The sequence below is a fragment of the Brassica napus genome, chromosome C2 (assembly GCF_020379485.1).
Source record: "Brassica napus cultivar Da-Ae chromosome C2, Da-Ae, whole genome shotgun sequence".
NCBI lineage: Eukaryota > Viridiplantae > Streptophyta > Magnoliopsida > Brassicales > Brassicaceae > Brassica > Brassica napus.
In genome coordinates this window covers 1,115,243-1,237,138 of record NC_063445.1, presented here as the reverse complement: position 1 = coordinate 1,237,138, position 121,896 = coordinate 1,115,243, and the positions used below count along the sequence as shown (strand labels likewise).

The 121,896-nt window shown below is 34.8% G+C and overlaps 22 protein-coding genes, 1 long non-coding RNA gene and 3 other non-coding genes across 31 annotated transcripts; 10 read left to right on the top strand and 16 right to left on the bottom strand.

Annotated features, from left to right (window-relative positions):
• Positions 1 to 548: 548 nt before the first annotated feature.
• Positions 549 to 3,370, top strand: LOC125581379 (flavin-containing monooxygenase FMO GS-OX-like 9). The gene is made up of 7 exons (XM_048746721.1): positions 549 to 1,203; positions 1,316 to 1,386; positions 1,460 to 1,618; positions 1,718 to 1,800; positions 2,486 to 2,621; positions 2,718 to 2,891; positions 2,973 to 3,370. Exons 1-7 carry the CDS (start codon positions 630 to 632, stop codon positions 3,153 to 3,155), a joined length of 1,380 nt encoding a protein of 459 aa, XP_048602678.1. The 5' UTR covers positions 549 to 629; the 3' UTR covers positions 3,156 to 3,370.
• A 929-nt stretch (positions 3,371 to 4,299) lies between these two features.
• On the top strand, positions 4,300 to 12,510 carry LOC106422654 (formin-like protein 20). Its single transcript, XM_048746719.1, has 17 exons — positions 4,300 to 4,884; positions 5,439 to 6,142; positions 6,543 to 6,764; positions 6,845 to 9,654; positions 9,743 to 9,863; positions 10,020 to 10,091; positions 10,187 to 10,285; positions 10,381 to 10,422; positions 10,509 to 10,589; positions 10,674 to 10,724; positions 10,819 to 10,900; positions 11,011 to 11,105; positions 11,194 to 11,265; positions 11,352 to 11,468; positions 11,567 to 11,635; positions 11,728 to 11,794; positions 11,895 to 12,510. The coding sequence occupies exons 1-17, from the start codon at positions 4,812 to 4,814 to the stop codon at positions 12,050 to 12,052; spliced, it is 4,935 nt and encodes a 1,644-aa protein (XP_048602676.1). The 5' UTR covers positions 4,300 to 4,811; the 3' UTR covers positions 12,053 to 12,510.
• A 2,532-nt stretch (positions 12,511 to 15,042) lies between these two features.
• On the bottom strand, positions 15,043 to 16,652 carry LOC125574780 (NAC domain-containing protein 79-like). Its single transcript, XM_048746720.1, has 3 exons — positions 16,238 to 16,652; positions 15,775 to 16,052; positions 15,043 to 15,686 (listed from the first exon to the last, which is right to left on the bottom strand). The coding sequence occupies exons 1-3, from the start codon at positions 16,425 to 16,427 to the stop codon at positions 15,210 to 15,212; spliced, it is 945 nt and encodes a 314-aa protein (XP_048602677.1). The 5' UTR covers positions 16,428 to 16,652; the 3' UTR covers positions 15,043 to 15,209.
• A 3,084-nt stretch (positions 16,653 to 19,736) lies between these two features.
• TRNAA-AGC lies at positions 19,737 to 19,809 on the top strand. Its single transcript has one exon. It is a non-coding gene; the product is annotated as a tRNA-Ala (tRNA).
• A 129-nt stretch (positions 19,810 to 19,938) lies between these two features.
• On the bottom strand, positions 19,939 to 21,924 carry LOC106422759 (F-box protein At5g07670-like). The gene is made up of 2 exons (XM_013863540.3): positions 20,693 to 21,924; positions 19,939 to 20,335 (listed from the first exon to the last, which is right to left on the bottom strand). The coding sequence occupies exons 1-2, from the start codon at positions 21,763 to 21,765 to the stop codon at positions 20,068 to 20,070; spliced, it is 1,341 nt and encodes a 446-aa protein (XP_013718994.1). The 5' UTR covers positions 21,766 to 21,924; the 3' UTR covers positions 19,939 to 20,067.
• A 107-nt stretch (positions 21,925 to 22,031) lies between these two features.
• On the bottom strand, positions 22,032 to 28,551 carry LOC106422757 (structural maintenance of chromosomes protein 6A-like). Of its 2 annotated transcripts, XM_013863538.3 has the most exons (27): positions 28,073 to 28,550; positions 27,737 to 27,976; positions 27,082 to 27,137; positions 26,894 to 26,980; positions 26,491 to 26,811; positions 26,294 to 26,413; positions 26,080 to 26,214; positions 25,936 to 26,012; positions 25,762 to 25,837; positions 25,611 to 25,685; positions 25,425 to 25,529; positions 25,128 to 25,297; positions 24,930 to 25,032; positions 24,726 to 24,838; positions 24,439 to 24,640; positions 24,205 to 24,336; positions 24,012 to 24,126; positions 23,844 to 23,929; positions 23,670 to 23,765; positions 23,457 to 23,593; positions 23,268 to 23,370; positions 23,107 to 23,186; positions 22,951 to 23,029; positions 22,799 to 22,856; positions 22,526 to 22,623; positions 22,333 to 22,427; positions 22,032 to 22,248 (listed from the first exon to the last, which is right to left on the bottom strand). In XM_013863538.3, the coding sequence occupies exons 1-27, from the start codon at positions 28,221 to 28,223 to the stop codon at positions 22,191 to 22,193; spliced, it is 3,168 nt and encodes a 1,055-aa protein (XP_013718992.1). In that variant the 5' UTR covers positions 28,224 to 28,550; the 3' UTR covers positions 22,032 to 22,190. The 2 variants fall into 2 exon arrangements, with proteins under 2 accessions (XP_013718992.1, XP_048602675.1); XM_048746718.1 differs by having other exon boundaries at positions 24,205 to 24,640; positions 28,073 to 28,551.
• Positions 28,552 to 31,933: 3,382 nt separating this feature from the next.
• LOC106422758 (protein RFT1 homolog) lies at positions 31,934 to 35,840 on the bottom strand. The gene is made up of 13 exons (XM_013863539.3): positions 35,685 to 35,840; positions 35,523 to 35,602; positions 34,639 to 34,733; positions 34,391 to 34,551; positions 34,166 to 34,317; positions 33,697 to 33,815; positions 33,460 to 33,623; positions 33,296 to 33,370; positions 32,988 to 33,200; positions 32,744 to 32,899; positions 32,601 to 32,653; positions 32,332 to 32,516; positions 31,934 to 32,234 (listed from the first exon to the last, which is right to left on the bottom strand). The coding sequence occupies exons 1-13, from the start codon at positions 35,737 to 35,739 to the stop codon at positions 32,168 to 32,170; spliced, it is 1,575 nt and encodes a 524-aa protein (XP_013718993.1). The 5' UTR covers positions 35,740 to 35,840; the 3' UTR covers positions 31,934 to 32,167.
• A 783-nt stretch (positions 35,841 to 36,623) lies between these two features.
• Positions 36,624 to 36,707, bottom strand: TRNAL-CAA. The gene has a single exon. It is a non-coding gene; the product is annotated as a tRNA-Leu (tRNA).
• Positions 36,708 to 36,848: 141 nt separating this feature from the next.
• LOC106422655 (autophagy-related protein 3-like) lies at positions 36,849 to 38,811 on the bottom strand. The gene is made up of 9 exons (XM_048746717.1): positions 38,552 to 38,811; positions 38,366 to 38,436; positions 38,173 to 38,289; positions 37,948 to 38,090; positions 37,746 to 37,831; positions 37,582 to 37,633; positions 37,299 to 37,492; positions 37,119 to 37,221; positions 36,849 to 37,011 (listed from the first exon to the last, which is right to left on the bottom strand). The coding sequence occupies exons 1-8, from the start codon at positions 38,710 to 38,712 to the stop codon at positions 37,125 to 37,127; spliced, it is 921 nt and encodes a 306-aa protein (XP_048602674.1). The 5' UTR covers positions 38,713 to 38,811; the 3' UTR covers positions 36,849 to 37,011; positions 37,119 to 37,124.
• Positions 38,812 to 39,449: 638 nt separating this feature from the next.
• Positions 39,450 to 41,108, bottom strand: LOC106422689 (ethylene-responsive transcription factor ERF106-like). Its single transcript, XM_013863463.3, has 2 exons — positions 39,978 to 41,108; positions 39,450 to 39,843 (listed from the first exon to the last, which is right to left on the bottom strand). The coding sequence occupies exon 1, from the start codon at positions 40,564 to 40,566 to the stop codon at positions 40,018 to 40,020; it is 549 nt and encodes a 182-aa protein (XP_013718917.1). The 5' UTR covers positions 40,567 to 41,108; the 3' UTR covers positions 39,450 to 39,843; positions 39,978 to 40,017.
• A 1,168-nt stretch (positions 41,109 to 42,276) lies between these two features.
• Positions 42,277 to 43,672, top strand: LOC106422699 (oleosin-B1-like). The gene is made up of 2 exons (XM_013863478.3): positions 42,277 to 42,630; positions 43,286 to 43,672. The coding sequence occupies exons 1-2, from the start codon at positions 42,347 to 42,349 to the stop codon at positions 43,449 to 43,451; spliced, it is 450 nt and encodes a 149-aa protein (XP_013718932.1). The 5' UTR covers positions 42,277 to 42,346; the 3' UTR covers positions 43,452 to 43,672.
• A 1,107-nt stretch (positions 43,673 to 44,779) lies between these two features.
• Positions 44,780 to 46,134, top strand: LOC106379139 (oleosin-B1-like). Its single transcript, XM_013819152.3, is given in 4 exon segments — positions 44,780 to 45,118; positions 45,121 to 45,159; positions 45,655 to 45,687; positions 45,689 to 46,134. Coding segments are annotated over 4 exon segments (495 nt in total). The 5' UTR covers positions 44,780 to 44,881; the 3' UTR covers positions 45,875 to 46,134.
• A 2,237-nt stretch (positions 46,135 to 48,371) lies between these two features.
• On the top strand, positions 48,372 to 56,452 carry LOC106422656 (hornerin-like). 2 transcript variants are annotated; one of them, XM_048746716.1, is made up of 3 exons: positions 48,374 to 49,168; positions 49,492 to 49,592; positions 49,641 to 56,452. In XM_048746716.1, exons 1-3 carry the CDS (start codon positions 48,753 to 48,755, stop codon positions 56,186 to 56,188), a joined length of 7,065 nt encoding a protein of 2,354 aa, XP_048602673.1. In that variant the 5' UTR covers positions 48,374 to 48,752; the 3' UTR covers positions 56,189 to 56,452. The 2 variants fall into 2 exon arrangements, with proteins under 2 accessions (XP_048602672.1, XP_048602673.1); XM_048746715.1 differs by having other exon boundaries at positions 48,372 to 49,168; positions 49,492 to 56,452.
• A 3,975-nt stretch (positions 56,453 to 60,427) lies between these two features.
• LOC111202506 (oleosin-B6-like) lies at positions 60,428 to 62,021 on the top strand. Its single transcript, XM_022695330.2, has 2 exons — positions 60,428 to 60,941; positions 61,336 to 62,021. The coding sequence occupies exons 1-2, from the start codon at positions 60,667 to 60,669 to the stop codon at positions 61,685 to 61,687; spliced, it is 627 nt and encodes a 208-aa protein (XP_022551051.2). The 5' UTR covers positions 60,428 to 60,666; the 3' UTR covers positions 61,688 to 62,021.
• An 814-nt stretch (positions 62,022 to 62,835) lies between these two features.
• LOC106380348 (flavanone 3-dioxygenase 3-like) lies at positions 62,836 to 65,927 on the bottom strand. 2 transcript variants are annotated; one of them, XM_048746713.1, is made up of 4 exons: positions 65,005 to 65,927; positions 64,425 to 64,672; positions 63,667 to 63,982; positions 62,836 to 63,473 (listed from the first exon to the last, which is right to left on the bottom strand). In XM_048746713.1, exons 1-4 carry the CDS (start codon positions 65,248 to 65,250, stop codon positions 63,198 to 63,200), a joined length of 1,086 nt encoding a protein of 361 aa, XP_048602670.1. In that variant the 5' UTR covers positions 65,251 to 65,927; the 3' UTR covers positions 62,836 to 63,197. The 2 variants fall into 2 exon arrangements, with proteins under 2 accessions (XP_048602670.1, XP_048602671.1); XM_048746714.1 differs by having other exon boundaries at positions 62,890 to 63,473; positions 64,425 to 64,648; positions 65,005 to 65,918.
• A 1,654-nt stretch (positions 65,928 to 67,581) lies between these two features.
• On the bottom strand, positions 67,582 to 70,371 carry LOC106422789 (glutamate dehydrogenase 2). Its single transcript, XM_013863586.3, has 7 exons — positions 70,060 to 70,371; positions 69,462 to 69,575; positions 69,065 to 69,361; positions 68,673 to 68,789; positions 68,254 to 68,504; positions 68,091 to 68,166; positions 67,582 to 68,005 (listed from the first exon to the last, which is right to left on the bottom strand). Exons 1-7 carry the CDS (start codon positions 70,165 to 70,167, stop codon positions 67,733 to 67,735), a joined length of 1,236 nt encoding a protein of 411 aa, XP_013719040.1. The 5' UTR covers positions 70,168 to 70,371; the 3' UTR covers positions 67,582 to 67,732.
• Positions 70,372 to 72,104: 1,733 nt separating this feature from the next.
• LOC106379138 (probable pectinesterase 50) lies at positions 72,105 to 73,793 on the bottom strand. The gene is made up of 5 exons (XM_013819150.3): positions 73,458 to 73,793; positions 73,105 to 73,383; positions 72,792 to 72,995; positions 72,458 to 72,696; positions 72,105 to 72,378 (listed from the first exon to the last, which is right to left on the bottom strand). The coding sequence occupies exons 1-5, from the start codon at positions 73,659 to 73,661 to the stop codon at positions 72,219 to 72,221; spliced, it is 1,086 nt and encodes a 361-aa protein (XP_013674604.2). The 5' UTR covers positions 73,662 to 73,793; the 3' UTR covers positions 72,105 to 72,218.
• A 1,113-nt stretch (positions 73,794 to 74,906) lies between these two features.
• LOC106422719 (pectinesterase PPME1) lies at positions 74,907 to 76,946 on the bottom strand. The gene is made up of 5 exons (XM_013863495.3): positions 76,654 to 76,946; positions 76,276 to 76,551; positions 75,824 to 76,030; positions 75,352 to 75,590; positions 74,907 to 75,274 (listed from the first exon to the last, which is right to left on the bottom strand). Exons 1-5 carry the CDS (start codon positions 76,855 to 76,857, stop codon positions 75,109 to 75,111), a joined length of 1,092 nt encoding a protein of 363 aa, XP_013718949.1. The 5' UTR covers positions 76,858 to 76,946; the 3' UTR covers positions 74,907 to 75,108.
• A 310-nt stretch (positions 76,947 to 77,256) lies between these two features.
• LOC106380504 lies at positions 77,257 to 81,747 on the bottom strand. The gene is made up of 12 exons (XM_048746712.1): positions 80,533 to 81,747; positions 80,289 to 80,423; positions 80,065 to 80,209; positions 79,659 to 79,958; positions 79,323 to 79,563; positions 79,081 to 79,247; positions 78,900 to 79,010; positions 78,747 to 78,798; positions 78,546 to 78,655; positions 78,333 to 78,461; positions 78,152 to 78,241; positions 77,257 to 77,869 (listed from the first exon to the last, which is right to left on the bottom strand). Exons 1-12 carry the CDS (start codon positions 81,681 to 81,683, stop codon positions 77,333 to 77,335), a joined length of 3,168 nt encoding a protein of 1,055 aa, XP_048602669.1. The 5' UTR covers positions 81,684 to 81,747; the 3' UTR covers positions 77,257 to 77,332.
• Positions 81,748 to 83,517: 1,770 nt separating this feature from the next.
• Positions 83,518 to 89,546, top strand: LOC106422750 (ribonuclease TUDOR 1). Its single transcript, XM_013863533.3, has 14 exons — positions 83,518 to 83,772; positions 84,123 to 84,281; positions 84,367 to 84,441; positions 84,842 to 85,066; positions 85,150 to 85,356; positions 85,442 to 85,654; positions 85,727 to 85,834; positions 85,910 to 86,080; positions 86,163 to 86,360; positions 87,023 to 87,604; positions 87,682 to 87,870; positions 87,951 to 88,226; positions 88,669 to 89,046; positions 89,130 to 89,546. The coding sequence occupies exons 2-14, from the start codon at positions 84,129 to 84,131 to the stop codon at positions 89,319 to 89,321; spliced, it is 2,967 nt and encodes a 988-aa protein (XP_013718987.2). The 5' UTR covers positions 83,518 to 83,772; positions 84,123 to 84,128; the 3' UTR covers positions 89,322 to 89,546.
• A 2,728-nt stretch (positions 89,547 to 92,274) lies between these two features.
• Positions 92,275 to 95,414, bottom strand: LOC106422784 (calcium-dependent mitochondrial ATP-magnesium/phosphate carrier protein 3). Its single transcript, XM_013863579.3, has 4 exons — positions 94,814 to 95,414; positions 92,931 to 93,704; positions 92,760 to 92,850; positions 92,275 to 92,655 (listed from the first exon to the last, which is right to left on the bottom strand). The coding sequence occupies exons 1-4, from the start codon at positions 95,175 to 95,177 to the stop codon at positions 92,478 to 92,480; spliced, it is 1,407 nt and encodes a 468-aa protein (XP_013719033.1). The 5' UTR covers positions 95,178 to 95,414; the 3' UTR covers positions 92,275 to 92,477.
• A 1,520-nt stretch (positions 95,415 to 96,934) lies between these two features.
• TRNAY-GUA lies at positions 96,935 to 97,020 on the top strand. The gene is given in 2 exon segments: positions 96,935 to 96,971; positions 96,985 to 97,020. It is a non-coding gene; the product is annotated as a tRNA-Tyr (tRNA).
• Positions 97,021 to 98,059: 1,039 nt separating this feature from the next.
• Positions 98,060 to 99,624, bottom strand: LOC106422684. 2 transcript variants are annotated; one of them, XR_001284523.3, is made up of 5 exons: positions 99,289 to 99,624; positions 99,047 to 99,110; positions 98,839 to 98,958; positions 98,625 to 98,745; positions 98,060 to 98,525 (listed from the first exon to the last, which is right to left on the bottom strand). It is a non-coding gene; the product is annotated as an uncharacterized LOC106422684 (long non-coding RNA). The 2 variants fall into 2 exon arrangements; XR_007319022.1 differs by having other exon boundaries at positions 99,047 to 99,621.
• A 227-nt stretch (positions 99,625 to 99,851) lies between these two features.
• Positions 99,852 to 104,563, bottom strand: LOC106422705 (ethylene-responsive transcription factor ERF115). Its single transcript, XM_013863484.3, has 2 exons — positions 104,173 to 104,563; positions 99,852 to 104,056 (listed from the first exon to the last, which is right to left on the bottom strand). Exons 1-2 carry the CDS (start codon positions 104,420 to 104,422, stop codon positions 103,539 to 103,541), a joined length of 768 nt encoding a protein of 255 aa, XP_013718938.1. The 5' UTR covers positions 104,423 to 104,563; the 3' UTR covers positions 99,852 to 103,538.
• Positions 104,564 to 110,115: 5,552 nt separating this feature from the next.
• LOC125581377 lies at positions 110,116 to 113,461 on the top strand. Its single transcript, XM_048746710.1, has 4 exons — positions 110,116 to 111,824; positions 112,159 to 112,196; positions 112,274 to 112,416; positions 112,676 to 113,461. The coding sequence occupies exons 1-4, from the start codon at positions 111,437 to 111,439 to the stop codon at positions 113,067 to 113,069; spliced, it is 963 nt and encodes a 320-aa protein (XP_048602667.1). The 5' UTR covers positions 110,116 to 111,436; the 3' UTR covers positions 113,070 to 113,461.
• Positions 113,462 to 113,667: 206 nt separating this feature from the next.
• Positions 113,668 to 120,351, bottom strand: LOC106400411 (putative two-component response regulator ARR21). 2 transcript variants are annotated; one of them, XM_048746709.1, is made up of 9 exons: positions 118,272 to 120,346; positions 117,491 to 117,667; positions 116,782 to 117,240; positions 116,588 to 116,664; positions 115,051 to 116,232; positions 114,837 to 114,956; positions 114,196 to 114,282; positions 114,060 to 114,104; positions 113,668 to 113,966 (listed from the first exon to the last, which is right to left on the bottom strand). In XM_048746709.1, exons 1-9 carry the CDS (start codon positions 118,393 to 118,395, stop codon positions 113,889 to 113,891), a joined length of 2,349 nt encoding a protein of 782 aa, XP_048602666.1. In that variant the 5' UTR covers positions 118,396 to 120,346; the 3' UTR covers positions 113,668 to 113,888. The 2 variants fall into 2 exon arrangements, with proteins under 2 accessions (XP_048602666.1, XP_048602665.1); XM_048746708.1 differs by having other exon boundaries at positions 116,588 to 117,240; positions 118,272 to 120,351.
• Between the last annotated feature and the right edge of the window lie 1,545 nt (positions 120,352 to 121,896).

Below are 121,896 nucleotides of genomic sequence, written 5' to 3'. Positions count from 1 at the left end.
ATTATCATGCCACTCGAATTTAAGAGATTCGTATTGTGTGTGCATTCTTGAAAAGAAGTTACAAATAGTCTGCCACCTCTGATTTTGTCATGTACGTCTTCTCTCTTAAATAGAGCTGGCTTTGGAAGAAAGCCGTGCGACGTTCAAAAAAATGAAGAAAACCGTGCTTCCGGCCACCAAATATTATGATCTTAAACGGTCACATATGGACAGAAAGTTCTCAGTACCAATGGTTGGCTTGATCTTATATGTGTTACAGGTTGTGGATCGAGAGATTCTGACCATAATTTTTTATATTGCTTTCTAGCACTTAATTACTAGGACCGGCTCTGCTCTTAAATTATTACTTTTCCAACAAATAAACAGAGTAGTTTTATTTAAGAGATCTGCAACCATGTAATTAAAGTATATGAATATTTATGTGAAATAATTATATAACCAAGAAAAAAGTAGAGAAAACAGAAAAAGACGTATCGAGTAGTAGTAGTGAGGAAGTCTTAATTAATTTACCTCACAAAAAGAAGAGTCCCAATTTCAACTATAAATACAACATCCCACGCGAGACTACACAACAACACCAAATAAAAAAAGGCATACTACTAAATCCATCTTTTCTTAAATTAACAAGAATGGTTTCGGTCACATTATCAGAAGCATCAAGAAGCCGATCAAAGAAGGTGTGTGTGATTGGAGCTGGACCGTCTGGGCTAGTCTCGGCAAGGGAGCTAAGAAAAGAAGGACACAAAGTGGTGGTGATGGAGCAAAACAACGACGTAGGAGGTCAATGGTTGTATCAACCAAACGTGAAAGAAGAAGATCCTTTAGGAAGTGTTCCTACTAATGGTGCACTTAAGGTCCATAGCAGCATTTACTCTTCCTTGAGGCTAACCTCACCGAGAGAGATAATGGGTTATTCGGATTTTCCATTTCTAGCGAAGAAAGGGAGAGATATGAGGAGGTTTCCAGGGCATAAGGAGCTTTGGTTGTATCTTAAGGACTTTAGTGAAGCTTTTGGGGTAAGAGAGATGATTAGGTTTAATGTCAGGGTTGAGTTTGTAGGGGAAGAAGATAAAAATGAAGATGTGAAGAGATGGATTGTGAGAAGTAAAGAGAAACTAAGTGGTAAGGTCACTGAAGAGATCTTTGATGCTGTTGTTGTTGCTACTGGTCACTACTCTCACCCTAGATTGCCCTCTATAAAAGGTATATATCTATCGTTGGTTTCAAACGTTATGTAGTGGTTCACATCATGTTAATTATTTGACTATAGTATAGGTCCGTTTATTGATTTTGGTTCTTTGATGATTGATTATAGGAATGGATTCTTGGAAAAGAAAGCAAGTTCATAGCCATGTTTACCGGGTGCCTGATCCATTTCGTAATGAGGTGATTAAATCTCTCCCTCTTTATATATAGATCTTAGTTTAAATTTGGTGATGTATGATGATGGTGGTGATAGGTAGTGGTGGTGGTTGGGAACTCAATGAGTGGACAAGACATATCAATAGAGCTTGTGGAAGAGGCAAAGGAAGTTCATTTAAGTTCCAAGTCACTTGACATAACTTCTGGACTTTCCAAAGTCATTTCCAAATACCCAAACCTTCATCTTCAACCACAGGTTCTGATTACTTAATATACCATGCTATGCTAAATTAAATTAGTATGTGTAAATTTAGATTAAAAATATTTTTTTTCTTTGATTTTTTTGTCTCGGTAGATTGAATGTTTAAAAGATGATGGGAGAGTCATCTTTGTGGATGGATCTTGGGTCGTCGCTGATACAATTTTATACTGCACCGGGTAAGACTCATCTTTATATATTGTTTAATATGATTACAAAACCAAAATTCACGCATATATAACAAATTAAGCGTAAAAAAGCACCATGTGTTTCTTTCATGCAAGATGACGAATAGTCTAAATTACTACTTTTTGTTTCTGTTACGTAAGACAAACATGTGATGATGGCTCCTTCGGTAGTGATTTAGTCGTAATTAATTAAGCGTTAAGTTCAGTTTAATTGACCATGACTTTTTGGGAGTAACGAGGTCTTCATCGACATCATAAGTAGTTGTAATACTATAATCAATAAACAAAAATGAGAAAAACGTCCAAACACGTTAAAGTATGGTTGATCATTTGAATCTGCATGATAATGCGTAACTTATATCTTAGTTCTTCTACTAGAAAATCAAATTGATTAAAATAATGTCGATATATATATAAATTACTGAACCTATAGCTATGTTGTCGATAACTACTAAACTAAACTATTAGCTAGTTTACTTTTAATCATGATGTGGGACTTTATAATGTCGTATTGAGTGGGCTACAAATCGATTTTTCACATTGTTCATCTCAATTAATTTCAGTTCCCTAGTTCTTGGGTACATGATGTTGTTATACTCTACAGTAGTAATAGATTTTTGTCATTTTAAAAACATTTTATCGTATTTATTTAATTATATTTTGAATAAAAAAACAGGTACTCGTACAAGTTTCCATTTCTTGAGAGTAAAGGAAGAGTAGAAGTGGATGATGATAGAGTCGGTCCACTCTTCGAACATACTTTCCCTCCGCCTCTCTCCCCTTCTCTCTCCTTTGTCGGTATCCCTAGAAAGGTCTCTCTCTCTACACTTTTAATTATTTTATTTTGTTTCAACAGATTAATCTTGATTTATAATTTCTCAAAATATTCTTTTTTTGGTGCTTTGCAGTTAATAGGGTTCCCATTCTTTGAAGCACAAGCAAAATGGATAGCACAAGTATTGTCTGGAAAGTTATCTCTTCCTTCTTCCGACCAAATGTTGCAATCTGTCGCTGACTTTTACCGGTCAAGAGATCTCGCTGGTGTCCCTAAACACAACACTCACGACATTGCTGATTTCACAGTAATAAAACCCTCTAAACACGTTTTTAATTTTTTATTTATGACCTAATGATAAAATTTTAAACTTTTTTTTGCTATATAGTATTGCGACAAGTATGCAGATTATGTTGGCTTTCCGCATTTGGAAGAATGGAGAAAACTACTTTGTTTGTCTGCTCTCGACAATTCACAAGAAAATCTTGAGACGTATCGTGATTGTTGGGATGATCATGAACTCCTTCAAGAAGCTATGCAAAGCTCTCACTTTACAAATTTCAATTCTTGAAACTCTTCTCTTGTTATGTATTCTTTGTTTTGTTAAATTATTTTGTTACGTTAGTACGTTACAAAGAAAGACCTCTCTTTCTTCCTTTTTATCTAGTTTGGTTCGTTATGGTTTGTTTGATATTTTTGTATTTAATTATTTATACATTTGTTTCCTTCGATACAGTGATAGTAACATACCAAAAATCAATGGAGATCCTTGTTAAGAAAGATGTAGCAACTTGGTTTGTAACCTTTCCGTTGAAAAAACAGAAACACAATAGTCATGGTCATGGCAATGCGTGATGGTCCATGAGAAAAACTGAGAAGGCTCTGTGTTTGGAGTAGCCGAGAGACAATTTAGCCGTTGACTATATTAAGCCCAAACATTTCACATAGTCCTTATTGCAACAAACACCATGAAAGAGGCCGTTGATCTCGTACTTGGGCTATGACGCCACTCACGTACACACTTCTCAGTTAGTCACGAAGTGAGAGAAAGACAGTTGGGCCGTTGACGAACAAGCCCAAATCTTATATATGGGCCTTTGGATAACAAATATGCAACTTGAGGCCTCTTTATGCGAAAAGCACAAGGTTAGGTATGGTATGTAGACATATTATTGTCCCTTTTCTGATCTTTGATAAAATTAAATAAGAGATACCTTATCTTCAAAGGATAAGAAAATACAAAATCCCCTTTAATTCAAATTATTTTTTTTCCGACCAGTCCCTTTATTCAAATTACTTCACAAACGAAAAATGGAAACCTTTACATACTATCACCGATTAAATATTGTTGTAATTTTAAATGTTTATATTCTGAAATGTTTCTAAATATATATTTTGTTGACTAGTTTTTAAGTCAATAGCGTGTTTCGACAGATGGAAAATCACAAATTGAACTTCTTTTTATATTTTGTATTTTTGTTGTTTGTCAGAGAAAACGTGGCTGTAATTTTTATGAACACTGTTTACATTCCCACGTAGGACGACGAGACAAACAGCTGGTGGAGAATGGTCGTGTCGTGTGTCGGAACTCCGAACCGGGTCTCCCCTCTTTCCACCCGGACTACGTTGTCATTCGGTTTGGTTAAAGAGTAAAAATCAAATAAAGCCTTTTTCTTCTGGCTATAATTAATTAACAGCTCTCTCTAATTATGAATAAAAAAAAAAAAAAATATTTTGATTGGAAGATTTCTCGAAATCTCGATTCAATTCATTTCATTCTTCCTTATTTCTGCTCCATCTCCTCACCTGAAATTCTCCTCCATCTCACTGTCACTTCCATCTATTGTTTATTTTTGTAAACTATCTGATTAGCTTTGAAGATTCATTTGTTTCCATTTTTGTCCAAGAAGAGTTTCCCCATTTGTACATAGATCGATATTAGTAGTAATCTGGAATTGCATCGTTGGCCTTGCTATTACGAGCTGCCTCGTTTCATAATTGGAAGAGAGAGAGAGAGAGAGAGACAGAGAGAGAGAGAGGTTTCTGCGATTTGTTGTCTCTTTCTATCTGGCTATTGTAAATTTGTTTTAGCTGGGGGGTGAAAATTAGGGTTTGCGCATCTGAATTAGGGTGGATCTGAGGTTTAGGTAAAGGGGAATAGAGAATTGGAGAATGATCTGCTTGTTGGTTTGGATCTGATCCGAGGAGAGACAGCGCCGCCCTTCCCATGGCGCTGTTCCGTCGCTTCTTCTACAAAAAGCCTCCCGATCACCTTCTCGAGATCTCCGAGCGTCTCTATGGTAAAAAAGCTTCCAACTTTAGAGGATGAGATCAATTCATCTTAACAAAGATATGAGCTTTTTTTTTTTTTGGCAATTTGATTGAGTATAGCTTTGCAAATGGATTATGTCATTAGCTTAGCTTCTAGTATTTGTTAGGCTTTGTGTTTTAGAGGTTTTAGGAATCAGAATCGACTTTAATAAGCTTTGTCGGAATATTCCTTTCCGACAGGAACCAAAAGCCTTGGTTTCTTTTAATGTTCGGCTGATGATGTTTCTTTCATTTGAGCTGCTGCCTCATTGCACTTCATTATAGTTACGAATAGCTGATATGTGTTGGAGATTGGGAGTATAGCTTTGCAATGGAGCTTGTAGTATCTGTTAGTCTTTGTGTTTTAGGAATCAGAATCTCTTTCAACAACACTTTAATAAGCTTTGTCGGAATATTCCTTTCTCACAGGAACCAAAGCCTTTGTTTCTTTTAATGTCCTGCTGATGATGTTTCATTCATTTGAAGCTGCTGCCACATTGCAGTTCTCATCTTCTTCTCTTGTTTTCTTTTATTTTAATTGCAGTTTTCGACTGCTGTTTCTCGAGCGATGTTATGGGAGAGGACGAGTACAAACTCTACCTGGGCGGCATCGTCGCTCAGCTACAAGACCACTTCCCTGATGCATCCTTCATGGTCTTCAACTTCAGAGAAGGAGAGCAGCGGAGTCAAATCTCAGACGTCTTATCCCAATACGACATGACGGTCATGGACTACCCTCGGCAATACGAAACCTGTCCGCTCTTACCTCTCGAGATGATCCATCACTTCTTAAAATCGAGCGAAAGCTGGCTATCACTAGAAGGCCAGCAAAACGTTCTCCTGATGCACTGCGAGAAAGGCGGCTGGCCTGTTCTCGCATTCATGTTATCAGGGCTGTTATTGTATAGAAAGCAGTATCAGGGCGAGCAGAAGACGTTAGAGATGGTGCACAAGCAAGCTCCCAAGGAGCTTCTTCATATACTCTCTCCTCTTAACCCTCAGCCTTCTCAGCTCAGATACCTTCAGTACATTTCTAGAAGAAACTTGACCTCTGATTGGCCTCCGTCGGATACTCCTCTTCTTTTGGATTGTTTGATTCTCAGAGATCTTCCGCATTTTGAGGGTTTGAAGGGGTGCAGACCGATAATCCGGGTTTACGGTCAGGATCCTAAGTCCAAAGCCAACAGGAGCTCTGTGGTTCTGTTCTCCACACCAAAGACAAATAAACACACTCGTCTCTACCAACAGGTACTTTGTCAAACCATTGTATCTGTCACATCCGCTTGTTTCATTTTACTAGGTGTTTAAGGTTAATGCACAAAGAATAAAGAAATGATAAATTTTATCTTGGATACATAAAAAATCACTAAATAAAATTAATTCAACCAATAAGATAAAATGCAGTATTATATGTAATTGGTCGCAAATGTCAAACAATATTTTTTTTTAATCTAGAACAGTGAGAACATACTTAATTTGCTACAAAAGATAATATAATAGATTGAAATAGAGGAAGTATATAAATATGATCATCACATTTATTTATGTACAAGACATTGTTTAGTATAGGAGTTCTTTTGGTGGTTTTATTATAGCAGCAACACGCTTCTCTCTAGGCAATGTTCATTATCTTGATCTTATCATGCAGGAAGAGTGTATCCTGGTGAAACTAGACATCCAGTGCCGAGTTCAAGGGGACGTTGTTCTGGAATGTATACACTTGCACGACGATTTGGTGCGTGAGGAGATGGTCTTTAGAATCATGTTCCACACAGCGTTTGTACGTGGTAACATTTTAATTGTGGAACGGGAGGAGATGGATATACTTTGGGATGCCAAGGACCAGTTCCCAAAGGAGTTCAAGGCAGAGGTAAGCGCCTGCCGCCATTGTGTGAAATTTTGATCTGATTATTTGTTTAAATGAGGCTGTTAAAGTGTGAAATGCATCAGGTGCTTTTCTCTGGTGCTGATACCGTGGTGCCTGCTATTGCAACAGCCCCAGTATCAGATGATGATGAGAACGACTTTGATATGGCTTCACCTGAGGAGTTTTACGAGGTGGAGGAGATTTTTAGCGATGCGATTGAGGGGCATGACTTGAAGAGAGAGGACTCAGATAGTTTTGTGGTTGTTGATAGTGCTTCAGATGATTCTGAGGGTAAAGAGGTGTGGAAGGGGGACGTGGAGCCCAATGCGTTTCTAGATTGTGCGTCTGATGATTCGAATCATAAACATGAGGCTAGCGCAGATCCGGTTAAGGATATAACTGTCGATGATGTACAGTATAGGTCAGATGGGAAGGCAGATACAAATGACTCAGTGAAGGATATAGGGATAGATGATAGTGATGAGCAGCGGAAGAGGACAGTGGAAGCAAAGGAGAGTGATTCTAGAACGGAAGAGAGTCAACAGAATGGTGATGGAGAAGGCAATGATTTGGAGTCTACAACTCAGAAAGCAGATGCTAATCTCAGCATCCCTGTATCTGACAAAGCAAAAGCTGCGCCAAGGAAAGTGGTCGGAGCAAATGCAAAACCGGCTGGAGATTCAGTGAAGCCAAAGTCTAAGCAGCAAGAAACTCAGGGTGGTGGTAATGTTAGAATGGCTAAGCCTAATGCAGTTTCTCGGTGGATTCCTTCAAACAAGGGCTCGTATAAAGACTCTATGCATGTGGCGTACCCTCCAACGAGGACAAACAGTGCTCCTGCTTCGATCACCACTTCTCTCAAGGATGGTAAAAGAGCTACATCGCCTGATGGCGTGGTGACAAAAGATGCTAAGACTAAGTATCTGAGAGCGACTGTTTCTTCGTCGGATATTATGAGGAGTCGGACTCCGATTTGGTTGTCGCCAGATTCTAGCCCAAAGGATAAGCCGCCTTCTCTACCTGTGTCTCCACATCATGCGCCTCCAACACCTCAGCATCCACCTGCAACTCCCTCCCTGCCTTCTCTAACCAGTGAGGCTACGTCAGTTTCACAAGCGGCTGCATCACCTCCACCGCCACCTCCACCACCACCATTGCCTAGTTATTCTTCACATAGACAAAATGAGAGCTGCTCTCAAACATCTCATATACCGGAACCACCTCCATTTCCATCTGAGAGACTAAACAGTGGAACCACGTTGCCACCACCACCACCTCCTCCTTCTGCACCACCACCTCCTCCTCCTTTTGCATCTGAGAAACCAAACAATCGAACCGTGTTGCAACCGTCTCTTCCATGGAAGTCTGTGTATACTTCGACTTTGGCAACTTCTACGGCATGTTCTACTTCTCAACCTCCTCCACCACCACCTCCACCACCGTGGAAGCCTGGGTATGCTTCGATTATTGAAACTCATGAGGAAGGCTCTACATCTTACAATTCTCCACCACCTCCACCGCCACCACCACCACCTCCTCCTTTTAGTTCATCAAATACAACAAAATCCAGTGGAGGTCACATTCCTCCTCCTCCCCTGTTGCCTTATATGAGTATTGCACCTTCGCCATCACCCAAGACGTCTCTTATTAACGGTTTTTCTGCTGCTCCTCCACCTCCACCACCACCACCTCCTCCTCCTCCTTTTAGTAAAGCGCAGTCAGTCCCTATCCCTCCACCTCCGCCACCAAGTTATGGATCTCCAACTGCTCCTCCTTTTGGTCACGTAAGTTCAGTTCCTCCTCCTCCACAGCCACCGAGTCATGGAGCTCCTCCACCACCTCCGTTTGGTCACGTAGGTTCAATTCATCCACCACCGAGTCATGGAGCCCCTCCACCACCTCCACCTCCACCACCGCCTCCTTTTGGTCACGTAGGTTCAATTCCTCAACCACCGAGTCATGGAGCCCCTCCTCCACCACCTCCGCCACCACCACCACCTCCATTTGGATCTGCTGGACCTCCGCCACCACCACCACCTCCATTTGGTAAAACTTCACCTCCTCCACCTCCATTTGGATCTACTAGACCTCCACCACCACCACCACCACCTCCATTTGGATCTAGTGGACCTCCGCCACCACCACCACCTCCATTTGGTAAAACTTCACCTCCTCCACCACCACCACCTCCATTTGGATCCAGTAGACCTCCACCACCACCGCCACCTCCATTTGGATCTAATGGTCCTCCGCCACCACCACCACCTCCCTTTAGATCTGGAGGACCTCCGCCACCACCACCGCCTCCATTTGGATCTACTGGACCTCCACCACCACCACCGCCTCCATTTAGATCTGGTGGACCTCCGCCGCCACCACCACCTCCATTTGGAACTAGTGGACCTCCGCCACCACCACCACCTCCATTTAGATCTGGTGGACCTCCGCCTCCACCACCTCCTCCTGGAGGAGCCCCACCACCACCACCACCTTCAATGCGTGGAGGAGCCCCACCGCCACCACCTCCCCCAATGCGTGGAGGAGCCCCACCGCCACCACCTCCTCCGATGCGTGGAGGAGCCCCTCCTCCTCCTCCGCCTCCTGGTGGTAGAGCTCCTGGACCTCCCCCTCCACCGCCTCCTGGTGGTCGTGCTCCTGGTCCACCTCCACCTCCTGGACCAAGACCTCCTGGTGGACCTCCTCCACCTCCTGGACCTAGACCTCCTGGTGCACCTCCAGATCTTAAGGGTGCAGGAAGAGGGCGTGGTCTTGCACGTCCAGGTTTGGGGTCTTCAGCTCCAAAAAAGTCTTCTCTGAAGCCTTTACACTGGGTTAAAGTAACAAGGGCCTTGCAGGGAAGCTTATGGGATGAGTTACAGAGACAAGGACAGACGTATTGCACTAACTTTCACATTCCTTATTTAATATATATATACCCCTCTTGTGTTATTGATCATCATTTTTTTCTTTGTTTCTGCTAGTGCACCTGAGTTTGATGTATCAGAAATAGAGACCCTTTTCTCTGCTATAGTGCCAAAGCCGGTTGATAAAGCTGGAGGTCGAAGAAAATCGGTTGGGGCAAAACCTGAAAAAATTCAACTGGTAATGTTAAATATGCTAAAGTCTTTGTTATGACCAGATAACTTGCTCTTTTTCTTAGTGGAGACTTTGGTCATATGCCTGGAATCTGAGTACCACCTGCTGTAAAAGATATTAATATCTCACTGTTTGATTTATGTGTTTTCTTATGATTTTCAGATTGATCTTAGGAGAGCCAATAACACGGAAATTATGCTTACGAAAGTGAAGATGCCGCTGCCTGATATGATGGTAAACTCCAAACCTACTTTAGCTGAGTACAAGTCATCACTGGTTTATCTATTATAGTATTGATCATTGTTCTCAATTTTCTTTGCATCAACCAGGCTGCAGTTCTGGCAATGGATGATACTGTACTAGATATTGATCAAATAGAGAATCTTATAAAGTTTTGTCCAACCAAGGAAGAGATGGAACTTCTTAAGGTATTGACTTGTCTCTTTATTTCAGATGTCTTGTGTGAAATATATCATTCTTCTTGGTTCCTCAATCTTGGTTGTAATTGACTGTTTTGCTGTAGAACTACACTGGTGACAAGGCGACCTTGGGAAAGTGTGAGCAGGTCTGTTTGAATCTTGAGATAGTTTTAAACTTTTAACGATCTCCTTAGCTAATACGTTTTGGTCTCTTATCGTTTTGTTACCGCAGTACTTCCTTGAGCTAATGAAGGTGCCACGAGTAGAATCGAAGATGAGAGTATTTTCCTTCAAGATTCAGTTCGGCACTCAGGTCCGGTGGCGTTACTGTTATTGAATTAGTGTCTATGTAGTTTTGAATTAGTGGTCTTATTATTAATGAATGGTTTTTGTGCAGATAAAAGAATTCAAAAAAAGTTTAAATGCGGTAAATTCTGCGTGTGATGAGGTCAGATGCTTGCAAGAACTTAACTCTAGTATTCTCTTTAGTCCATATATATATCTCTTGCTTAGCCTTCTTCTCCTCATTGCTTGCTCATCAGGTTCGTACTTCACAAAAGCTAAAAGAGATTATGAAAAAGATTCTTTATCTTGGGAACACATTGAACCAAGGAACTGCCAGGGGTAAGTATTAGTATATTATTATTTTACAAGAATGGTGCCTTTGTTACCTGTTTTGTTTGAACGCATATCCTTTGTGGTTAATAAAAACCATTGTTCTACTTTCTGTGCAGGCGCTGCAGTGGGATTCAAGTTGGACAGTTTATTAAAACTAAGCGATACACGTGCTGCTAACAGCAAGATGACTCTCATGCACTATCTTTGCAAGGTAAAGCACACAATCTCAAAAAGCAGCCTTTTAGGTTCTTCTGTTGAGGGTTGTTTTTAGAAAATGGTCTGAACATCTCTTTCTACAGGTCCTTGCTTCCAAGGGATCAGATCTACTGGACTTTCATAAGGATCTTGGAAGTCTTGAATCAGCTTCAAAGGTTTCCCTTTGTGGCTTTGTGCTTTATCCTTCCTCTATTCCTTGGTTTTAACTGGCTCAATCATTTGATTATCTTGTTGATTTTAGATACAATTGAAGTCGCTGGCGGAGGAAATGCAAGCTATTATCAAAGGGTTGGAGAAACTGAACCAGGAGCTCACTGCATCTGAAAGTGATGGTCCTGTTTCTGAAGTTTTCCGTAAAGTATGTTTGGTTTTTCTTCATATTTCATGATTTTCAGCTGTTTTTAAGACTTAACTACTTCCGGATGCTAAAATCTAGTCTTATGTTTTTGATAACAGACATTGAAGGACTTCATTTCCGTTGCTACGACTGAAGTGGCAACTGTATCGAGTCTTTACTCGGTCGTGGTAATTTTTCAACCTCTACTAGATCCCATGGTCTTACATGTGACAATACCTTTGATCCTGAAGTATCTTTATTTTGTCTTTTTAATGGACAGGGCAATAATGCTGATGCACTTGCGTACTATTTTGGAGAAGATCCCAAACGTTGTCCCTTTGAACAAGGTCAGGCGCTGAATATAAACTGCATTATTATTTGTGCAATACATTAGAAAGTCGTTCAATGTTGTTATATAGCTAACACCTGGGTGATGGATGGCTGCAGTTACTGCGACCCTCTTGAATTTTATAAGGTTGTTCAAGAAAGCACACGAAGAGAACATCAAGCAAGAGGAATTGGAGAAGAAGAAAGCCGCCAAAGAAGCAGAAATGGAGAAGGCAAAAGGAGTCAGTCTCACAAAGAAACCAGTTGATGATAGCTGACCCCAACAACAAAAAAACTTTTAAAATCTTATTTTTGCAAAAATCCGCCTTCAAGTGAAGCAAAGGTGGTGGGTTGTTGATGCCAGTGGAGGTGGTGCTGTTCAAGTAACCTTTCCGCCTGAGTGGCACAGGGCGGTTAAAACTGGCTCGGGTCCTGGGGCGGGCTATCGAGGGAACCATTCAAGGATGGATATAAGAAGGCAGGTCTTTACACCACACTCCCACGTTACATGACTGACTCCACATTGATTAAATTCTAACTTGTAAATTAGGATTCTTTCCTGCCAGGACTTTTGATAGGTTGAAGTGTTGTATAGGTTCCAGGTTAGAGAGATAGAGATGTAGAGCATTTTATCTTTTTGCTTAGTGTGTAACTTTGTATCGTACCACAATATCATCATTGTTCTTTCTAGGTAGTAGGATCCAGACGAATGAGAAAAAAAAACTAATTATCAGAATCTTTTCTCACAAGTACCCTAACAAACTACATGGTTTTGTTTGACTCGAGATGATTATCTGACCGTTTATGGCGGCTGTCTCCATGCTTACAGTTTTTAGATGTGTCATGTTTGAAACTCTATATGGAAGCAGATTGGGATCTTACGAAGACAGGCCCAAAACACCGATAAGGAATGGCCCATATCAATGACGAGAGATTTTTTTTTTTTGTCGTCTTACGAGAGTATTAATAAGTGTCTGTTCTAACTGGAAAATAAACGAGTGGAAAATAAATAAAATCAGTAAAAAAGAAAGATAGCGTACTAATTACTTAGATACGACACGTGAGTATACGTATTCATGTTAAGTACGGAATTAACCGAGGGGTGAGATTTCAGATTCATCTGAAGTATGTACGTATCTGTAATTAGCAAAATACAAAACTTATTTCGAGTGTTTTAGGGGTTTGGGAATCTGGTTGTGAAAGGTAACTCGAGTTAATCAACTTTTATTTCGTTATTATCCAAACTTCAAAATGGGCATTTTTTATATTACATAAGTGATTATGAAAGATGTTGTGTGGAACTCAAATTCATCTTTTTGTAGTAGATCACATTAAACACGTGACTAGTTCATTCTGATTAGTGTAAATTGGTTTTATAGACTCCAGATTAATTAGTTTTGTACAACTCTTACGTACAATCATTTATTCTATTTCTGCTGTCTTATTCTGTGGTCTATCAGTTTGATAAAGGTATCAGCAGTTATTATCATGACCGGTTTTATTTTATAAATATATAAAACTATATTCTTAGTCAAAAGTATATAGACTTCAAGATAATAATAGTGAGAAACTGCTCAAAGTATGATATTAGTATACGTGTATATGTACATTTCATACATCACGCGTAACAACTTTATAACAGAATAGATTCTTCATGAGGAAAATGAAAGAGAATCGATAAGCAACGAAACTAATTAGATGATCCCTTTACTTCAAAAGCAGATGGAATAAAAAGTGTTGTTCATGTGTTGGAGTGTTTAAAGAATATTGATTTAGTTCCTTAAAACAGTAAATACATATACATGATAACATTCATTTGTTGCGTGAAATTTTTGCTTCATTTTCATGGAATTTTTTTCAAAAATATTTATTAACCAACAGAAAGATAATTATATGATATATTTTTTTGCTAAGAATGCTAATATCATATTAATGATGTTCAGATTTTACAAAAAGCTAAATCTAGGGGTACTCTAACTTGGCAAAAAAGAAGAAAAAACAAGATAGAATAAAGAAAAGCACAAGTGCCTACAACTTATATTATATGATATATCCCCACTATCTTATAGTAGATGTATGAATATACATAATGAAATAAAATTGTCGGGCTCCAGCTGGAGTGCCCGCCCCTGGATTCGAGCCTTGGCCACTGCGGAATTTACATATGGGCTGCAGCATCCGAGACCGAAGACCGTTACACGGTGAGCCACATGGTGACGCCCTGGCAGCGTCCTTGCTCACTTCAGTCTCTAGTCTGGACCACCTCGGTGGGGCCAGGATACTCGGTTAGCAAAAAAAAAAAAATTTGTCGGAAACCTACTTCTGGCGTCTCACATTGGTGTATGGGATCTGCTTTTGTTTGGAAAGTTTACGTGGAAAATAAGTTCCTTATGCGACTGTACGTTCGGTTCAATACTAGACTGATATATGCGTTAGAGCAAGTTATTAAGTTAATATATATATATATATATAAGAAAATAAGTTTACGTCGACAATAAGTTCAGATACAAGGAACATGAATAAGCTAGCTACTAGCTAGCTAGGTTTCACAGCGTTACAAACGTCTGCTATTTTATGAGCGACTTGAAACGTGAACATTTTGGCGACAGCGGCAGCAAAAGAAAATGGTTAATTATATGTTTGATTACACACTATTTGTAAAAATAGTAGGTAGTTTTCATGTTCTTTCGTTTAAAATATAGAAATCATTTGATATATGTGATTCTATAATGCTAGCCATGTTTAGTCCTTGTATCACAATTCATACATATGTTAGCCATCGGTGCATGTGGTCTATATGCGCGAGTATGCAATGTGCTTTTATATTAACCCAGGACAGGCCGTGAAATTTTAGGGGCTATGGCGGTTAAATAAAGATTTCAATAATCTTTTTTTACGAAAATGAGAACTTATGTTTATATAATTTTTTTCAAAATGTTTCATTTGGCTTTGTCTAGTACCTGGTCAAACTATACTACTCATGTATATGGATTGCTTCATCATAAAATCCGAAAAAATGATATGACATGAATAATTTCATAAAACAAGGTTTACTGTAAATCAATTCGTAACTATATATTTTGATGAAGCCAAAAACCATATACCTTAATTACAATTCACAGATTTGAGCTTTTAAATGAAAGGGTATAGTATTGCTTTTGTAAAAAAAAAAGAGAGACTATAGTATTGCACTGAACTCATGTGCTTGATTTTGTTCACCATAATGCATGTAAACTTTCGGAAAAAAAATTAACGAAATTAGTTGCTGTATCCTTTCTCTCTAATAGTATAATAATAATAAAAACACACTAAAGAGTATGAGGTTGTGATATAATAATCTATACAAACTTAGCACACCACGCTAAAAGGAAAAAATAAAAAACACTTTGCGAAGTTCTTCTTACATGTGACCTAAGATAATGAACTTCTGAGTCTTCAGTAACTCCAGAATGGTTCAAGATCAACCGGACCAGTGGAGGAAGATGGAACTTCTTGATGATCCAATCCTCTCCTCCCAAATTCAATATCGGTATTAGAAACTCCAGTGTCCTGCGAGATACTCAACGTTTTGAAGCTCTGCCTTCTGTTGTTCTCAAACATCGCTTGAGAAACCGATTGTTCTTGAGTAAGAACCGGATCAGAAACATGGAGAGATTGAGGTAGGTATAGTGGAATAGAGCTAAGGGCAGGGTTGTTGCTGAAGTAATTAAGTAATGTTCCTCTTGTTTCAGTTTGGTTGGAGAAGCAGGGCACGTAAGTCTGTTCGGTCTTGGTTGTGTTATTGCATGGTGAAGAATCTGTTAGAGGTGGTAAACCGGAACCTCCATAAGAACCTATTTGCATTAACGTCGAAATAGGTATCTTCTTGCCTCCAGCAGTTTTATGAAACACTCTACATATCACCCATTCATTCTGCCAAAATGAAACCAAACCAAAAAATCTATCAAACAAAGCAAGAAACAGAGCAAGAAACAGAGCAAAGCTTGGAGTTTAGGTTTACCTTGGCGGTTTTGGGCAAATTGTGAGGAGAGAGTTTCCCATCAAGCCTATACTCATGCATCACCCAGTTTGTTTTCTGCCCCTTTGGAGCTCTTCCTCTGTAGAAAACAAGTGTTTTCTTCATACCAACTAGTGATTTGCCTCTGAAAATCTCCTTATCCTTCCCTGTTGCCTTCCAGTAACCGGCTTGAGTTGCCCGGTTAGTCCTCAAACCGGTTGGATACTTTCTATCCCTCACACAGAAGAAGTACCATTCTTTCTCACCCATTTTTGCTTTATCTATTAACCAAAACAAACACAAAAACAAATCATATTTAGATCAAGAACAAATGATATTTTACATTCATAGCATAATTAACCAGCGTTAAAAAAAGACACGAAAAACAAGTCCAACACACATAAGAATCTCAAAAAAATGATATTTAGATCAGAGATGTTAAAAAACTTGGTTTGTTATAACCTACATGGCAACTCCCATGGCTCAGCTTTGTTCAAATCCACCTCACCAATAGCTTTAGCTGAAAAATCAATGTTGAGAACCTTATTGTGAAGATAGTGGGTTATGAGTTCTTCGTCTGTTGGATGAAACCTAAACCCAGGAGGCAAAACCATCTGCTCATCATCTTCCTTGTGAAACCCACCAAACGCTTCCATCTTTCTCTATCACCCAAGAAACCTTAAACCCTAAAAGAAAAGAAAATATCTGATCCAGCAACAAAAACAAAACCTTATTTGATAGAAAAGTTGTGTTTCTCAAAAGCTTTTTTATTTATTTGATCTTGAATGTAAGATGGGTTCAGAGAATATATATAGATATAAATGTAGAGAGAGAGAGTAGATGTGAAAAGATAAGTTATGGAGAGGAACTAAAAAGGAAGGGAACTAAATGGAACTCGAAAGGTAGAATTTCTTTTGACGAAAATGATCGTTTTTTTCAATATGCAAATTTTATGTGTATGAACTAAAATAAAAATAATTATATATCCATATTTTGTGAGAGGAGGAAGATACGTAGCATGTAACGCAACTTGGCTAGGTTGTTTAGCACTTTCCCTTTTTAAAAAGAAAGAAAATTTTTCTGCTTTAAAAAAAAAAGCAATTGTAATTTAAATGAAATTGATAAAACTATATTCGGATATAATTAATAGACTTGACTTAGTTTTTGCCTTTTTGGTTCTTTGAATGATTGAATATAACGCGTCGAGATTTGAGAATAATTATAATTAACGTTATAATGAAAATTCATTTTTTCGTTGTTAAGTTATACAATGAATAATGGCAGACTTTCAGTGAGTAAAATTAAATTATGAAGTTATATTTATGTGATTCAAGAGATTAAGATTGTAAGCAGGGGCGAAGCTAGTAAGGAGAGAAGGGGTGCACATGCACCCATAATATTTTCAAAAAATAGTGTGTTCCTCAGCCTAATTTCATATATACACATATTGTCATTGGTAAATTTACACAGTGTGCACCCAGTCATAAATTAGTTTGGATTCGCTACTGATTGTAAGCGTTTTCGGAATTCATCAAATTCATTGATTTTTTAAAAACGTTGACGAAGAGGACAGTGCATGTCATTACAAGTATTTAATTGTTGAAATTCTGATGACTCGACATCATTTATTAAAATTCCATAATATTTTAATATTAATTAGTTTTTAAATACAGCTCGCCAGAAAGGCATGAATATGATTGACAACAAATGGAGTTTCTGCGGTTACTATTAGGGTTCTTTAATTTTGTTTGATTATCTGTCAAATGGGTGTTATTTTACTGTTGACTAACGGTGCCTAACCAGGTAAAAAAGGTCAAATCTGACTTATAGTGTTCATTGTTTCAATATAATCTCCTCTTTTTTCGATAATTTTTATTATAAATTATTTAAAATCTGTCTAAAAACTTTCAGGTGTATCAAGGCGAGGCAAAAAAAAAGAAAGGTGAGGCGGGTGCTTCCATTATGCACAGAATAATTAGAAAATTTCAAAGGTGCATCTTAGTGACCTAGTATATTCCCTCAAATAAAATAAAATATTTTTCATTTATTAAACCAAATATTGGGGGTGGCAGATGATAATGCATGTAGTTTCGGATATAAAAACAAAATACGTATCATACCGTATATCTGTACATACATAGTAAATACGGAAACCATATACGTTTAGCATGAACTATCAAAGTTATTTTTCTGTAAAAAACTTTACCCCGTTAAAGTAAGTACCAATCGTAATAGGCTTCTTCTTTTCTAAAAAGGTGATAATCCCTGCGATCTTATAAGAAAATCTTTAATTAATCTCATTCTAATTTTAAAGCCAGGAGTAATGACAAACTTGTCTGGCAAAATAGTGGATCAGACGATAATATTCTAATCAACAAATCGTGGGGTGAGGAAAGAACAGATCCAATAAGATTTGGTCGTCTAATAAATTAACATTCTATTTATAGAAAATGTTGCAAATTAGGTTGGTACGAAAGCTACTAATATTTCTATTTAAGGAAATAGATCTAATAAGACAAGACCACGTGTATGGCTGTTTCTCGAGTGATCCCAAAGACTTCCGGTCATTAGCATAGTCAACTTGTCCACATCTGCAACGTCATGCCGATTCTAATCACACATAAACAATGTTAGATGCCAGCTATTAACCAGTTAGTAATTGACACGTAGTGTAAATGAAAGCTAATCAAGGAATTACCGATGCAGCGATGGTTGACCTTGTTTGGGAAGTACTGCTCTGGAGTTACATGGCCGTTGGTGGCTGCGAGAGCCACTTAATTAAGAGCGTACGTAGCCGTTCTTGGTGTGCATCTCTTTGAACGAACAAAGAAAAAAAAGAAGAAGAGTACATATGGCCAACAATACGTGAGATTTAGACGAGATGGATAAAGTAAACACTATAGGAAATGATGTAAGACTGACTAGACGTATTGCACTATATCCATGTTGTACATAATAGACGCATTCTACACATTTTGAGTCTTGGTGATGATTGCGATCGGTATTAAATCGTATGCTCATAATCTTTAAAGATATCAAATCGACTAGACAATGAATCTAAAATGTATTGTTAATGGATCAAAAATTTGAAAAGATCATCTACATGTATGATAAGTGATAGCTTTTCAAGTTTTCTACCGTTTTATGCAGGTTTTGTTTACTATAGTGTATGTATGAGTGTGTCAAAAAGAATTCTTAAATTGTGATTTTTGTATATTTTACAATTTTAACTTCTGTTTGAGAAATAGAGATTGGCACTGCCATATATATTAGATCTCTGAATTATGGCCGAAGAATGTGTTCTTCATCAAAATAATTTAAGAAGAGAAGAAAAAAGATGGTTAACTCTTTCTTTTTTTTTTAACTTAAAAATTGTTACCTCTTGCTAAGAAAAAGGGAACTTGTAACCTGTTATTACAGCATTTTTAATTATTCAAATACAACCTGCAAAAAAAAAAAAAAAAAGTAATGAAAGGTGTTGTCTGGTATATCACATGCATATATACATTGCAATATAGTTAAAAAGAGATAAGTATTCGGGAACTCCATATTATTATTATAAAACATTATATATTACTACAAGATACCAAAAATGAAAATTGTCTGGCTTAGAACAAGGCCGGCCCATGTGATATTCCTGGTACAAAACGAAAAAGAGAATGTTATATGTATATATGGATAAACCTAAACCACTTAAGAAAACCTAATTCAAGCTGTAACACTATTATATTGTTTACTGGCCTAATTAGGCTACATTGCATATAACTGAACCTCACATGTACACATTTCTCATTAATGGAATACATCAGTTTTTTTTTCTTTTAAGTTGGTTCTCTAGAAGTTTTGAAGAAGTTTTATTTCAGGATTAGTTATTAACACTTGCTCATTCTATATTCTATTTTTACAGAAACTGAAAAGAGGTTTAGAGTCTAAATAATTTATCATGCATAACTACGACATCAAGGGGGGATGTAGCTCAGATGGTAGAGCGCTCGCTTAGCATGCGAGAGGTACGGGGATCGATACCCCGCATCTCCACTTTTACCCCCCTTTTATCCTTTTTGTCACATTTTTTTTTTGTATTAAATCCACAAGCTCGGATGTACCTATAACTTCATGTACTCAACCAAGTAGCCATTGATCAATGTTCAAATACTTGTGATCAGGTTAAAGAAAATAACACTATTCATTATAGTTAGCAATTGCTACTTTGTTCCACAAGAAACGAAAAAGCTTAAGAAAGTTTCTAAAAAAGTATTGGAGAGAAACAGTTTCAGTGTTGGAAAATAAAACTTTCTATATTTTCTTGAAAAACTTTCCTCCTTTATTCCCAATTCCACTCTCTGTAAGGCTCAACCAGAGATGTGATCTAGTGTCTGGTCTCCACTGCAACTCTACCAAGTTTGAGAACAAAACTGAGAGCAAAGGAGAGATCTCCGAATCTTTAACGTTCTTGCACGAAACCACTTTCAGATGTTCAAGCTCATGCCAATGTAGAATCACTGATTCAAGACCTGATGTTGTTAGCAATGAGCATCCTTCTAGATACAGCAGCTTCACTCTCCTGCAAAGCCAACAAACAATAAATATTCAAACGTCAAAACATAGAAGAGGAAGATTTTTCGAATTCCAAACTAACCAGAAGAAGTCGAACCGAAATAACTGAACTTAACTAAAAATTTCGAATTTTATTCAATTTAAACCGAAAACCAAAAACTTCAGTAGAAAATTTTGAAACCAAACTAACCGAATACCGAACCAAACCAAACAGTATTTCTTTTCGGTTCACTTCGGCGAGATTTAGACCGACCCAAACTAACCAAAGAAACCGAAACCGCAGACCTACTCTCATACCAGTTCATATTCTCACCATTACCAAACCACAAAAGTATTTAAGAGGAAACAAAGTTTTTGTCAGTACCTAAGAGCCATTGCCAAGCTGAAGATATCATCATCCAATCCCCAACAGTCTTGAAAAACAACCTCTCTCGCTGCTTCACACATCTTAAACAAAGCCTTTACTGCATCCTTCTCTCTCAACTGACACTTCTCCAAGTGCAACCTCTCCAGGGCAGGACAAGAACGACTCAAACACTCACCTAGACCAAAACCACAATCAATCTTCTTACAAGAAACTAGCTTCAGCGTCTTGAGATTCTCACAATACCCAAGACCACCAAGCCACCCTGCTTCCATCTTATGATCACAAACACTAAACTCCTCAAGCATCTGACAACACTCGCCTATCTCCTTAACCCCATCAAACCCTCCTCCGCATCCAACAAGCTCAAGCTTCACCAGCCTCTTACACCCTTGAGCCACAATCATCAAACCAATATCCGAAACCAAACCGACCAATCTCAGTATCTGCAGATTCTCAAACGCACCAACTCCAAGCAGAACACTGTCACAACACTTTAACAGTTCCAGCTCTTGCAGCCTCGTACACGCTTCAGCCACACTCAACAACCCTAACTCGCTAGCGTTCGCCACCACAAGCCTCCTGAGAGTAGAACAGCCACCTGCAAGGACCCTTAACCCTCTATCAACAGTTTCAGCAGACAACAAGAGTCTCTCCTCCTCAATAAAGTCTACACTTTGGTAACACCCAACACCCACAGTAACCGAAACTAACCCACCACACGTTCCGACAACCAAATCAACGTTGTCTAAATTAGGAAACCTAGAGACAAGCCGACCAGACTCGAGAACTCCCCAATCCGACACCTTAATCGACCGTACAAGCGTACCGTGGAGTCTTAACCATCTCTTGCAGACTAAAGACAGAGTCTTTCGGTGAGATGGAGGGACCTTGGCGATGATTATGAGGAGAGTGGGGTCGGGTAAGAGAAGGGTGAGATCGGATTTGGGGATTTGAGGAGGAGGAGAGAGGAAGTGGTGGTGGTGGTTAACCCAAAGCTCTGACCAGCTTGCTCTTCGTTTGTTCAATGGCGAAACTGGACTCGTCTCCTTCTTCTTCCCCGAAAACGACATCGTTTTGCTTCACCTTCCCTGAAACCAATCGTTTCCCGAGAAAGATTAAAACTTTGACGGATTTTTCTGCAGTTAAACTGGAAAGTTTGAAGCTTTGCGAAACTTGCAATCTCTTCTTTAATTTGTGATTTTTGGTTTATTTTTTTTTTTTAAATTAGTTTTGTTTTTCTCTCATATGCATATAGTGAAGCATGTCACTCTCATTGATCCAAAACATGAAGCACCACTAGATTTTATTAATTTATTTAATGATTTCTATTTATAGATGCTGACAAAAAGAAAAATTTCAATAAATATGGATGGAAAGGTACAAAAAAATTAAGATTAGTAAGTGGATGATGATTGCAGAACAACCTCATTCACTCACCATTTACAATTTTTTTTTAGATGGTTTGTGAGATTGAATTTACACAAAAAAAAAGAGGTTAAGAGCGAGGAGCAGCCATTTGTTGCTTCTTTATCCTCTCATGTGACTTCACCATACTGTCATAAGAGAAGAGGTTACAATACTATACTGTGGTGTTGTTTCTTTCAGTAATAAAGTGGAAGAAGTTTTAATTTGTTTACCTGATATCATGAGGAGTGATGAACATCCACTGTGAACCTTTCTCCAATGCAAAATCAACCAACGTGTCTAAGCTTATTTTCCTGCTTACTGCGTCCTGAATATTTTGCCATAAACCGCTCTCTTTTTAGGCGTCTAAGCAGGCTAAAAAAGTATGACAACTGCATGTAATAATATGAGTGATGTGGAGATTACCATGAACACATCAAACTCGTCCATTGCTCGAATTGGGGACTCAGTCATGTCGTGCAGTGCTAATGTAAAGCCTAAAGTTGAGAAAGACCGTTCTCCACCTGCAATTTTATGACAAGAGATGGGATTGATCAAACTCTCAAGCTGCCTAGATGATCAAATGTTTTTACAATCTTCTTTTAAGTCTTCAAGGGCTTTTATACAATCTCATGTGTTAAACCATGTTTAGAACACCCTTGTACTAAGTCTTAATTCAAATTGAGGAGAGAGGCAGACCTGAAAGTCCTCTAGTGTCTCGAACACCGCTTCTTGTTGCATCTTGAGGCATCTTAACCTGTTGAAGAATAAATATGACAGCAACCCAGTTCATTAAAGTAAATAATATAGACACATCAAGATGCAAAATGTAGCATTATGTTTTTAATTACCTCTATGGACAAAGTTTTGTCTTCATAAGAGACCTTGATTTGTCCGCTGATTCCTTTCTTTCCTAAACGTTTGTTGAATCTGCTTTGAACATCGCCAATCAAAAGGAAATGTTAGAGCTAAAACCTATTCACAATAATGAACAAAACAATTCATACCCCCAAGTTAACATGCTCGCCGTATCATATTTGTTGAGTTGGAGCTTCTTCCACCGTGAATCTACCGCATCTTTGCACACCTGATTAAACAATGTTTCTCCACATTAAATCATTGGCATATATATTGACAACTTTGGATACACAAAAGTATATATATATACCTTCAGTTTTTCTCGAAAGCTCTTGTAAGTTTTGCGTTTTCTCCCAATCTTGTGTTCTTTTTCCTCGAGCGTAACCCTGAGGTCATCGATTGATTCAGAGTACCTGAACACAACAAAAGATGCATGTAACGTTTAAACATGCATTCAACGGGTATAGGTACAATCACAAGGCAAAAAATAGATACGCACTCGTCACTCTCTCGCTTCAGTCTATGATTTATTCTGTTAATCTCAGCACTAAGCTGAATAGGTGTGGACCCATCCCAAGGACCTAAAGCAGTTATCTCACTCTCAGGACATATTATGGAAGCTTTCTCATTACTTTCCTGAAAGTTTCAGCAGTCAGAACAAAATATTAAAAAAGTTTTGGAACAAAGAGCAATAACTGTTTATTCTTATTACCAGCCGCTTGGCTTCAAGCTCCTTATGTTTAGCTTCAGCCATTTTAATATCTGGTAAGACCTTGTCCTTCATTACATCTTCATAATGGTTCTTATCCTGAAACAGAGAATAAAAACTTAAGTTTTCTAACTGCAAACACAAGTAAAAGAACCAAACTCTTTAAGACGGTTGTACCGTTTCTGCTGATTGGAGCCCCGTTTCAATCTCCTTTAGCTCATTCTCTGCTTCCTCAAAGACGTCAACTTTACTCTTGGCTGACTCTAAATACAAGTTTTGGAAGGAAAAAGTTAATACTGCTTGCTCAAGATGATCCAATAAAAATAAAATGTATTGTCAACATACCGATAAAGTTTTCATATGCAGTTTTAAGTTCATTAGCCTTTAGTTCAGCTTCCGTCAAGCAGTCTTGGAGCTTTTGCAGTGAGAATTCTTTCTCCTCTATCTCCTCTCGAGAGTTCTGAGAAATACAAAGAGTTACAATGCTTCAGAAATGATGCTATGGGGGTGGAAAGTGGTTTCAACCAATAAAACTAACCGTTATTTCTAGACGAAGTTCATCAACACTTGAGGTAGGTGAAGCTTTGGTTTCAGCAGCGACTGAGTTTTTCAGATCCTGCAACTCAAGTTCCTTCCTTGTCAAATCTTTCTCAATTTGGGTGCATTGTCTCTGTAACACAAAGAAGAAAATATACTCAAAATGATTATTTAAGGTTTGTAAAAACAAGCAAAATGTTTCAGATGAGACAGCAAAATGATTATTAAATGCTACCTTCAGTCTGCGCATTTGAGGTTCAAGATCCTCGAGATTCACCTCTGCCTCCCTCTTTTGTCTCCTGCTTTCATGTATCTCACTTTGCTCCTTTGAAGCCTCTACTTCAAGATCCTTGATTTGGTCATCAAAAGAAGCACACAATCGAGTCGGTCTTCGACCACGGGGAGGAAGAGTTGTCTGAACAGGTCCACGGGAAAACCTGAGTCAAGAACATCAAGAGTATTGTTATCTAGACGCAAATCTTTCTCCACATCTGTTCTTGCAAAATCTAACTTGCTGCTTACATTCTGTATCCATCTATAGTGAAAACCTCTTTGAGATGTGCAAGCCTTCTCTCAAAGGCAACTGTCTTGCCAACCTCATAACTCTCTGCAAGCACTTGCCTCTCCACACCCATCTGGAATAATCCAGAAACCAAAGCTAAAAATGAACACCATCACACAATGGCTGTAGGATGAGAAGCTAGTAAATAATACAAATAAGATTACCACATCCACTAAGACGTTAAGAACAGTATGATTCTCAGAGTTTAAGACAGAGAGAATAGTTGGGTGTTCCGTTTGAGGAACCATGTGCCTTGGTATAACTAACCTGCATAAACCAATTACAATGATGTTCAAGCTACCCATTCATCAAAGCAGAACATAGACAAAGATAGTGTAAGTAATTTTTTTCAGATTTTAAACCTTGGTCTTGAGAAGTCATAGATGATGATCTTCAGATTGTTATAATTAGCTTCCTTTCCACAGCTTCGCAAAGTTATTAAATCTTGGTGATTGGTCACAATAAACGCGTTCAGGAGATTTCCAAGAGCTTGTTCAACAGCAGAAGCCCATTTATTACCATTGACCAATGTCTATAGAAAACAACACCGATTATAAGAACTCAAACTAAAGCAGCAGAGATTGTTCTTGTACACTTGAAAATGTCAGATTGTCTTTACACTATGTATGGTCCATTTAAGAAAACAAAGAGAAACTTACCACATGAGCACCAACAGGGCCAATAGGTGGCATTTTAAATTTGCGATGATGTCTCTCAATCGCCCTCAAAAGGGTAATGACTCTGTCCCCTCCAAATGCAGTAACCTAGCAAGAGAAGTTTAAAATTATCCAACTAATCCTAAAGATTTTCATCCTCCAAAAGAGTATATATGACATGTAAAGCACCTTATTTGTTTGATGTTTCTTGAGATCATTGATGTGTGTGTTTATGCTCCTTTGCTTCTTTTCACGGTCTCTAATCTAGAAAGCCAAAAGGTTGAATAGCTGAGTGTAAATAAGTTTATAGACTTCAAAACATTAAGGTGATGATTTGTACCTTATCCTCTATGAGTGCTATCTCCTTCCCTATGACTGACGCTTTTTCAGTTACCATCTTCTCTTCTTCTTTCAAACTGAATAGCAATTTTATTTAATCAATCCTTAGCGAGAAAAAAGAAGAAAATATTGAAAAGAGGCTCAAGAGTTAAAAAAAAATGAAAACTATAATAACCTGAAAAGCAATGCTTTAGCCTTCTCAACCTCTAGCTTCAACTGACTCAGGTTTTCTTCGATTTCAGATTGTTCAGCCTGCAATCATTATTAGACAGTAAGAACTATATACAACTACACACTGAGTATACAAATGAAAGAGGACCTGTGTGCTTCTTATAGTCATCTCATCGATATCTTTAATCTGCCGTTCAAGCCTCACAGCACGATCTTTAATCTTCTGGATGTTATTGCACTTATGACGATGGTCTTCTTCTAGAGCAACCTTCTCTCTTGTAGCCTGCTTAAAAATATTACATCAACCAAAGGTAATTTCTAAAGCTAACTATGAGATATTTTAAAACTATTTTTTAACATACCGTCTTGACTGATTGCCGCAAACACTCTATCTCTCTTTTCACTGCAGTTGATTCATCCATCAGGCATGTAACTTGAGCTTTCTTACTGGTCAACTTCTCCCTTAAAGACTCCACCTCACCCTACATAAAATGGTCAGCTATAATCAGCCTCAGGAAAAAGAATTAAAGCGGTAATATATAAAGGACATTTTACTTACTAGTTTCTGATCGATTTTATCTTGACAGGTAGGCACTCGCTCTCTGAGTTTCACAAGCTTCTCACTCTGTTCCTTGAGCTCCCTATCCACATCATAGACCCAAGACCAAGCTAGTTTCTTTTTCAAAAGCTGCAACTGTTGATATATTTCTTCAAATTTTTCCATGGTCTTTATCTTCCCACGCAACTCAGTGATCTCTTTCTCTACTGGCTTTATCGTCTCCTCCAACTCATCCATAAGAGCGCTTGCAGCTTTCAACTTCGTGTCAACACCAAGAAGAAGATCATCGACTTGCTGAAGAAGGGTTGCTTTATAAAAGAACTACAAAACAAAAGCTTTCAGCACAATATTACCAAGAAAAAAAAAAGATTTACATCAATGCATACAGATGAACTGGATATACCTTGAATTTGTCTTTGTCATTTCCAGAATGTAGAAACTCTCTGCTCTTGTCTTGACTCATTATCACACATGGATTCTCAACATCAATCTAAACCAAAGAAATGGTATCAAATTCAAACGATAACACTTGAATATGGAAATACAAATAATGATCAAAGTTGTAAACTTGAATGAAAGAGAAAAGCTCACATTGTAATGTTCAACTAGTTCACGTAGCTCCTCCTTTCTGTTTGATATTTTTCTCCCTGGAGAACACAAGATGCAGAGAACAAGTAAGCTAAAAAATCGTCTTGAATCAATTAGTTGACAAACGGCACATCTAAATCAGGGCCGGTCATGAACATAGGCTAGTAAACTATTGGCATATGGCTCCCAAAATTTTACCAAATAATTTAAGCCCCAAATTTATTTAAAAAAAATTATATAAACCATTACTAAATTGTCTATAGCCCCCAAAATCTCATGGCCGATTCTGAACATAGACTAGTAAAGCCTTGGCATATGGCTCCCAAAATTTCACCAAATAATTTCAGCCCCCAAATTTATTAAAAAAAAAAAACCATTACTAAATTTTCTATAACCCCCCCAAAATCTCATGGCCGATTTTGAGCTTCGGCTAATAAAGCCTTGGCCAATGGCTCCCAAAATTTTACGAGCAAATTTAAGCCCCCACACTTGTAAAAAAAATTATATAAACTATTACTAAATTGTCTATAGCCCCCAAAATCACGACTTGGTCTACTTAACAAAGTAAGTAAGAAACCACATTGAAACAAGTAGAAGCACATACTATGAGACAAAGTGTATGTAAGCCACACAAGATTAATATAGATTATTTATTAACCTTGAGAATCCTTTAGCACGGTAGAACTAGTGGAATGAGAGATCCTGCGCTCGATAACGAGAGTATCACCATATACATTTGGCTTAAAAGCATCATCTCCTCCGTTATTCATTTCAACATGAACAAGTGCATCGCTACAACCAGTTTTGATGAAATCTTTGAGCGTCGAAGCGCGCTGAGTCCCCTTGGCACGACATCCAAATGCGACACATAGAGCAGTCAATATCGCACTCTTACCGCCTGACATTTACGAAAACACCCCCTCCCATTGGTTATTAATTCATTACAGCAGACAAATAAAAAAAAGGACCAAACTTGGTAAGAAAGATTACTGACTTCCGTTTTGACCGGTGATGAAATTGACCCACTCGCCGAACTCGATCTCGAGGTTACTGTGGCACATGAAATTCTCGAGGCGAATCTTGAGAATCGCGCCTGAGCTGGAACGCTGACTGTTCCCTCGATCGCCATGGTTAGACTTATCCATATTGTTAAAGACGCTCTCTCTAGGGTTTCGTTTCGTGCGAGGAGTGGGAGAGAGTTCATGAGGTGAATGTATGTATTGGCGGGAGAAAAAAAAGAGGAGACACGTGTACGTTTATCTCAGATGACACGTCAGCCACCTGATTTCTTGGGATTTTGGAAACTTCATTAAAATTGGGGATTCGATTCCCCGGTCCAAGCGAACCGGAAACTGGTTCGCGCATTGATTTTATTTTCTGTCTTATTTCGATTTTGATCCGCTAAGCAAATTATAGTTCTAGAAATTAATCTAGGCGGTAACTTGATTCTAGCTGAAACATTTTAGTATATTGACCTTTTACCGAATACATTAATACAAATATAAAATGTTTTTAGAAATTTTAAAACAACACTAAAAATCATAGGTTTTAGTATATTGAGCATTTACGGAAAATTCAATATTTTCACATAGATTTTGAAAAAAATTCAAAAATATGAAAATACTATTTTAATGCATAATTGCATCATTCACTAACATATGATAAATGTCAAAGAGGTTTGGAAGTTTTTTTTATCTATGTTTCTCTAGAGAATAACAATTTTATAGTTGTTAGTCCACCAATTGATGGACTATTATGAAGTTTTACTAAATTAATTGACAAAAAAATAAAATGATGCTCATGTACTATAAAAAGAGTTTAATATACATTATTACAAATATAGAATGTGATTAGAAATTTTAAAACAACACAAAGATCATAGTCTTCAGTATATAAAGCATTTACAAAAAAAATCAATATTTTCGTAGAGGTTAACACATAGATTTGAGAAAAATTCAAAAATATGAAAATACTGTTTTAATGCATAGTTGCATCATTCAATAACATATGATGAAAGTCAAAGAGGTTTGGAACTTTTGTTGTCTCATTTTCTCTAGAAAATAGCGATTTTATAGTGGTTAGTCCACCAATTTAGGGAGTATTAATATATTATGAAGTTTTATTAAATTAATTGACAAAAATTAAAACGATGTCCATGTACCATGAAAGAGAGTTTAATATACATTGATACAAATGTAGAATGTGTTTAGAAATTTTAAAACAACACTAAAGATCATCGGCTTCAGTGTATAAAACATTTACCGAAAAACTCAATATTTTCGTAGAAGTTGTTAACACATAGATTTTGAGAAAAAAATAAAAAATATGAAAATTATATTTTACTGCATATTTGCACCCTTCGCTAACATATAATGAATGTAAAAGAGGTTTATAACATTTGTTGTCTCCGTTTTTCTAGAAATTAACGATTTTATAGTGGTTGTTCACCAATTTAGAGAGTATTATGAAGTTTTACTAAATTAATCGACAAAAACTTAAAACAATGCCCATGTACCATGAAAGAGAGTTTAATATACATTAATACAAATTTAGAATGTGTTTAGAAATTTTAAAACAATATTAAATATCATACGCTTCAGTATATAGAACTTTTATCGAAAAATTCAATATTTTGTATGGGTTAACACATAGATTTTGGAAAAAATTAAAAAATATAAAAATATTATTTTAATGTATAGTTGTATCTTTTACTAACATATGATGAAGATAAAAGAGATTTAGAACTTTTGTTGTCTCCGTTTCTCTAGAAAATAGCGATTTTATAGTGGTTAATCCACCAATTTAGAGAGTATTATGAAGTTTTACTAAATTAATTGACAAAAAATTAAAACGATGTCCATGTACCATGAAAAATAGTTTAATATATATTAATACAAATGTTGAATGTGTTTAAAATTTTTAAAACAACACTAAATATCATAAGTTTCAATATATTGAACATTTACCGAAAAAATCAATAGTTTCGTTGGGGTTAACACATAGATTTTGAAAAAAATTCAAAAATATGAAAATACTGTTTTAATGCATAGTTGCATCATTCACTAACATATGATGAATGTCAAAGATGTTTAGAACTTTTGTTGTCTCCGTTTCTCTAGGGAATAGCGATTTTATAGTGGTTAGTCTACTAATTGATGGAGTATTATGAAGTTTTACTAAATTAATTGACAAAGAAAATAAAATGATGCCTATGTACCATGAAAGAGAGTTTAATATACATTAATACAAATGTAGAATATGTTTAGAAATTTTAAAGCAACACTAAATATCATAGGCTTCAGAATATAAAGCATTTACCGAAAAATTCAATATTTTCGTAGGGGTTAACACATAGATTTTGAAAAAAATTCAAAAATATGAAAATAATATTTTAATGTATAGTTGCATCCTTCACAAACATATGATGAATGTCAAAGAAGTCTGGAACTTTTGTTGTCTTTATTTCTCTAGAAAATAACGATTTTATAGTGGTTAATCCACCAATTTATGGAGTATTATAAAGTTTTACTAAATTAATTGACAGAAGATTAAAACGATGTCCATCTACCATGAAAGAGAGTTCAATATACATTAATAAAAATGTAGAATGTATTTAGAAATTTTAAAACAACACTAAATATCATAGGCTTCAGTATATAGAGCATTTACCGAAACATTTAATATTTTCGTAGGAGTTAACACATAGATTTTGAGAAAAATTCAAAAATGTAAATATAATGTTTTAATGAATATGTGCATCCTTCACTAACATATGATGAAGGTTAAAGAGATTTGATTTTTTTTTGTGTCCCGTTTCTCTAAAAAATAACGATTTTATAGTGGTTAGTTCACCAATTTAGGGATAATTATAAAGTTTTACTAAATTATTTTATTTTTAAATTTTCAAAATATTTTTAATGATGAAATTATAACTTATTTTATTTTTTTAAATTTTAAAAATATTTTTAATGATGAAACTATAATTTGTTTTATTTTAAAATTTTAAAAATATTTTTAATGATGAAACTGTGTTTCTGTATAAAATCTATCCGACTGGTGACCTTTTCGGGAACACGAAGAACGAATATGAAAGAAACATATAAGAATAAAATTGCAGGAATGAAAAGGAATGCTTGTTCATTATCAAATTTAATAAGGAATGCTTTTGTTCTATATTTCTCTATAAAAAAAAAGAATGTGAATGAACAAGAAAGAAAAACTATTCCTTGTGAATGGCGAATTTTTTTGGAATGATAAAAAATTCAGTATTCCTTTTCGTTCCTTGATCACCATTCAAAGCCTAATCTATTTACAATTGTGATGATTGTTTATGTTTTGAAAAATATTATTATATGTTAGACATGCTATAATTTATTTACAATAAAATTTATTGTATATTAATTTTTATGAATTTATTTTGTACCAACAATATCAACTTGAAAATGTTTTACTTCCAAAAAATTCATCGATTTTGTTTTTTAAAAACAAAGTCTCTTTCTCTGAAAAAACAAACCGATGGTAGCAACTTGCTATATCCACTGAGTTCTTCATTTTTCAAATCTCAGTATATGTCTAATATTATGGAAACAGTATTAAAAATATTAGAAATCAGTTACCATATATATATAGAAGAATCGTGTAGACAATTAGACATACCAGTAATTGTAAAGTGGCATTTAATTATTCAAAAAATAACTAGTGGAATGTTAGGTTAGTAATTGCTGCTGCATATGATTAATTAAACATGATTAGTTAATTAATCATTTTCATATTTCCAATCAAAGATGCTAGTTTTGTAATAGGTTGATTTTGAAAATCCGGAATTATAGATCCGGCTACAAACAGATTTTGAGTCTAGCCTTCAAATAATCTGTATAGTCTTGCTAGTCCTCTACAAAAGTGCTCAGTTACAGCATATCGATTTCTTAAACATTTGATAAATTAACTTCAAACAAAGAGCAAAAAATGGTTTCATTGCGAATTAAAATCATTTCTTGGAGTTTTTTTTGCCAGTTCAAAGCCTACTTAGTACTGATACAAAAGCTTCACTTCCTTAGCCGAACTTAAACCACCGGTTTCTTGGTTGGTTTCAGTCGTCATGATCGTGATTCCTGAACCGTATGATTCTATTGATGAACACTCTCTCGCGCCGGTATCTTCAACACAAAAACACCACAAGATTTCAGTGAGTATGTTTTTTTCTTTTTTTTTTTAAATGGAACTTGTCACTGTCACAGGAGATAGAGGACTTACATGACAATGGCTGAGAGACAAAAGCAGAGGAAACCGATGGCGAAATGGACAGGAAACGTTGCCCAGAAGTTCTTATGGTCGAGAATGGTTTTCTCTGAGATGACAGTGATTACGCCAGAGAGTATAAGAATCTGCCAACCTGAAGGAAAACACTTTCTGAACGAGAATGATGAAGAAGGATCGCCCTGTAGAGAAGGGTGGAGTTAAACAATAAAAGCACCATAGTTATCACAATACAGTAGACAGTTTCATTTAATCAAAGCATATACCTGGAAGTAACGTTGGATGAATCGTCCTGAATATATAATCCTAAACATCATATCTTTTTTTTTCAAAAGTCAAGAAGACCAAAAAGATCTAAAGAAGTTCAATATAATTGCAGAATCTACATATAGAAATGGGTGAAGGATACTCAAGGAGTTCGCCAAGATTAAACCTATTGCTCCTGCAGATCTTATCAGCAGAATATTCAACGTGATGTAGATCAGTGAAAACACAAGCAACATGTCGTTTGAGCGCTTTAGTTGATCCTCTGTTCCAATTGCGTGTAAAAATGCCTCGGAGGTTCCTAACAAAATAATTTACAAAGTAACAAAGACTGAAAAAATGCAACTAGTAAACGCAAATTCAAGAAGATCAAGAAGTGATTTACTAACCATTCATTGCCAGGACAATGATGTAGAGACAGTAAAATTGTAGCGCCAAGGAAGCTTCTCCATCACTCCATTTCTCACCATACAACAATCTGATGAGAGAGTATGAATAGCCCGGGCCAAACGCCATAAATATTAGACCTATTAACATCACAAGCTTCAAGGCCTCGGTTAAGCAAGTTCCGAGTTTCTTCCTCTTTTGCTGGTAATCATCACCTGACAAAAAAGAGAGAGAAACATAAACCATCTATATTTCAATGAGCTGAAAATGAACATACTGTATCATACTAAACTCAGGAAGAGAAGTAAACCTGATGCGAACCTGGCAAATGTAGTGTATGAACTTTCTTCAAAAGGGAGAAACACCATGCGTACTACTAAACTCCCTGGAGGTTTAAAAATTGTGTAAAGAGATATTTATAAGCAGAAGAAATATAAATATACTTTGTATTGTTTTGTCACCAAAGAGACTTGCCTAGTTTGTCAACGATCCCATATACAGCCTGGTTATAAGGTGTATCTAACCAAACAAGAACCAACTTTTCGCCTTCTTGAAGGATCAACTTTCTGAAGGACTGAAAAGTGAATAGCATACACATGTTCGAGAGCTGCTTATCGAGATCCATGAAGCTCCCAGGTCTGTGAAAACATCACAAAAATTGTTGAATGTTATTGAAAATGAATGATTTGATTAAAATTGGAGAACTCATACCTGAAAGGAAAGAGATTCAAGCTTTTAGAAACACCACGCATGAGAAAGTAAGCCCAGTACCCAAGAAACAAGGAACCTCCATATGCAACTTGTGAAAGTGCAAAGATTATCCCCTTTTCCTGCATAAGTTTTAAAGATAATTAAATTTTATTTTTATAATATAAGATTCTTGAAGCATGCTTCTTTTTCCCGAAACAAAATGGAACTGTATAAAGAACTACTCCCTCCATTTCATTTTAATTGTCGTTGTAGATTATATTTTTTTGTTTCAAAATAAGTGTTGTTTTAAAATTTCAATGCAAAATTTATTAAATTTATATTCCAATGTTAAATGTGGTTAAGTGTATAGGTAATGATGTTTTAATTTATAACATATACAAAACTAAATGTTTTCTTAAGCTGTGCACACAAGTCTAAAACTACGATTAAAATGAAACGGATAGAGTAGTAACTTATTTACAGAACGTACCATATTGGTTTGCTTGACAATGAGAAAGCACAAAGTTACACAGCGTGAAAACGTAGCAACAGTCTCAACAACCAGTCGCAATTTCAGAAGCATCAATGTCTGAGAGAGGATATACAGAGGCTCAGCCATCAGCTCCAGCACACACGCAAATCCTGCCAGTTAAGTTGATTAGTCCTTAAGTTGATAACAAAAAAAAAATAGATTAATCCTCCAGCAACAATGTACCGTGGATCAAGATAGCCTGCGCGTATGTATCGGAGTAACTAAGGTTCTGCCACCAAAGGACAAAGATGGATGCTGCAATAGTAATGGCTACTCCGAATGGAAACGTCACCCATGCCACTTTCAGTAACTTAGTCACATCTTTCTCTGATACAAGACCGTCACTGCATTACGAAATTAAAAGAAATATCACTAAGCTAAATTTTAGTTATGTGCTGATTAAGTAGCGCAAACTGCTTTTATGTGTGTACCTGTTAATGTCAGCACGCAAGCAAGCGCGACGGAATCCCTCTCGGCTGAGAAACAAGACGCATGTAACAAAAAGATGGAACTGGACTGCGTAGAGCTACATTGCAATGAGAAGAAAAAATTAAGATCGGGAGTTACTCAAATGAAAGTCCACTAAAAGCAAGTAGAGCTAAGGCTTATATAAAATTGATAATTGTTAGTAAGCACAGAAACCTAAACCTGATCTTCAACAACTAAAAATCCATACGTTAGCAATCAGAATAACAAAACTCATCTTAACTCTAACAAATTCATACAAATACAACAACCCAAACAGTCAGAGCTACAGAGCCAAGACTTAAAAAAAAAAAACATGACTTGATAATTGTTAGTAAGCACAGAAACAAAAACCTGCTCTTCCACAACTAAAAGTCCATGCTTTACTAATCAGAACACAAAACACATCTCTACCCTAAGAAATGCATACAAATAGAACAACCCAAACAGTCAAAGCTGCAGAGCTTAAGACATATAAAAAGCAAAACTTGATAAATGTTAGTAAGCACAGAAACCAAAACCTGATCAATCACAAGTAAAAGTCTATACTTTTAACAATTAGAACACAAAACCCATCTCTACCTTAAGAAAGGCATACAAATACAACAACCTAAACAGTCAAAAGCTACAGAGCTAACACTTTTATAAAACATGCCTTGATAATTTTTCATAAACCAAAACCCGATCTTTCACAAGTAAAAGTCCATACTTTAGCACTTAGAATAACAAAACTCATCTTTACCATAAGAAATGCATACAATCAATCCACATAATACTCCCCATCAAAGCACCTACATTGGCAAAATCTAAGAACATATCTATTTGAACTGGTGAACAAGGATCTATTTACCGCGTAGTCTGCTTCAGTGAGACGCCTCACGATCCATGAATTGAATAAGAAAGGGATGCCTCTGGAAAGAAACTGCGTAGCTAAATTCCCAAAATTTCAATCGAGGAAGAAGCTAATTGGAGAGCAAAATGCAGCAAAAGAGAGGTTTTCAGAAACACAAACCTAGTAAATACTTGAACGTGCGAGAGAGGTTAACGCTATCTCTATTACTCGCCATTCTTCGGGGAGATGCTAAACTCCAATCAGTTTAGCTTGATCAATGACCGGAGACGACGGCGACGCCTCTTTTGGTCGGTTTGGTACAAATTTTCGGGTATGATTATGTAAACAAACCGGACTTTTCGATTTTGGTTCGGTTGAAGTTAAAAATGTTAATTAGCCCGGACATTTTAACCTGGTGCTGAAAATCTGAACCAGAACAGACTCAAAAATATTCAATCTGAAACTGAACCAAAAATTCACAAATAATTTTTTGGGTCCTAAATTATTTTATCCGAATAGTTCCGAAACCGAAAGGAACCAATCCGAATAGATCCAGACCCGGAAAAACTAACTCGAATAGGCTCATCCGATAAGATCCGATTTGTATCCGACTTAAAAACATGTATATCCAAAACTATGTTTTTTTTGTTTGAATTTTATATATATTATTTTATGATTTAGTTGAAATATCTTTTGTTAATAATATTTGTTATCATTTTGTAATATTTTTTTAAAATATAAAGCTTTAAAATGAAAAATTTAGAGTTTAAATTTTTTTTTTAATAATTAATTGTTTAATTTAAGTTATATTTGTAAAAATTTAAGTATATATACGATAAATATTGACTAAATTTGATGGAATTTGGTATTTGATAACTTTTTTGAATCTTAAATACCTAAATCCAATCTAGACCTGAAAATTATAAATATTTTATATGTCTTTTAATTATAGATCCGAACCGATCCAGATCCGAGAAGAACCGACTCGAATCCAAACTGAAAATTTACAAATATTTATTGGCTCCAAATATTTAGGATTGGCTGATAAAATGGCATAATTAATCGATAAAAACTTTTTTTTTTGTTCAAATCGATAAAAACTTATTTGATGAAAAATAATGTCGGAAGTGGGATTTGAACCCACGCCCTCTCTCGAAGACCAGAACTTGAGTCTGGCGCCTTAGACCACTCGGCCATCCTGACAATTTGTTTATTCCCTTACTATCAAATTAATAATCACCAGAACTTTAGAATGAAAACAGTTTCGGAGATAACCAGACTAAACCCGAATGACATCTGTATAAAATTTCAATTTTGGAAATCAGCGCAACTGCATAGAGTTGATAATAGAAAACACTTTTTAATATAGAAAATATATGAAGGTCCCAAACGAAAAATGGAAAATAAACTTATAATAAAAAGAGAGTACTCCATATTATACACAGTGAAGAGCCACTCCAGTAACTTTCTTGCTTCTCACAATCAAGAGCAAATGTGTGTGTTCCATCTAGAAAAAAGGAACCAAAAGGCGAGTCCAAGTCAACATCAACTCTTGTTTCAACCATTAACCAATGTTATTATGTATATGAAGATATATTATTCATGCAAATTCACCTGCAATTAAGTGCTTGAGCTACCGAGATCAAAGTCCATTGTGTAATCATACTCTATCGTTGGAATAACCGATGCCATAAACTTCAAGAACAAGAAGAGATACCTATGTAGAAGATAAACCAGAGAGTAACTATCACTTTACATAGGAAAAATAAAGACTAATTTGTGAGGGGAACTTACTTGTCAACTTCAGGCTCCACTCCACGTGACATTAATACATCAATGATCTTCTTCATAACAGCTCCATGTCGACATGGATGAACTGAAGCGTGTTTCCCAGGCAAGTGTGGATGATCTTCTATCGTTACCGTTTTGCGTGCATGGTCTTGACTAACATCCTCCATTACAAGTTCAGGTTGCAGTAACATCCTTGACTACAAGACATACCACAATTTTTTTTTTAAATGAGCATCAAAAAATGCAAAATTTGTCAAAACATAATGAATGAGTCAGAGACAGAGACCTCATCATAGCCGGTTAACCAAACACGGGGAGTTTGGTAATACTTGTCATACCTGAAATAAAGTGAACCGAAAGCAGTATAAGTTCCATTGATTGGGCCAGGAGTATAAGAGACATATTACATGATGACAAGATTTGAAAATGGGAAAGGAACAAGGAGCTTACGTGATGCTAACATCATATGTTCTGGTCCTAAGGATATTATCATCATCTGGTTCTTGAGCCACAAGAATATTCGACTGAAGAGTTGCCTGACACAGAGATGACAAGAGAAAGAATGTTAACACTGCCGCTCTCTCGTCTCAAATTCAGTCTATTAATCATAGAATTGAAATCTAGCAAGCTCGTGTGGATATAACAAACTCACAGGATCATTGTCAATCTCATCAAAATCCTCCATATCTGGAATCTCTTCCTCCTCATCTCCACCACACCTAGGTTGAGTAGTATCTCTCTCGTTTATTTCCAAGGCATCCATGGATGGCAAGTCTTCATCTTCACTACCTTTATCTATCGCCACACATTGAACATATAAGAAACCATATGAGAGAAGATAAAACTTGCAGATGTGACAGGACAGAAAAGAATCAACCTTTAGGTCTTCCATGAGTAGCAAGCCAACCATCATTATCTTCATCATCAACCAAAACTTCACCTCCAGCAGCTTCATAATCCTCCGCCACAGAAGCAGCTCTTCGTAGACAAGGTACTGTTAAAAACCCACAACCTTCACCACAATGCCACAATCAAAAACTTCAAAATCATTAAAAGATCTCTAACTTTACCATTCCTAGTAATCAAAAACTGCTTCTCCAACGGCAGATACGGCTTCCTTTTGCTCGGATCACCAGCTTCCCTGATTGAATTTAAAAAAAAAAACAATTACACCTAAAACCCTAGAACTCGATAAAGCTCACAGCTTTACGCATAATTGAGAAATCTAACAAGTGGGTACTGAAATTGGAGCTGACCATGACCAGGTAGGGCACTTGGAGACGAGATTGTCGCCGGCGAGAACGAACTCGCTGACGCTGAGAACTCCCTTCTCCTTGAAAGCAGAGACCGTTCGAGGACCCGTCATCCTCTCCACCGCGCCTTTGAATGCTCCATGAATCTTCTGCGAAAGCACCATTGCTCACGACGAATTCGAGATTCGATTTGATCAAAAATTCCCTGATTGGCGACAATATCAATAAGGAAAACAAAACAGTATTTGTTTTCGTGTGGATTAGGATATGAGAATATAGTTTTATAAATATCACTATTAGTCCCTATACTTTTAAACATGTTTTGTTTTGTCCTTTTAACTTTTATCAATCGAAATAATTTAATATTTCTAATGTATCAATTGAAAAGACTTATTCATATTAATCTAACTTAGAAGATGTTGATTCTGATTCAGACTATACAATTAATAATGTAGCAATTGAATACTTTGAGTCAGATGAAGACGAAAACTTAATAACACTTATATGCACTATATGAAAAGAACTTGAGAGTTGCTCACAAAAAAAAATAAAAGAACTTGAAATCAAATTTATGCATTTATATATAATTTTATTTCGTGTTTTCTGTTTTTACTTAAAATAATTTTGGTTTCTAATTTATTAATTTTAAAAACAAAAACTAAAAACTTATACGCAAAATCTAAAATCACCGTTAGTATTTTACAAAAAAAATAAATAAAACAAAACTGAAAACCATAAAACAATCAGAACTCTAATGATAAATACAAACATATGTTAGATTTAATTATACAACACAATGTGGTAATATAAATTTTATAGTTTGTTGATCCTTCAAACATTGTTGAAGGTGAGATAAATATGATTCTTTTTTTTTAATCAAAAATTTCATTGGAACTAAGAAAGTAAGAATGATTGATTAGAGAAAAGTGTTTGCTCTTATCATGAACCAATGGATTCTGGTTTATGCCATGATTTTGTAACTTTATGACAAGTTTTCTCATGCAGTGGTGTCTCTCATACGATGGGCCATTGCTCCTAGCATCGACAACTCATATACATATTTACATAAAAATCTCTTCTCTGTTTAATATCCATATGGAAGTTGTGCATCTCTCTCTCTCTTTCAAGAGTCTGGACCATGTAGCTTGCGGTCCGTTATACTTTATCATCGAGTGTTAATATCTGCCTAAGCTATGAGACAAAACATTTGCTGCAAGATTCGCTATTCACTCCCCCTTATCCTCTTGCGTTAACATTAGATACACTCACTTGTAAATGCTATCCCATTAAAATTCCTACGTAAGGAAATTTAGACCCTAATTGTGTTTAGAAATATGCTCTTGGAAACAAGAAATTGTTTCTAAATTTAATGGTCTTTTGGACATGAAAAAACAGAACATACGTACAAGTTTGTTGCAAGAGTTCTTACCATACTAACATACACTCCACCCTCTTTAACGTTAAGTGTATCACTCACAAGTCGTTTCTCCATCATTTGAAGAAGACGAAGAGTTTCCCTGACTTCTTTGGAGCTCCTCCTTCACATCACTTCTCTTCCTTTTCCGTCCTGAGTTCACCGGAGCTTCATATTTGCCAGCGTCCAGGGGAAAGTTGAGCACAGCTTTTCTTCCCCGGAGCTTGAAAGCTGCACAGTCATACGCTCTTGCAGCATCGACATCACTCTCAAAGGTTCCTAGCCATACCCGAGATCCTTTCTTAGCTGGATCACGAATCTCTGCTGCAAATTTCCCCCACGGCCTTCGTCTCACTCCTCGGTAATGCCTCTGTTCTTCTTCTTCCTCTTCAAGCCTCTTGGCTTTTTTCCTAGTTGAGACACTCTGATCAGTCTCATGTGCTGATGAGGAATCAGGTTCTTGTTTAGGAACTTGATTCATCGCAGGCTCTATATACCAGAGTCCTGAGACACAAGAAGCATCAAAGTCAAAATCTCCCATAAAGTCTTCAAAAAGATGCTTCTGTATAGCATCCAAATCAGAGTTTTCCTCAAAAGTAGCCATGTTTTTCCCAGACAAGACACAAATGAGATAAAAAGAAAGAAAGAGTTTGCAAGTGATGTCTGAACAAGTGATGTCTGAACAAAAGCTTTGATCTCTTCTTATATATAAAAGGTAAAGAAGAGGAGAGAAGAAGGTAATCACAAAGTTATAGCAGCCATGAATGGGTAGGGACACAAACTCTCATGGTTTTGTCGCTCTCTTAGTGGTTTCATAGATGGGTCCTAATTAATGAAGACAACGTCGATCTTTTTCTAAGGACCTTATCAAAGTTATTGCATGACCTGACACTTCACATGAAAGCTGTAATCAACGTATACGTTTTTACATAATGGTTCTAAGGATGAATCTTCTCATTTATGTTCAACTTGTCTTTTACCTCTCTGATGGTGACTACTAAAAGAACCATTTGATTCTCAACGGTACTGCATTATTATTTATTTTTTGGTTTCTTGTTTCCTAACATCACATTATGTTATTATTCTCTATTCGAAATTTAGAAATATTGGTATCATGCATGATGACGAAATATCTATACGATGTCATGCATTTTGTTTTTAGAGTGGTCCTCTCACTGTTTGTAAATACTGATAACAATAGATAAATAAACCAATCTATTTCAAAATTCTTTGTAGAATGGAGATGTCAAGGGAAAAAAAAAATCCAATCAAAAACCAATATTTGATTTCAACTAAGCATTTACTTCTTTTGTGGTTTAACTAGACCTTTAATCATGTTGATTTCTGATTTTTTTGGTTATGATTCTACAGTTCGATCGATTGGCATCATAAGGATAACATGTAACGTTTAAAGTATTTGAGACCTCATTGCTAGCTGAATGGAAACTGGATCTACATTGGAAGAAAAAATACAGTAGATTCTACGTCATAAAAGCTTAATAATGGATATAAGAAGAAAGACAGCTCAATCAAGTTGTTTCCTGGTGGTAGGCCTCTCCTGGTGGAAAACGATTTGAAGCAATTTGATTTCTAGATATGTTTAATCAATTTAGAGGGCACCACAAATTATACCTAATCTAGCTTCTTTTTCTTTTGATAAACAATATGAACGTATGTTATGATTAATTGGATGTCCTATTTGCGCATTTATATATAATGGTGCCATCATCCATTATTGGTTGTTACTGATATGGGTTTCCTTGGTTGTTATTGGTATGTTAATCACTTGCTTTCATAATTTAATATGGTTATCGAGTCTAGGTTTATAATGCGCTCCTATCTTTGAAGTTTTCAAAAAAAAAAAAGAGAGATAAAATGTACTTTTGTCGTTAACCTAAAGAATTATAAATGGAAACAGTCTATAGCTTGCCACTTAAGACATAGTGAGTTTATTGTCAGTTATAATTAACCATACACAAGATACAACCAAATTAAACTCTAGCAAAGGTCAAAATCAAGCCAATTTCTAATCAGACCAAACGGAACAGTAAATAATTACGGTTAATATTAAGTATATCAAACATGAACGGCTAAACCGTTTACGTGAATGAACCCAAAATGTCCACTCTTATTTTACAAGAAAGCAAAAAAAATGTGACAACCGAACAAGAAGAACAAACGAAAAGAAAAGGCACTGTACGTAACGTGTAGAGCTCAACGTCCACTCGCATCGTTTCGCATGGGGATATATAAGCACGTAACGTGCACGTAGACCTCACCATTTTCGGTATTTATATATGAATCCTTGTCTTCTTCGTAAATTCTCACAACGATCGGACCAAAGAATCATACCCATCTCTTTTGACCATTCAAACTAGTGAAAAATGGGGGTACTCAGAAAGAAACACAATAAAAAATCCAGAAGGCCGTCGTTTAAGAGTGTTTTAACCTCAATATTAGCTACACAAGCCGCAATATTCCTCTTATTGCTCGCCGGTGTTTCCCTCGCTGGCACAGCCGTCGCATTTATCGCTAGCATGCCACTATTCGTAGTATTCAGTCCGATTCTCGTACCAGCGGGTGTTGCCACTGGCTTACTGGCCACGGGTTTAGCAGCCGCCGGTAGCTCCGGTGCAATGGCTGTCTCCCTCATCCTTTGGGTCATCAAGTACACTAACAAAATATATTACTATTATATTTTAGAAAACTCGTTACACTAGTGGAAAATTTATTTATACAAATTTTAAGTCATATATTGGGTGGGAGACTGACGGATTATAATTAACGCATAAGTTGATGATTACTGCACTTTGTTATTTACTCCTTCCATTTCAAAAAGATAAAAAAAGTTGAAAAAATATTTCACAAAGATAAATTTTATGTTTTATAAATTTATCATTATTGAATAATAGTACATTGTATTTTTAGGAAAAAAATAATTGAGCTTATTGAATTATTATTGATTTAAATTTATTAAAAAGTGTAACTACAAAAAGGTATGCATTTATAATACATACTTGTGTTTTCGTAATTACGGGTGTGGTTGTTTACTTGTTTCTAGAATAAATATTGAATAAAGATCGATATTTCCCTTGAATACCACCTTTTCCAAAAATTTATGAAAAAAAGCAAATTACATTTCATCCATTCGTTACTCTAGCGCATCTACCATTGGGAATATTTAGTATATATATATGCATGATTGAATACGTTTGTATACGTACAAATTATTAAGTTGAATGGTAGTGAACATGTTTTGAGCCGTAACTATTAAGAATTGATACCACGACTCTTAATATACAGACGTATTCATTTCTGTGTAGGCGAGTAACGGGCAAGGAGCCGCCAAAAATCATGTCAAAAGTCTTGAGAAAGGTGTTTCCTGGTGGAGGTACTCCATCTAAACTGGCAGCAAAACCAGAAGCCGAGCCAGCGGCCGCACCAGCTGCAGCACCATCAGCCGCACCAGCAGCTGCACCGAGTACATGAAAAGAAGCGGTGGGTAATAAGCAAAGGATGATAGATAAATAATCCAACTTTTAAAAATAAATAATAATATTACGTGGGGATCGAAGTTAAATTTTCAAATATCACTATACTAAGGATATCGTGGAACGAAATAGTAACAAATGTAAGCATTTTTATTGTATAACATTTTAAGAACGAAGCGATGTATCGTTGATGTTAATTTTATTCAAGTTCTTGTTTCACCAACGTTGTCAAACGAGACAATCTATAGGCCTCAAGGAACCATTGTAAGTTACATGTAAAATTGGGCCATTAATATTTGTGGTCAAGTAATGCCCTTTCCAAAAAAGAAAAGTTGTGGCCAAGTTTATTTCTTTTTGAGCTGTATTGTGGCCAAGTTAGGTTGCTCTAAACATTTAGGGTGCAAATGAATTATAGTTTTTTGGAATGAAAAATGCGGAATGGTTGATTTCCTTAATTATATAAATTTTCTTATCATTTACTATGAATGAAATTGAATGGTCATTTCACCAATTTTTAAAATAAAAACTATTTCATAACAAATTTGTTCACAAATGAATGAAATGAATTCCATTTGGCATGGGCTATGCATATCCACTCTGTTTCCATAAAATTACACAACCACGTTATCAAACAAGATTGTTCTTTCTCTGTGTGGCCATTGTTCTTTCTCTTGTGCCCAAAGCTTCGTTGTCTCTCCGCTCAAGTCACACTTTTCCATCTATGGAAGCAAAGAAATAATAACATCCACATCCCTCCGGAAGCATTATTCAAATGCACTGACATGGTCTTCCAATGCAATTTTGTAATTAATATCAATTTTAAGATTTTTCAGGCGGTTTTTCACCGCAGTGGCTGCATAGTTTTATTGGTATTCTCCGGAATAATCCTTGGCGTCACAGCCGTGGGATTAGCCGTAAGCAAGCCCTAATAAAACCAACAGATCAACTTTTGGTTCATAACTAACCATAACACGAGACAACCAAATTAAACTCTATCAAAGGTCAAAATTAAACCAAATATAACAGAAGCAATTTCTAACCAGTTCAAACAGAATTATTAATTATATATAAGTTGGGTTAAAATTCAGGTGCACTTCTTCTAACACTAAATCAAACATAAACGATCCGGATATATATCATTTGGTTTACGTGAACTAAACCAAAATGTCCACTCCTATTTTACAAGAAAGCGAAAAAGAGGCAAAACATGTGACAACCCAACAACAAAAAAACAGACGAAAAGAAAAGGCATTGACGTAACGTATAGAGCTCAACATTCACTCGCATGGGTATTTATAAACACGTACCGTACACGTAGACCATACCACTTAATATATGTATATGAATCCATCTCTTCTTCATAAATTCCCACGACCATCGGACCAAAGAATCATACCCCTCCTTTCTAGCCATTCAAACTAGTAAACAATGGGGATACTCAGGAAGAAAAAACACGAGCGAAAGCCGTCGTTTAAGAGTGTTTTAACCGCAATATTAGCTACACATGCCGCAACATTCCTCTTGTTGATCGCCGGTGTATCCCTCGCCGGCACAGCCGCCGCATTTATCGCTACCATGCCACTATTCGTAGTATTCAGTCCGATTCTCGTACCAGCTGGTATTACCACTGGTTTACTGACTACGGGTTTAGCAGCCGCCGGTGGCGCCGGCGCGACTGCTGTCACCATCATCCTGTGGCTCTACAAGTATTTAACACTAACATAAAAAAATTATTGTATACGCGTACATATATTTTAGAAAATTCGTTACTCGAATGGAAAATTTTACTATATTATACAATTTAAATATATATATATATATGTATATATATATAAGGTGGGAGAATGAGGGATTAACTAACGCATAAGTTGATGATCTTGACTGCATCCTATAGATACGCAAATTAAGGGTGTTCGTAACTGTTATCTTAGAGGAATAAAGATTGAATAAAGAATCGATATTCCTCTTGAATCCCACCTTTTCCAAAAATTATGAAAAAAGCAAATTACATTTAATCCATTCGTTACTCTAGCGCATTTACCATAGGCAGTATTAAGAATATATATCTATTTGTGGAGCTGCATGGTTGAATATGTTTCTATACGTACAAACTATTAGGTTGGTTGGTAGTGATTTGAACCGTAACTATTAAGAACTGATACCATGACTGTTGATAACCAAACGTATTCAATTTTGTGTAGGCGAGCAACGGGCAAGGCGCCGCCAAAAGTCCTAGAAAAAGTCTTGAAAAAGATAATACCAGGTGCTGCAGCTGCACCAGCAGCCGCTCCAGGAGCCGCTCCAGCAGCGGCGCCAGCAGCCGCACCAGCTGCGGCGCCAGCAGCCGCACCAGCTGCTGCGCCAGCACCTAAGCCAGCAGCCCCACCAGCACCTAAGCCAGCAGCCCCACCGAGTATATGAAAAGAAGTGGTGGGCATGAGTAAAGGTTGATATGGAAAACTGGATACATGGAAAAAAGAGTAATCCAACTTTTAAAAAATAAATAACAACTTCACGTGGGGATAGAAAAATTTTCAAATATTATTTTACTAATGGATGTCGCGGTACAAAATAATAACAAATGTAAGCCTTTTTATTGTATAGTATTTTAAGAACGAAGCTATGTAGCGTTGACATTTGTACCTTATTCAAGTTCAACTATATTATTCTAGTTCTTTTTTTCACCAATGTTATCTAATGAGACAATCTATTGGCCTCAAAGAACAGATGGAAGATACACTAATATCTGTGCCCCACTAAAATCAACGACTTTGTCGACATTTATCTTAAATTTGAGTTTATCATATTTTAAGGACAATTGTCAATAATAGCACCTTTTGAAGTTTATTGATATTCATTAAAGGATAAAATATCTCTAATACCTTTGGTTTAAAATTAAATAAACAAATAAAAATAAATAAAATAAAAATAAAAAATAAAAATAAAAAAAAATAAAAAAAAAACTTTCTTTTATAGTTTCAGATTACATGTTTTCAGATTCGAAATTTTTATAATTTCTTTTTTGAAATTTTTTTTTGAATTTTTTTTTTATTTTTTTTTCAAATTTTCTTTTTATAATTTAAAAATACTTTTTGAAACTGTTTTTAAAATTTTTATTTTTTATTTTAGTATTTATTTTTTATAAAATTTTAAACCCTAATTTCAAAACCCCACCCCTTAACTCTAAACCCTAAGGTTTGGATTAATTAACCCAATGGGTATAAGTGTATATTTACCTCTTTAATGAAATCTATTTTTGTAACTTTGAGCCTTGAGTGCTACTTTGGGAACAAAAACTTGGTTTAGTGTTATCTTAATCTTTTTCTCTACTTTTAACTTAAAATCAGTTGGCCAAAATTGACCATAATGCTTTATATATTACTTAATTTTTTTTTTCTTAATTTGTAGATGTGAAATACTTTATCTTTAATACATTTTTGAGGTAATGGCTAATGATAAAAAAAACTAAGAATTTAGGATATGATATCCGGTCGAGATGGTTAACTACGATGCCATATTAAATTTATATTTATCATGGACTTTTAATTTTAAACCAATTGTCGATAGATTCGTCGTAATCCTTTTAATATTAATCTATTAGTTTTTCAAATAGAACTTTTATTTATTATTATAGATACCAACTTTTACGTTCAAGTGTGACAATTGTGAGAATAACATCTACCGGTGACCTAACATCAGATGGCCTTTGATATCATATTAAATTTGAGTCTTTTATGAATTTCTAAATAAAAATTAATTGGCAATAAAAGAAATGGTGCTAGCTTATACATTAGTTAAGGTTCTCTTAAGTTTCCCATTGTGGAGTATTTTATCCCTCATAATTTAGGAAACCAAACCAACAAAAAAGAGAGTTACTGACGTTATGTTGACCTTAACATTCAATCGCACCGTTTCGCATGGATATATGCATGTCCACAAGATCAAACAAGATTGTTCTTTCTCTTCGGGCCACTGAAAATGTTCTATCTGAAGGAGCAAATATCCTCTGAACATGTTGTTTTCAAAGCCCTTTCTCAAAAAAAAAAACATGTTGTTTTCAAGGGTTAGCATGTGCCTCGCACATAGACGACATTATCTTCATAAAATCTCACTGCAGTTGTTTATTGCAATACACATTGTTTACACTATTATATAGGAAATTTATGCAAGAACTAAAGGGGAGTTTTCAGAAGAGTGGCCCGTAATATGTAAAAGTTTGTGAAGATATGAGTTGTTTCAAAATGGTTGGAAGTGATCGAATTGTTAGAGAAGGTAGCTCTCGAGTGCTACACAATAAGTATTTCTCCCATGATGGCAAATGTTGACAACTATCAATCTTGATTCATGACTTAGGTTTTCTTAAACATCTCAAGCGCTCTTACAAGAAAGAGAAAAAAGCCCTCAGATACATGACAACCCCAAAAAGATAACTAAGAAGAAGCAAACATGGCGTAACGTAGATCTCAATTACCGACAAAAAAAAAAAAAACTAGATCTCTATTTACTCACCAGTATTGCATGGAAGCAATAAGCATGATGAGTACCCTACCGTGTACGATCTCATAACTTCGTAAAAACTCACTCTATCCCGGCAACCACTAAAACACATTGATATTGTTGTGTCACTATGTGATATGTTGAATCTTGCTACATAGAAATTGTTGTCTCTACCATAACCCTTTTAAAAACTCAAACCTAGCTATTTAAATGAACCTGATATTATGTACGATTTACAGTAACCAATATATATTCTTGGATTTTTTTCATAGAAATAATCTACTTTACTACGCCTAGAATGCACATATAAACATCAAATTTTCATTTTGATCTTGATCTTGCATCAGTTTTATTCTTGACAACCTTCGAACAAAAGATATCAATACTCTTACCATGTAGTTTTTTTTTTCAGAGAAAGACCATGTAGTTAACAAACCCTGTTTAGTTATAATTACCGTCTAACTCATTCACTGCACATGACTCGACTTCCGATACATATTTTCATAGTCTCTGAACGATCCCAAATATTCCCAACACTTTAAGTTTGTTTCCCAGCTTAGACATATTGATTTCATCGGATCCATGTCCACCATAAATATAATCTTTCAATCAAGTAATTAGATCAGTTCATATGACATATAAAAAAAACTTTCTTCGCGCTTTGTTATTTCATACACAACGTACTCGAAGAAACAATTACGATCTTACAAGAAAGAAAAAAAATCCCAAAAACATGAAAAGGAAACAAATGTGACGTGACGTAACGTAGATCTCCACATACTCCAATCGTTTTGCATGGAGCATGCATGTGTACCTTGCACGTTATAGACTACACAACTCCTTCATAAAATCCCCCTCCCTTCCCATCACCAAACAGCAACCATCCAATCAGAAACACATGAGGGAAGAAGAACATCAAAACGAATTAGTTCAAACTCCATCACAGAGAGCGGAAAATTGCTTCCGTTGCAATGTGTTCGCGTTTCTCACCCCACTCTTGGAGGTTATCAAGGTGGTTGCTGCTCCCGTTGCCTCCGTGATCTTTATAGGCTTCGCCGGGATAATACTCGCCGGTTTAGCCGTGGCATTAGCCGTATCCGCACCGCTTCTCATCATATTCAGTCCGGTTCTGGTACCTGCTGCCACTATAGCCACTACTCTCGGCACAGGTGTCGCCTTCGCAGTGACGTCCGTGGCTCTCATTATATGGCTCACCAAGTAAATATAATCAAAATATTGAATTGACATATGGACTCGAGAATTATGCTTATATATTATTCACATACGTGCTTATAAAAGAAAATATAGCTTTTCCTTCTGTAATTCTCTTTTTTTTCAAAGTTTCTGTTTACATGCTACTTCAACATTTTTCTTCTTCTTAAAGTTATACAAATCAGTTACACCTCATTCTTATTGTTCTCATAGCTGTTTTACTTCTTAAGAAATTTTAACTTATTACGTGTCTTTCGTCAGAACTTTCTTTCTGCCTTTGGAAATATCTTATGTATACGTGTAAATGTATACTTATTTGTGTGATGTAGGCATAGGATGGGAGTAAAGCCCGAGCATAATCCACCTCCACGAGGAGCTCCACCGACCGGATCTAGTTCATCAAGAAGTGAAGGTAAACACTTGGTTAAAGATATATTGAAAAAAATAATTAAATCTAAAATTAAAAGCATATTGAAAGGGAAAAACAGTTCATCAGTAAAAGGAGATTCGTCTATGAATAGAATTAAATCAACTGAAAAATCACATGGCAATTCATCTGATGGTCAAAAATCGCCAGTAAATAAAATTTCACCTAATCGTGAAAATTCATGTACATGTGAAAGTTTACCGAAAAATGAAAGTAAACATGCGGGTAAAAATCCACCAATGAGTGAAAGTTCATCAAGCGGTGAAAGTTCATCTGGAGGTGGAAATTTACCTGGCGGAGGAAAAACACCTAAAAATAAAAATAAACACAAGGATAAAAATACTAAAGTAAAATCTAAAACTAAAAGTAAACTAAAAAATAAAATTGGTTCATCTGGTGGTAAAAGTTCACCAAGCGGTGAAAATTCACCTGGTAGTGGAAATTCATCGAGCAATACAAGTTCACCTAAAGACGTAAGTAAACACAATGGTAAAAAAAATATCATAGATAAAGTTAAATCAAAGATTAAAGGTAAACTAAAAGGTAAGAATAGTTCATCCGGTGGCGGAGGCTCACAAAGGAGTGAAGGTTCACCAAGCGGTAGAAGTTCACCGGTTAGTGGAAATTCATCGAACGGTGTAAGTTCACCCAAAAATACAGGAAAACATAAGAATAAAAGCACTATTGTAGATAAACTTAAATCCAAGATTAAAAGTAAATTGAAAGGAAAGAGTGGTCCACCTAGTGGTGGAAGCTCACCAATGAGTCGAGGTTCACCAAGCGGTGGCAGTTTACCTGGCCAAGAAAATTTATCTAGCGGTGAAAGTTCATCCAAGGATAGAGGTAAACCCAAAGGTAAAAGCACAAGTAAATTAAAAGGTAAGAGTGGTTCATCCAATAGTGCAAGCCCACCGATGAATGGAGTTTCACCTGGCCATGAAAATTCATCTAGCGGTGAAAGTTCACCCAAGAATGGAGGTAAACCCAAGGGTAAAAGCACTATCTTAGATAAAGTTAAATCAAAGATTAAAAGTAAATTGAAAGATAAGAGCGGTTCATCCGATGGTGGAACTTCACCAATTAGTGAAAGTTCACCAAGTGGTAGAAGTTCAGCTAGCAGTGGAAGTTCACCTGGCGGTGAAAGTACACCCAAAAATGAAAGTAAACACAAGGGTAAAAGCACTATTCTTGATAAATTAAAATCCAAAATTAAAAGTAAACTAAAAGATAAGAGTGGTTTATCTGGTGGTGGAAGTTCACCAAGCGGTGGAGATTTACCTGGTAGTAGAAATTTATCGAGCAGTGCAAGTTCATCTAAGGACGTAAGTAAACACAAAGGTAAAAAAAGTATTATAGATAAAGTTAAATCAAAGATTAAAAGTAAACTAAAAGGTAAAAATAGTTCATCCAGTGGCGGAAGCGCACAAATGAGTGAAAGTTCACCAAGCGGTGAAAGTTCACCTGTCAGTGGAAATTTATCGAGCGGTGCGAGTTCACCCAAAAATAAAAATAAACACAAGGGCAAAAGCACTATTGTAGATAAACTTAAGTCCAAGATTAAAAGTAAATTGAAAGGAAATAATAGTCCATCTAGTGGTGGAAGCTCATCGAAGAGTGGAGGTTCACCAAGCGGTAGCAGTTCACCTGGCCAAGAAAATTCATCTAGCGGTGCAAGTTCACCCAAGGATGCAGGTAAACCCAAGAGTAAAAGCACTATTTTAAATAAAGTTAAATCAAAGATTAAAAGTAAATTGAAAGGTAAGAGCGGTTCATCCGATGGTGGAAGCTCACCGATGAGTGGAGGTTCACCCAACAATGGCAGTTCACCTGGCCATGGAAATTCATCTAGCGGTGAAAGTTCGCCCAAGAATGGAGGTAAAATCAAGGGTAAAAGCACTATCTTAGATAAAGTTAAATCAAAGATTAAAAGTAAATTGAAAGGTAAGAGCGGTTCATCCGATGGTGAAAGCTCACCAATGAGTGAAAGTTCACCAAGCGGTAGAAGTTCAGCTAGCAGTGAAAGTTCACCTAGCGGTGAAAATACACCTAAAAATGAAAGTAAACACAAGGGTAAAAGTACTATTCTTGATAAATTAAAATCCAAGATTAAAAGTAAACTAAAAGATAAGAGTGGTTCATCTGGGGGTGGAAGTTCACCAAGCGGTGGAAATTCACCTGGTAGTAGAAATTCATCGAGCAGTGCAAGTTCACCTAAGGATGTAAGTAAACACAAGGGTAAAAAAAGTATCATAGATAAGGTTAAATCAAAGATTAAAGGTAAAATAAAAGGTAAGAATAGTTCATCCGGTGGTGGAAGCTCACAAATGAGTGAAGGTTCACCAAGCGGTAGAAATTCATCTAGCGGTGCAAGTTCACCCAAAAATACAGGAAAACACAAGGATAAAAGCACTATTGTAGATAAAATTAAATCCAAGATTAAAAGTAAATTGAAAGGAAAGAGTGGTCCATCTAGTGGTGGAAGCTCACCAATGAGTGGAGGTTCACCAAGCGGTGGTAGTTCACCTAGCCAAGAAAATTCATCTAGCGGTGCAAAGTCACCCAAGGATGGAGGTAAACCCAAGGGTAAAAGCACTATCTTAGATAAAGTTAAATCAAAGATTAAAAGTAAATTGAAAGGTAAGAGCGGTTCATCCGATGGTGGAAGCTCACCAATGAGTGGAGGTTCACCTAGCGGTGGTAGTGCACCTGGCCATGGACATTCATCTAGCGGTGAAAGTTCACACAAGAATGGAGGTAAAACCAAGGGTAAAAGCACTATCTTAGATAAAGTTAAAGCAAAGATTAAAAGTAATTTGAAAGGTAAGAGCAGTTCATCTGATGGTGGAGGTTCACCGATGAGTGGAGGTTCACCTAGCGGTGGCAGTGCACCTAGCCATGGAAATTCATCTAGCGGTGAAAGTTCACCCAAGAATGGAGGTAAACCTAAGGGTAAAAGCACTATCTTAGATAAAGTTAAGTCAAAGATTAAAAGTAAATTGAAAGGTAAAAACGGTTCATCTGATGGTGAAAGTTCACCAAGCGGTGAAAGTTCAGCTAGCAGTGGAAGTTCACCTGACGGTGGAAGTACATCCAAAAATGAAAGTAAACATAAGAGTAAAAGCACTATTCTTGATAAAGTAAAATCCAAAATTAAAAGTAAACTAAAAGATAAGAGTGGTTCATCTGGTGGTGAAAGTTCACCAAGCAGTGGAAATTCACCTGGTAGTGGAAATTTATCGAGCAGTGCAAGTTCAACTAAGGATGTAAGTAAACACAAGGGTAAGAAAAATATCATAGATAAAGTTAAATCAAAGATTAAAAGTAAACTAAAAGGTAAGAGTAGTTCATCCGGTGGCGGAAGCTCACAAATAAGTGAAACTTTACCAAGCGGTGGAAGTTCACCTGTCAGTGGAAATTCATCGAGCGGTGCGAGTTCACCCAAAAATAAAGGTAAAGACAAGGGTAAAAACACTATTGTAGATAAAATTAAATCCAATATTAAAAGTAAATTGAAAGGAAATAGTAGTCCATCTAGTGGTGGAAGCTCACCGATGAGTGGAGGTTCACCTAACGGTGGCAGTTCACCTGGTCAAGAAAATTCATCTAGCGGTGCAAGTTCACCCAAGGATGGAGGTAAACCCAAGAGTAAAAATACTATCTTAGATAAAGTTAAATCAAAGATTAAAAGTAAATTGAAAGGTAAGAGCGGTTCATCCGATGGTGGAAGCTCATCGATGAGTGGAGGTTCATCTAGCAGTGGCACTTCACCTGGCCATGGAAATTCATCTAGCGGTGAAAGTTCGCCCAAGAATGGAGGTAAAACCAAGGGTAAAAGCACTATCTTAGATAAAGTTAAATCAAAGATTAAAAGTAAATTGAAAGGTAAGAGCGGTTCATCCGATGGTGGAAGCTCACCAATGACTGAAAGTTCACCAAGCGGTGGAAGTTCAGCTAGCAGTGGAAGTTCACCTGACGGTGGAAGTATACCCAAAAATAAAATTAAACACAAGGATAAAAGCACTATTCTTGATAAATTAAAATCCAAGATTAAAAGTAAACTAAAAGATAAGAGTGGTTCATCTGGTGGTGGAAGTTCACCAAGCAGTGGAAATTCACCTGGTAGTGGACATTCATCGAGTAGTGCAAGGTCACCAAAGGACGCAAGTAAACACATGGTTAAAAAAAGTATCATAGATAAGGTTAAATCAAAGATTAAAGGTAAACTAAAAGGTAAGAATAGTTCATCTGGTAGCGAAAACTCACAAATGAGTGAAGGTTCACCAAGCGGTGGAAATTCACCTGTTAGTGAAAATTCATCAGGCGGTGCAAGTTCACTCAAAAATGCAGGGAAACACAAGGGTAAAAGCACTATTGTAGACAAACTTAAATCCAAGATTAAAAGTAAATTTAAAAGAAAGAGTGGTCCATCTAGTGGTGGAAGCTCACCAATGAGTGGAGGTTCACCAAGCGGTGGTAGTTCACCTGGCCAAGAAAATTCATCTAGCGGTGCAAATTCACCCAAGGATGGAGGTAAACCCAAGCGTAAAAGCAATATCTTAGATAAAGTTAAATCAAAGATTAAAAGTAAATTGAAAGGTAAGAGCGGTTCATCCGATGGTGGAAGCTCACCGATGAGTGGAGGTTCACCTAGCGGTGGTAGTGCACCTGGCCATGGAAATTCATCTAGCGGTGAAAGTTCACCCAAGAATGGAGGTAAAACCAAGGGTAAAAGCACTATCTTAGATAAAGTTAAATCAAAGATTAAAAGTAAATTGAAAGGTAAGAGCAGTTCATCCGGTGGTGGAGGTTCACCGATGAGTGGAGGTTCACCTAGCGGTGGCAGTGCACCTGGCCATGGAAATTCATCTAGCGGTGAAAGTTCACCCAAGAATAGAGGTAAACCTAAGGGTAAAAGCACTTTCTTAGATAAAGTTAAGTCAAAGATTAAAAGTAAATTGAAAGGTAAAAACGGTTCATCTGATGGTGAAAGTTCACCAAGCGGTGAAAGTTCAGCTAGCAGTGGAAGTTCATCTGGCGGTGGAAGTACATCCAAAAATGAAAGTACAAATAAGAGTAAAAGCACTATTCTTGATAAAGTAAAATCCAAAATTAAAAGTAAACTAAAAGATAAGAGTGGTTCATCTGGTGGTGGAAGTTCACCAAGCAGTGGAAATTCACCTGGTAGTGGAAATTTATCGAGCAGTGCAAGTTCAACTAAGGATGTAAGTAAACACAAGGGTAAGAAAAGTATCATAGATAAAGTTAAATCAAAGATTAAAAGTAAACTAAAAGGTAAGAGTAGTTCATCCGGTGGCGGAAGCTCACAAATAAGTGAAACTTCACCAAGCGGTGGAAGTTCACCTGTCAGTGGAAATTCATCGAGCGGTGCGAGTTCACCCAAAAATAAAGGTAAAGACAAGGGTAAAAACACTATTGTAGATAAAATTAAATCCAAGATTAAAAGTAAATTGAAAGGAAATAGTAGTCCATCTAGTGGTGGAAGCTCACCGATGAGTGGAGGTTCACCTAACGGTGGCAGTTCACCTGGTCAAGAAAATTCATCTAGCGGTGCAAGTTCACCCAAGGATGGAGGTAAACCCAAGAGTAAAAATACTATCTTAGATAAAGTTAAATCAAAGATTAAAAGTAAATTGAAAGGTAAGAGCGGTTCATCCGATGGTGGAAGCTCATCGATGAGTGGAGGTTCACCTAGCGGGGGAAGTTCACCTGGCCATGAAAATTCATCTAGCGGTGAAAATTCACCCAAAGATAGAGTTAAACCTAAGGGTAAAAGCACTATCTTAAATAAACTTAAATCTAAGATTAAAAATAAAATGAAAGATAAGAGCGGTTCATCCGATGGTAAAAGTTCACCAAGCGGTAGTAATTCACCTGGCTATGAAAATTCTTCTAGCGGTGTAAATTCACCCAAGGATGGAGGTAAACACAAAGGTAAAAGCAAAATCCTCGATAAATCTATAAGTGGTTCATCAAAGAATAAAAGTTCATCCAAAAATGAAAGGAAATCAGATGGAAAAGCACATGATGTTTCATCCGATGGTGAAGGTTTACCTATAAGTGGCGGTTCACCAAAAGGTGAAAGTTCACCTAGCAGTAACAATGTATCTAGCAGTACAACTTCTCCTAAAGATATAAATAAAAACATGGATAAAGAAAGCCCGAAAGATAAAAGCAAATCTAAAACTAAAAGTAAGTTCAGTGGTAATAGTGGTTCATCAATTGATGGAGGTTCATCCAATGAAGATAAATCAAGTGGAAAAGCATATGATGATTCATCTAATAAAGGAAATTCGCCAATGAGTGGAGGTTCTCCAGATGGTGGAAATTCATCAGTCGGTGAAAGTTCACGCAGAGATAAAGATAAAGATATGGATGAAAGTAGAGACAATTCATTTAGTGGTGGAACTTCACCTAGAAGTAAAAGTAAATTCACGGTTAAAAGAAAATTCAGACACGAAAGAAAATCTAAGATTGAAAAACAGTTTGAAAGTCAAAATGGTTCATCAATGAGTAGAAGCTCATCCAAAAATGAAAGCAGATCATATGGAGAATCATCTATGCGTTCATTCAGTGATTGAAATTCACCTATAATGGAAGTTCATCAGGTAGAAAAAGTTCACTCAGACATAAGAATGAACACATAGATACAAATAAATAATAGATAAAATTAAATCCAAATACTAGAAATAAATTTGGTTGTCAATGTGATTCGTCGATGGATAGAGATTTACCATATGGTGGAAGTTAACACAATGAAAAAGTTCAATTAACTATAAAAAATATATCTAAATGAATGTAGACAAGAGTAAATATAAATTTATAAAAAAAAAAATTAGTCGAGATATCCATATAGTTTAGAATATATTATGCATTAGTTCAAGACAAATTTATAATAATTATTAGTAAGTCTTTTTAAAATAATTTTTGTTTATATGTAATGTTATGACTGCTTATTGTGATCTAATATTGTCTATGATTTAGTATAATATGTAAACATTTAGTTTATTCAAAAGATTGAATATTAGCAAATCTGGCATCTCATATATTGTCATCTAAGTAAAATAAATTTATGCCCAAGACATTTTCGAGTCCAAACACATACAAAATAATATGATGAGAAGTAATAATTAAACCATAATAAATTTTGAAGTTGATGATATCCAAACTTATAATATTATTTGATGTATGATGTACCAATTTTATGAGATTCAGTCCACGGCTGGACCCCGAATACAACAATATGTTATCGAGTTTATCTAGAATATCCAGTAATTAATTGTTGATAATATTATTATGTTATTTTATTGATTTTTAAAAAAAATTAAATGTTATTCAAAAAATATTAATTATAATTTTTTTATATAAATATATTTTAAGTATTTAATTATTTTGTAGGAGATAAGTAACTCTTGATTTTTTAAAGAAATTTTCATTTAAAATCCCTTTTAATTTTTCTATTATATTTTACAAACATGAAATATTTTTGTTAAATATTTTCAAGGAATTCTGCTAATGCATTCTCTCTAGAATGAATTGCAACATTTAATCATTTAATCAAATCAAACTGTTTTAGTATGACTTTGATAAGGCAAAACCCTTAAAACATAACTAGAGTTCTAGCAAAACAATAGTTAATAATATATTAAAAACAAACTATTCAAGTAGCTCATGCTGATAAAATATCTTGAAATCTAATGTCAAAATAAACTCAAATATTTGATCTTTAAAAGTGGTTGACTAAGTTTATCTGCAAACAATATTCAGAATCCGCGACGGGAAATGAGAATAGTCGAATGTCTTGTTCTTTTCACATTTTCCTCTAGAATTAGATCTTTTTATGTTTGATGTTTTCTGTAGAATTGGCGTTTCAACATGCACACCATTTTTTATTCAACATTTATACATAATTTTTACGTTTTACTATTTATAAAGGTAATTAAACAAAAACCAGGTGTGAAACCAAATTGTGCACAAATTTTATAAACCACATATAAAGGAAGAAGCTTCATTTCAAGGGCGATTTAGTTTAAAATAATTGAATATTTTATTTTAAAATTCAAAAAAACTATTTTATAAAATTTAAGTTTTACAAGTTTATATATTATATTAACTATAAGTGCACCATACTATTATGTATTGCCTAGTTTATAAAAATTTCATTATGCAACTTTTTTTACAAACCGCATTTAAATTAGACCGGACTATTTACTTCATTTGTTCTGTATCGCTTAATAAGTTGTTACTGTTAAACTTAAAACCTTAATTTACATGTGTGGTTGTTGGCAATTAGTTTTATATGTGTGGTTCTTATAATCCTTAGATAATATATTTAAATAACTAGAATAATTACTATAATTGTAATTATTATTTGGTCCATCTAAGCATTTTTTGCCTCCATTTCATTTTAAGTATCATTTTAGATTTGTCCACATAGATTAAAACAATTATTTAGTTTTGTATATTTTACATATAAAGAGGGCACTATATATACACGTAACCATATTTCAAAACTAATAGAAAAATAAACAGAAAAATAGAGTTAAAAAAATTACGTTAAAATTCTAAAACGACACTTCTTTTGTAACAAAACTTTTACTTTACAACGACACTTAATATGAAATGAAGGAAATATTATGTTTCTTATTAAACTATCCATAAAATTAAGTAGTAACATACCAAAACAATTTTTTTTTCCTTTTTCATTAAATAAAGCTATAGGATTACTTGATATGATTGATTTATATATATGACAATTAATGATTTTGCAAAATAAAGATTTAATAACAATTTGTATACCCTCTATCATTTAAAAAGAATTATATTATGAAAATAAATTAAAAAATAGCAGTATAATAAAAATATATTTTTGTATATTTTATATTTTAAATTTTTTTAAAATGACTATAAACTACTAAAACAGCTAAAATTTTACACTGAAAATTTTGTGATCAATAGTGTAAGATTTTTTATAACAAGATACAAATGATGATAAAATCATATAAGTACAAAATTTCAATTAATATATTTTCTGGTTTAAATACACATATATATATATATTAATATTTTTAAAATTAATCTATATACCTTGTAAAAGTAAATATTTTAGTTTTGAATTTTTATAAATATGTAGCATGCTTGAATTGATAAAAATTAAATATTTTACAGTTTTAATTTTATCAAATTATTAAATATATTTTAAATATTTTTGCTATTTTTAAAAAATTATTTAAAATTAGTTACTAAATAAATATTTTATAAAAATTCTCACTCTTTTTAGATCGCGAGTTATTACCTGTCCAATTTTTTTTTTTTGAGGAAATTTCAAATTTATTGATCCAAAAAAAGATAGAGGATTTTACAATATGGTAGATCTTTGTTCCTATAGTGTAAATAATGAAAGAATGAGATGTTTTAAAAGGTAAACATCAAACCATCGCCTGAGAAGGCCCTCCTGTTTATGATTCCCCACGTACTTAAGGGAAGATATATGATTCTTCACTAGCTTCCCAATGGCCCGAGTTGTCATGTCCACTGAAGCGCAAGCACACTCATGCCTTCTTAAGTTCCTTTCCTTCCATAGAACATAGATGGAAGTCTGAAACACTTGTCGGAGAAGGACTGTGTCCAGTCTGTTCTGATCCGACTGCAGTAGAGTGGTGATAGGGTCTTCCTAGTCCGGCGTGATCGTTACGCCAAGCAACCGTTCTGCTACATTCATTCATACCTGTCCAAATTTTATTAAGAGGATGTTTTATTAATAATAAGTAATTTTAGTAAAGTGTTTCAGAAAACAAAAAATCTGCGAAATGTTGTTTTGTCTCATGTTTTCCTCTTTAGACATTTTTCAAAATGAATGTTAAATTTCAAATTAAAAAAAAAACATTTTCATAATAGCTGTGTCATTGTTGTTTTAAAACTCTTAAGTAAAGAAATCATTAACTGATGACCAAAAAAAAAAATCATTAACTTGAAACTGAAACAAAACTCTTATCTAGAGCCGCACCGTACGTATTGCAAAGGCCTGGTAGTGCTTCCCACGTCTCTCTCTGCGAAGATTATCGATCCGATTAAGAGTAGCTCAATCAATGAAGGTGATGATAGTCGTCTGTTTTTTTGGAGGCTCATTGTGTCTCGTGCCGTTTCTTTCTGCCATATAGTGTGGATCAGAGATTGAAACACATACCCAAACAAGAAGGTTGTAGTCTTATCTCGAATGTTGACCTGCAACAGAGCTAAAACCTTGTCCCAACGGTGTGTGAACTGAGTACCAAGCAATTTTTTCGTTAGATTACTCCAAATCTGTTCGGAAAGCTGCATCTGAAAAAAAAAGATGGTCTCTCGTGTGGCAGTATCAAAAGGTATGGTTACAATAGCAAAACGTAAGTCGCGCACTTTTGTAAAGAATGTCTCCTTGGATATCTTCTAAAGTACTTGGTTTAGTGTGTTGTGTTTCAACCATCGACATTGACTGCAACACAACAACACCATAACCATTTTTAACATGTGCAGTGGGTCGAATAAAATCTGAATTTAAAAATAAAAAGAATGGTGGGGGTTTACATACAACCGAGAAATTGGTTTATGATTGGATTGTTTTAAACAATTATAGAAATTAGGGTCTAAAACTTTTCAGTTTTTAAATATATTTACATTTATTGTTTATAATTTCAAAAGCATTAAATAAATAAATATATATATATATAGTTATATATATATATTTATTAGCTTCTAAATTTAAATTATTATTTCGTTAAATATATTGTCAATATTTTTGAACATGACTTTAAAATATTTTGAGAAGACATTGTCCAATTAATTAATGTTTGAGCTTTAGCAAGAAAGAAAATAGGCTAGAAAACATGACAACTCCCCTCACGCACACACGAAGAAGGGCATGTGGCGTGACATAATGCAACATAGATCTCTATTTACTCACGTTATTGTGCATGTAGACTACACAACTCCATAAAAATCCATTTCTTCCCACCACTACCATCCGATCTCAAAGTATGAGTGAAGAACTCCTTCAAAACGAATCTCATTCTCAGTCATCCAAATGAACGTGTTTTTCAAAATGTTGTCTTTTCTAATCTCATTGTTGGACATTATTAAGCTTGTTATTGCTTCCGCGACCTTCTTATTCTTCTTAGCCTTTTCCGGTCTAACATTCGCTGGTTCAGCCGTGGCATTAGTTGTATCCACACCGCTTTTCATCATATTCAGCCCGATTCTCGTACCCGCGACTATATCCACTACTCTCCTAGCCTCCGGGCTTGCGGCCGGTACCAGCCTCGGACTGAGCGCCATTGGACTCATCATGAGACTCATTAAGTACTATTGAAGAAATTCTTTTGAAATCACTCAAGATTTTGCTCGTATTTTATTCATATACGTGCCAAGGTTTTGGATGTCAGATTTAATAAATATTTACTAATTAGAAGTCACACATTATAATTAGGCGATCGTAGCTTGTGATTTCTCAATTTTGAGCTCGATAAGCTCGCCAAATATCTCTTTCTAAAACGTTTCGACAATTTTAGTTGACTTGTTTTAATCTCTTACTCTCTATCTTTTTTTTGAACACACACTTACTCTCCTTTGTCTATGATTCTTTTTATATGCTACCTCTTTTGGACCTAGTTACACTTTATTGTTGTTATTACCTCTATTTATAGTTAACTGATTATTTGTCTTTTTCTTCAAAACCTGTGTGTGTGTGTGGTAGGCCTGCGGGAGGAACTTCGTTGCTTTTTTCATCCCCAACACCGTTGAATTTGGTAACATATTCAGGTCAATTCGAGGGATCGGTGTTAGGAAAAACATATACTGGAACATTCGATAATAAATCGGGAGGTGGAATTAAATGGACTGTGACTTGGGGTAGTCGAACTTTTTCTGGAACAATCCCATTACCAGCGGCTGCTGCACCTGCTGCTGCTCCTGCTGCACCTGTTGCTGAAGCTGCACCTGCGGCACCTGCTGCTGCTCCTGCACCTGCGGCACCTGCTGCTGCTCCTGCTGCACCTGCTGCTGCTCCTGCTGCACCTGCGGCTGGAGCTGCACCACCTGCGTGGTAGAAACATTGTTCGAGCTGTTCCAGCATGCTGTAGCATACGTAAATTAATTGCGTGTAAATTAATGATTTATTAAAATAAAAGAAAAATTAATTAATGATTTATGACTCAGAAACAAAAGAAAACAAGCCTACGTAATGTTGAATAAAAGTAAAAGACTGTGATATAAAGTTAATGGAAAAAAATATGTAATTGCATTTTGTCTCCAAAAGATGTAACGATTTGTAGTAGATTTTGCGTGAGGCTGTGGAGAAGAAGAAATCGACTTTTTATTAATCAACAAATCGGTTTGGAATTGTTGGTTGATAGTTTTGTGTAGTATCATGTGTTAGTTTTGTGGGAAAAAAGATCTATTTCAACATGAACTTTGCCAGTAGTGCTAATTTCTTTCTGAACTTTGTAGTAGTGCATATTCCATATTGGACTACGCAGAAATTCAAATATACTATATGAACTTTAATGTATCGTGCCTGCCTTTTCATTTCCGAACTTTTAGTAATGCATATTCTATACCGAAAAGTGTTAGTCATCCGTTAATTTATCAAAACCACGTCATTTTGGATAACATCTATAAACCAAAATAATGTTCTTGTATAAATTGTGTAAACATTAACTTATATATATATATATATATTTTAGTTTAATCAAATAAATGTTATCAAATTTTTATTGTTTTAGTTTTATCAAATAAATCTATATATAATTACTTATGTTTTTAAATTTACCTTTTAAAATTATTATTTTATAAGTTTAAATTATTTATTTTTTATTCAAATATTTACTTTATCCTTGTCCACCAGTGTGAGAGTTTGAGTCTCCCAAAAAATAAATTTTAACTTTACAGAATTTATCCAAGATAACGCGTTTTGATAAACTAATGGATAACTAACACCTTTGACGGTCAATATATATAAGCACGATTTTGAGAGTTCATGTAGTATTTTTAATTTTTAATTTTACAGAGTTCATCCAAAATAATGTCGTTTTTATAAATTAACGAATGATTAACACCTTTGACGATAAATATATACAGAAGCACGATTTTAAAAGTTCATGTAGTATTTTTGAATTTTTGTTTAGTTCGGTATGAAATATGCACTACTAAAAGTTCGGTAATGAAAAGGCACGATACATTGATGTTCATGTAGTATATTTAAATTTTTATTTAGTTCAGTATGTAATACGCATTATTACAAAGTTCGGGAAGGAATATGCACACCATATACTTGAATTCCATTCGGTCTTGCTGAGCTTAGAAAAGCGCTCCTTTCTCACCTATGTACTCCGAGTGTTTATCCGAATACTAAAGGTAGCGAAGAAAGAAGTTATTATTTGAGTGGACGGGTAAAGTTCATGTTGAAATAGGTTTTTTTCCTAGTTTTGTGTCGCTAGTTTCAAAATGGTACTATTTTATGGAGAAAATTCTTTATAATTATAGGTGGTCATACACTAAAGCTGATGAAATATTACTCTTACACCATTAACCATTGACCACGTACGTGTTAGAACTCGATCAGTCCTTGATTCTAAGAGTGTCAATGAACCTATCCCCTTGAGAGATGTCATTCTTGACAAGAAAACCAAGAAAATCATTAAAACTGCTCTCTCTATACCGAACCGGGTTTTCATCGTTAACCAACTGGCACGGTACGCTCATCTTATCGTCCATACCCAAGCTATGCAAGCTCGCGAGGGAGATTCTCGTCTTCTCTTCGTTCAGAGTAACTTTATGAATGACGCTCTTGTATAATCCATTGCTTAGCACCTCGACATGGTCACCAATATGGACCTATAACAAAAATGGATATAGATAGAGTTGAATTATTAACAAACCAATAAAATAAATAAATATAGTCTGGTTAATATATATGGTTTTAGGTTTAAACCGAAACTAGTGTAAAACATATACCGGGACGTCGGTTAATACATAATTAACGTGATTTCTTCCCGTTTATATCTTATCCGAAACAGGTGGAACGTACCTTGAGTACACCTTTGACTTCTGGGACATGAACCCAGCGGCCCGAGCCATCGTGAGCCGTCAGATCAAAGATCTCGAGACCGGTCAAGTTCTGTAGAAGGATGGTGATGCAACTGTAGTCTGAATGTGGCGGCAGTCCTAGCGCCGTCTTAGGGTCCGGACACGGTGGATAACAGTTAACGGCCATGACTTGCATGCCGTTTTCGTCCATCCGAGACGACAGGTAGTCTCTTCCTAGTCCTAGGCTCTCCGTTATTGCTCCCATTATCTCGAGAGATAGAATCCTCACCTCCTCGCAAAACTTTCCTATTCTTTCCCTAATATACGCAAACGTGTATATTCACATAAACAAACACATATGAAATTATATTTAATTTACTTAGAAATGTAGAAATGTAGCAGTGAAACTCTGTAAAAAGTTTTTTTCTTATTTGAATAAAATTTAACATTCTTTCAACAAAAAAAAAATTTACTTAGAAAAACAGAAATGAATAGTTTACAAAAAATAGAAATGAATAAAATAACAAATAGAAAAAGATTGATGGTCTTTATCAACCTTGCTAAAGCTAGAGCGGTCCAGTTGATAAAGTCCATTATGTCAACAAGAAAAGGAACAAAAGGCGCCGCTACATGAAAGCAGAACTCTACATTGTTTTACTTTTATAGATGCAATGACCTAATCAGTGACATACTGACATATATGGACTGTATAAATAAACATGATATATCATGAATACGTACGCAAATATATAATAATACCTGTACTCAGGTGGGTTTTGAGGCCAGAGGTGAATCCAACGATGGAGAGGATGTGCATAGTGCTTTAGAAATATCCTCCAAAATTGGGTCTTGTCCAAACCGTCCTTTAGACTCGTAGTGTACCTAACTGGTGCATACACATCGTTCGACATAAATTTATTTTTCTCTTTCGCCGGCAGCTCGAAGAAACCTTTCGCAACCGCCAATGCATCGTCCAGTATGCTCTGGTCAATTCCGTGGTTCACTATCTATAAATATTTAGCGAGCCAAAGAAAACATGACAGTAACGTCACTTGTCACGTGTTGAAACTAAAATGACTAAAGAGAGCTGATATTTTGACCGACTAAGCTCATCTATTATTATATATATTTAAGCAAAAGAAAGGCTCATATATATAACCTGGCTTTAAATAGAATATATAATGACAAAAGCTATGCTGGCTAGCCAATAGCCAATGGGCGCAATATAACTGATAAACTACAAGAAAATATTATTTTGACAAAAAAAGATTCCGGAAAAGATTTAATCTCAAATTCTATGAAATTACAAATATTATCTTATTATATATAAAATACTTACTTGAAAAAACCCGAAAGATTGACATGCCAATCTTATTTCTTGAATAACCCCTCGACGCTCATCATCGCTGCCTTTCAAGCGAGAAATATCGATCGTGGGTACGCTTTCAGATTTTGAGTCGAGCGCATCACGTGGCTCGTATGAAGGCGGGACAGCGTAACAATCAGGCACATACGGCAAACTCCTCTCTTGTGCAGAATTGCCCATTTTGAATGTACTTGAACTCGCACCTTTCTCATTTTCCATTGTTGATGTTTGAAACGAGTTTTAAGAAATCGTTTACTGTTGTGATATGGAGAACTGAAAAATGAAAATGCGAGTGATTCTTCTATATATATGGGTTTAAACCGTCTAACAATGAGTAATGACATTCGGAGTTGCAATGGAAATTTGACGGTCGAATTCTAAACTATTATTGTCCGCTTTCGGGATGATCAAGATCATGTGTAACTGTCAAATGTTAATGAGAACAACGATAGCATAATGAACATACATAGGTTGTAAGGAATAGATAAGAGTGACCAAGTACATATATGACGGGGGGATATTAATGAGATGTTGGGGTATAGTATAAACATATAGGAATTATTTAATGGATGTTTTCAGTCCCATTCGTTGTACCATATACAAAAGAACAAAGAAAAACTTTCCGCAAAAAAGCATCCTCTTGTCCGGATTTTAAGCTTTCATAAATACGTTGATCACTCTTGTGGATATATAGATAAATCCAACATATCGATATGAATTTGTATGGATTGTTTGCTGATGAAAATGATTAGTTATAGTAAAATGTATTGCTCCGAAAAAATAAAGTATTGCTCCGGTTCCTTCATGCAAGGGGAAACTATATTTCATTATTCCAATAATTAACTTTATGAATCTAGAAACTTTTAATACATAAATAATAACTTGTCTGATGTCACAAACATCAAAAGGACAATGATATCATACACATGAAATTTCGTGAATCATTAAAAGTAATTTACAAAAAATGCTAACTAATATTTCTTCTGTTTCAAAAAAAAATACATTATATAGAAAACTAATTGTTTAAAAATACATTATTTTACATTTTAATGCATTTCTATTAAGTAATAATTATAAATTGTAAACTTCAAAATTTAAGATATTTTTTAATATGTGTGAAATTTCTTAAATATTTAACATTTTGAAATGGAGGTAGTATTTATATCAACATAACTGTGTTTAAAAAACGTAGCTAAAACTAAATAAACCAAGTCCAAGCGAGTATCTTCCCAAGATGAGTAGTACATAATTAATTACTCCCTCCGTTCCTAAAAAATGTATGTTCTGGAAAAAAAATTTGTTTTAAAATGATACATTTTTTACTTTTTCAATGTATGATTTTATGAAAAATTGTAAGTTTCAAAAAAATTAATGGTGTTTATTGAATTTCTATTGGCTTAAAGTTATGGAAAATTGTTATTCACAAAAAACAATGCATATTTAATGAGTTTTCTTAATACATGTGAAAAATCTAGAATATGCATCTTTTAAAAACAGAGGGAGTACTAAATAAGTTAACATCATCCTTTTACAATAGTCTAATAGCTGCATCTTGTTAGTTAAGACCATCAACTGATTTTGTTTTCTCCTATCTATTGTAATATATTTATGATTTACCACTGTCGTTTTTAGCATGTGCAAGTAGATGATTCAAATAAACATTGAATATATTATTAAGTTATGTTAAGATCTATAATTTTGTAAGAAATATTTTCTCCATGTTACATATGCATTTCATACAAAGTTTGAGAAGTATCTACAAACATTTCGAGACCATCTATAAAAAATTAAACATCATACAAAAAAACTTTATACTTCTACTCAACTACTGAGTCTCAATATATAAACAGCTTGTGAATTGTGGTAGACGAATATCTCCAGTTGAGTACGAGCCTTTACAAATTACAATGCATTTTTAGATATAGAAATTATGGACAAGAGGTCAATGATGCTATTTCTTTCACCCTCCGCATCATTTTGGGGATTTTAGTGTTGGTGATGTTCCAAGTATCATAGACACCTGCACACATTTTACTACTTGTGATGAAAACATTCTATGAAACTATTGCTGGTACCCAGCATGATGTACATGCATTAAATCTAATTATATCCGCTTGAATCTATATATAATTGCTAGTGTTCCATTACTCATCGATACAAAGTGTCTAAAGACAACCTTCTTTTTTTTTTTTGAAAAAGGACAACTTACAGAGCTGCAACACTACACACGTTCTTTATCTGCGGTAATAGGCTCCATTTCTTTCCTGGTATGAAGCTACAAGTCAATGTTGAAGGGAATAGCCCATCTTCGGTACCTATGGGTGCTCCACAAGCCGCCCCTGCAGGAATTTTTCAGCCGTCTTCCAAGAAGAATAAGTGAATAACCCCTCGACCGGGGTTGCTAGCTCGGCTGCCCACGTTGGTGGCTGTGGTCGGAAGGGTAGTATTGGATTTTTATATATTTGATAGTTTTTACATTTCCATTGATATGGTCTTATTTGGTAACAAGTTCACAAACAAAATGAAAGTTTTCATATAAAGAAAAAAAAATCAGTAAAAAAATTTATTCATTTTTTAGTTATTCAATTCATTTGTTTTCTTTTTCATTTCGGAACATCAATTATCAGCAAACAATGAAGCCAAAAAAAAAAACAGGGGAAAACAGAAAAAAACATAGTATATTTGGGAAAATTCAATAGAATCAAGCTTCCCAACCACGCAACTGGGTGGCTCTAGCAACACGGTTAACTCCAAGAGTGAAAGCTCCCATACGGAGGTTACAGGAATGAGTATGGCACATTGACTTGATGTTGTGAAAGGCACGAGTCATGTACTTCTGCAACTCCAGGTTCACTTTCTCCTCTTCCCACATGAACCCTTGAATGTTCTGCACCCACTCAAAGTAACTCACCGTCACTCCTCCTGCGTTTGCGTATATATCTGGAAGTATAATCACTCCTTTCTTCGACAGAATCTGCCAATAATCAACACACATTAGGATTTTATATTAAGAGATGGTTTATATAGTGTTGTTATCAATGCTGCTGGTGGTGCATCACCTCATCAGCATCTGGATCAGTTGGATGGTTTGCAGCCTCTATTATGAACTTTGCCTTCACATCTCCAGCATTTTCCCTAAACCAAAAGATGTAGAAAGTAAATAATCAGACTCTATGGTTGGTGTTTATTTGATTGATGAGAGAAAGTTTTTTTTGTCCCTACTTGTTCAAGACACCACCAAGAGCACAAGGAATGAGAACATCACACTCATGGATAAGCAGTTCATTTGAGTCCATAGCGTCTCCACCACTGAAATCAACTAGACTTCCAGTTGTCTCTTTGTGACTCAGAAGAGCGTCGATGTCTAGACCTTCAGGGTTTCTGACAGCACCTGTGATGTCGCTTACCGCAACCACTTTCCCACCTTTCTCATGGATCAGCTTGGCTGCCCATGTTCCAACATTCCCAAAACCCTGTCACACACCAAGCATATCTCTCAATATTTTTATTTTAATACCAAGAGGATGGGCCGAAACCACATCATGTAATATTAGTTTCGTCTTGGCGGATATCTCTCAACTTTTTTACTCTCATTCTCAGATAAACACAACATTAAGCTTCAGATTTGAAGTAAGCTTTACCTGAACAACAAATGTCAATCCCTTAATCGATTTGCCGTATTCAGCAAGGAGAGCTTCGGTTGCATAGACTACACCACGTCCCGTGGCAGCTTCCCTACCAAGTGAACCACCAAGATCCTACACCAAAGTGATCACAAAGTCATATACCCAGTGTTATAAAAATCGGTCTAGACACACAACCCCTAATCGGCAAATCAGAGATAAGTGAAACGATTTTTTCTATAATTTTTTAAAAACATTGATCTAAACGTTTAAAATCGATCTAGGCGTCCGCCTAGTCAATAATCCCTCGTAAATTGGCCTAACTACTTCCTAGCGATTTTTTTCAACATTGCAAATACCAATAAAAAGCTCAAAACTTTTGCAATCAGAATCATAATCAAGAGCCTTACAATGGGCTTGCCGGTGACAACAGCAGGGGAATGACCATGAAACTTGGAGTACTCATCAAGAATCCAAGCCATGGTCTGAGCGTTAGTCCCCATATCAGGAGCAGGCACATCGGTGTGAATACCGATGAGATCATGGATCTTCTGAGTGAAGACACGTGTAAGTCTCTCGAGCTCGCTCAAGCTCAAGTCACGAGGGTTGCATCCGATCCCACCTTTAGCTCCACCGTACGGAATGTCAGCGACAGCTGTCTTCCAAGTCATGAGCTGAGCCAATGCGTTGACTTCATCCGGATCAACCTTTACAAAAAAAAACCAAAAGTTAAAAACTTTGAGAAAGAAGCTACAAATCTCAAGATCCATGGAGATGGATGGTTGAAAACTTGAAAGAGAGTTAAACCTCGGGGTGATATCTGATTCCTCCTTTCATTGGTCCACGAGCATTGTCGTGTTGAACCCTGAATCCAACGTAGGAAACAAGAGTTCCGTCGTCTTTGGGGATCGTGCACTCCACCTGGATCACAAAGTCAAGATTAGGACACGAAACAGAGACGTGAAGCAAAAACAGAGAGCTTGAGATTAAGATAAAACCAGAAACAGAGACGAGAAGCAAAAACAGAGTGTTGAGATCAAGTTAAAACCCGAAACAGAGACGGGAAGCAAAAACAGAGAGCTTGAGATCAAATTCAAAACCGAAACAGAGACGAGAAGCAAAAACAGATTGTTTGAGATCAAAGTTAAAACCCAAAACAGAGACGGGAAGCAAAAAAACAGAGCTTAAGATCAAGTTCAGCCCCAAAACAGAGACGAGAAGAAAAAACAGAGTGATGAGATCAAATTCAAACCCGAAACAGAGATGAGAAGCAAAAACAGAGTGTTTAAGATCAAAGTAAAACCCGAAACAGAGACGAGAAGCAAAAAACAGAGTGTTTGAGATCAAAGTAAAACCCCGAAACAGAGACAATAAGCAAAAACAGAGCATGAGATCAATTTCGAACCTTGATTTCTCTGAATGGGATCATGAGACTCTTCTCGATCTTCGAATCCAAGCCGAGGATTCGTGAGGCATGGCGGAAGTTCCTGTTCGTTGCGGCTAAAGCATTCATGGCTCAAAATCAAATCAAAGTGTGATCGGAAGGAAAGAAAGATCCAAACTTTAAGGACACAAAACGAAATCGAAAGAATGGTTAATGAGATGAGATGATGGGAGGAAGAAGACGAAGAATGGAGTATTTGTAGGGGAAGAAGACGGAGACAGCGTTTTTTGAATGGAAGATTATTTCTGACGGAGACGAAAGAGAAACTCTCCTCATCCTCTAAAATGACTACTTTGTCCCTAACTATTTAATTTGGCTTTCTCTTTCTTTTTAAAGTCAAAACATATCTCCAACTCATTAACATGTCACAGTCTATATCAAAAAGAAATATCTGCGTGTCACAGAAAAGTTTAAAAAACTAATGACGGAAAATGACTAAACAAATTTTAATTTTAATTAAAATTTGTACGTGGACCACCAAAAAGATTGGGGTGTGACAGTATTTTATTTTGACTAGTAGTATTTCTCTTTTTTTTGTTTGATTTGTTAACAACTAGGGACGGCTTTACTATTACTTTTTCAAAAAAAAAATTATCAATGTTAAAATACATTTGGATGACTTCTCTTTTTACCAAAAGTTGTCTTCTATTGCTTGTGTGACATTTAATGATATTAGATACTAGATATTGATGGATGAAGCTTGGATAGAGATCTTACATAAGGTCCACGTTAGAACAACACAAAATATACATCTGATCAATGGAGTCCCACTATTCATTCCTCATTTATCATAATCTCAATAATGCATATCCCATCATGTTCATAATGAATATATATGTATACATGTGACTCACGGCCATTATATTTATACATAATAATAAAATAGAAATTTTATTTGTTTTAATAACTATTGTTTAAAATGTATATTCTTTTGGTGAAAGTATAAGAAATTCCTCGCGATTATATGATGAATATTAAACTGTATCTGAAATAATTATTATTCAAAGGGCATTTAAGGAACATTTCGCCAAAATTTGGGAATTTGACAAATTGGTAAAAAAATATAAATAAATTAATAAGAAAACGTTGTGTATTTATTTCAACAAAACGTGAAACAAATAAAAATTGACCGTCAATTTGTATCGTGGGGAAGATGCGGAAAACATGGAGTAGGTCGACTTTCAGGGCGCGATTCCCTGCGGACGTGACAATGTCGTACTAATGCTTCTAAACAATCTCAACCGTTGAAAAATCGGGTGGTCTTAAAATCGTAGGAACCAGATTCGGAATCATAGTCAGACCCAAGCACGTTATACAAGTTACTATTCTGTGCCCTTCTGTTTAATTGGATGGCGACTATTTGCTTACCTGGCTGTGACGCGGCTACTCGACGGCTTTGTCGACTCTTATCCCAAATTTTAATTTTCCTTTTGACCTTGTGGTCTTTACTCAATTTGATCAAATTTAATTCTAATGCATGAATCTCGTTCTGATTAGTCATATAACCTAAATTAGTAAATCATATCAATTTAGATTATATGATTATATACCACAAAGAGTATCAAAACATAACATTTGTAACTAGAACTCCAAATAAAAAAAGAAAGATGAAAAAGTATACGTAATTTATGACTAGAAATGAAATTAGTTAAAAAAAATTCGCATAATAACAGTTAAAATTCTTGTTATTCAAATTAAAATAAAATAATAACAATCAAAATGCTTATTAAAACATATCATGTGCCGATGGACCGACTCTATCTTTTTGTTGGGGTACGTCAAACATATCATGAAGTCATGAGTGCCTGAATGGTGTGCATGCGTCTTTGTGAACATAGTTTAATTAAGTTTTGATAAATTATTACAATCACAATCGTGTTTTTCATATAAAAAATAGGTATCGTTTCAAGATACAGTATTTCTCAGTTAGGTTTATATCATAGACTTATAGGATTTTGTAGATAAGTAACGAATAAAACCATAAACTTACGATACGGGCAAGGAAAAACTGAAACGAATGAATTGAATTTTAAAATCTCAAGAAATACACAACATAAAAGATGGGGAACATTTCGCCGAAAGGACTGTTACAATCAATATTTTTATCTTAAAGAAATTAATCAGTATTTAGGAGGAGGAAGTAGCCACTTGGAGCCCTTAATGTAACCAAGAGTGAGGAAAGGCCTAACTTCGTTTTGGTCAACATCTTGTGTGTAAGGCACTCTCTTCTCTTGGTGTGACCCTGGTCCGAAACACTTGTACTCTCCATAGAAGACCGTCCTGCATTAATTTAGACAACATAATATATCATATCCGTGTAATTGACATATGACTTATATATATGTGGATGAGATGTTACTTGTCATATGCGCGGTTGAAGTTTTCTCTCCAGCCAGATGGGTTGACCACGCTGGTCATCTCTGTGAAAGCATAAATGACTTTGGGGTGGCTCATCCAAGACCGGCCCAAATAAATTCCGGTTCCGGTTCCAGTGATTTTGCAGTGCACAAACGTGTATCCGTTTTGTTCGGTGTTACTTTGTCTGCTTTGTGCCGTGATCACTCTTAATCCGTCTCCAACAGCGTGCAATTTCGTGTTCTAATTGATTTATTTACGAATACATATTCGTTAAACGTGTTAGACATACAATTATTATATGTTAAGAGATATATGTAATATTAGTTTAAGCTTACCAAGTACAAGGAAGCTCCTCTTCCGAAGATAAAATCATAGGTTCCTTCGATGTAACAGTCCTTGAAAAAATGGTTGCCTTTGTCGTCGCATAGAGTATCTTGAAAACCGTAGAAACTACAGGTGTAGAAAGCTGCATAATCACCGTTAATCCTCATAGCTAGAGCTTGTCCTTGTGAGCCTGGTTTTGGCATAGGAGAAGTATTCTATAGAATAACAAAATAAAATATATACACATACATTAGATTGGTATAGCAAGTAATCTTTAATGTAGTGTCATAACATACGTAGATCGAATATATATATTTTACGTACTTTAATGATGAGGTTAGCTGCCATGAAATAATCAGACCAGATAATAAGAGTTGCACTCTCTACGGTTCCGTACTGAGCGGCCGTCCCGTGGTAGGTTAAGACCGTTTGTGAACCAGGTTGACCAAGCAATGTAACGAATGGTCGACCTACGTCGACCGTGACCTTCTCCGTGTATATACCTGGAGCCAACTTGATGATCACACGCTTCTTGTTTCCTATCGGAATGCTCTTGATCGCTTCGTTTATTGACTTAAAGTTGGCACCTCCTTTTTGATTAACCTACAATGAAATTTTCACTTTCCATTAGAAATAACCTACAATGAAATATACATTGTGAAGATTAAGCAGCTTACGGTGACAATTATTCGTGCAGCTTCAGCAGCGTCGAGGGCAGGGTCTAGAGTTCCCTTTCTTTGGGAATAGGGTGCAACGTTGGTCTTGAACCATTGGGGGATTTGGGCTCTGACTTCTGGAATCGGCGCTGTATCGGTGGCTAGAACCACGGGCAAGATAAATGCGACTATAAATGCAACTATGGACGGCGAAATGTAACCCATCTTTTGTTGTTATGATATTTTATACTTTTTAATTATTTTCTTTTATAAAATAAAAGAAAATAATGAAAAAGAAAACCGAAGGAATAAAAAGACTTCACGTTTATTTACTTTTGAAGAAACGAAGAAGCATCGAAGGGGTTTATATACTTGTCTTGCTCATCGATGTTTGACCGGACAAATCTAACTTTTACTATTCTCGTTTGTGGTATATATTTCTTGGAGTATTTCTGAAAATCTGACTAAAATAGTAAATTTATCTATCGTCATCTACCTTTCCAATTAAGGCAAATTTACAGGTAGCAAAGTCAGCATGTTGATTGACCCTTCCAGCAAGAACTCTATTATTATATTTTCTATTAATAAATTTATTATATAATTCGATAATTTTCGTCGAAAACGTATATTCACAATTTTCACCAAAGTTGCGATTTCATTATTTCCTAACGATGATGTAATTTACAAAAAGAATGTGATTACGTAATCTTCCAAACACATTTGCATTTACAACTGCTCATCATAACGTGGTTTCTCTAGTTTTCTGTCAAAAACAATAATTTAAAATAGTGTTCTGCGGAAAATTGAAAACCAGTGTTCAAGGGAAAATTAGTGAAATAACATTTTGCTGAAAAGATTGAAGAATCACATTTTTGCTAACTGTAGAGTATAACTGTATAAGTGAATTTTTGAGGAAAAGTATATCAAAATATCTGTTGGCGGTAACTGTAGAGTATATAACTGCTGTATAAGTGAGTTTTGGAGGATAAGTATATCAAACTATATATATATTTATATTTTAGTTAATACACTATAAAGTTAGAATATAATTGTAAATATGTATTTTCAGTGAATTGCAATTGTAAACTGTATAAAATATAATTGTGTGTTTTTTAAAATTATATTGGTTAAAAATTATGAGCAATAGTTAATTACAAAAATAATGTATTGGTAATCAAAATTTAATATATTCTCTTAATATATATGCGTAAAAAATGGATGGAATATAATCTTTTGACATGCATAAATATGCATGCACAATATGTATGAACTATATGTAGACGTCTTATGCAGTTATGTGGTAAGAATATCCGATTTTTATTTTTTACCATGAGAATATCCGATTTGTTTAGCAGAATTGTGAGAGTTTTGGCATGGGATGTATGGTCTCTGTAAGACCGCAAGTTCGCAATAATAATGGCGTACACATACAATTCTAGGAACGTGAGAATAAATTGACCAAAAACAATAAATTGATAAATTATCTTATTTTCCTGTATATATATATATAAAATATGAAAAATTAAATTCTCGAGACAACTAATAAAATATACTGAATCGAGACCGTCTTTTATTGTAATGAAACCAAAACTACACAAGTCTCTCAACTAAGAAGAGATCGGACTCTTGGAAAAGAAAATACACCGATATACATATTTTGAATAGCTTAATATTAAACCTTAAAGCCGGGAGGTGGGAGAAGCCACGAGGATCCTTTGATGTAGCCGAGGGAAAGGAAACGGTTAGCTTCATTTTCGTCAATGTCTTGTGTGAATGGAACTCTCTTGGCTGTGTGTGATCCTGGTCCTGTGCACTTGTACTCTCCGTAGAACACGGTCCTGTCCCCCAAAAAAAAACATTTTAAACCAGACTATATGGATCATCACAACATAAGTAAAGTGAGAATGGGACTTACTTGTCATGTGCGGCCACCTTGTTTGCTTTCCATCCGGTTGGGTTGACGAGACTGCTCATCTCGGTGTAGGCGTAGACAACCTTAGGGTGACTCTTCCATGATCTACCTAAATAGATTCCACCACCATCCCCAGTTACCTTGCAGTGCACGAAAGAGTATCCGCTCTTCTCTTCTGCGCTCTTTCCGGCATGCGCTGAAATCACTTTAATACCATCTCCCACCGCGTGCAATTGTGTGTCCTTTTGAAATCAACATCATATATATCAAGAGGTTTCAGAAACTATGAAACAATTACATTTGCCCCTAAACTTAAAAAAAGTATATTATACATTTACAGTCGCATATGGCCTTGGAATTTTTGAGATTTTTATTTATTAAAATTGACCTAAAACTGTTTATCGCCTCTTATCATAAGGTTCCATAATCTATGTATTAAGAATGTAAAAGATGGGATATAATAAGGTAAACGTACCAAATACATAGAGGTTCCACTTCCGAAGATGAAATCAAATGTCCCTTCAATGTAACAATCCTTAAAGAAATGGTTTCCAGCATCGTCACAAAGCGTATCTTGGAAACCGTGGAATTTGCAGTTGTAGAAAGCCGCATTGTTCCCGGAGATTCTCATAGCTAAGGCCTGTGCTCCCTTCCTTTTACCATCTGGTTTCGGTGCAGAGTTCTACGTATATATAGAACAAAATATATAAAGATTATTCTTTGAATAATTCATTTTGACGACCACTTGGACTAGCTAGTACGTTAGCCAGGAAGGTGGCAAGTGCCACCATGAAATTTTCAGTTATTTGTATAATATATCTAAATTTTAGTTGTTTCCTGTTATTAAATATCCTATTCTAACCATGTTTTTAAGTTTATGTGTGATTTGTCTGCTATAGTACCATTAGCATAGTTGTTAATATATACCTTAACGATGATGTTGACGGCAATGAAATAGTCGGATAAGATAATGAGAGAGGCACTATTTACGGTTCCATACTGGGCGGCAGTACCGTCGTATGTAAGAACCGGCATGGCCTTGGGATCTCCCATTAATGTAATGAAGGGTTTCTTTTTGTCGATAGTGACCTTCTCTTTGTATTCTCCAGGAGCCATTTTGATGATCACACGCTTTGTGTTCTTTTCAGGAATGCTCTTTAGTGCGTCGGTTAGTGTTTTGAATTCACCTCCCTTTGGATTCACCTGTGATTGCATCATTCAAATTTTGTAGTCAAGAATCTCTATGGTTATATAAGGATTTGTTTATTTTTTGGGGACAAAGTTATAGGTTAATGTGTTTCATACGTTGATGGTACGTGGTGAAGCCTCAGCAGCTACGAGAGCAGGATCTAAACCTTTACGTGAAGGCAAAGGAGCTACGTTGGTTTTGAACCACTGCTCCGCTTGAGGTTTGGCCTCTGGAATTGGTGTGTTATCATCTGCCAACACCATCGGAGTAACAAACACCATAACCATGGCTAATAACATGGACACATGTATGTATCCCATTTTTTATTTTTGTTTTATTAAAAAATAATTTTTTTTTTGGTTTTATTATTCTTTTTACTTATTTTGTTTTTCGGAATCGTTTAATGAGAAGATTGCCATGAGGTATATATAGTGTTACAAAGATCCGAGAATTTTGAGTTTCATTTTTTTGTTTGCTATTATTATTTGTGGTTATCCATTTTTATATCTCGCTATTATTTCTCCTGTAACTTTTAATGTGGTTTTTTTGAATATTTATACTGTGTCAACGAGATTTATTCCACAGACGTCACATAAAAAACGAACCACTCAAATATACATTTTATAGTGTTAAAAGATGTATATATATGTGCTTTTACACCTATCAAGAAAACATAATAAACTTAAAGAATCAGTTTTATTTGACCAAAAAGACGACAATGAGAAAAATCATTTTTATTTCTTACCCTTTATAATCCCAACAAATGTTTTTACACGTTATATATGTAAGTATTTTTCAGGAGCTGAGGGAGGACTCAACCTGGCTCCACAACGCCTCAGCGTAAGCCTTCTCTTCTTGCTTCTCTTCTACAACAAACTCTCCTCTTCCTTCAGCTTCAGCTTCAGCTTCAGCCTCATCTTCTTCTTCCTCCTCTACTTCCTCAACTTCACTTTCTCCAAAGACACTTGTAGAGCCTTCCCTGAACTCAGCCAAAGCTTCCCTCATAGCCAAACCTGTAGCCGGTCTATCACTCCCTCCATACTTTGGAGCCGGTACAACAAACGGCAACACAATGTCATCAATCTTAGACCCATCACATGAGTCCTTTTCTTCATGAGGTGGAGGGAAAACAAATACAATCCCTAGCTCGTAGTTGCACACACGAAGTTTACTGACCGATCTAGTGGCATTATAAGACTGGTCCTGGTTGGTCCTGGAGGATCTGGAAATGGTTTGTCCCCAGGCAGCTGCACTAAAATTATGTGAGCCGCAGTAAACCCAACCAAATGAAGAAGACCGTGAACCAGTAGAGGTGAAGCGTCTTCTAGCCACCTGTTCAGTATAAAGACGTTTTACTACCGTGTTAGAGTCAGTTTTGGCCAATTCGGAAGTCTTTTATTGTCACATAGTGTTTTAAAAATCGGTCTAGGACGCCTAATCGGACCTAAACAAAACGATTTTTCTATATTGATTCTTTTAAAAATCGGTTTACACATCCGCCTGATTAATAATCCCACATAAAGTGATTAACTATTTTTTGAACATTAGCCACACACACTGTTGTAATAAAGACATTATAGTATGCCATAGTATAAAGTTCTCATTAGCTCTTACCTTGATATGCATCGGGTGTCCTACTCTGTCCTGAGGATTAGGAACTGCATCGTGAAGCACGTTGTTATATCTCAACTTTTGCCAGGTTTTCTGCACAATAATATATTAAAAAAAAAGGGTTCAATCACACTACTGCTGAATCATATTCCAAAGGGTTCATTATGCAAAGTTAGCAAACTACCTCGGAGAAGCAGAGAAGACGTCTTGAAGACAAGACACCATGCTGGCCATTCTTCACCCTTTCAATGGTAGGGAAGATGATTTTAATGGAAGGGGCTTCCCTTTCTTCCCTAGCACTCCAGCATCCCCACTGATACAGAACATGGACCAAACGTTTCATGCACAATATACTTGTAGTGACATCTTTTAAGGGTGTTTCGAAACAAAACCGTACCTCAGGATCAGACTCCTGGGAGTCAAAATGCTGTAACATTTTTTTACCAGCAGCTGATGCAAAATCAGCTTGAAATCCTGCAGTTACTGAGCCTCCAACCGAAGATGCACCTATTAAAAAAACAAAAATCTATAAACTTATTATCCTGAAGTAATACTGTTGAAGGTATTTGTCTACCATAACTATTGGAAAAGCACTTACTGTAGACAAAATCAGATTCCTGAGATTCAGGCCACTTGTAACAGCCTAACACCTTAGAGGAGAGGATCACACAATTAAAGACTGATACACTATTGTTAAAACTCAAGGGTCTGAAAGCACAATTCTATTGTTCTTATTAGCCATCAAACTTACCTCTTGTAGCCTCCAAATGCCAGTACATCTCTGAAGTGAAGCAATCAACGAGCACAACGCAACAACATGATGGGGGTTAATTAACTTTGGCATCTCTGAAATGGACACTCCCTGGAAAAAGTAAAGAGAGATTATCAGATGTATCCATAGCCTATTTATGCAAAGTATGAGAGTACAATACCTGTAATACATGCAGCATCAGTTGCACCTTCTGGTTACTCCTACAGGAAGCAGCTGCAAGGACTTCATCTCGATACACATATCCCACAAATTTAAAGGACCCAATATCCCACAGAGGAGAAACCCATTTTGCAATGTTCCGCGGCAAAAAGCCTAGCTGGACAAACTCTGTCACATAGCACTTTGTATAAGTTCACAGAGTGAAAATTTCAAGTCAAGGACACAATGCATGAAACTACTTACCGTCTCTCGAATCATCATCAGGGTTAGGGACAAGGACGCTTACAGCATTCACGTCAGCAGGGACATTGGTGTTTCTTCTCATAACAAGTTCCAACATTCCGAGAGAATTTTCACGGGTTCTGCTAATATATGAAGCCAGTCGTTTCAGTTGTGCTCCTGTAGAATCACTGGTAGAACGGAAAAGGTAACTGAGGCCAACGACAGACGCTTCCACAGATCCCAGAAACTCTTCATTGAAAGCCTGAAACAAGAATCATAAGATTAGTCAGGACACATTCAAACTAAGCGAAGCAGTAAAACATGAACTAATCAGAGAATCCAAATGAAGCTACTTACGGTGCTTGAGCGAACAGATTCTGTAAGATAAGAGGGCTTATAAGAATGAACTCCAGGCACTGACGCGACAAGATGACCTGCTGAGTGTTCAAAGTTGTATTTTGTGAACTCGAGAATCCAATGAGCTTGACTTGGAACATCAGCCAAAAGCGTCGCAGCAAATCCAGCCAGCTGAGCACCAAAATCTGAACTTAAACCACGATTGGTTTCCTTTTTGAAATGGCTGAAAAGGGATAAGTAATCAGGGTTTGCTCTTCGTGGAAAATCTTGCCACCAAACTGTGTTGGTCACGTCATCCCACTGGAATTACAAAACCTCCATTAGAAAATGAAATATGTACAACTCTCTGAGTATATCTGAAATTTTGTAGCCATTCAGAACTATATACTTAAGACTACATTCTTACCTGTCTCGCTACTAAGTTTGCAGACGTAATAATTACACGAATACTATCTTCTCTTTGCAGAATAAACAGCTTGGGGTGATGACAAGCAATGCCTCGGTTCTTTCTATCTTTCCCAAATGCAATTTCCTCAGGAAATGGTGGAAACCTAAGACAAGATAAAAACTCGTTAGAAAAGTAGTGAAGCAATAGTAACAAAAAATAAAATATAATCCGGTATTACGTACACCATAACTACATTTGGGTAATTTGGCAAGGGAGCAGAAGTTCTTGCATCAGGGCTTGAGCTCCAACATCTCTCAGCATGGTGACATGCAACAGTTACAGGCAAATGACTAGGTATCTCACAACCAGTAAGAAACCTGTTGATGTAGCTTAGTCAAAATCTTGAACAGCATGGGGAAGAAATGAGGATATAGTATCCAATTCTTCCGTTTAGACTAATAGGAATAAGAACTTTTCTCGACATACCATAAGATATCACTTGTAAATGTTGCAATGAAGATTTGTGAGATGCTTTCCACAGGGTGAAGAAGTTCTGGCAAGGAAACCATCCGTTGACTACCAGTTGGGTCTTGTTCAATATACTGAAGACGATTTAGATAAAAGTTCTTCCCAGGTGTTTGCAGAGAGCTTTGACAACTTTTCTCCTTGTTGATGTAACTAATATTGGGAGTGTTTTCTTTCTCCCCATCAAATGGAAGCATTGTCCTAGCTTTATCGCTAACAGATATACAAATAGCACCGTCACTTTCTACTTGTAATTTTGGGCTTGGCTGTTCATCGCTCGCCTTTAAACGAGACAAACCATGACCCATCTCATCATTAACCTCATCACTCCTGACTTCTCTATTATCAGCCACTATACCTCCTTTTAACCTTAACATTGTACAACAGGACACGCACTCTTTCCCAGAATCTGACACCCTAAGGCAAGATACAGGATCATCACTATTCAATACATGTCTACAATATCTCACAAGAGAGTTCAACCTCTCAACAACACCACCAACAGCTTTACGACGACAAACCCCAGAAACCAAAGAACTGACTTCATTTTCCATCGGAGCAAAAACCCTTTTACTTCTCTTCCCACTAGAAAAACTCCCCCTAGAATGTCCTTCGGAAACAGAAGCATCTCTCCCTTCAAAACCAATCTCCTGAACCACAAAACCAACTCGCCCATCTTTATAACACAACAACCCTTCCTTCCCACAAACAAACAACACCTCATCACCAACCAAAACCTCTTGAACTCTACCTTTCCTAACCTTAACTCGATTAACATACACACCATTCAAAGAAACCTTAAACCTCAAACCCTCCTTCTCCACCTCATTGAAAAATTGACTAAACCCACCTGAATTCGAAAGAATAACACCATCAAAAACGTAAAGTTTGCGACTTTGGCTATCGAATAGAATCTGACAGTGGTTTCTGCTGATTCCGACATGGTCGAGGACGAAATCGCACGACCCGTTAGCTGTACTTCGACCAATCGTGTAGGGACGATCTGATTCGACGTGAAGAGATTCTATGGGTGAACCGGTGGAGCGAGAAATCAACGGTGTGCCGACGTTGTGGATACGAATCGAGACTTTATCGCTATGTCTTCTCTTCATAGCGCATGAGAGGAGAGGAAGCAAAAACCCTTTCCCCCAAATTGATTTTCCCTCCCAAATCGATGTGCTTGAGATAGCATAGCACTCTGTTTGGACGTCAGGATAAAGTTATCCTTCGCCTGAATAGTATAACTTTCCCGCTTTTGTTTTTTGTTTGTTTGTTTTTTTTTAAAGAAGGGGACTTGCTATAAAAGAAATAAAGAATTGTATCTATATTATTTTTCCACGTACATAAACACAAGAGACTCTCATTAATTGGTCCAAGTATGTAATTTCCTTCTGACCTTTCTCAACACGTCTATATGATGCATTTGTACTTAAAACATAGTAGATAAATCAGAAAAAAATTGTAGAAGGAAAGACAATCTCTGATCGAGTTCCTAATGAGAAACCAGCGCAAGCATTGATATAAAACCAAAAAGATCGCAAGAAAAGTACATGAATTGGTGGCGGAGAAGTCGATATATCAAAAGTATTGAATTAACAGAAAAAAACATGCCGTGCATTGAATATTTATGAAAATGTGGACAAAAATCATAACCAAACCCACAAGTTGACAAACATAGAGTTTGTGAGAATATGTCACTATTCAGTAACTTAGAAATCAAGTTCGTTTGGTACTTTCTGAACTATCAAAAAGTATCTATCGTCATTGATACAATATTCATTGAGCTCTGTTCCAAACCTTTGCATATAGTTAACTCAATGTTGTGTGTGTTTGTTATTACAAGAGTTAAAAATATGTGCGCAAAGCTGTGTTGGCATATTTGTATCAAGTCAATGCGCTGTAATGTAGTGATTAGTGAACATTAAGAAAAGCATTTTTGAAAGGCATGCGAGTGACATATTGCGATCATGCTTCGTAGTGGACAAAACCGGATCGTATATCAAATGATATAAAATAATTTTATCAGGATTTCTTTTCGTGTCATCTGTGAAAAGTAAAAGGTTTTGTTTCTACATCGAACGTGACTGAACGGTGATTGGAATTTTGGAAAAGCTAGTGGTAATATAAAGAGAATATTCATGCACGTGTTATTTATCTAGTTGTTTGTTTTTGTCGCTGTCGTGTATCGGTGTATGTGTTTGAAATTTTGCATTATTTGCTTTAATAGAAGAGGCAAATGGAGAATGCGTGTGTATATATAATTTGGTACGTTATTAAGTATTTGCGTGTAGACATTTATTACGAATTAATTGGCCTATAACGTAACCTTCAGAAGCTAGCTGATGATATACAAGTATAAAACTCCAAATCATTAATATGGAGAGATTCGGAAAATGGAGTAAAGATTAAGCACAAAAGAATCGAGATCTGTATTCTTAATAACCCTATCTCCGTTTATACCATCAAACCAAACATTGTTAATTTTTTTAATTAAGGTTTATTTTTTGAAAGTAAGAGAGTTTTGGGCACAAAGAAACATCATCATTATCTAAAAAGAATTATCTTTCATTTTCTACCAAATATGTACTTGTCAGAGTAGGTGAACATGTTAAAGCATTTTTTAAACATGATGACCTTTTGATAGTTATCTGTCATTCCCAAAATATTTATTTCTATTTTGATAGTTAACAACAAAAACTATTTTGTCAAATCTGAATCTGGTGGTGGTATAGAAAAGAGAGTATATAAACGACCAAATTAATGAACAAAAATAATCAGAAGGACTAGGTATGCAAAATCGGGAAAAGTAGCCTTTTTTAGGGCAGATCTCTAGTAGTTTAACTCCAAAGTGAAACCAGACAATGTGATTTTCACTTTAATCTGTACGACCTCAAACCCAACTCTTTTCTGCAAACAAAATCTAATAAAAAGGCTTTTAAAATGGCATTTACACGTAATTAATCCGAAATAACGAGGGTAAAACAGACAAATCGTTGTCACCTCACCTCTGTAACTCTGTTTATATTTCTTTGACCTTCTCTCTGCACAGATCCCCTGAGCTCTCACCTCTCTAATCTCGAGATCCGCCGTTAGCTTTGTGTCCTAAACTCATAGCTCCTGTCTTTTTCTTCTTCTTTTCATTTGTGTTTAGAGAAGGATCTTCAGATCTGGGTCTGTGTTTCTCTCATTTGGTTAATCAAGGTATATGTTCTTCTAAGTATTATTGTAGATCTATCCGTTTGATGATTCAATTGATCTGATCGAGCGTTAACGCTTATCATCTAGCTGGTTAGAAAACGTTTTTGTTTGGTTTGATTAGTACAGATCAAGACAAATGTTACATTTACATGATTCATCTAGGACGAATGTTATATAGCCTTTTTTTTAAATCAGACGCATGTAGCTCTAGCATTAATCTGATGGGACCAAAATGAATCTTGATCATGTAGTAGTTACCACCAATGCACTCATTTTGAAAAAAAAACAGCAGCATTGAATAATTATTATTAATTTGTCTTTAAATGTTTTAATTAGTCTTGTCTTTGGTGCAGGTCAGCATGGCGTCAGCGACTGAGAACCAATGGCTCAAAGGAAGAGTGAAGGCTGTAACCTCCGGAGACTGTTTAGTGATCACCGCTTTGACCCACAACAGACCTGGAGCTCCACCGGAAAAGACCATCACTCTTTCTTCTCTCATGGCACCTAAGATGGTGAGCTTACTCTAAATTCCAAAAAGTCAACTCTTCTGTGCCTCCATCATTAATTCTTTTTTATTTATTTTATTTTCCATTGTAGGCTCGTAGGGGAGGTAAAGATGAGCCTTTTGCATGGGAGAGCAAGGAGTTTCTGAGGAAACTCTGCATTGGAAAGGTGCCAAAAGTCTAAATACCTTACTAATTTGTCAATGTTCAAGAAATCGATAGGCGATTATAAAATCGTTTCGTTTAAGTCTGATTTGCCCCTAGACCGATTTTTAGAACACTCCCAATTGTACACAATATAGGTGTTATGATTGAAAATATTTTTCTCATCTTACTTTTGCATGGGAAAGCAAAGAGTTTCCTAAATTGGAAAGGTGCCAAAAGTCTAAATCCTTCTACTAATTTGTCAATGTTCAAGAAATCGATAGGCGGCAATTAGGCCCTTTATAGGGGATTATTGATTTGCCGTCTAGACCGATTTTTAGAACACTGCCAATTGTACACATTATAGGTATTATGACTGACAACATTTTTTCTCATTTTACTTTTTTTTTTTGTTATTTGAACAGGAAGTTGCTTTCAAAGTGGATTACAAAGTGGAAGCTATTGCTGGAAGAGAGTTTGGTTCTGTCTTCCTCGGTAACCAGAATCTAGCAAAGGTTGTTGTTCAAAATGGTTGGGCAAAGGTTAGGGAGCAAGGTCAGCAGAGTCAGGGCAAAGTTAGTCCTTACATTGTAGAGCTGCTACAGCTCCAAGAGCAGGCTAAGCAAGAAGGCTTTGGTTGTTTCAGCAAGGTTAGTCTCTCTCACTCTCTTCCTTACTTACATTCTCCAAATCTTTTAGTTTTTTAAATTAATTTTATTATGGATTTTACCAGGTTCCTGGTGCTGCTGAGGCATCTATCAGAGACCTTCCTCCTTCTGCCATTGGAGATGCTGGAGGCTTTGATGCAATGGGGCTTCTAGCTGCTAACAAAGGCAAGCCTATGGAAGGTGTTGTGGAGCAAGTACGCGATGGGAGTACTATTCGTGTTTATCTCCTTCCAGAGTTCCAGTTTGTGCAAGTCTTTGTTGCTGGAATCCAGGTGAGTGATTAAACTTGACATTTTTAAACATTTAAGATGCAAATCATGCAACAAAGTCAGTCAGAAATTTTTCTTTTAATGTTAGTCTCCATCAATGGGAAGAAGAAACACAAACGGAAACGTTGTTGAGACGGTTCCTGATGAGTCTAACAATGGAGATGCCTCGGGTGAGTCAAGAGGTCCTCTGACGTCAGCTCAGAGACTTGCTGCCTCTGCAGCATCTTCCGGTGAGGTTTCTGCTGATCCATTTGGAGCTGAGGCCAAGTACTTCACCGAGCATCGTGTTCTTAGCAGAGATGTAAGTTTTCTTCATGTTTATTTGTATTTTTTGCATTTGGATTGATCTTAATTTTTATGTTGAATTTTGCAGGTTCGGATTGTTCTTGAAGGTGTTGACAAGTTCAACAACCTGATTGGTTCAGTCCATTACTCTGATGGAGAAGTAGTTAAAGACTTGGGTTTGGAGCTCGTTGAAAATGTATGTGCTTATAATTTTAAGCAATGTTGTTATTATTATTATATGTTGCTAACAAACTTAATGACTTTTACTTAGGGTCTTGCTAAATACGTTGAATGGAGTGCTAACATGATGGAGGAAGAAGCCAAGAGGAAGCTGAAAGCTGCTGAACTCCAATGCAAGAAAGATCGTGTGAAGATGTGGGCAAGCTATGTTCCTCCAGCTACAAACTCTAAGGCACTTCATGACCAGAACTTTACCGGAAAGGTAAACATAAATTCCTGTTTAATTACTGTCTTGTCTCTATCTTTTGCTTGTTTAAGTGATTGGTTCTATCTTATCTTTTTAGGTAGTGGAAGTGGTGAGTGGAGACTGTGTTGTAGTTGCTGATGATGCTATCCCATACGGGAGCCCGGCTGCAGAGAGACGTGTCAATCTTTCGAGTATCAGATGTCCTAAAATGGGTAACCCACGTAGAGAGGAGAAGCCAGCTCCTTATGCTAGGGAAGCTAGAGAGTTTCTGAGGCAAAGGCTTATTGGCAAACAGGTATTGTGTTAAGACTATATGCATTCGGTTTGTTATCTTGGTTTAGATAACCATATAATAAAGATTCATTTTAGATAACTAGGTCCTTTCTGACTATGAATAGAAAGTTTAATTTATCAATTCCAACTTGAAGAGTAATACTAGAAAAGCTTAATTCATTTTTCTCCAATTCTCTTAATTAGGCATGCGGTTTTGGTTAATTCGGTTTTTTTTTGGGTCGAGTAGTTCGGTTTGGCCGAATTGTACACAAAAAATCGGTTTTCGGTTAGATCGGTTTCAAAATTTCCTATCAAACTTAACTGAAGTTTCTACATTTGGTTAGTTTTTTACATTTGGTTAAATTTCGGTTTTAAATTGGTTAAATTTCGGTTTTAAATTGGTTAAAATTTGAATTTTTTTGGTTAAGTTCGGTTCGGATTTTGGTTAGTTCGGTTTAAGGTTTCAGAAATTTCTATCAAACTTAACCGAAGTTTTTTCATTCAGTTAATTTTTTTTGTTTTAACTTGGTTATTGCCTATTGGAGTTCCAAAAAAACAAAAAAAACTTGGTTAAAATTCAAAAGAATTGGTTAAGCTTAGTTATTTCAGTTAGTCCGGTTCAGAATTTGATCGGTTATTTAGTCTTGATGCATTATCATATGGTATTCATTTGCCTTTACACAGGTCATTGTTCAAATGGAATACTCAAGAAAAGTCACACCAGCAGAAGGTGCTACCACAACTGCAGATAGGATAATGGACTTCGGCTCAGTGTTCATTCCATCTCCCTCCAAAGGCGACACCGAGGAAGTAGCTACTGCATCAGCCATCTCCGGCACTCAGCCAGCTGGAGTCAACATCGCTGAGCTTCTCCTGTCACGTGGTTTCGGAAACGTGGTCAGACACAGAGACTTTGAAGAGAGGTCAAACCATTACGATGCTCTTCTCGCTGCTGAATCTCGCGCTCTCTCTGGAAAGAAAGGAATCCATTCTGCTAAAGAGGCTCCAGCCATGCACATCACTGACTTAACCGTGGCCGCGGCCAAGAAAGCTAAAGATTTCTTGCCGTCGCTTCAGAGGATCAGGAGGATACCTGCTGTTGTGGAATATGTACTGAGTGGACATCGGTGTAAGCTTTATATTCCAAAGCTGACGTGTAGCATTGCCTTTGCGTTCTCTGGTGTTAGATGCCCTGGACGTGGAGAGCCTTTCTCGGATGAAGCTATCTCTGTGATGAGGCGTAGGATCATGCAGAGGGATGTTGAGGTAAGCTAAACAAATCTAAACTTACATTTAATTTTTCTCTATTCTTTTGCTAATAGTTTGTTATAAACTTTACATAGATTGAAGTTGAAACGGTGGATAGAACCGGTACTTTCCTAGGATCAATGTGGGAGGGGAGGACAAACGTGGCGACGGTTCTGCTTGAAGCTGGTTTAGCCAAGATGCAGACTAGCTTTGGTGCAGACAGGATTGTTGAAGCGCATATTCTTGAGCAGGCAGAGAGATCTGCTAAGAATCAGAAACTGAAGGTGACATTAGTATAATACATGCTTTTGGTTCATAGATTATGTTTGCTAAACTGTTTTTTTTTTTTTTGATCTTTTTGCAGATTTGGGAAAATTATGTTGAAGGACAAGAAGTCTCAAACGGAAGTACAACCGTGGAGACTAGGCAGAAGGAGACTTTGAAGGTTGCTGTTACAGAAGTACTTGGAGGTGGTCGGTTCTATGTTCAATCTGTTGGAGATCAGAGGATAGCTTCTATTCAGAACCAGCTTGCTTCTCTGAGTGTTAAAGATGCTCCAATCATTGGATCCTTTAACCCCAAGAGAGGTGACATTGTGCTTGCACAGTTTAGCCTTGACAACTCCTGGAACCGTGCAATGGTAAGTCTTAGGCCTGAGATTTTTAACCGAACCGAACCGAAATTTCGGTAAGTTTGGTAGGTTTTCTAAAAAAAATTCGGTTTTCGGTTCGGTAAACGGTTATTTTGGTTTTCTTCTTAATAAAAAATTATACCTAAACCATACCAAAAACCCAAACCGAATTAACCAAATTTTGAACTGAAATAACCAAATTTAACTAAATTTATCCAAAATTATAACAAAATTAAACCAAAATAAAAGACTTCGGTAGAATTTTTCAAAAACCGAACTAACCAAGTACTGAACCGAATCGAATTTTATTTCGGGTTAATTCGGTAAGATTTATGTTTAACTTCCGAACCGAACTACCTAAACTAACCAAACCCGCAGGCCTAGTAAGTCTAGTCCACTTTCTTAGTTTCTGTGCTACTTATTCATTTAATCTTGATACCTTCATCTCCAGATTGTGAGTGCACCCCGAGAAGCTATTCAGTCACCAGATGAGAAGCTTGAAGTGTTCTACATAGATTATGGAAACCAAGAGTTAGTCCCTTACAGCGCAATCCGACCAGTTGATCCTTCTGTGTCCTCAGCACCAGGGCTAGCTCAGCTATGCAGACTTGCCTACATAAAGGTTCCAAGCTTGGAGGAAGACTTTGGTCCTGAAGCTGGAGAGTATTTGCATACCGTGACGCTTGGAAGTGGTAAAGAGTTCAAGGCAGTGATAGAGGAAAGAGACACGTCTGGTGGTAAAGTCAAAGGCCAAGGCACTGGAACTGAACTTGCTGTCACTCTCATTGCTGCTGATGAAGAGATCTCTGTCAACGCTGCAATGCTTCAGGTAGGTTTCCTCTCACACCTTTGTCTCTATAGAGTATTTCCAATAATATGTGTTTCTGATGATGATGATGATGATGAACACAGGAAGGAATAGCGAAAATGGAGAAACGTAGGAGATTTGAGCACAAGGACAAGCAAGCTGCTCTTGATGCTTTGGAGAAGTTCCAGGAGGAAGCTCGCAAGGCTAGGACTGGGATCTGGCAGTACGGTGACGTGGAATCAGATGATGAGGACACTGCTCCGGCTAGGAAGCCTGCTGGTGGTGGTCGCAGGTAATAATGGTAATCGATATGCTGGTTCAAAGGGACCATGACGTAGGAGGGAGACAAGTGGTTGGTCGGTTTCTCTTAAGGTTTTAAAGACATGTCATCAGACCTTTTTTTTGTAACGTTTTGGACTATAGTTATACTTTTTGAGTTTTAACGAGAATTTCCTATGTTTTTTTTGAGCAAAAACGAAAATTTCCTATGTAGGACTTGAAATAAGAGGAAGTTTGAACTATGCTTCAACAGTTTTTTTTTTGAAATACTTTTTACAATCAGATTTAACTGAATCAAAGTATACAAAAAACTCGTTACAACATTGGCGTATGTTGCTGCGACTTCGACCAATATTGTTTTCACATCACAAATGGTTTGGCCTCCTTCGTTCAGCACTTCAGCTCTCCTTTTTCTTCTAGTTTGTAGTCAGCTTTCCTCAAGATGATCCCTCCTTAGCTCTATATAGAGAACATACATTGGTAGTTTCATCTGCTGGCTAAAGCCTACACGCTTGTTTTCTTCTCAGTTAGGAAATGGCTGCGCTTTAGCCATGGAGTAGCCTATTCATTAAATTTTCCAATGAAACCAAAAAATATAATATCATTTTAACTTATAAAATAAAAATGAAAGATTAGATAGAACTTTTTAAATGTTCTTAAACCTTACTATTAGGCCGTTACATTTTTCTTAATTGTTTATACTCTCACAATCAGCTAAAACATAAAATATTGTGTATATAAAATGCTCAGTACTTTTCTATCGTTTTATATTTGAGTAATGAGTTGTACATTGAGTTGTGATCAATATTTTATAAAATTGCAAAAGAAATATCCACCATTTGCGATAAGACGTAGCTAAAGTGGTACAATGCTTTCTCGATGAGGAATTAAAAATATAGTGTTATATTGATTAAAATGTGATAAATTGATACGAGTTGAACTGGTGATGGATGCTTACTAGCTCCCACTTTAATGGGACTAGTGCTTATTCGACATGATTATTGTCCATTGCTATTTTGTAATAAAATAATCGTAAAGAGCTTTACGACTTCTATATAAAGAAAGGCCTACATTACACATTAGTTAAATGTATATATAATCATATTCGGATTCATTTTCATTCCTATAGTTCGTAAGCAGTGATGTTTCCAAGCTAGAATTGATGCGAAACTCTTAAACTGTAGGTTTTAGGTAAAATGCATCTAATTTTTTTTTTGCACATACACTATACAGCCAACATTTGAATTATCGTAGCTTTGTAAACTGAATGAGTAAATAATTAATTCTACAAATATTTTCTCATTCTACAAATATTCTCCAATGATTGTTGTTGTTGCGGCAAAAAAAAAGTTTACAAATTGATACAAAACTCTAGTACGTTGGATGAACGGATGAACTAAGTGGTCCTCGTATGACCCATTAAACTGGACCACCTTCATACACAATGCATATTTTAATTTTACGAAAAGAGTGGCTGGTTTATTTGTAATCACAAAAGGATAATTTATTATTTTCTAGTGGAAATGACGACATAAAAAAATATATATATAACCCCTCTTGTGTTTTTAATCGTCACTGAAAGTTATAGAACCAAAAACGAAGAAGAACAAATATTTGGATGAAGAAAAAAAGACAAATGACATGTTGCACCACAAATTTATAATGAGAGCTAGCTAGCATCTAACATTGTTTTAAATTGTTATTTGAGATTGTAAAAGGGGATGCAAAGCAATCGCACTATGACGCGCATGTGGTCTTTTATTACTATTTCGGTTTGCTAACTATTTAGATAAATTTTTTCGATGCAAGGATAAGATTATTGGTTTAGCAAAAAAAAAAAAGGATAAGATTATTGATATAGGGGATTCTTTATATTATACTGGGCACTGGCATACGTATTGTATTTCATACTGACACGCTTAATTCTACACCATGCAATATTGCAAGCTGGATTTCTTACAAAAGTAAAACATGCACATTATTGAAGTGTTCATTAAAATTATACGGAAGTTAGGTATAACTTTGATAGAGATCGATCCCTTGGGGTTTAAATAAAATTTAGCAAAACATATTCTATAGTTTTATATTTAAATAACAATAGCAAATAAATTATGATTTGGATATGGGACCAAATGAAGTATAAGTATTATAAATATAATGGGTTGAGGATAGACGTAGGAGGAGACTGGAAGAAACACTAAACATTTTATATCTTTTCTTGTCACTCACCTGAGGAAGAGAAAAAGATATGGAGGAAGAAACGGATCAAGAAGACGCCGTTAAGAAGCTTTCGAGCTACGGTTAATCGGAGTTAACTCAGTTCCGTTATCTTTCTCTGTTTTGGTTAACTGAGAAATGATGCAAACGGCAAGTCATCAGAGGCAAAGGGAAGGCTACGCCTTTCTTCTTTTCGTGCTTTCTCTTATTTTTTTCTGTATTTTTCTTCTCCCGGTAAACTCTCCGGTGATGTGTTGATTAGTGTGACAAGAAGTATTCTGATTGCTTTTAATAGCTTGACAATATTGTTGTTTCTTATAAAACTATCTATATAAAGTTAAAAGTTGCCATTCAGAAGTTTTTTTATTGCTTACATTGATTGATACTATCGATTCTACATCTATCTAACATCTTTCTGAGTTAGCTAACAAACCTTGACGTATGTGAAATAGTTTGAGCCGGTCCTGTGTAAATCTGTACAATACAATATACATAATTTTACAACTATAGTCCGAGAAATATAGTTTTTAACATGTTTATTATATAAAAAAGTCTAGTTGAAATGCATAAATCTTTTAGCTTTTTTTTTCTTTAAATGTGTATATATACGCTTATTTGAAATCAATACAACACATACAAAAATGTTATAAATCCAAACGTGCAGTCAAAATATACGTTCCAATATGAATGATCAAAAACATTACCGTAAGAAACTGAACCAATCAACATTAATTTGAGAAATGAACCAAACCGTAACTTTAATCCATCCAATATCCATTTTGAATATGTAACTTTACAGAGTTTGACTCTTAGATCATGACCACATCAACGAGCAAACGTATTACAGCAGGTCTTGTTTCTGTTATCTCGCATAATCTAGAGCTCAAGAGTCAAGAAACGATCCCTTGCCAACAAACAAAAAGAATGACTACTCCCAAGAAAAAATTGTATTTGGCTTAATCAAGAGCCATGTTTTTCTTCATAGCTTCATAAACAATGTATGTAATGCTTGCAGCTGGAACCACTTTAAGAAGATTAGGTAAGAGTCCTCTGTAGAATCCTCTCAAACCTTCACCTCTCATCGTTTTCATAAACTCTTGTCTCATTGTCGTCTCTGAACTATCCGCTTGCATCCTGACAGGACAAGAATCAAACTTGTTAAGCAAGAAAAAAAGATAAAACTTTTGTAACTTGTTAAGCAAGGAACAGAACATAAAACTTTTGTTAACATTTTTTACCTTGTTCTTACAACCTGTAAAGGGTAAACACATGATGCTCCGAGAGCTCCTGATGTCATTCCACAGCTCAGTTGTATCAGAGGACCCGGCTCTGCAAAATTTGAAATTATTTAAAGAACAATCATCTACAAAAAAAAACAATAAGAATCCAAGGGCTTTTGATTCTCTAACCGGTGTCTTGAAGAATGTATGTTCTAGACAAGTCTTTAAGCGTCTCATAAGCAGCTAGATCGATTCCAGCATAAGGTATAATCCCAATAAGAGAAGGAAACAGACCCTTATAGAACGCCCTAGGCCCCTCTCTCACCCATATATCCTTTGTAAGCTTCCACAGCTTCGGCGCCTTCCCACCTTCACTCACACAAGTCTGCAGCCTCGTCTTCACAAGATCCATAGGGTAAATAGCGGTCTGAGCCACCGCGCCAGCCATTCCACCAGCCAAAAGCCTCGCGCTCGTACCGATATCACCTCCCTCTCCTCCAATCATAGGCTTCAGCATCTCGTAAGCGCAGAACTTAATGGCGCTCTCAGGAGCAACCTTCATTACATTCAAACCATTGCCTCTGAAGAAACCTCTCAACTTATCTTCTCTCCATATCTTCTTGATGGTTGGGAGGACCCCTGCGTGTGCTCTCTGAACTTGCAGAACTACTTTGAGGCGATCAAGAGGCGCGGTTGCGGTTCTGGATACGGCTCCGGCTAGTCCTCCTGCGAGAAGGAGCCTGCTTCTTTTGACATGTTTGCTTATACCGTCTGGGATAACGGCTTGCTCGCCAATGTCTATCAAACACACCCTTTCCCAGTGATGGTATATGTTCTCAATGGTGGCTTCATGAGGGTATAACAAGAGAAAATCTCTCCACTCTTCGAATGTTATGGTTCCGTTGTTGTCTTTATCAACATGCTCCACGAAACGAGCGAGCTCCTCGTCATCTATTTCAATACCTACAAGAATATAACTGTGGGGGCTTATGTAGGTTTGAGATACTCAACAATCAAAAGCAAAAACATTGAAACCAATATTCAAGAAGTCTTTAGATGGTAATTAGATGTTTTATAAGGGGATTATTGATTATACGGATAGAAACCGATTTTTTTGAATGTCTAAAACCGATTTGAAGACTAGGCGGAAGCTGTCTAACCGACTAGGCAGGAGCTGTCTAGACTGATTTTAGAATACTGATTAAAACATATTCACTGTAAACAAACTACTTCAATGCCTAAAAGAACATAACTGTGGAGCTAATGCAGGTTTGACATACTCAACAATCAAAAGCGAAAACATCAAAACACAATGTCCAAGAAATCGCTAGATGGTAATTAGAGGATTTATAGGGGATTAGTGATTATGTGGATGCTTAGACCGATTTTTTGAACATCTAACCAAAAATTGTAGGTTTAAGATACTCAACAATCAAAAGCGAAAACATTAAAATACAATGTCCAAAAAAATAGCTAGACAGTAATTAGACGATTTATAGGAGATTAGTGATTATGTGGACGCCTAGACCGATTTTTTGAACATCTAAGCAAAAAATGTTGATTAAAACATATTCACTGTAAACAAACTACTCCAATGCCTACAAGAACATAACTGTGGAGCTTATGCAGGTTTGACATACTCAATAATCAAAAGCGAAAACAATAAAACACAATGTCCAAGATATAGCTAGACAGTAATTAGACAATTTATAGGAGATTATTGATTATGCGGACCGATTTTTTGAACATCTAAGCAAAAATTTGTTTCCTTTAGACCCAATTTGGGTCTAGACAGGAGCTGCCTAGACCGATTTTTAGAATACTGATTAAAACATATTCACTGTAAACAAACTACTTAGCCATCAGTACACTATCAACATCCACAAGCTCAATAAAGGTTCCAACTTTACATGACACTATTAGTACCAGCCTTAACCAGAGCCTCCAAAACAAGCTACTAATTAAAACATACTCACTGTAACCAAACTACTAGTAGAGATAACCGATCAGTACACTATCAACATCCACACATTCAATAAAGGTTCCAACTTTTACACGACACCATCACGTACCAGCCTTAACCAGAGCCTCCCAAAGCTCCTCCGGCAAAATACACCCGTTGTGAGCAACATCAATAGCCTGGAAGATCCTGTAAAGCTCGAGCTCCTTGGCGTCAATGTAACGACGAAACTCGTGGTAATCCACGCGCCCGTCTCTGTTGGCATCACAGACTCTGAACAAATCCCTAGCGTACTTGTACTCGGGAGGAATCTGAAGCGAAGCTAAGCCCTTTTCGATCTGGGCGTAGTCCAAGAACCCTAAGCTCGAATTGTCGAAGAAATCGAATAGGCTCCGGATTCGAATCTCTCTCTCCTCGCTGGTCTCGCGTAAGGCTAGGAGTACGTGGTCCATCGAGATTGATGCGGGCTTCTTCATTGGGTTGATTGAGATTCGATTGAGATAAAGGAAGAGTCTTTGAGCTTTTGAATGATTCTTACGGATCGTTCATGTTGGGGAGAGAGAGTTTTGGATTTGGGGTTTGAAACGACGGCCGGTGAAGGAGGCTCCGGCGTCGTTTTGTTAACCGGGAGTGACGGTCCTAATCTCTTTCGCTCTATCTTCTTCCCTCACCTCTGCTTCTTCCTCTGTATATCGCGAGCAGGTTTTCCACGTGTGATTTTATACGGCACGTGCGGAATTAGTCGAATTTAAACCGGTCGTGTGCGTGTCTGTATTCGGTTTGAGTCAAACCGGTAGGTAAATTGTACGTGTATTGTGGTTTGATCATAACTCATACAGTAAGTTATAAACAGTGACTCAAATTATTTACGAGTCTTGTTCAAAATATTTATGGACTCTATTCAAAAAAATATCAAAGGTTTATTTAACGATGTAATAGAATAATTTTAAAAGTTTATAGCTCTATTTTATATATTTGACGTCTAGTTTGAAATTATAAACTTTAAATTTAGTACTATATCTAAAAATTTAAACTTTAAAACCATAATTTATGGCTCCGACTGGTGACATGTAGTATTAGAGTTGAATTACAGTATGATTTATAGTTCGATGTAACTTGCAGTAAAAAATATGTGGTAAAAAAAGTAAGTTTATGTGGTAAGTTTTGCAGTAAAAATAAAAGTTATCATTTTATTAAAACTTATGACTGGTAACATTTTTGATGTATAAGTTGCAGTACGAGTTCTGAATAAAAAAATTAAATATATAAATTGATAAATAGAATTTTTTTTATTAAGCTCTTTTTAAAATAAATAAAAAGCAAAAAAAATTATTTTAAATAAGTATAAAAAGTTTGAAAAAGTATTTTAAATTATTTTAAGCTATTTTTGTTTAAATATATATAAGTATATATATATAATAAACAAAAAAATCTCATATAAACATATGAATATATGTATGTAAATTATAAAACAATTTTTAGAAATTAATTTAAATTGAAGTAAGAAAGTTTATAAAGTATTTTGGCTAGCAAATAAATAGTTGTGTACAATGGTTGAGAATATTTATTAAATAACCAAAGTAATTGTTGGACAATTGCCATGTTTTAAAAGTTAATAAATTTCTATAGAAATAAAAAACGTGAACAACTAAACAAAAAGTTACTAACTCAGGTCAACTCAAGCTCTAATACATGCAATTTTCTTTGATGTTGGCTTAACGTTTGATTTGTTGATTATACAAAGGAGATAACTCAAAGTGTAACTCAACCTTACCACATTCTAAATCAACACACAAACTCAAAAGTTCACAACAAAATCATGATTGGTAACATTTCTGATTAATATTCTTAACTCAAACTAAATCAAGTGTAAAACATGTCACCAATCAAAGCCTATATAACTGTTTTCAAAATATTCTTAAATTTAGTGTTATTCTTCACGGCACGTGTGAATTAGTCCAATTTAAACCGGCCGTGTGTATTTGGTTTGAGTCAAACCGGTAGGTAAATTGTACGTGTGTATTGTGGTTTGATCATAACTCATACAGTGAGTAAGTTATAGAAAGAAAAAAAGAATGTCTGACCGTTAGTTTTATTTGTAACGTAAGAGACGGGAGAAATTGATTTTAGGTGGTTCGTAATTTGGTTAGCTATGTTCTTGGATCGGTCGTTCTCAGCAAGAGAAGCAGTAATGTTGTGTATATTTATTATTTGTATTGAGACTTTTCAACAACCGACCTTAGCTCAGTTGGTAGAGCGGGAGACTGTAGTCTGTGACAGATAATCTCTAGGTCGCTGGTTCGATTCCGGCAGGTCGGATTTTTTTGTTGTTGTATAAACGCTTTTTCACTTATATTTTGCCATTTCTGTACGATATCTAATCTTGCATTGTTTTGTTTTAGGGAAAATTGGAAAAATGGGACACTTTGAACTTTTGTTTGTCACAATAAGACTTCTCATACTTTTGGTAATTCTGGACATGTTTTACCCTTTTTTAATGGGAAAAATAGTAAATTGAATTTTAAAAATGTAAAAAAATATGAAAACTGTTGGAAACATAAGTATGACAATATATATGTTTAAACTTTAAAAAAAAAAAAATTGAAATCATATTTTATTTTATCTTCTAGCTACAATTAGAATACTCATTCTGGTAATCTACCTAGTTTATATGTCTGATTCTAAGTTTTAAACATAGATATATCAAGGGTATATACCGTAAACTAACTTTTCTTGTATATTCTAGCAAAGATAGAATCAGTTACGTTATAATCAAGAAAGATGTATTCGGTATACCTACAGCTCGATAACGATATATAGCCACAACTCAATGATATATGTCAGTTATATTACGAGACATAACTTGTTCTGCCTTTTACCTTATATGACGCCTACATGAAGAATACATTTTTCACCTACTATACGGTGTTCTGCTTAGGTAGTGTACATATTCTAGGCAAACCGTGAAAATATGGAAACTTTCATATTCAGTTAAAGAAGTTTTCTAATTCTAAACTAAATCTAACATAAATCTCTCAAAATATATTTGAAAATATTTTATCCACGTTCTTCTCCTCCTCCTCCTCCTCCCACGATCTTTTTCTCTTTGTTTGTGTTTCTCTCTTCTTCATCCATAAAATCACCTCTTTTCTCTATCAGTACAACATGGTTCTAATCTATGTTATTTTGTCTTGTTTATTATATCATTCTCTTACCCATAAATACCGAGATTGTATGCCTCTTTACTCTACAAAATTAACGGTGAGAGTTTATGTAAGTGATGACTACTAAATGTTGCCACTTGCTTACCTTTATTGTCCAGTTTTACCATTTTCTTGTTTGTTTCTGTTTCTTGGAATATAATGTATGCCATGTATCGTATTATTTATGAAATTTATGTATTGTGTGAAGACGTCAAACAACTTCATGCCAACAAGAAAAGCAAGACAAACATTCAAGATCAACTTCATGCAAACAACTTAAACAATATGCTATGGAAAAAAAAAAAGTGAACTGCAATGAGCTAACACTACATGGTAGGAGTAAAAACAAAAGCTTGGGACTGAACAAGAGTGTAATCAAGCTGTTGCAAAACGCCGGATTTAAATTTCATAGCTGTCTTTGTGTTCCAGATTGAGCTTGCTTGATCACATCAAGACCCTTGGATCAAAGCTATCACAGACTTCGGTTAAGCTCAATCTTGGTTAGCTATCACAGACATCAAGACCATTTCCTTCCTCACTGAGTCTGACTTGGATTGGTGCAACGTTAGGGGGATTCACCAATCCTTTGTCATCTCCATAAGTCAATATCATCACTCCAATCTTCAAAACAAATGTTAGAAACTTCAATAGTAAGTTTCATATGAGCAAGCACAAATACTTTTATACAAAACTAAAAAAAGATTTTCAAGATTTTCTTACCGTTATGGCACTATAAGCCCAAGAATTCGCCACACCTTTTACTTTTTCCTTCTTTATTTGTGAATGTGATGTCAAACATCTTTGCACCTTGTATACCACGACCAGTTTCTGGTATGAAAGCCTAAAACATAATCGCATTTACTGATTTGTAAATAAAGAGACTACATGACAACTTATAAATACATCAGTCCAAGTTTTTAAATGTAATTTTTACCTCAACGCTTGTGGTATAACGTGCACCTGCAAACTTCTTCTCACTCTTCATACCTTTTACAACTGGGACTGCAAAATACTCTTCATAAATGTGACGGTAATGGTCCAAAGCCTCAAGAACCTAAAAAATTAAACACAGAAATTAACATGTTTTTCAAGTATATAAATGTTTAAGGTTTAGATCACGAAGAAAAAAAAACTAGTGTTACCTCTTTATCTGCGTCTTCTTTTGTGGCGTGAACAGTGTGTCCTTGCCAGAGGAACTCTCGGCTCCTGCGATGATTATAATTCAAGATTCAAACACACTTAAAACTATTAAGTGTCTTAACTCAAGAACTTATTAATCTAAGAACACTTTTATTTCGTAATGAACCGTCGAAACTCGTACGATTTCGTTTTTTCGTATGTGAGAACGAAGAGGAGGATGACGAAAACGAGATTAAAGACTAACCATCTGACGAAACATCGATGAAGAACAATGATTTTCCAAGAACCCTAAATCGCCATGAATGAAGTCAAGAGCTACGGCAGAGAAAAGAAGATTAAAAAAAATTAGGGCAACTTTACGGGTTTTACCTCGACCGTATCTTTTTTTTCCTTTTTTTATTTTTAATACTAATCAATTACGAAAAATCATTGTTATAATTATAATTCATATTAATTGGTTTATTTTAAGGGTATTATGGTATTTACAAGAGTTAAAATCCTATTTTCCTAAATAATCTTCTAAAAATCCCATTGAGACAAATCTAAGTTGAGAATGTCCTATTTTTCCAATTTTCCCTTTGTTTTATCCCCTGGGGCTTAAAGTGCAGTTTTCTTGTCGCTCTAATTTTGGAAAGTGAAACTTCAAAAGAATCATATAATGGCTTTTATTACTGAATATTCGGCTTTTCTTCTATGAAAAAGAAAAGTGCTTTCATTACTCTACTGGCTCAAGATTCACTTTGCTTAAAAAAAAAAAAGATTCACTTTGCTTCTTCTTTTTTTACAGACATATTCTTTGTTCCCCATAATACCTGTTTCACAGACAAACCAAAAAGTTATGATTCTACGTGTTTCTCTTTCAATACAAGGTTCATGCTTTCACCGACGAATATCAACAGCTCTCACCGTGACTACGAATCAAATTAATGATTTTATACCTTCTTTACACTTTTAAAACGTGTATTACGAAAAAAAGTTTAAATGCGGTTGTGAAATAAGACGGACTATTTGGGGGAACTGAATTTGGTTGCGCTGTATACAATGAGTGTGAGCAGTTAGGTAGCGATTTATACATTGATAATGATACTGCATGTAACATACGTATTTTTATTTTATTTTGTATGATAAGTAGTACGCATGCACAGTTTGCATACGTAGTCTTTAGGCCAATAAGTTTGAAAATAAAGTGGTTGAGATTTGTGAGAGCTTAGAAGGCCGCAAAGGTTGAAAGGGAGGCGCCAGGCCCGCGTGCGTGCGGGTGCGACCATCCCCCACTTTCAGGTGTCGATCCACTTTCATATTCTGTCTGTCGGGATGATCGATAATAATTGTATTTATGTTGTAATACTTTGAATTATTTTGTAAGGAACGGTCGATATCTGAAGAGAGAGTTACACTCAGGGACACAATATGACTTTATGTATCGCTGAGAGACACATAGTGAAGTTGAGACACATTCTGTGGACAGCTGTATATTTTATGACATAATTAACCCTGCTTTTATCTAAAGAGAAGTATGTTGTAACTAGATATATGTGATAAAGTGAATTGTTTTTGGACCACATAATTAGAAAAATTATTTTTTTTTTCATTTTTTTTGTTTCTTCTACGGGACTGAACCAGTTTCTCTTTCTTCCACCTCCATTATCACGATCCCCCTTTCAATCACCACCTCCATCATCATATTCATATCTACCATCGCCACCTCCTCCACTATCTCATCCACCTCTGTTAACACCTTCGTTTTAATTACCACCTCCATTTGAATCACTATTTCGATATCTCGTCTATCTCTCTTACCACTTTCGTCCACCACCAAGAGCTCCATTTGCAACTCTTCTGGTCACATCAACAACATCAACACAACCACTGACCATGAGATCTCCGTCCACAACTCTTCCGACCACATCAACAACATCCACACACACATTGACCAAGCGAGCTACCATCACCTCCATTAATCACCACCTCCAGTATCTCTTCTCCCTCTATTACCATTTTCGTATCCACCACTGAGAGCCTCATCCGCAACTCTTCCGACCACATCAAACAATATCCACGCACACATTGACCAAGAGAGCCCCTGATCCAATCCACAACTCTTCCGACCACATCAAACAATATCCACACACACATTGACCAAGAGAGCCACTGTCACCTTCATAACTACCATGTCTCCACCGCCTCCACCACCTCCACCACCGCCTCCTTCGTAACCACCACCGCCTCCACTATGGTATCCACTGCCATCTCACCACGGTGTCCACCACCGCTTCCATGGGACTAATCGCCTCCGTTCATAGCTACCACCACCTTATTCATAGCCACCTTCGCTTCCATAGACGGTAGAGAAGACCGATAGATGTATGCTTGAGAATATAGATGGAGAAGATGTTGGCATGGAAAAAGGGGGTTAGGGAGAATTTTGGATCGAGAAGATTACGGTTCGTTTCCAGAATTTGATACGATGATAACGCGAAACCTAAATTCAGATTTGGGTCCAATTTCAGGTTTTGCCTTCTGGATCTAGAAGAAATCGGGAGAGAAATAAATTAGGGTTCATCTCACCGGTGATAGATTTGTGAAGTAAGGGGAAGAAATAAGGTCATCTGTTTTGTAAATGGTTAAAATTTTAAGATTTTGTAAAAAGATAAAAATAAGATATCGGTTTTGGTTAGTTGGGTTGGTAACGAGTTTGGTTAGTTGGATGAGATTTCTAGTTAACTCAAGATGTCACTTCGTTGAGGGTTATTTTAGTAAACTTAGCATAAGAAAGTGTGCTAAATATATAATGTGTTTCTTAGTGATATTGTAAACTCAACTTGTGTCTCTCAGAGTAAATATTTCATATCTGAACTTCACATCAAAGAGTTTGAGTATAATTATTAGCAATACTATGACATGTTTGATCGATCACTTGCCATGCCTTTGTATTACATGCCAAAATGAAATATGTTTTTAAAGATTGCTAAGAAAATTTAAGCAAAGAATTAATCAACAAAAATCCTGACAAATAATCAGGCTAGGGATAATCTATTTTATTAGGCAAATAGTCATCTACTAGAGAGTGATCAATAGTTTTTTTTTTTAACTACGATTTTTCTATATACTATTTTATAGGGATATCTAAAACAAAACCGGTACTGAAATTGTGAAGTCTTTCTGAAAATTAATAATAATTTTATTAAAATCTTTTTAAAACAATTTGAAGTTTTATTTATATATATTAAGTCAAAAAATATTAAGAACCTAAAACAAATATTTCATTTGGTTATACCTAAGACCGGTTCTACAATTCTAAGAACGATTTTACGATTGGAACAGAAGAAAAACGGTTTTGTGTAGTATGGGTTTAGCGTAGACGAAGGTGTAACTCAGCGCCACATCCCGCGTGTCAATTTTAAAATACTTAAGAGAATATAATGCCTTTGAAGTTCCGCGAGTGTGTCGAAAGTACAAATTTTTGTTGGCGGCTGAGATTCATATACCAATAAGAAACACGAATAAGTCAACGGAAAGGTTCCAAATTGTGAAAGAGACAAAAGAAAGAGGAGACAACGCGTTGGTCGGAAGGTTTTTTAAAATAACGAAATCCATGATCATAACCATCATTTCAATTGATATATGAAAGACGAGGCCCTAAATTACAAAACGAAATCATATTGTTTCATCTGAAACACATGTACATTGAATCTAACTCGAAATGGTAACGACCTGCTTTTGATTATATGTGTAATACATTTATGAATTTACATTATAAGTTGCCTATATCATTGTGACATTGTACTGTATACCATAATAAAGTTTATTAATGAAAAAAATTTGATAAAAAAAATGTGTAAAAAAATTAATAAAATAAAAGACGAGAGAAATTAAAATTATTAAGAGGGATAAGAAAACATGGGTCAAAGGGAGTCAACCACTTTGGATTGACAAAATCAATGACTTACAACAAACATTTGGGGAGTCTGTCTTGGTCAAATTTTCATTGTTGTTACTTGTATGTACCAGTACCTTAAAAAAAAAAATTGGCTTGTCAAAGTCTCATTATACTGGCTATGACAGAAAAATCAAGACGTTTGGGACCTTGACTTATATTGGAAATACATTCTAACTGCGGTGGACGGTGTTATTGGATAATAAACGTGATTTTATATTTGTTTTGATCATCTACGTTAGACACTCCGAATGATATATCCGCTACCATCATCTACTGAGAATCAAACCACTGAATAATATGTATGCAAGTGTGTGCTTATTTGAGGCTACATAACATTTAAGGGTAACATTTTTGTATATAGCTATGAAAGTAAACCCAAGTCCAAGGGTTGGTAACAAAGAACCTGAAAATTCTTGAAAGAAGAAATAAACAAAATGATCAAAAACAACACACGCAAAGCATAGTGAAAAAAAGATACAAAACATTCAAGGAACATATGATCTCCTCATAACAAGTCGATCACCCGAAAGCCCTTAATTATTTATATGAGGATCTCAAAAACCCGAATAAGGAGAAGAATCTCCAAAATGCAAATATCTGGTGTAATCTTCTTGTGGCCTTGAAGATCCACCAGAAGATGAAGAAGTTGTAGTAGATAATGTCTGATGATTATACATTAAGCCTCCGGTTTCCCCACCGGCCATATCATAACTTAATGCATCGTTACTATATCCCCCTTGCTGAAGATATTGGTTATAGTAGTACTGGTTATCATATGGTGTGGGTTGTGGATTGGAGTAGTAAACTTGATTGTTAGAAGAGAAATAGTTTGGTAGACCAGTAATAGTACTATTACTGTTACTTACTAGTTGAGCTCTCTCAGGGAAGTTAAGTTTGGCTTTGCTTCCTTTGAACTTAAGAGCTGCTTCATCATAAGCTATGGCCGCAGCTTCAGCTGTCTCAAATGTCCCAAGCCACACGCGTGCTCCCTTTTGTGGATCCCTGATTTCGGCAGCCCATTTTCCCCATGGTCGTTGCCTTACCCCTCTATAATGTCTCTTCCTCAAGTCTCCTTCATACAATCAAAAAGTGGAAAATATAACATATCATCATAAACTATCTGTTACTTGCAATATATGCTAGCAAATCTAGCTTTATGTGCATATACCTAATCCTTTTTATTTATACCTTGGTCTTGTTTAGGAGAAATAGGTTGGGTAGAATCTTGTTGATTATACTCATCAGAGTGATGTTGATTATCATCATGAGTACTGCTTTGGTTTCCAATGACTTGAGTCAAGGCTGAGACCATGGCACGTGTGTCGTATTGGGAACGGTCCGAGAAGAAAGGAAATATGTTCTCCTCATCTTCAGTTTCCTTCTTTTCTGATTCACCGGCTCGAGAAGGCCTCTTCCCATAATTCCTCTGATTCGCCATCTTTTCAGATTTCACTTAAATTATAGTGTTTTTAGAAACAAAGAAGAAGAAGGAAATTGGAAGAAAGATATTAGTTAGGGTTTTGTAGTGAGCGCAATTCTGAAGGTATTTATAGAAGGATTTTTGTCTGTGTGAACATTATACAGACAAAAAAAAAACACAAAACAAAAACGTAAAGCTGAAGTTTTGCATATGCTTTGGAAATTTATTTAGTTTTCTAGCTATCGTAATATTCGAGACACATAAATCATGCACTTATATTAGTGTACTTGTTAAAACAGTTGAAACGCGTGAAAAAAAAACCTTTTGAATTTTGATTTGCTTATAGCAGACAATGCAATGCGTACGTGTGAATCTGAACAAAGATTAGTGCAAAGCTCTACAGAAGAATTAAAAACATATGAACGCAATAAAAAAGGATCCAAAAGGGCAAAAAGAGAGGAAATAAAGAAGGAAAATGCATGCATGTACATATTCTTTTTTTTTTGAACTTAACATGTACATATTCTTTACTGGTTTCTTTTCGGGAACTCATGCATGGAATCGAGGAAGAAGACAAAAATAACAAAAAGTTCTATTTTTTTGAAGGTTTTGGTTTTAAATACAAATATATATATATTCTCTGAGGAATAAGAATCAATAAAATTGTTTATTAATTAAATAATAAAAAAAGAGTTACGGGCGTCAGTACGTGTAAGTAGGATTTTTTTTTCTGAAGTAGAAGATTCTTTTCTTTTTTTTTTGCTAACAAAGATTTTTTTTTTTTTTTTTTGGGACAACATTCTTTTTTTGTTTCCTAAAAATACTTTGGATAGAGACTGAAAACGAAAATTAGTTATATGTCCAAGAGATGTGTACACACGGATCACTAGCTTAAAAAGAAAACGTGTGAACTAAACATTTGTTTTGGAGTCTATTATTTATTACAAGTAGATATACGAACTACGAAGATGCCTTCTAGTTTCATCTATAGCTTGGAATGATAGTTCAGTTTACACTGTATGTATAGTTATGTGGAAGCTTGATCCAGTGATCATCTAAACGGTTTTTATAAGTGCACGTGAAAAAGTAAAGCAGATTATTACAATTTGTGAGTTCAATCATGGCGTAAGTCATGTAAAATCATATGTATGACGTACGAGTTAGACTATCCATAAACTGATAAATATACTCGTGTTTTTCGTGAAAGATAATTAAATCATTAGTAATGAAACTTAGACGCGTATTAAATTGACTGTAAGATATTTAAGTTTAACAAACGCATCCGTCCGAGCATGATTATCCGGTGAACCCTTTTTTGGGTTTCTAATTATTTTTTTATCTGATTTTAAAAAAAATTTAAATCGCACAAATCACTGACCGCCGCGTATCGGTGGAACCCGTAAACAGTGCACAAAATCCATCTGAAACGATTCTCAACTCACCTCTTCTGTCACCGTTTTAAAAATATTGGTGTAGCCCACACACACCTTTTTGCCTAAAAAACCGTTTTACATACTGCAATAATGCTGCTCTAAGGAGAATTGGGCTACTAATTTATTTGCTCCAAAAGGAATTGGGGATTGACTGATGAAATGGTCATAGATTACTTAAATATAATTTTGTTAATATAAGTACGTATTATTATTCTAAGAACATTTTTAATGTGTTACTATATCTTTTATTTCAAAATAAAGTAACTTTAAAATAGTTAATTAAGTTTTATACTATTCCTAATTTAAAGTTAAAAATGGAATGATGAAAAAATAAGATTACTCCAAAATGGAATAAATCCATTTTTAATTTTCTTTTAGAGTTAAAAATAAAATAGAATTAAAATATATTTTACTACAAATGAGTTTTAGAATATAAAATGGAATAGAGTTGAAATTGTTATGACCGAGGGTTTACATAAGTTGCCAACCAAAATTGAAAGAAGCACTAGAAACCAACAAGAATAAGAAAAGCATTGCCCTCAAGGGTAAAATGATATGGCATACGTATATAAATCAGTATATAAAAAATTTACCAAAAACTCAATATTTTCGTAGAGGATTAACACATAAATTTTGCGAAAATTTCAAAAAAATTGACATTATTTTTTAATGCATAGTTGCATCATGCACTAACATATGATGATGTTTAAAGAGGTTTGGAGTCATTGTTATCTCCGTTTTTTAAGAAAATAGCGATTCTACAGTGGTTATTCCACCTATTTAGGGGGTATTATAAAGTTTTACTAAATTAATTGATTAACAAATTATAACGATTTCCATATTCCATAAAAGAGAGTTTAACTTACATTTATTCAAAAGTAGAATGTGGATAAAAATTTGAAAACAACACTAAAAAGTTTAGGCTCCAGTATATAGAACGTTTAACGTAAAACTCAATATTTTGTATGGGTTTATACATAGATTTTGAAAAAAATCAAAAATATAATAATATTGTTTTAATGCATAGCTGCATCCTAAAATAACATATGACGATGGTCAAAGAGGCTTGAAACCTTTGTTGTCTATGTTTCTCTAGAAAATAGCGATCTTATAATGGTAAGTCCACTAATTTAGGGATGACATGAAGTTTTGAAAATATTAATTGGTATAAAATTAGAAAGATGCTCATGTACCATGAAAGAGAGTTTAAATAACATTAGTACAAATTTAGAATGTGGTTACAAATTTTAAAATAACGCTAAAGATTATAGGCTTCAGTATAGAAAACATTTACCAAAATCTAAATATTTTCGTAAGGGTTGTTAACATACAGATTTTGAGAAAATTTCAAAAAATTTAACAATACTGTTTTAAAATAACGCTAAAGATTATAGGCTTCAGTATAGAAAACATTTACCAAAATCTAAATATTTTCGTAAGGGTTGTTAACACATAGATTTTGAGAAAATTTCAAAAAATTTAACAATACTGTTTTAATGCATAGTTGCATCTTACTAAATTAGTTGATAAAAAAATTATAACGATTCCCATATACCATGAAAGAGAGTTTAACATACATTAATACAAAGGTAGAATGTGGCTAGAAATTTTAAAACAACACTAAAAAGTTTAGGCTTCAGTATATAGAGCGTTTAAACATAAAACTCAATATTGCATATGGGTTTATACGTAGATTTTGAAAAAATTTAAAAACATAACAATATTATTTTAATACATAGTTGCATCCTAAACTAACATATGATGATGGTTAAATAGGCTTGAAATATTTGTTGTCTATGTTTCTCTAGAAAATAGTGATTTTTTAATGGTAAGTCCACTTATTTAGGAATTACAAGAAGTTCTACAAAATTAATTGATATAAAATTAGAAAATGCCCATGTACCATAAAGAGAGTTTAAATAACATTATTACAAATTTAGAATGTGGTTACAAATTTTAAAAAATAACGCTAAAGATTATATAGGCTTCAGTATGTAAAACATTACGAAAAACTCAATATTTTCGTATGGGTTAACACATAGATTTTGAGAAAATTTCAAAAAAATTGACATTACATTTTCAATGCATAGTTGCATTATGCACTAACATATGATGATGTTCAAAGAGGTTTGAAGTCTTTGATATTTCCGTTTTTCAAGAAGATAGCGATTTTATAGTGGTTATTCCACGTATTTAAGGAGTGTTACGAAGTTTTAATAAATTAATTGATAAAAAAATTATATACAATGAAAGAGAGTTTAACATACATTAATACAGAGGTAGAATGTGGTTAGAAATTTTAAAACAACATTAAAGATTATAGGCTTCAGTATATAAAGAATTTTCCAAAAACTCAATATTTTCGTAGGGGTTACACATAGATTTTGAGAAAATTTCAAAAAAATTGACATTATTGTTTTAATGAATAGTTTCATCATGCACTAACATATGATGATGTTTAAAGAGGTTTGGAGCCTTTGTTGTTTCCGTTTTTCAAGAAAATAGCGATTCTAGAGTGGTTATTCCACCTATTTAGGGAGTGTTATGAAGTTTTACTAAATTAATTGATAAAAAAATTATAACGATTCTTATATACCATGAAAGAGAGTTTTACATACATTAATACAAAGGTAGAATGTGGTTAGAAATTTTAAAACAACACTTAAAAGTTAAGGCTTCACTATATAGAGTGTTTAACGTAAAACTCAATATTTCGTATGGGTTTATACATAGATTTTGAAAAAATTAAAAGCATAACAATATTGTTTTAATGCATAGTTGCATCCTAAACTAACATATGATGATGGTAAAAGAGGCTTGAAACTTTTGTTGTCTATGTTTCTCTAGAAAATAGCAATGTTTTAATGGTAAGTCCACTTATTTAGGGATTACATGAAGTTTTACAAAATTAATTGATATAAATTTAGAAAGATGCCCATGTACCATGAAAAATAGTTTAAATAACATTAATACAAATTTAGAATGTGGTTACAAATTTTAAAATAACGCTAAATATTATAGGCTTCAGTATATAAAATATTTACCAAAAACTCAATATTTTCGTATGGGTTAACACATAGATTTTGAGAAAATTTCAAAAAAATTGACATTACTTTTTCAATACATAGTTGCATCATGCACTAACATATGATGATGCTCAAAGAGGTTTGGAGCCTTTGTTATCTCTATTTTTCAAGAAAATAACGATTCTATAGTGGTTATTCCACCTATGCAGTTTTACTAAGTTAATTGATAAAACAAATCATAACGATTCTCATATACCATGAAAGAGAGTTTAACATACATTAATACAAAGGTAGAATGTGGTTAGAAATTTGAAAATAACACTAAAAATTTTAGGCTTCAGTATATAGAGCGTTTAACGTAAAACTCAATATTTCGTATGGGTTAATACATAGATTTTGAAAAAATTCAAAAACATAACAATATTGTTTCAATGCATAGTTGCATCATAAACTAACATATGATGATGGTCAAAGAGGCTTGAAACCTTTGTTATCTATGTTTCTCTAGAAAATAGCAATTATATAATGGTAAGTCCATTTATTTAGGGATTACATGAAGTTTTACAAAATTAATTGATATAAAATTAGAAAGATGCACGTGTACCACTTAAATAACATGAATACAAATTTAGAATGTGGTTACAAATTTTAAAATTGCTAAAAATTATAAGCTTCATTATATAAAGAATTTACCAAAAATTTAATATTTTCATAGGGGTTAACACATAGATTTTGAGAAAATTTCAAAAAAATTGACATTATTGTTTTAATGCATAATTGCATTATGCACTAACATATGATGATGTTTAAAGAGGTTTGGAGTCTTTGTTGTCTCTGTTTTTCAAGAAAATACTGATTCTATAGTGGTTATTCCACTTATTTAGGGAGTGTTATGATTTTTTACTAAATTAATTGAGAAAAAATTATAACGATTCCTATATACTATGAAAGAGAGTTTAACATACATTAATACAAAAGTAGAATATGGTTAGAAATTTTAACACAACACTAAAAAGTTTAGGCTTCAGTATATAGAGCGTTTAACGTAAAACTTGATATTTTGTATGGGTTTATACATAAATTTTGAAAAATTAAAAATTATAACAATATTGTTTCAATGCATAGTTGCATCCTAAACTAACATATGATGATGGTCAAATAGGTTTGGAACCTTTGTTGTCTATGTTTCTCTAGAAAATATCGATTTTATAATGGTAAGTCCACTTATTTAGAAATTACATGAAGTTTTATAACATTAACTTTTACTTTCAAACATTTTAATCTTTTCATTATGAATTTTAAACTAAATTTCTGCAATTTATTTGATAAATTTTGTGATATATATTTTTGATAAATTTTGAATTATAAAACTTATTTGAGTATAAACGAATATAATTTTATATTTATGAAAATATAAATAAAATCTATTAATTTAATTGATTTCATATTAAATGAAATTATTTTGTAGTATCTAAACCCCAAAAATTTATACTTATTTTTTATTTTGTTTTATAAGTTAGATTTAGTTTTATAAGTTACAGTAAAAAATCTATAAATTAATAATTTTGGGATTTTGATATTTTATTAATTTATAGAGTTATTAATTTACAAAAAAAAATTCATTTTTTGGATTTTTATATTTTAAGATATATATTTTCTTAAAGTAAGAAAATATTAGATTTTAGTATATATACATTAATTAACTTATAGAAATTTATAATTTATATTAGTTTAATTATATTATTTGGTGTGTATAAACTATGTTTCATAGAATATAAATGTTGTTTTAGATATAATTTACTAAATCTCATCAAAATATACTAAATGTTAAGAAAATATAAAGATAATTTGATTATGAATATAAAAAAAAATATAATGGTTGGTTTGTACTTATATAAAATATTTATACATATAAATTATTAATTTATAATTTTAATGAGACCATTACATTGGATTTTCTAAAAAGTTATTATTTTATTATTTTATTTATTTGTGTTATATTTTGAGCCGGTCTAATTTGAGACTAGAAAAATTTATTAATTTATGGTATTTATTAGTTTATAGAATATTGATTATAGAGTTTCTAATGTATAATATTTTCATTAATTACTAATGTCATTTTATGTAATATTACATGACTAAATGTAAGATCCAATGCAATTTTTCTGTTTTAATAAGATCGATAGATGTCTTAATAAGATAGATTAATGTACTTAAATGAATATCTAAATATCTAATCCATATCTATATATTAGTATTTACTTGATATCTAAAGATTTACTGTCAGATTTTGATCATAATTTTTATTATCTTTATCAATAATTATTCAATTTTGATCACAAATATAGAATAAAATACACTCTATTTTTTCATATTTCATTCCTTTTATTCCATTTTTAGTACCGGTTACAGCCTTAAAGATCCCTACATGCTTTAATTTAAGACTGATCAATCACGATAACCAGCAATTCAATGAAATAGTACGATACATATAAAAATGTCATACCGCACAACTATATCAACGCATCCCTAGTTCTCAAAATATTAAATAACTTTTGAATAGATATTTTAAGATGAGTGGATACAATTACATGTTCGGTGAAGCTGATGAAATCACCAGGAGAATCGAGGGAAATCGCAGACGACATGATAGAAACGATGATACTCCACCGCTCGTATCACCGGAGCATTGGTCTGACAACATTTATCCTACGATGAATCATTATCAGCCTCAGGGCCAAGCTACCATGTCTGTAACCTTTAATTCCATTCCAGGGGAACATCATCAGTTTCAACATCAACCTACCATCCGAAGACAATTCTGCTGGAGATGTTTTATGTCGTTGATAATATCGTGGTTGATGAGTTTTTTTGTACCAACAAATAGGCCGAGACCAATACGCAGGCCTTTGCCCTCTAACACCCCTCCTCCTTCAACCTCAGGTTTATCATCTTCTGCAGGTATTGATATGTTTTTGGAAGCATCGTATAATCGTATTTATAGATGATTTGGAGCTTGATCATGAGGAAGATGATGACGAGAGTGAAAAGTCGTTAGAGAAAATGAATGTTGTTATTTATCAGCTCAATTATACAAAATGCCAGTTCGTTCCTATATATATACTAAAGCTATAAACCGGTTTAGATACATTTACACAAACCGGATTATAAGTATTCGTATAAACTCATAATCTATATAACAACTAGATGCTATTTAGTTAGTATAGCCAACCGAGTAAACCAAAACTCGGTTCAGTCTATCACCGGTTAATTAACCTCTAATATACTTTTGCAGAACGCTCAAGGGATCGACCTAGCCAACATTCACGCGATGTAAGAGTATATAAAAAAGATTCTATTAATTTTTCAATAGCTAGCATTTCCTCTACTAACCTTTTTGTCTGAAATAGGAAATGTTCATCCTTCCTACGTCACAGGAAATAATCCAACGGAGTGTAGTGCCTGAAAGAATTTCAAGTGGTATAGGATTAACAGAGAGACAAATTTCTCAATTACCTACCATCAAGTTTCAACCTTCTATAGAAGATAAAAAGTATTCTTACTTTCTCTCTTATTCTTTTATATATATATATTTTTTTTTTTTGAAGATTATTCTTTTATATATTATCCTTTAAAAATATACATATTTTCTGATTTAAAAACTGAAAAGGATAATGTGTTCACTCACTACAAACCAAGACTATGCTTTTCCATTTTTTGAAATCATATGCAAGTTCTAAAACGAAAAAGAAAAAACAATTTGATTACACAAATGTTGTAAAGAAGTAATTACAATGTGATTGGGGAAACAGGTGTCTGATATGCCAGTCAGATTATGTTCGTGGAGAGAAAATGATAATTTTACCCTGTACTCACAAGTACCATGAAGATTGCATTCGTCCCTGGCTCAAAAGCAGTAAGGCTAGTATCGACTTTTCTGTCCTTTTCTTGGATTACTTGCATCAAGATTTACTATCAGCTCTGATGCAGTTATCCCTTTTTCTTTTATCTCTCACTTGTGCAGGTTTGCTGCGTTTGCCAAAGGCAAGTGGTTCTATCAAGCTAGCTTCGATCAACAAAAGAACCAGCAAATTTGACATTAATCTATTTTTTCTCTTTGTATATCTTTCTTTTTATAAAATTTTCAACTCAATTTTAAAGAAATATTTAGAAGTTTGTCATGTGAAAGGAAGAGTATTGCAGTAAATCGTAGTTACCTTTTTACAAAATATCCTAATATACTCAGATACCCTTTTGGGAATCATTTAATAAATCATTATTTAAAAAAATAAATTGAATCCAAAAAAAAAAAAATCCCGATATATCCCATGAAAAGCATGCATTATTGGGCCCGGGCCTGTTTTGAAATGGTTGCTGGGTCAGTACTCAGTAATAAGTATCTTTGTCCGTAAGCTGTTGTTCTGAATCTGACAATGAAACTCATGTGGTCACCAGAAAGTGACTCTTATTCCAGTGCTTGGTTAATAACAGCTTAACACTACAGTTGGTTTGGATACTGGAACTTGCCATCTGTTGCTGCAGAGTTTGTTTTTATTTTCACAAAAATAAGTGATAGCATTAGTAGTAAAATTATTGGTTTAGGCCCCCTGAAATGGTTTTTGATCGTAGCTTATGTTAAAAAAGAAACAGTATTTTACTTTATTCACAATATCGTCGATTTTTACCATTGATGCATACGTATTATACTTGATACTATATGATATTGTAGTATCCAACTTAGAACACATGATCGTACGTGTGTATATATATATATATATACATACTATAACACAAACACATGACATTTCTAACCATATAGATTACTATATATATTGAAAAGTTCACATTATCTAACACTTGCTGAGAAAAAGAGACATAATATCCAACACTTAGAAATATGTTACACAACCATAAACCATACATCTATAAACCTCTTATTCTTTATATATATTTGCTTTAAAAACTACTTTGCATTGCCGTTGAGAACATTGCCGTTGAGAACATCTTGGATCGATCGAACCCTTTTCAATTCATGTCATTGGTGAACATTGAGTTGTCATTGGTGAACATTGAGTCCATGAAGTCGTTCTCATTAGCCAAGTTCTAGATATATAGAAACAAATTTAATCAAAAAATATTCAATGACCAATAAACTGCAATATAAACTTATATAGAAAAAATAGTTTAAACTTTTACCTCTAAATCCAACAACGACCAATCAAAATCTGGAACATCTTGTTCCTACCAAATATATGCGACGTTTCAGAGTTAAAAATAATAATATCGTTGATATATCATGGAAATATTATAAAATAATACAAATAAGAGGTACCTGAGCATGATTAGGGTTTTTGTTGAAAGTTGGATCATTCGTCTCCGGAGCAGCAAAAGTGTTTGATGTTTTTTCATTAAAATGACCCTTAGCAACAAAGTCAAATATATTATTCAATAAGACTTTATATATATCGAAAGTACTCCTTCTAAATGTATAGATATAATATATTGAACAAATGTCTAGATACAATGCATATATATATATTTGCTTATAAGAGTAGCAGAAATCTTCTACTAAAGTTCTAATAGTAACAAATTTAGTTAGAAAATTTCCAACAATATTATATTCTCAAACATATGATGATGTATATAATCTTTGATAGGAAGTTGATTCAAATACAATCTTGTGATTGCTAAATCCCCTAATAATATGTATGTACCGGATTTAGGTTCAGAAAGATTCAGCCACTATCTTCTTCTAAATATATAGATATATTGAACAAATGTCTAGATACAATGCCTATATTTGTTTATAAGAAGAGTAGCAGAGATCTACTAAAGTTCTAATAGTAACAAATCTAGTTAGAAAATTTCACACACTAGATTCTCAAACATATGATAATGTATAATCTTATGATAGGAAGTTCATTCAAATACAATCTTGTAATTGCTAAAGGTCACCTAATAATATGTATGTACCTGACTTATGTTCAGAAAGGTCCAGTCACCATCTTCTTCAAGAGAGGAAGTCTGATTCAGTTCAGTCTCAAGATTTGCAGGGATCTCAAATTTGTTGGCAGATACTGCTTCTTCTTGTTGCTGCTCGTATCACATATCAGACAAGAAAATCTCACAACATATAGTTCATGTATATATACATAATTGAAACATTTTGGGATGTGAAGACATATACCTTGTCATGATCGAAGTCAAAGTTACTTAAATCGCAAGGAATCTCGTTAATATTGCCGAGGTCATCATACATGCTGAGATTATCCAGTTGTATAGTTGTAGAGGCATGTGGTTGAGGCTTATATGCAGTGTTTTCATTGTTTAAGAGCAATCCGTATGAGATATTGCTAGGCCCCGGTTGAGTAGGAGTTAAACTTTCGTAGCTACTCATTCCTGAATGATTAGTTGTTAAACTTCCAAAGCTACTCATTCCTGGTTGAGTAGGAGGTAAGCTTGTGTGGCTGCTTATTCCTGGTTGATTAGGAAATAAACTTCCATGGGTGCTCAATGCTGGTTGATAAGAAGTTAAACTCCCATAGCTACTCATTCCTCGTTGAGTAGGAGTCAAGCTTCCCTTGCTGCTCATTCCTGGTTGAGTACTCACTCCTGGTTGACTAGGAGATAAACTCCCATAGCTACTCATTCCTTGTTGAGTAGGCGTCAAGCTTCTATGGCTACTCATTCCTGGTTGAGTAGGAGTAAAGCTTCCAAGGCTGCTCATTCCTCGTTGATAAGGAGTTAAGCTTCCATAGCTGCTCATTCCTAGTTGATTAGGAGATACACTTGCATAGCTACTCATTCCTGGTTGATTAGATATCGAACATCCATAGCTCCTCAATCCTGGTTGATTAGGAGTCGAACTTCCATGGCTGTTAATTCTTGGTTGATTAGAAGTTGAACTTGCATAGCTGCTCATCGTGTTGTCGTTGAAATTATTTCCATTTATAGCCGACATTCCATGTTGTCCAAACCCGAGAACTTGAGATGTTTGGCCAGTTTTGTTCGCCGTCACGGTTGGTTCAAGAAAGCTTCTACTTCCTTCGTTTTGCAATGGCTGCGTTGAAAAACTGAGGTTGCTTTTGATGGGCATGGTCAAGTTTGATCCAGTACGGTGCGGCTCATAGGTAGATAACCGGTTCATGTGGTTGTAAGGCATCTGGTTGAAGCGGACAGGTTCACATGTGTTGGATAAGAGCCTAGACTGTCCAAGACCGTGTCTAGGTTTGGAATAGCTAGATTTGTTGTTAAGACCTGTGTCGTACCAAGAAGAAGAGGTTGTGTAGTTACTATGGTACGGCTCCATGCCTCTTCCATGCAACATGCCTGAATTTTCCGCGACTTTCCTCAAAAAATTTCGATATTTCTGTATGGTAAACAGTTTTTAGTTAACTAAAGGTGAGTGATACACAATCTAGTGATCTATAGTTTTTAAAAATGGAGAGCAATTAGAAAAAAACACACAACTTAAACGAATAGAAGAAAAAGTTATAACTAGGTCAATGAAAAATAGACCAATTTAAATCCATTGGTAGTTAACTTTAAGATTTCTTTAACACTGTTTAACAGAGTATTTAAAATACTACTTTAACGAAAATACTACTATATTCCTTAAAACTTCGTTAGTTTAATGTTGACTTACATAAATTGTTGTTAAAAATAAAAATAATAATCCCGTTTAAAACATCAAAAAACATTAAAAAAGAGATCGATGATCAAACCTGTAAATGGCTGGCAACGTTCTCTCTTGTCAAGTATGATACGTCCATGAACTCTAAAATTTTCTTTGGCACAGCCTCTTTGGAAGATTCAAGTTCAGCAAAGAAACAAGTTTGTAAGAAAATGTAAGAAAATAAACAGTATATTGCGTATTGTATAAATACGTTATAATTAAAAAAAAAATCAAAACACTTACTGTCAAGACCAATATGGTGGATAGCTTGTAAGAAAAGGTCATGAAGGTAGTCCGACCACGAAAGCTTACTCTTCTTGGAAGGCTGCGGCAAAGACTCATCATCATCACCAAAATCACCGTTTGATTTTCTTTTTCGATTTTTTCGTGAACCATCTGTACTATCACAACTTCCATTGAAACTGTTCACAGATCGTGAATCTGATTTAGATGAGAACTTCTTGTTCTTCTTGGTCTTTGAGACATTAGCTTGTTCAGGAAGCAACTGGATTTGCTGAGGGATGCTAACATTTGTATCCATGTGGTTGTGCTCGGTCCTTGATATGGACTTACCCTTCCTCTTATAAGTAAAAGCAACTTGGTAGATCTTTGGTAGGTCAGTCGGTTTGATGGGTTTTGGAAGGAAACACACCGATCCACAAGCTAAACTCTCTTGTTCTTTGTTGGTGTCCGATGACATAACTTTCATATTTTATAAAATGTAAGAAAAATAGTTAAAACTTAGAATTATAGCAAAACAATTTAATTTTTCTTCAAAATATTATAGTTTCTTAAAAAAAATATTACAATTTCTTACCAAAAGTTTTAGAAAAAATACAACAACTTTTAGGAAAATTTTATAATTTTGTAGAAAAATATTATTACTATTTTAAGAAAATATTATAATTTTTCAGTTGTATGTAAGTTGTAAAAGAAAAAAAAAAAAACAGACCTATGACCGGAAAGTTGCCAAATTGTCGAGTGATTTGTTGTTTGAGTTGTAGACCATTCATGCCAGGCATGTAATAGTCTGTGACTATAAGATCGATGTTGTTTCTTTGGATTTTAAGAGTAGACAATGCTTCCCTTGCGTCTCTTACAGCTATAACTGTGATCTCCATAGATGGATCTAAAGCCATTTGACCAAAGTAAAGATTCAAATGTAATGGGAAAATATTAAAGTACAAAGATTATTACTTTTAATTGTTTTAACCTTTTTAAAATGAGAACAAAGTGCAAAATGGATGTTAGTTATACACTAATTTATTTGAAAGGCTATGAAAGGCTAACTGATTGACTATTTATAAGAAAAGTAGACTTGAAGAACATCCATTAGTTTTAAACTTTGAAAGCCAACAAAAAAAAATCATGTTGTGACGCAAAACACGATGTAAATATCATTTTTTGGGTAAAAATATCATATCAATTTTTTTTTTACATTTTTGTTCAATATACTTTTGAAAACTTACATAGTACATTGGTTGTATTTTTGTATCAACCAAAACTATTAGTTTAAAAATCATCAAAATAGAAATATCTCTATATTGAAAATTTAGATGTGTGAAGGTAACTGGATTTCACATCCTAATGATTAAGAAATTTAATTTTGAAATTCAACAAAATGTAACTTTTGAAAGGGCTAAAATTTTACTATCTTTCTGTTCGGCTAATTGGTTTCAAATATCAATGAAGTTACAAAGAACTTAGTAACATATTGTATTTGATAACCTTACCTCTGTATTTGGATCTTTCAAGCATGCGTGACACAATTTCACGGGAGACAGGATCATCATCAACAACCATAATATTGATTCTCAAGACAGAGCTTTGGTTGTTGAGAGATTGGGCAAAAGTCATTCTGCTAGTCTTTGTATATTTTTGTTGTGTATTTTCAAGTCTGTATAAACTACTCAGGCTACAGAAAACTCAATTTAAAGGCGGCCTAAAGTAGACACGCTAATATAACATCTGGCATTGTTGTAGTGGTGCATATGTAATTTATTTTAGAAAGAAATAATAATGATATTTTTTTGTTTTACTAATTTAGAAAAAAGAGATACAACAACAAAATACCGTGTGCTAATTTATGTAAAAATCTAGACTAAAGTAAGCAAAAGTTAATGCTATTTACCAATATATATCTTTTTAGTTCTACAAAATATATGCAATTGTTTTTTTTTTCTGAAGATCTTTTGTTTCTCATTTAGGATTGATTTTCAATAAGATTTTAAAAATCTCGTTTGGATTTGGGTTAGAAAGGGACAAAATACTGAATATTGTATGTAAAATAAAAATGTTATTATACAGTTAAGTTAATCTATAAGAAAATAATGTGATATAATCAAAATTTTCTGTCATACTAATTATTTAAACTATGAAAACGATAAAATGTTGTTTGGTTGGATGAAATTGGAAGATTAAGGATTTCAAAATGCAAATGGGGAATTTTGAAACCACGACTGTAAAGAATAGTTGCGCGATAGTAAAAAATCAGAGTTCTGATTTCTATAATAAAGTTGTATCCCGAGATGAAAGATCTTCACATTTACATAATGTAGCTTAAACTAAGATTTGATATACAACTATATTCTTCGGGTTTCCTGATTAAAAATATTATGCAGATTAGGAGATAGATTTTGTTCTCCAAACAACAAAATTACTTAAAGGAACATATGCACCTGTTGATTCTTAATAACTCATGGTAAAGCAAAACTGTTTGTTATTGTCTTTTCACGTACGGAACCACAAGAATGAGTTGAAAATACAAATACCTCTCTCAGTTTAATTGTTTGATCAGGTTTTAACGATTTCACACTATAACAAAAAAATACTCCATAAAAATGTCACTATTGTTTAATGTAGAATATAAAACGTCATTTAATTTGATTAATGAATTGTGGAATAACATTTAGATATATAATTTATGAAATTACATTTTTACCTACTTATTTAATTTATGAAATTTTTTTTATCAATATACAATATCTTTTTGTTGTATAGCATAAAAATTATGCGTGTTAAAAGCGTTGTACATTCTTAAATGTTTTGATCGTTAAAGAATAAAATTACATTTTTACCTACTTATTTAATTTATGAATTTTTTTTTTGTCAATATACAATATCTTTTTGTTGTATAGCATGAAAATTATGCGTGTTAAAAGCGTTGTACATTCTTAAATGTTTTGATCGTTAAAGACAATAAACCGTGTCAAAGATATTTTTTGTCGCGGTTCGAATATTGAAAACTAGTTTTTCAGTATAATACCTGTAAAAATTTAGTATGTAATGTTATATAGCAATTTAACGACAATTTTGTCGTTATTATAATGAATAAAATTAAAATATTAAAAATATATAATATCAATCATACTATTCATCAGTTATATTTAAAATTTTCTTGTAAACTAAATTAGTAATTAATTAATTATTAAAAGTTTCTCTGTAAAAGAAAAATATTTTACTCCAAAATTTAGATTTATCATCATTAAATAATCATCGATTAAAAATTGAATGCTTGATTTTAACTAACAATTTTTACACAGTGAATTATAACATATTATTTTAAAAATAATGTTCAAATATCATAATAAAAGTTGACAAAACATCATAATAATATATTTTGTCGTATTTTAGAACATGATAATATTATTTTTTTACCATTTTTGACAATCTCTTAAATCATTTTTCAAAGAATCTTATAAATAGTTTCCACGACTTTTTATTTGCTTATATTCATGTATAAAATAATCACTGTCATTTATTAAAACTCAACATTTTCTTTTAAAATATTATATTTTGCAATAATTCTTAATCTTTTGTTTTTAAAGAAAACAATAAATATTAATCTTTAGTTAGCGATTTCTTTTTCTTTTCGCCTTTAATCAAAAGTCAAAATGTAGTCAGTTATTCTCAACGTCTACAGTCTAGTTGTCAAAATATTGTCCGTCTAGTTTAAAAGTACGTGAAAATATACGTTAAGGATTAAGCCCTTTGTCAGAAAAAAGTACGTTAAGGAAACAAGTGATGAGAATCTAATGTTATATTAACACGTATGCAAGAAAAAAGTGAACAAGTTAAGCTGCATGCAAGACACTTGATTTGCTGATAAATGGCTATTTAATGGTTTTCAGTTTATTTAGGCTCCAGTACTTTGTGGTTAAGAACGCAAAAGTAGTTTGTAATTAGGAGAAAGAAGTGTGTTTCAGAAAAAAAAAAAAAATTAGGAGAAAGAAGCATGTAAAAATAAGTAGTTTTTAATCATGGGGAAAATAAAGTATGTTAGCATGATTTAATAATTAGGAGAAACTAAGTTTCTTAAACCATTCTGAATATTTTATTAATATTCTTTTCTGTTTCACGAACAAAAAACGGTTTAAATAAGGAACAAACGGTGTGATATTTTCGAATCTAATCCAACATAGTTAAAACTTTGAAATTTGAAATTATCTGTACTTTTATTTAAAAAATATAATAAAAGGCCCAAAATATTTTATATGAATATATTTTAAATCTTATCGCAATATTATTTCAAAAATTATGTATAATATTTTAAAAGATTATTAAACATTAAAACAAAGTTTAAAGGGTATTAGTTTTGTATTGCCCTAAAGTCTAGAAAATTATTGAGTCAACCATGCTCATAAAGAGTGTAACTTTAACATTTTCTACATAGATTAGACCAATATTTAAATTCATTTAATAGTCAACCATGCTCTTTTTTTTTAAATTCATTTACTTTTTATTTGTTATATCTATTTAACCAATATTAATTGAGATAGATAAATTATTTGTAGTATCAATTTATTTTACAATTATTATTAAAACTAAAGCAATTATATATTATATTGAGATTATCAAAATAATCCTCTTTATATAATAAGAAAAAAATGTCATAATGGCAAATTTATAAAACAGAAAAGTATTATTTACAATAACCCAAATTGTTCTGTAAGCATACAAATTATATTGAAGAGTAAGTCTCTCATTTACTCCCATGCATTTAAACTTATGTTTGGGTATTATTAACCGTAACGCATGGTACTGCTGTACGGATGAAAGAAAAGTTTTTTTTTTGGTTAAAGAAAAAAGAAAGGCTGACTTTGTTTAGAAAAATTCAATCATAAATACATAAACATTATTTATTAGATTACGCGATATATAAAGAATATTTAGGTTATCTATATAATATTATTTGAAAAGTCAATTTTTACGTGTTGGTCTCATAATAGTTAATTGCAAAATTAACTTTGATGAACTAATAATTATCATAAACTATTTTTATTTTATTTTTTTCCTAAATATTTTAATTATAATTTATGGTTTAGTTTTTAACAATAAAATAAATAATAAAATGTAAAC

Coding starts and splice junctions, on each gene's coding strand:
- LOC125581379 (XM_048746721.1), top strand. CDS start 630: ATGGTTTCGGTCACATTATCAGAAGCATCAAGAAGCCGATCAAAGAAG. Junction 1,204..1,315: donor TAGATTGCCCTCTATAAAAG/GTATATATCTAT, acceptor GATTGATTATAG/GAATGGATTCTTGGAAAAGA. Junction 1,801..2,485: donor ACAATTTTATACTGCACCGG/GTAAGACTCATC, acceptor ATAAAAAAACAG/GTACTCGTACAAGTTTCCAT.
- LOC106422654 (XM_048746719.1), top strand. CDS start 4,812: ATGGCGCTGTTCCGTCGCTTCTTCTACAAAAAGCCTCCCGATCACCTT. Junction 11,266..11,351: donor GTCTTGAATCAGCTTCAAAG/GTTTCCCTTTGT, acceptor TGTTGATTTTAG/ATACAATTGAAGTCGCTGGC. Junction 11,469..11,566: donor TTTCTGAAGTTTTCCGTAAA/GTATGTTTGGTT, acceptor TTTTGATAACAG/ACATTGAAGGACTTCATTTC.
- LOC125574780 (XM_048746720.1), bottom strand. CDS start 16,427: ATGGAAGCGTTTGGTGGGTTTCACAAGGAAGATGATGAGCAGATGGTT. Junction 16,053..16,237: donor TGAGCCATGGGAGTTGCCAT/GTAGGTTATAAC, acceptor TTTGGTTAATAG/ATAAAGCAAAAATGGGTGAG. Junction 15,687..15,774: donor ATTTGCCCAAAACCGCCAAG/GTAAACCTAAAC, acceptor TCATTTTGGCAG/AATGAATGGGTGATATGTAG.
- LOC106422759 (XM_013863540.3), bottom strand. CDS start 21,765: ATGTCGTTTTCGGGGAAGAAGAAGGAGACGAGTCCAGTTTCGCCATTG. Junction 20,336..20,692: donor AGCTTGGCAATGGCTCTTAG/GTACTGACAAAA, acceptor TTGGCTTTGCAG/GAGAGTGAAGCTGCTGTATC.
- LOC106422757 (XM_048746718.1), bottom strand. CDS start 28,223: ATGGATAAGTCTAACCATGGCGATCGAGGGAACAGTCAGCGTTCCAGC. Junction 24,641..24,725: donor ACTATAGATGGATACAGAAT/GTAAGCAGCAAG, acceptor TTCTTGACTCAG/GTTTTCCCGTGGACCTGTTC. Junction 22,624..22,798: donor AGACACTAGAGGACTTTCAG/GTCTGCCTCTCT, acceptor ATAAAATTGCAG/GTGGAGAACGGTCTTTCTCA.
- LOC106422758 (XM_013863539.3), bottom strand. CDS start 35,739: ATGGCGAGTAATAGAGATAGCGTTAACCTCTCTCGCACGTTCAAGTAT. Junction 34,552..34,638: donor TTGCGTGCTGACATTAACAG/GTACACACATAA, acceptor TTCGTAATGCAG/TGACGGTCTTGTATCAGAGA. Junction 33,201..33,295: donor ATTTGCCAGGTTCGCATCAG/GTTTACTTCTCT, acceptor CTTTTTTGTCAG/GTGATGATTACCAGCAAAAG.
- LOC106422655 (XM_048746717.1), bottom strand. CDS start 38,712: ATGGTGCTTTCGCAGAAGATTCATGGAGCATTCAAAGGCGCGGTGGAG. Junction 38,437..38,551: donor AAGTGCCCTACCTGGTCATG/GTCAGCTCCAAT, acceptor AAATTCAATCAG/GGAAGCTGGTGATCCGAGCA. Junction 37,222..37,298: donor GTGGAGCCTGAAGTTGACAA/GTAAGTTCCCCT, acceptor TCTTCTACATAG/GTATCTCTTCTTGTTCTTGA.
- LOC106422689 (XM_013863463.3), bottom strand. CDS start 40,566: ATGGCTACTTTTGAGGAAAACTCTGATTTGGATGCTATACAGAAGCAT.
- LOC106422699 (XM_013863478.3), top strand. CDS start 42,347: ATGGGGGTACTCAGAAAGAAACACAATAAAAAATCCAGAAGGCCGTCG. Junction 42,631..43,285: donor CTCATCCTTTGGGTCATCAA/GTACACTAACAA, acceptor ATTTCTGTGTAG/GCGAGTAACGGGCAAGGAGC.
- LOC106422656 (XM_048746715.1), top strand. CDS start 48,753: ATGCATGTGTACCTTGCACGTTATAGACTACACAACTCCTTCATAAAA. Junction 49,169..49,491: donor CTCATTATATGGCTCACCAA/GTAAATATAATC, acceptor TGTGTGATGTAG/GCATAGGATGGGAGTAAAGC.
- LOC111202506 (XM_022695330.2), top strand. CDS start 60,667: ATGAACGTGTTTTTCAAAATGTTGTCTTTTCTAATCTCATTGTTGGAC. Junction 60,942..61,335: donor CTCATCATGAGACTCATTAA/GTACTATTGAAG, acceptor TGTGTGTGGTAG/GCCTGCGGGAGGAACTTCGT.
- LOC106380348 (XM_048746713.1), bottom strand. CDS start 65,250: ATGGAAAATGAGAAAGGTGCGAGTTCAAGTACATTCAAAATGGGCAAT. Junction 64,673..65,004: donor AATCTTTCGGGTTTTTTCAA/GTAAGTATTTTA, acceptor AAATATTTATAG/ATAGTGAACCACGGAATTGA. Junction 63,983..64,424: donor CAAAACCCACCTGAGTACAG/GTATTATTATAT, acceptor TGCGTATATTAG/GGAAAGAATAGGAAAGTTTT.
- LOC106422789 (XM_013863586.3), bottom strand. CDS start 70,167: ATGAATGCTTTAGCCGCAACGAACAGGAACTTCCGCCATGCCTCACGA. Junction 69,576..70,059: donor TCCCATTCAGAGAAATCAAG/GTTCGAAATTGA, acceptor TTTGTGATCCAG/GTGGAGTGCACGATCCCCAA. Junction 69,362..69,461: donor GAATCAGATATCACCCCGAG/GTTTAACTCTCT, acceptor TTTTTTGTAAAG/GTTGATCCGGATGAAGTCAA.
- LOC106379138 (XM_013819150.3), bottom strand. CDS start 73,661: ATGGGTTACATTTCGCCGTCCATAGTTGCATTTATAGTCGCATTTATC. Junction 73,384..73,457: donor CTGCACGAATAATTGTCACC/GTAAGCTGCTTA, acceptor ATTTCATTGTAG/GTTAATCAAAAAGGAGGTGC. Junction 72,697..72,791: donor GAGGAGCTTCCTTGTACTTG/GTAAGCTTAAAC, acceptor TAAATCAATTAG/AACACGAAATTGCACGCTGT.
- LOC106422719 (XM_013863495.3), bottom strand. CDS start 76,857: ATGGGATACATACATGTGTCCATGTTATTAGCCATGGTTATGGTGTTT. Junction 75,591..75,823: donor GTGGAACCTCTATGTATTTG/GTACGTTTACCT, acceptor TGATTTCAAAAG/GACACACAATTGCACGCGGT. Junction 75,275..75,351: donor AAGGTGGCCGCACATGACAA/GTAAGTCCCATT, acceptor TTTGGGGGACAG/GACCGTGTTCTACGGAGAGT.
- LOC106380504 (XM_048746712.1), bottom strand. CDS start 81,683: ATGAAGAGAAGACATAGCGATAAAGTCTCGATTCGTATCCACAACGTC. Junction 79,959..80,064: donor CAAACTTAGTAGCGAGACAG/GTAAGAATGTAG, acceptor TTGTAATTCCAG/TGGGATGACGTGACCAACAC. Junction 79,011..79,080: donor TGATGCTGCATGTATTACAG/GTATTGTACTCT, acceptor TACTTTTTCCAG/GGAGTGTCCATTTCAGAGAT.
- LOC106422750 (XM_013863533.3), top strand. CDS start 84,129: ATGGCGTCAGCGACTGAGAACCAATGGCTCAAAGGAAGAGTGAAGGCT. Junction 85,067..85,149: donor GCTTTGGTTGTTTCAGCAAG/GTTAGTCTCTCT, acceptor GGATTTTACCAG/GTTCCTGGTGCTGCTGAGGC. Junction 85,357..85,441: donor TCTTTGTTGCTGGAATCCAG/GTGAGTGATTAA, acceptor TTTTAATGTTAG/TCTCCATCAATGGGAAGAAG.
- LOC106422784 (XM_013863579.3), bottom strand. CDS start 95,177: ATGAAGAAGCCCGCATCAATCTCGATGGACCACGTACTCCTAGCCTTA. Junction 93,705..94,813: donor GGAGGCTCTGGTTAAGGCTG/GTACGTGATGGT, acceptor ATATTCTTGTAG/GTATTGAAATAGATGACGAG. Junction 92,656..92,759: donor TTACAGGTTGTAAGAACAAG/GTAAAAAATGTT, acceptor TTGTCCTGTCAG/GATGCAAGCGGATAGTTCAG.
- LOC106422705 (XM_013863484.3), bottom strand. CDS start 104,422: ATGGCGAATCAGAGGAATTATGGGAAGAGGCCTTCTCGAGCCGGTGAA. Junction 104,057..104,172: donor TTCTCCTAAACAAGACCAAG/GTATAAATAAAA, acceptor GATTGTATGAAG/GAGACTTGAGGAAGAGACAT.
- LOC125581377 (XM_048746710.1), top strand. CDS start 111,437: ATGAGTGGATACAATTACATGTTCGGTGAAGCTGATGAAATCACCAGG. Junction 111,825..112,158: donor AGGTTTATCATCTTCTGCAG/GTATTGATATGT, acceptor ATACTTTTGCAG/AACGCTCAAGGGATCGACCT. Junction 112,197..112,273: donor CTAGCCAACATTCACGCGAT/GTAAGAGTATAT, acceptor TGTCTGAAATAG/GAAATGTTCATCCTTCCTAC.
- LOC106400411 (XM_048746708.1), bottom strand. CDS start 118,395: ATGACTTTTGCCCAATCTCTCAACAACCAAAGCTCTGTCTTGAGAATC. Junction 117,241..117,490: donor TGGCAACTTTCCGGTCATAG/GTCTGTTTTTTT, acceptor AAAATATGAAAG/TTATGTCATCGGACACCAAC. Junction 114,957..115,050: donor TTGACTTCGATCATGACAAG/GTATATGTCTTC, acceptor TGATACGAGCAG/CAACAAGAAGAAGCAGTATC.